This window comes from Danio rerio, chromosome 1 (genome assembly GCF_052040795.2).
Source record: "Danio rerio strain M-AB ecotype USA chromosome 1, GRCz13ab, whole genome shotgun sequence".
NCBI lineage: Eukaryota > Metazoa > Chordata > Actinopteri > Cypriniformes > Danionidae > Danio > Danio rerio.
The window spans coordinates 37,057,677-37,189,024 of NC_141021.1; the positions used below are offsets into that span (position 1 = coordinate 37,057,677).

Genomic DNA, 131,348 nt, shown 5'->3' on the forward strand with positions numbered 1-131,348 from the left:
TTCAATTCCAAGGTTATTTGTTGGTATTTAAATCAGTTGAAGAATGATATCAATTGTCCCCTGGTCTCTCAGAGGGAGTCTGTTGACCTCCGCCAGCAGATTTAGAGCTCAGATTGCAGGAATTGAGCGTCACTGGCTAACTAAGCATTAGGACACATCTGAGACTCGGTTGCACGCATGAACGGAATGCTGTGCTTTATGGGTGATGTGAACCCTCGCGGCGAGTGCACTAAGGTCACGACTTTTCTGGGAAGACGTATCTGCATGTTTGGAGAGGGACTGAAGTGCACCATATGCTCATCAGAACAACATTTGATCACTCTTGTGCAAATATGATACTTGCCGACATATGGCTCCAAATCTATATGATTTCGCCTTTTTTTAGTACAAAAGAAGAGTAATTTAGAAAAAGTGTAGCCGTTTTATGTGGACTGAATGGTACTGGCAGCTGGGGCTTTAAAGATTGCTAATGTTCCAATTGCAAATCTTCCAAAGTGACCTAATAGGCCACAAGCCACATTAGTGTTCATTGACAATAGTCCATCAGTCTATTACTGCACATCTTCAATGAGAAAAACTGGAACACAATCAGTTTTGATTCAAAAACAAAACACTCACTGGATTAGCCGATTCTCTGATAGGATCTGATTCAAATGATTGATTCATCCCAGACAGCACACATACGTTGGGCCGACGTCGGCCGAAGGTCAACACGTCGGCCCCTTTAATTCTAACATCGGTATATGGTCGGCCAAACATACGCATGATCGTTCGGTCGTGTGTTCTATTGTTCCAGCTCAACCAACGTCGGCTCTGCATCGGTTAACGACCGCAGGCCGACGAAGCACTTCATAAGCACTTTATCTCTCATGCCCATGAAAGAATCCGGCAACATATTTGGTTTACAATTAAGTTTTTGCGTGCATAATAAATTAGACAAACGCGACATGCATCATGTCTACTGCGTCGGTCGGTCCAGCTTTAAATAGCCTACATTCATGCAGTAAAACTGACCAAAATGCCTACAATACATGATTTCAATTCATTAAAATATAAAAAGTTTTATTGTTATGCTTTAATAATGAAAACATTGTTTTTTTCTGGTTTTAACTGCTGTTTGCTTTTTTTTTATTGTGGCTTTTTCTAATACATTTTTCCCAGTGTAAAAATCAAGTATGTTCTGCATTTCGGCTGTTTAATTAAAATTAACACATTTTTACAGAGTGACATCTTTGTTTTATATATACTTGCATTTATATTTATTGGTTATTTATTTTTGACAGTGAATCTGATGCACAAATAAAGTGTTTGTTTTGTAACAGTTTAGTAGGCTATAAAGCTCGTCATAGCGTATATAAAACTGCTAAATACATTTTAAATTCAAGATATAAAATACAAGTTTATTATTTAAATTGTCTGTGGAGTATGGAGTGATCATGTTTATAAATGTAATACTGCATGACTTTGATGTGCGCGCGCGCTTCTCATTCCAACACTGGAGCGGAGAGGATGTTGCTATGGGAAACGAAGCTACAACACGACACGACACCACCTGAAAGACACAACACGACTTCTCTCAAGCTGCCGTTTTGACTGTTTTCAGGTAAGTTTAGTCCCTAAAACAAAGCAAATAATACATAAAACTGTTCCTCATACTTTTATTATTGGCAATTGATAAATATTCAGTTGAATATTATGTTATATAAGAGTGGTAAGTATTCGTAAAAGTCCGTTAGCATATTAGCACTGGTAACGTTAGCGTCGGGGTAATATTACGGTAACTTACTTAATGTTAGCTCTTGTTAAACTTGTTTGTTAAAGTTTTGGCTTTTATTTATTCTTTATGTGTAGATGAGAGGTTTTGTCAATGTTTTATTTAATGCACTCCATATGTAACGTTAGTCTAAAATACGCATTGTACTGTAAAGGACCGTGAATCAAAAGTTCAATCGTGTTTTGATATTTCATGGTATCTTAAACAAATGTTACGTTAAGTAAAAAAGTGTTCTGTGGTTACAGGAGTGAGAGAATAACCCCCTGCTACAGAAAATATAACACAAGATTCCTAAATTTCTGAAGGGAGCTGATCACAGAGATGCAGAAAAGACAGGTAACTTTAAGCAGAGGATTAATTCATATGAATTTCCATTGCACATCATTATGCACATGTTACATGTCTATATATTATGCATCTGTTACTTGTCTTTATTGCAGTTATTTTAAGAAAGTTTTGACATTGAAACATGTGAGTGGTATTAAATTTCACATCACATAATTCTTCAGAACTTAATAAATATGCAGATTTGCTGCTAATGAAGTAATATTTGTTTATTTTGTTTAATTTTTTTATGATTAATTGATTTATTAAATCTTAGAAAAAAAGTTTACACTAAATAATTTGTCATCACATCTGTTTTTAGCATTGATAGCAATCAGAAATGTTTCTTGAGCAGCAAATCAGCACCATTTGATAATCACCATTATATTAGTTCAACCTCAAGCACTAAATCAACATCTTAAAAAAAAGATTTCTGAAAGATCAACTGACACTGAAGACTTGAGTAATGATGCTGAAAATTCAGCTTTACATCATAGCTATGAATTACATGTATATTTACACCGATTACCCATCCCTTACACCTTAACTCATCCTCAAACAAGTCAATTTAAGCCCTAAATGAATACATTTTGATTTGTACAGGCATGATATGCAACTTGTATTCAGTCGTTTTGTTTTTTCTTTCTTTTGCTTTTGTTTTCCACATCAACTGAAAAGGAGGTCAAAGTTTATCCTAAGTGCCGTGTAGCTGATGAACATCTTTATATGTAAGTATATTTTTGACTGACTGCCAGACACTTGTCAAAAAGTGATAAGCAAACGAGGGGCCGTTCTTTTAAAAGATCAGGGAGATGCAAGTCTGGAGATTAATATACATTTTAATTCAAAATTGATTTATCTGAAAATATTTCATAATGTTTTGAGATATGTGCCCTATATGCATTTAGATGTCCATCCATGTTTAAAATATTTTTAAATTTAACAACGGCTGCAAGTTATAAAAACATAAACAAACACAAAAATGTTAAAGTAAATTGAGAAAACATTTTCATCAGTTTGACAACATACACAATCTCACAAATAGCATAGAAAAAGTGACAAAGCTGTCTTCTTTTTCTGTGTTTTATTACTCTCGGCCACTGTATGGAACAGTGATTAGTATAATGTAACAGTAGACAGATGAGGAATGTGAATATGTAGTTTAACTTTAAGGAGCGTTACTACTGGAACCATTTTTTGTACAAATATATATATATATATATATATATATATATATATATATATATATATATATATATATATATATATATATATATATATATATATATATGTATATATATATATATATATATATGTATGTATTGATTTACCTGTTAAAAAAATTAGACAAAAAATTAATTATAAGATAGATCAGCTCCTGACACACATGTTAACAGATCAGTTTAACTCTTATTAAATTCATTCATTCATTCATTCATTTTCTTTTCTGCTTAGTCCCTTTATTAACCTGGGGTAACCACAGCGGAATGAACTGTCAACTTATCCAGCATATGTTTTACGCAGTGGATGCCCTTCCAGCTGCAAGCCATCACTGGGAAACAACCATATACGCTTATTCTCACTTATACACTACAGACAATTTAGCCTACCCAATTCACCTGTACACCATGTCTTTGGACTTGTAGGCAAAACCGGAGCACCCAGAGAAAACCCACGCAAACGGCGGGAGAATTTGCAAACTCCACACAGAAATGCCAGCTGATCCAGCCGAGGCTCGAGTCAGCATCCTTGCTGTAAGGCAACAGCACTACCTATTGTGCCACCACGTCACGCTCTTATTAAATTATATTTATATAATGTTGTGTTTCAGTACATGCTATTTTGGGAAGACAAAATATATTCATAAGCTCTCAGAAAATTCAATAAGACAATTAACTGCACAATTACTTGAAATGTGTGGATGGGATTACATTATTTGTTAACCCAAAGTGAGTTTCTCTTTCTTTGCAGTATTGGATGCCTGATTGCAGTTCAACTCCAAACTCAGTTGGACCAGCTGATCAGTGTCTTCAGTATTACCACAAGCTACTGGGCAGATGTGTGGACACGACAGCTATGAGCCAAACTTGGGACGTTTGGTTTTTTGGTAATACCAGTGACAAAGTATTCAGTAAATTGCTTATAATAAAAGATGCTCACTGCTTAACCCCTTATAGTTAAGTTGTTTGCAGTTTCATTGTTGTAAAAATACCATACTTTTTCCTTTTTTTATAAGCAGGTGGAGAGACCGTCTGGGCAGCAGAAACAAGACAACTAATCATAGTTGAGTTGAGATTAGTATTATTAACTTGACTAGTTTGGTTGCAGACTTGTTCAATACTTAACAATTTGTATAAGTTACAAGATCAATGGTCCTGCTATCAATGTTTTTGTAACTTAAATTCTTTACAGTTTAGATACAATCAAATGTCCAAACCATCTCTGAGTGAATGACATCAAGGAAACAGGATCAAAAGATCATTCATTATAGACCGTTTCATAGGTAACAGCACATCCTTTGTGAAAAAAGATATATTTTTGTGTCATCATCACAAGACAAAATACATTTCAACTGATTTCAGTTGGTTTTATTTTTCAGGTACTCCTGATCATTCTGTTTCCCTGGTGGTGAGGATGTGCAGAGGCTGTATTTGTCAGTGTTAAAAGACTTGTGCAGCTGTATCCAGACATACAAGCAGCCGACAAAGAGTTCTGGAGCAGGACAGACAGGTAGTTCACAGTGGCTAGGCTAGAAGTTTATACTTGGGTGGCCAGAAAGTGGCCTCCGCTATTTTAAGGGGTCCATACAATTACACCAGTGTAAGCTATACTATTGCACTGAAAAAATTAAATGAAAGAATGAATTAATCGGTTGAACACAAAATATTTTAAAGAAAGCTTAAGTATCAAGGTGGCAATATACAGTATCTGCTACATTGTAGTACATGAGCTGGCTAATACAGACTCGTAAATGTTTAGTTGTTAAGATTAGTTAAATACTAAATCTTATACTTGAGACCGGCTGCATATACAGCTTTAACTGAACTGAATTTAACTAGAACTACACCAGCATCCTGAGTGCTCTAGACTAGCTTTTTGCACTGGTGCGTCTAAAATGTTTGATGGCATTGCATTTAACACTGCAATTTTACATGTTAATTTTTTTTTTAAATCACAATCCATATAGGCAATATAGGGTCAACACACATTATGGGGATTGTGTGTAGAATTTTGAGGAAAGTAATGAAATTAATCCATTTTGAAACAAGACTGAAACATTAAAAATGTGGAAAAAGTAAAGCGCTATCAATACTTTCCGGATGCATTGTATATGGTTTTTAGCGCGTTATCAAAGACTTAAAAAAATAGTCCAACATTATCTACAGCAGCAAAAGACCCTCCACATCAAAAGCTACTGGTCAGCTCACGATTCAGCAAACATCTGAAAAACAAATAGCTTATTATGCCTTCACAAGAAATCAGTGTTTTTGAGTCTAATGAAGATAGTACTATTTTATTAAATTATTATTTAGCCTGGCATGTTTACTGTTACAAAATATTTTAAATGTTTCTTAAAATAAAACATATTGTGTTCAATGGGGAAAAAGTAGCTGTTTTTTACACAGAGATAAAAAAAAACACATTTCAGGGCAGTAATCACAATACTGTGAAACTGTGATATTTTTATCCAAGATTATACCCTCAGAATCTTATACCTGCCCATTCCTAGCCAGTTACTTGAAGCATTTAGTCAGAGTTTTTTTATTTTATTTTTTTTCAGTTGTCCTATATTCTGTTTTTACTATGTTCTTGGAAATGCTGCTGTGCATGAAAATGTGACGATATATCCAGGTTCTATAGTTATTCTGAAATAAATCTTAAAATGAAACAATATTTAAAAATGCAATATTTAATGTGTCAGACACTAAATAAACATGTCAATTCATTTATATTAATCTGATTCCTTAACAGGGCAGCACGGTGGTGCAGAGGGTAGCACGTTTGCCTTACAGCAAGAAGGTTGCTGCTTCGAGCTTCGGCTGGGGCAGTTGGCGTTTCTGTGTGAAGTTTGCATGCTCTCCCCGTGTTGGCGTGGGTTTCCTCCGGGTGCTCCGGTTTTCCCAAGTCCAAAGACATAGGTGAATTGGGTATGCTAAAATTGACCATAGTGTATAAGTGTGTGTGAATGAGTGTGTATTGGTTGCAGCTGGAAGGGCATCCGCTGCGTAAAACATATGCTGGATAAGTTGGCCTTTCATTCTGCTGTGGCGACCCCAGATTAATAAAGGGACTAAGCCCAAAAGAAAATGAATGAATGAATCCTTAACAGTTAATATTGGTATAATGAGCAGCAGTTGTCATTTATGTAAATTAACCATTTGAGCGTGCTTAGTTTGGGGTATGTTGTGCCATTAAATTGTCATTAGGTTTTATTTTTTTTCTACATTTTAAATCTGCTTTAGCTTTCTTCTTTCCTATAAACCTGGAAATATAAAATATATATATTTTTGGTTTTTAACTAATTGCTTATTTTATTCTTAGATTGGTGTACGCTGATGCTCTGCTGAGAATTCTGCTGAGTTGAAGGGATCCTCCTGTCAGACAACCTCTCCAAAGTACAATAGGACTAGTAAGTAACATCCTAAACATACACGACTGTTTCATAGCTTTTAGGTTGGTATGGTAAATTCTCTTCTGATAGTGTCAGCTTTATTTAATTAATACAGTCAAGCAGTTATACTGTGAATTTAATACAATGTATATAATTAATAGTGTCACATGATCCTTCTGAAAAAATAGTATTCCAATGTACTGATTCTCTCCTCAAGCTGTTTTTTTTTAATATAAAACATTTTAAATAAACATTTTTAGTATTCTTGATGTATGAAAAGTTTATTTTTAAGAGCATAGTATTTATTTGAAAAAAAAAATTTTGCTCTTTGATGATTGCTAACAATCAGACATGTTTCTTTAGAACAAAAAGAATTTGTGCAAAAAGTATTCTCACTGAGCGTTGTCCAACTGTGGTCCAACACGTCATTTAAGTTTTCAAATGAGCCTAAAAGACTTGATTAGCTGCATCAGGTGCATTTAATTAGAGAGTTGAATATATAATTTCTTCATATATCCTCCTCTATAGCCTACATATAATTGTTTTTGTAGCAGAAATAAAGCTATGATTAGACCCACCCGGATTTTTCGCAGAACTCCGCAGATGTTTAGCCTATCATTAATTCTGTTTATTTACTTGAGTAAATGTGTGTAAATCTATATTTATTCAGTTTTTTAATTAATTTCAGTAATATTATTGACTAATGTGAAAATGTTCGTCTGATTTATGTACAATGAGGTTTGTACAGTAATATTTTCTGTCTTACTAGATATGTTATATGAAAAACTTGCTTTATTTACCAAATAAAGTGAATCTAATTGGATTTGCATTTTAAACATTAAAGAAAACTTTTATTTCATATATTAAGGTTTTAGTTATGATACTCCCAAAATAATTCCGCAGACTTCCACCAAAATTTTCAGCAGAAATAGCAAAAAACATCTGCAGATTCCTCCTGGCCCTAGCTATGATATATTAAATGTAGTGTACAGTGTGACATTTTAGTTGACGAAACTTAGTTTAATTTGCATGTAATGTGGTATCTGAAGATTAGACATATATTTAGATACACATTTATACTAACACAATGATACTAAAAACCAAAAAAAAAATTCATTATGATTTCACAAGGAATTTAACTTTCAAATGGCTTTTCTGTAAATTTGTGCTCAGACACACTCTTTAAGTTTAAATTAAATTACACATTTAAGCTAGGCACTTGCATAACACATACTCCAGTTATATGTCATGAAACAAATAATATATATTTGTGGTAATATAAACTGCTGCAATGCTAATCTTTCTCCTTTTGGTTTCTTGATTTATTTAAGGGTTCCCACTACAAGGATTAGATTTGGCTACTGCAGTCGCGGTTTGGGCCAGCCTCACTAGTGAAGACTAAAGATGAAGACAACATACAAAAACAATTTAGAGGATGGCGACACACTGACACTTTTTATTCCACCTATATATCCCCTTTTATGTGTAAGCAACATTCCGCAAGATAAAACAAAACTAAACGACAGGTTATTTCTTTTAATTTTGTCTGTTTTCTTGGAACATTGTACACAATTTACAACCAGTTATATATATATATATATATATATATATATATATATATATATATATATATATATATATATATATAGGTCAGAGCAAGAAAATTTTATTTTTTCTTCTGGAGAAAGTCTTATTTCTTTTATTTCGGCTAGAATAAAAGCAGTTTTGAATTTTTTAAAAAACATTTTAAGGTCAATATTATTAGCCCCTTTAAGCAATTTTTTTTCGACTGTCTACAGAACCATCGATATACAATAACTTGCCTAATTACCCTAACCTGCCTAGTTAAGCTAATTAACCTAGTTAAGCCTTTAAATGTCACTTTAAACTGTATAGAAGTGTCTTGAAGAATATCTAGTCAAATATTATTTACTCAGTTATTAGAAATGAGTTATTAAAACTATTGTGATTTAGAAATGTGTTAAAATATTTCCGTTAAACAGAAATTAAGGGATTTTATATATATATATATATATATATATATATATATATATATATATATATATATATATATATATATATGTGTGTGTGTGTGTGTGTGTGTGTGTGTGTGTGTGTGTGTGTGTGTGTGTGTGTATATATATATATTGACAAAATCTGTTTTGTGTCGTGCATTAGAGTTTGCTTAAAAAAAACTGGTTATCTCTGAGAAAGTATTGTTATATTATATTATTGATGTGTTTTTAGTTCAGAGGATATTGCAAATTGTTGAATGCCATTTATAAAAAAAATGTAAAAAAAAAATTTGACCACAGACTTTAATAAGATTTTATCAAATTATTTTAATTTGTATGATTTTATTTACTACTGTAAATATTGTTTGCTTGGTATTTATTTTGTGTTTGTGTCCTCTTTTATTATTGTAACTCCCTGAAGAAAGTCTTTTGGATACTGAACACATGACTGGTATTATCTTGTATTTTAAAATTATAGTCTTGGAAACATGCATTTTCTTTAACACTATTTAAGAAATTATAAGCATTATAACATTTGCTTACACAAGTTATTTGTGTTTTTTACTATAGTAAACTATAGTCACCCTTAGTGTACATGTTTTGAAGTACTTGTAAATATTCCTATGGTCTTAATATAAATGCTGCAATGGACTTTGTATTTAAAATCTTTATTGCACAGTAGTTCAGCCATGGTTATAGTACAACTTGTTGGTTTTGTTTTAAACGCTGTAAAACATGGTTATGTGTGATAAAAGTTGATTAATCTATTTGTATGATTGTGAAAATATTAATAAATCTTCAACTGTTATTGAGAGTGGTGTGTCGTGTTTATTATAAATAAGCAGCTGCTGCAGCTAGTGGTCCATAAGTATGAGCAAAACGCCTGAGAACAGCGCCTCCGCGGAGCGGCCGGTATTTCCGGTTGCGTCGTCCTAACATCGGCCGGACAGCGTTTCCGATCATTTGCCGACGTCGCGGCGACATTTTGCCAATTAGCAAACGCTCCCTGAGCGACATCGCGCCGATGGAATTTTGAAAATCGGCACGACGTCGGCCCAACGTATGTGTGCTGTCTGGGATTCATCCAGTACATTAGTTAATTCTCTCAAAACATAACACACGCTAGATTGACAGGTTTAGCCAACAAGAACAGATGCAGTAATTGGCTGTTTCTCAATTCCAAGAACACTGAGAACGAACTTGTGTTCTTGTGGAGACTGTTCTTGCCAAGTTACCTCGGAAAAACGAACTCACAATATATACCATGCATAAATAAAACTCATATTAGTAGGAATTTCAGCAAATACACCTCCTTAATGTGCTTATGCCTTTATAAAGACTTTCACGTTAATGTTTACTCTAACCTTCACATTTAGAGAAACTCCTGAGACAAATAAGTAATGTCTCTAAACTTTAATAATAAATCCATATAAAATGCTGCACTTCTGACCTCAATTGCTATGACTTCTGGGACTTCGAGCGAATTTTGCGCTCAAGTCTGCATCTACGCATCCTCGATATCAACACATTCAGAAACTTTGGTTGTTTCTCAATTTTAAGAACGCAGAGAAAGAACTTGCGTTTGTGTGAAGACCGGTCTTGCCAGGTGTCTTCGGAAGAATGAACTCGAAAGACTGCAAGAACAAAGAACGCGTCCTGTGAGAAATGAGATGCTGTGTTCTTCCTGATGGTCACATGACCTTTATGCATTTTTAAAGGAACATTTTTTTTTTAAATGACAGCATTCATACAACAATTTATTGTCATCTCCTTTTTCAAAATATATTCTATGTATAAAGAAATAATAGATAGTCATTGCAAAATTTAAATAACAGATTTTAATACGAATTTCAGCAAACAACCACCCTTAATGTGTTTATTCCTTTATAGTCATAGTGAGGTTTACTTTTACAGTTTCATTTAGGGAAACTCCTGAGGTAAATAAATTATATCTCTGAACTTTTTCTTGATATCGAGGACGCATCGATGCAGACTTGAGCACTGAACTGAACTTGCTGCACTTCCCACCACCAGTCGCAATGACTTCTGGGACTTCTAGAGTGAGTTCAGTGTTAAGTCTGCATCGGTGCGTCCTCGGTATCAAGAACACATCCTAAAAGTTTCACGCGTCCTCCGTTCTTGCGGTCTTCTGTATTAGAACTGAACTTTGGCAGCTGATGATGATGTTACAAGAGGACGCAAGATCGCTGAAGAATGCATGTTGAGAAACAGCCTTTCATGTGTCCTCCTTTCTTGCGGTCTTGAGTTTTAACTGAACTTTGGAAGTTGATGATGACAATACACGGGGATGCAAGAATGCTGAGGAACGCATATTAAGAAACAGCCTTCATCACTGTATTAGAAAGTAAAAATAATGTGTTGTTTCAGCAGTGTTTGTGCTGCCTTAAAATGTGAAATTGTATTAGGAGACAACTTTGAAATTTGATTTGACCAAACTGTGCATTTGGGTAGTATGAACCATCTATTTATTCATTTATTGTCTGTCCATCCATCCCCACAGTCTTTATTTCAGTTACTTTATAAGTGATATAATAATCAAGGAAAAAAATATTATACACATATACACTCACCGGCCACTTTATTAGGTAGACCTTACTAGTACACTAGTACTAGTGACTGTGGAGACCATTTGAGTACGGTGAACTCATTGTCATTTTCAAGAAACCAGTCTGAGATGCGCTTTATGACATGGTGCGCTATCCTGCTGGATGTAGTCATCAGAAGATGGGTACTGTGGTCATATGCTTTTATGTTGTTGACACCACATTCTGACTACCATATGAATGTTACAAGAGAAACCAAGAATAATGAGACCAGGCAACCTTTTTCCAATCTTCTATTGTGCAGTTTTGATTAGCCTGTGCAAATAGTAGCCTCAGTTTCCTGTTCTTAGCGGACAGGAGTGGCACCCGCTGTGGTCTTCTGCTGCTGTAGCCCATCCATCTCAAGGTTGGACGTGTTGTGCGTTCGAAGATGCTCTTCTGCATGTAACTTCTTCTGAGTTATTGTTGCCTTTCTATCACCTCAAACCAGTTTGGTCATGTTCTTAGAAAATTCATTCAATGATAAACATGCATTCTAATAAGATATTTAAAAATGATCCATATGTAATGTGCACATTTTTCATCTTTATTTTATTTTTAAAACGGTAGGCTATGTCTTAATAGCATTGAAAACAAACAGGTCAGTGTTTAAAACACTAATCAAGGAAAAGCTGCAGATAATGTGCATTTTTATATAAGCATTATCCATTAAATGATTTCAAGCCAAAACCGATTAGAGCACTTGGTCAAGTTTTCCAAGAAAGAAAAAGGTAGTACAATTCAGAATAAAATGACACTGGGAGTTGTATTATGCCAACACTCCACAAGGCAATTAAGTACTGAGACAAGTCTGCACTTTAAAGCCATTGAGAGGGTACATTAGAAGAAATAGAGAAGACTGTGGGAGAAACTCAATGACAGGGAGCTGAAGAGTCTGATGATGCTCTACAGCCACTCTTAAATTATCCAAATTAGGGCTGAAGCATGTATCTGTTTCAGGATATGAGGAGATAATGATACACTAGTTGTAGTAAAAAGATTTTCTTTTTTTTTCTCTCATTGAAAACAGTTGCAGTACATACTCAGTTTCTATTTAAAATTAAGCTTTATTTCCATGGCAACACTTAACTTAAGCCAAGCCAGTTTTAACCAAAGAGATTAAAATCCTTCAAAACTTTAAACAGAATCATCTAGCATAAAGGCTTGGAAAGAACAATCCCGGGTCATTTGATTTTACAATATGACCTCAATATGCAGAATCACACATCTATTAACCAGGGGAAGAAAAAAAAGGAAAGAAACTGATGTTCTTCAGATAAAAACCAGAGCGCCACCTACTGGACAACATATTTCAAAATCTTCATAAGGGGCAAAATAAATGTTACATTATTCCCTTATAATAATAATAATATAATGATTCCCTTATAATAATAATAACAATATGCAGTGATTTTAAAACCTTAGCATAAGTTTCCTCTTTATCAACTGACACGGAACAAATGGCTTAAACTGAACATCCCATCACCACTATGTGATTTTTTCTAATAAAAGAGAACAAAAGTGCTTGATTACCAAACAAAGTGTGCTACAACATTTATTAAATAATTCTGAGGAAAGCTTATATTAAAGGAAGAAGTTTAAGTCATACTGTATATGTTAGACAAATTAGTTTTCAGCATGAAAAACAGCATATAAAACAGTTCTTAGAGAGACAGTAGACATGTTATTACTTGCCACATGGAATGCATAAACGCTCAGTATTGCATCTTACTATGTGGATGTCAGTCAGTACAGAAACAACCTCAGGGGTTTCAGCAATGATCAAACATGTCGGAACTCTTCACTACGTAGAGGTCATACTATGGGAACAATCACAGAAATAGCAGTCTCCGTGTATTGATTGTGGAAGCTGTGGATAGAAAGCCAGTCTCAGTGGTTAGGTTGTGTTAATAGTTGCGATTCCTGTGGCTGTTTCTGTGGTGCGCTCCTCCTCTTCGATCTGTTGCAATGCATTCTGGTCACTTGGAGATTGAGGAACAGACTGGGAGGGAAATGTGCAGAGTTTTGCAGTTAGCATGTTGGCCTTAAAAACTGAAGCTTTAAACTAAGCTTCACTGTATTTTTTATTATTTATTTAGGCTTATTTTACAAGTCCCTTAAAGTTAGAGTTTAAAATATAGCTTAAAAGGGCTAACAATTTTTACCCTAAAATGTTTTTTTTTTTAAAAATTGAAAACTGCTTTTATTCTAGCCAAAATAAAACAAATAATTATGCAGAAGAAAAAATATTATCAAACATGCTGTGATAATTTCCTTGCTTTGTTAAACATCATTTGGGAAATATTTAAAATAAAAATAATAATATTAATAATAATAATTCAAAGGGGGGCTAATAATTCTGACTTCAACTGTCTGTCTCTATCTATCTATCTATCTATCTATCTATCTATCTATCTATCTATCTATCTATCTATCTATCTATCTATCTATCTATCTATCTATCTATCTATCTATATATATATATATATATATATATATATATATATAGTTACTTTAAATAACAAGAGTCTTCTGTTCAATTGTCAAGAAAATCAATGTGTAACAGATTTACTCATGAACTAGTACTCATGAAGTATGCATTTTTCTCCTAAAATGATCAGAACATTACTCTAAATCAGTGGTTCTCAAACTTTTTTCATCAAGTACTACCTCAGAAAAAAATTCTCTCCAAGTACCACCAAAATGAGCAGTATTGAAATACAGAGGCGTAGTAGGCCCAGTAAAGCAGCTACAACTCTGCACAGTTTAAAAAAACATGGCAGATAAACTCAGAAATATAGGCTAAATGTCATGTATGGCATATTATATAAATAATTTTTGATAAATTTTGAAATATATTTGGCATGTACATGACATATTTCATTCCTCCGAGTACCACTAGAAGGAACCCTGCGTACCACTAGTGGTACACGTACCACAGTTTGAGAACCACTGCTCTAAATAATTGTGCAATATTAGACTATATATTAATTATATTTGACTTAACCTGTACCAAATAATGTAATTATTTTACATTTTTAAGTTTACATAAATATGTCATGAAAACAACTTATAAAGCCATTGGGTAAATAAGTCAAATAAATAAATGTACTGTTTTATATTTTCATTATTAAAGTTAGAAAACTAAAACTACCTTGTGTAATTATTTTTTTAATACATTTAAAGTGTCAATTATATTTTATAAATAAAAAGTAATTGAATTGTTTGACTATTGATTATAACATAATTTCTTGTAAAACAGAGTTGCAAATTGTTTCATACACCTTAAAAATGCCCGCAGTATTCACAAAAGTACTAACCCTAAGAAAATAAAATGTCAATTTTAAAACATCAAATTAACAGTTAAATATTGTTAATGTAAATACAGATCAATATTGTTTGTTGTTATTTATATTATTGTTTTTCTATGATTATATTATTGTATCATAAGAACCATTGAAACAACAATAAAGTACAAAGAAAGACTAAAAAGTCACTATATTTTCTACAGATATTTTTTTTATTTTATTTTTTTTACAGTAAATCACAATGATATGGTTTGCAGGACTATGTGTGTATTTTTTGTGCCCTTATAGGCCTGCACTAGTCTATCCAAGGTTTTTATTGCATGATTATTTTAGATTTCAAGGACTCCTTCAGATTTAGACATTAAGACCTAACTGGGAGTGTTTTGAAATACTCATAATTTCATGACACTCGTTCATTCAGTAACTTCTATTTAAAATTTAAATTCAATTTATTTTTGTGATGTTTCGAAGGTATTGACTTTACTTTAGACCAGGGGTCACCAATCTCGGTTCTGGAGGGCCGGTGTCCCTGCAGAGTTTTGCTCCAACTTGTCTCAACATACCTGCCTGGGTGTTTCATGTATACCTTGCAAAACCTTGATTAGCTTGTTCAGGTGTGTTTGATTAGGGTTGGAGCTAAAATCTGCAGGACACCGGCCCTCCAGGAACAAGTTTGGTGACCACTGCTTTAGACTGTTGGTCTAAATAATAGTATGTTGCATTCTATTGATGTTAAGTGTAAAATAAATATTTCTCAGTATTTATTTTAATGGCTTTTAAATTTTCTTATTGTTAATGTAATGTTGTCATTTTTGTATAAAGCACTTTGTTTCCGGTTGCTGTTTGAATTGCTTATTAAAAAACTTTTTTTAAAGTATTTTTAAACTCAAGGTATGTACTGAAACATTTTTTTTTCTGTACCATAACACCTCTAATAGATATCTTCAAGAACAGTTAGTTTTATTTTTTAATGTTTTAATGAATGCAGCATTTGTGAACAAAATTCAACAGTGCAGTATGCACTGTGCACCTGCATTATTTGATTTTGGTTTGTTAATAACTCAAAGGGTCATGATTCGCACTCATTGAATCATTGCATTAAATATTTTATATTACACATTCTTCGAAAAAAATAATTACTAAAAAATGTTTATTTTTTAAAAAGAATGTGAAATATATGTAATTAAAGGCAAGTGATCATGAATTATTTGAAAATGTTTAAATCAGCACCATCAGCAGTGTGACTTTATACAGGAATAAAGGCTAGTCTACAGTAGGCATGGGACGATAACCGTTATCAAGGTATACCGCGGTTTGAAAATATCGAGGTTTTAAAATAGTCAAAGTTTTCTGCTATAACATTCCTAAGGTATATGTAAGATTTTTTTTAAATGTTTTTAAGACAACAACATCTCCAGCAGAAACAATATCCAAAGATGCCACTTTAAATAGTAAGCAAACAAATGTTTTTGAAACTAATGAAGACAGGAGAAGTCAATGATTCATTTGTATTATTTACCCTGACATGTTTAGCTACTGTTCCAAAATATTTTAAATGCTTCTTAACATAAAATATATTGTGTTCAAAGAGAAGAAAAAAAGTTTTTGTCTTTTACCCAGACATTTAAAAATAATATAATTTAGAGCAGTGATCACAATACCGTGAAAGCGTGATATTATTATCCAAGATTATCTAACAGCCAGAATCTTATACCGGCCCATGCCTAGTCTACAGATTAGTTTTTTCAACATATTTACTGTAAGAGTAAGGCCAGTCAGAGAAACCAGTTCACTGACTGTGCATATATAAGGAGGTTGTCTTTTGCGTACCTCTGATTCTGCAGTAGCAGGTGTTACAGAAGAGCTGTCTGTGTCGGACTCTGACCTGAGCTCCGGATTCAGGCCCTCGACCAAGCTCAGTCCTGCAGCTGACACACTGCAACATCAACAGAAGACCTTCAGACTGGACACAAATCAACCCTTTTCTTCCCATGACTCCACGAACAAAAGGTTAAGAAGCCCCCAAAGCAGCCCACATTCTTGTCAAATTAATTATTCATTAGAAATGCTGATTATTGAGTCAGTGCGTGCAGCTTCTCCACCACAGCTACTGTACATATGAAAAGGTGATTATTTTTAGTGAAGGCTGGTGAAGCGGTGATAAAACGGTCTTGTGCTGCAGTGAACAAACAAGCAGGTACTGTAAACAAACCACAAACCCCTGCAACCAAATATAGCAATCTAAAAGAAATAATCATCATTAGAATGAAAGCCAGGGATGAAAGATTAAAGCAAATACTCCATTTTCTGGAAAATAAGTTGAATCTGATTATAAATCTGCACTTAGTGCATTGTTGAAAGAAAAAATAAATCTAATAAATGCAGTTAATCCAAAAAAACCAAGTGGTCAAGTTGTCTATTTTTTCCATATATATTTCATAATATAAGTTATACATGAAACATTAAAAACAATATGACATGAACACACTTATTTCCCAGAAACTGTGGTATAGTTTGATGATAGGGAAGGCATGTGTGCTCAGTGACTGGCAGGGTTCTGGTGATGCACAGGTTGGGTTAGCCTAACTAGGCTGTGCTGAGGTACCGAAAAAGACAATCAGAAAACAGGCTGGAATTAAGTTTTCATTTGCAGTTTGACAAAACATTATCTTTTTAACCATTTTGCATGTCATTTTTTAAATTATTAAATAATCTCAGATATTCAGAAATCTCAAATTTGTGCATGAACATATATTGCATCATTCAAACAACTTAAAAATATACTATTATTTGATATGAGACAGTATGTGCTGCCATGTTGGTCTGCACAACAGTGGAGAGATTTGAGCTGCTGGATTTACAACATGTTAATTCATCAACTTCTCCAGAAATGCATGTGGCTGTTTTACAGTGAGAAAATTAAAGTAAACATTCTAGTAACCTAAACGGTGTGTATCTGATGAAAGTATGGTGGCCGAGAGAGCTTAATGTGCTGTAATTTAAATTTATTATTTTAATCTTAATAAAAAATAAATAAAGGAAACACATGCAATTATGCAGTTACAGGTGAATTTTCTTTTTGTTTGTTTGTTTACCCAATCCCCATGTCTTTAGTATTTCTTAGCCTAAATAACCATAACCCAGAAAACCAGGATCTGTCATGTTTTAGGGTCTCCTTGAAACACGTCTGTTGTGAGAAATGCAGTGCATTTTATTAATGTTTCTGTTGTGTGCGAAATGCAGCACGTTTAATTACTGTTTGTGTTGTAACCAATTGGTGTGCGTTTCTGCAGTTGTTTGTGTTGTGAGAAGTTGGAATGTGCGAGCTGTCAAATTGATGAAGATAGTTTCTGAATTTGCTGGTGTTCCATTTAATTGCATGTGCTTTCTTAAAATTGCAGCAGGTTAAGCTTTCTCGGCCACCGTATGAAAGAGAAGCACATGATTTGATTATGTATAAGAGTAATTACTGTTTCCATCTACATAGACATCAGCGTGAATTTTACAAACCATCAACATTACTTTTTGATAATACCTATATGTAGCACTTATATTTAAATGTCTGAAACCTAAATAAATGTTATTCGTTTTAAAACAGTGATTTTACTAGGCATGCATGTCTTGCTCTGGTTTAGCATGAGCCAACATGGGAAAGCAGATTATAATTCTGTTCTAAATCACACCGGTGTGATCATGTGGATGTTTAAATTAAGGGTGTGTTTTTTTAGCATACTTTAGAATTTACTGTCGCTTCAAAAACCAAATCCAAATATACCAAAAAAGGCATATATTTTGCAAACATAGTTGCAAACTTCTAAATGCTATATGCTTGAATTCAAGCCATGATGTTTTTTTTTTTTTTCCAGTTTGAATAAAACCAAACCTGCCAAACTTGAACACACCCTAAAACAAAGCATTACTGAAATTGTTATATTTTATCAGTTTTAGATTTCCTTACATAATTTAAGACAGCATTTCTAATTTGTCCTGCATGCTTGCAATCTGATTGCCTTCACCAAAAGAGTAGTGGCTAATTCTCTCCCATTTCCCCAGATGATTAAGATTAAAACCCCAGGCATGTCCATGGATGGCCAGTTCTCTCAGTTTCAGGTGACCTCCGGCCTCACCTTGAAGCAGCCAATGTGAAAGCAGAGCTCCAGGGAATCGATGACCATGGCAGCTCCCTTCCCCAGCGGCTGCTCGCACCTCGAGCACATCCGCCTGCCACTGACCAGCCTACAGGCACCACATGCTCAATGTCACACAAAAGACCTCTGCCTCAGTCCACTTCATTTACCAGAGAGGGTTGGCGGCGGACAAATAATTTAATACCTTACTATACTGCATGTATACTGAACAGAGTATCTTTTATATTATCAATGGAATAGCCATATTGGCCTATACAGTATATGTAAACGCACACAATAACAATTTTCACTAGTGATGCACTGAAATTTCATCAGCTGAAATGGTCAGATTTTATTACCATTTCTTATGTGAGGTATCAGTTTCTTTTATGCAGACAATTTGGATAAACTGCAGGAAAACATGTCAGCTGTTGACACACTTATGCAGGACTATTAATACAAGGTCTTCTTTTTTTAGTCTATAGTGCTTATTTGGATTAGTTTAATCTCAAAACACATTTTTAGTCTTGTTTTCTGTTGATAAACAAACATTGCAGAACATTATTTATAATTCGCTGTTTAAACTCAAAGCTATACATTTTTCTTTCTAGAAAAACAAATAACAAATGCTGTTTTTTCTCACTGTACTAATCACATTTGAAGTATAAACCATTATGTTTACTACTGGTTATAGCACAAATTATATCTGAATGAACAGAAGGCATGTTTAAATAAACTATTGGTCACAGTAAAGCAGTAAAGGTGTGAAACCATTATATTTACAACTGGTTATAGGACAAATTATATCTGAATGAACAGAATACATGTTCAAATAAACTATTGGTCACAGTTAAGGTATAAAACCATTATATTTACTCTTGGCTAGAGCATAAATTATATCCGAATGAACAAAAGGCATGTTTAAATAAACTATTGAACAGAGTTAAAGTATAAAACCATTATATTTACTACTGGTTATGGCACAAATTATATCTGAATGAACAGAAGGCATGTTCCAATAATCAGTCACTAAACGTTTCAATAGTGAAACGTAGAAACAGCTTTTAATTTAACATTTATCAAAAGAAAGTGATTTGAAAGCTCAAATAGTTACCTAGAAAAGTTATATATATATATATATATATATATATATATATACATACATACATACATACATATATATATACATATATATATATATATATATATATACACATATATATATATATATATATATATATATATATATAAACATATATACAACATATTAAGCTGCAATGTAGTTTAGTCTTTACATTACTTTGATTTTTAAATAAATTGGTCATAACTAGTTAATCAAGAAACTAAACGGTCGAAAATTATTTAATTCTTGAATTACTGCTTTATGTGCCATTTAAACAGATCGCAGTTATGTTTTACAAATTTGAGTATTAAATGAATGTTATGCTTTATACCCTATTTGCCTATTAACTGCATCCTAAATGTTTGTTCATTTCAGTGCATCACTAATTACACATATTTTATTAATTTAGGTTTTGTAGAGTACGATTTTTGTAAAGAATAGGAAAAGCAGCATACCGTCTCATGCATATATACTTTTAAATTGTACTCAGTATACACTACAGTATATACTCAAAATGGAGTACCAGTGTTCTGCATATAAAACACAGCCACTGACTGCTAAAATACCTGGGGTTAAATGTATGGTAGAGTGAGATCCTTCTTTAGGAAAAACAAATAAAAAAGAGCTGCACTTAACATTCACTTCAAAGTGTTTAAACTGAAAATACATTTACTGAATAAAAGGAAAGGGAAAATTAAAAGTATTATTTAAATGTAAAAACATGACTTCCACACATGAATAGTCCATACCTGCCCTGCTGCTGAGAGTTTGGACGGGACTCGAGGCCCGTCGGTTCAGGTGTAGTTGTGTTTGAGTTCAGTTTTACTCCAGTAGAGAAGATGGCTGATCCGGGGCCCAGGCTGCTGCGTCCACTTCTGTAAGAGCCACTGCTTCCTAATGCAGAATGAGGTCTGCTGGACCAACCGGAAGTGTACGACTGCCTGGACCATGAGTTAGTTGTGTGGAGATTGTCCATAGATTCATATCTGTAACAAAGAGACACAGTTTGAGATAATAAATATTACTGGAACTTCACAGTAGGAGTGTTCTTTTAGCCAAAAAATTGTATATTATAAAAAATGTATACTAGCCCTTTAACTGCCTGCTATACCAAATGGTTGACTATATTTTGACTGTTTTAAATAAGGGCTGTTAAAGGTATTTAAAGAATGACTGCTTTAAATAATGGTTTACACTAAACAGCAATGTTGGTTTACAAAAAAAAAAAAAGAAGCATCAAACATAATTCCTGTTGCACTGCTATACTTGATTTTTATTTATTTATTCATTTATTTATTTTTACAATAAAACCAAAATCAAGAAAATGTGTTAAACGAGTATCTGAAATAAAGGTAATATAGTAGTCAAATATGTTTAATTTAGATTATGTTTTTAAATAAATTAGTCTTACACTTTACATTTTCCAATTTTCATAGTATATGTATTAATTACGGTACTTTTACCATAAAACATATCTGCTAATTGGTAGAGGTTGATAATTTTTATTAAAAGAATACTCCTAATACTGTAGCTTTCTTTAGATTTTAAGAGTCTTTTATTAGTTTATACGGCACTACACAACCTGACACCTTACATTTCTGACTGCTTATCGAGATACAATCCAAACCATTTGCTACTCTCTTCTAGCACTGGACGTTAAGAATTTCCCTCTGTAAATCTGCAATTTGGCAGCATCTATTTTAGTCACTTTGCTTCAAAAATTTGGAATTGTCTCCCAAGTAAAGTGGAAGAATCCCAGAGCTTTTAGGTTTTTTTAAAAACATGTTAAAACTTTTAAGAATTGCATATGAACATAACAATATGTAAAATGTTAGAACTTTATGTGTGTGTGTGTGTGTGTGTGTGTTTATATATATATATATATATATATATATATATATATATATATATATATATATATATATATATATATATATATATATATATATATATATATATATATATATATATATATATATATATATATGTGTAGGTGTATGTATGTATGTACAGTGTGTGCATATATGCATATGTAAGAACTATTTTGTGTGTGATTGTGTAGATATTTGCATATATGCATGTACACGTATGCTTTAATCTGAGTATTTGTAGTTTATTTTGCTTTATTTGTCCATACATTTGTTTTAGTTTAGTTTATAATGCTTGTTTTTTTGTTTTTTTGTGAAGTGCTTTGAGTTGCATGCATGTAGGAAAACTGATATCCAAATAAAATGTATTATTATTATATTATTTTAATGTACATCTAAGAATCCTAAAAATGCATCAATCAATTTTAATGTCCAAATACAAAAATATTTTAAAAAGTTGCATGAACACTAAATTACCATGTTTTCATAACATTTCTAAAGAATTGTGTGACACAGAAAATAAAATATTCATCACAATAGTTTTTCATACTAAACCGGAAATAGATTTTTTAATTTACCATTTTAAATTATTACCGTTTCTACTGTATATTTTTAAAACTGAGCTTTGGTGAGCAGATTATTATACTTATTGAAAAATATCAATTAAGAATGATTCAATTCTTGTGGTTTAGAAAGTTACACTCACTGAGGCTTCACTTATTTGAGCAAACAGTAAAATATTACAATTTAAATGAATATAATTTTAATATATTTTATGATGACCACATATCGAATCACATTTACAACGATGACACTAAATGAAACTAATTTTTTTCAGTAATGACAAGCTGAAATGTCAGCAGCCATTATCTCAAGTATCAAATGGTAAAGATACAATCTATCCTAGATAATATAAGAAAATTGTTTATATTTATTTCATTTATCAGGACCTCCTGATTGATGTGCCCACAGTGATGGTCTCTTTGTTGATGCTGGCGTTGCGCTGTCGAATCCAGCTGCTGTCGGTGTGGAGCGGCGTCTTCTTCCTCATCTCATCCAGGATCTGCAGACGCTCCTTCTCTGCCTGCGACAGCTGTCCCTTCTTCTTACTGCAGCCTTCTGCCAGCGAAGGGAAAATAAAGAGAAAACAAGCATTCTACCTGACAGTCAGCTCACAAGCATTCACATAAAAATAGCCAAATGCAAGGTATTCAAACCTTTAGCGTCTTGTTTGTGAAGGGCTTCAAGTGCAGGAGTAGATTTTGACTTTGTCCTATTAAAAATAAACACACAAATTTAGTAATACAGCAATAATAAAGCAACACTCTGCCAATCAGACCTGCCAAAAAAAAGGTAATCTGTGTAATTTAAGCATCACCAACTATAAATTATTCATTTTAATTTGATAATTGAGAGGATAAAGAATGTGATTAAAAATAAACAGAAATGATGCTGAATGTAAATGAAATAAGAACCATGAATCCTAATCCTTTCTTTATATTTCTGATGAGAACATAAGTAATTATAAATTTGTCTTTAAATGACACTAAAATGGAGCATATTGGACATGAAAATGCAGACTTCCCCTTTGAGATGCTGGGAAACCTTTCAGTACACAAAGCCACAAAAGCTATTAAGATCAGCAAATACAGTCCAGCCACAAAAGCAAACTGACCTGTCGGAAACGGTAAGCTTGGCAAACCCATAGGACTCCTCTGAGCTGAAGCAGGACAGGACAGAGCAGAAGCAAAACACAGACACATATGCAGTGAAGCAGCAGTAAGACATGCACATGCTCAAAACAAAATATCATTACGGTTTTTAGAGGTGATTTTAAAATTATTATATGCACTGACCAGCCTCTTTATTAGGTTCACCTATCCAAATGCTCTTTGACACAAATTTTTAATTAGCCAATCACATGGCAGCAACTTACATTTATAAATACATTTAAGCATGTAGACATGGTCAAGATGATCTGCTGCAGTTCAAACCGAGCATCAGAATGTGGAAGAAAGGTGATATAAGTGACTTTGAACGTGGCATGATTGTTAGTGCCAGATGGGCTGGTCTGAGTATTGCAGAAACTGACGATCTACTGGGATATTCATGCACAACCATCTCTATGGTTTACAGAGAATGGGCTGAAAAAGAGAAAATATCCAGTGATTGGTGGTTCTGTGGGCCAAATGCCTTGTTGAAGAAAGAGGTCAGAGGAGAATGGCCAGACTGGTCAAGCTGATAGAAAGGCAACAGTAACTCAAATAACATTTCGTTACAATCGAGGTATGCAGAAGAGCATCTCTGAACGCACAACATGTCCAACCTTGAGGAGGATAGGCAACAGCAGCAGAAGACCACAATGGAAACTGAGACTACAATTTGCACCGGCTCACCAAAATTGGACAATGGAAGATTGGAAAAACGTTGCCTGGTCTGATGAGTCTCTATTTCTGCTGTGACATTTAGATGGTAGGGCCAGAATTTGTCAACAACAACAGGAAAGCATGGATCCATCCTGCCTTGTATCAACAGTTTTGGCGTAATCGTGGGGGATAATTTCTTGGAACACTTCGTGCCCATTAGTACCAATTGAGCATCGTGTAAACACAACAGCCGACCTGATTATTGTTGCTGACCATGTCCATCCCTTTATGACAACAGTCTACTGATGTCTACGATCAGCAGGATAACATGCCATGTCATAAAGCGTGAATCATCTCGGACTGGTTTCTTGAACATGACAATGAGTTCACTGTACTCAAATCACTACTCAAAATCACTGTACTCAAATCACCAGCTCTCAATCCAATAGAGCACCTTTGGGATGTGGCAGATTCGAAGATTCGCATCATGGATGTGCAGCTGACAAATCTGTGTGATGCTATCATGTCAACATGGACCAAAATCTCTGAGGAATCTTTCCAGTACCTTGTTGAATCTATGCTACAAAGGATTAAGGCAGTTCTGAAGGCAAAAGGGGGTCCCAAGCCGGTACTAGTAAGGTGTACCTAATAAAGTGGCCAGTGAGTGTATTATAGCAATTTAGGGATTCAGGGATAGTTAATTGAACATAATATTTATAGAAAAAAACAACATTAATATCAATAGTCTAAACTACACATAATCATAAACTTTACATCTTATATAAAATTTATTTGTATTTCTTTAGCATTGTTAAAATGGGCATTGTCTGTTGGTTTGTTTCTATATGTTTGTGATTAATAGTTAAAATCTTAATAAAAAACAGGAAACAACAGAACAACTATACATTTTGCCCAATTAGAAACAGCACTCTTCAAATGTGGCTCTAAAAACAAATGTCATTCGTCAATAGGTTTACATGAGTGGACAGCCCTTAAATCTTCATTTGAAACTGACAAACTCACCAAAAACATTATAGCTGGAAATGAAACAGACAATGAGTTCTGTCTAATACCGAATATTCTGCTTGCTACAATTATGTGATGTCTTAATTTAATTTATTTACTGAATCAGGACGCCAGATTGACTCAAAGGGGTTGCAAAATGCAACCATTAAACACTAATGTGACTAAATTTCATTGGAGGTTGCACTGATGCCAGTTTGATTTGCTGAACTGATTAGCACTCACAACCTGTTGTGTATTATACACATCACTGATTATTACATTAATGATGGCCTCAGTTTACTGTAAATGATACATTTGTTGAATATCTTTCCAGCTCCAGAAAAAGTAATGGAAAATGCTTGCAATTCTGCAATGAGTCATGAGTATACTGCATTTGTGTAAAGACATAGCATTTGCATTTGTACCTGCACTAAAGTTCTTTGTTGATTCTTTCTTAAATGTCAAATTCAAATGTCATAAGCTACTGTTAACTACTGTATGTGAAGTCATACAGTATATGGTTTTCATGATCTACAAAAGCACAATATAAGGCAGTTACAATATTTACAGGTGGTATTATTTTTATCATACATATAATTAATGTGGATCCAAATGTTTCAAACATGCATCTCTAAGTGGCACAACTATTAATGTTATTAAGATTACATGTGCAGACGGTGCCACTGTTCTCAAATGTTAATCCTTTGAATGCCTCTACTAAAATTATTATAGTCATTTGAGGTATTGTATTTGAAAACAGTTAAAAGATACAGTTTTTAACCAAAAAGGCATTTACAATATTTTCAGCAATGCATCAAATATATTTTGCAACTGTGCTTGGCTTATTTCTTACCACAGAGTCTTTGTGGGTGAATCACACTTGTCTTCTGCTTTTATTGACTGGTGTCCTGCTGCTGTTTGCACACAGGCCTGTCTGTTCTGTGCTGCTGCCACATTCTCATTAAACGTCACTGAAAAGGTGGCACTCGACTGGTTGTAGAAGGGAGGTGAATTATGAGGGGCAGGGTTTCCATTGGACAGCACGTCAAGGGTTTTCTGCTCCTAATAGCAACAGGAGATGAACAACAAAGTTAACCATTCACCATTCATACTGTAGTTAGCAGTTGCAGAATATAACGATAAATGAAAGCACTGTTGAAAAAATGAGAAAGATTAGCATGCTGCCCTTACAATGTGGTTACAGTTTCAGGCAATTTTACAGATAAACCATAGCTCATGAAATCATAATATGCATAAGCTCAGAACCATAGAAACCACTGACTTTTGACTATTTAAAGAGCAGGCATGTTATTTGCATTTATTTGACTAAAGTGTGCATCATTAAAGGGCACCTATGATAAAAATCTACGTTTGTAAGCTGTTTGGACAGAACTGTGTGTAGGTATAGTGTGTCCACAATCATATTGGAGTGATATAAACCCAGCAAGTCTCTTTTTTAAAATTTCCTGACGTTGAAATAGGACCCAAATCCCAGTGATTTTGAGGCCCACTGCAATGTGAAGTAAAAGTGTGGTTTTCAAATAAACTGGGATTAAGATATTTGTTCCAATTCTGTGATTTTTTTTTACATGTTGTATAAGTTTAAATTGTGTTTATTACATGTTTGTAATAAAGAGAGTAAAATCGCTATGTAGCCTAATTCTTAACCGCTATAATCACCACGGCCACATGGTGCGAGTTGAACGCTCACGTGTGTGTACTGCAAACGTCATTTGTGTGAGACTCATCATGTCAGAAAGGCTTGAATAAACTCCGCCACAAATACATAAAATAAACTTGTGAGCTAACAGAACCAGACTACAAAAACAGCTACAAAGTATTCAGACACCAAAATTAGCAGATTCTGGAGGCTATAACATATTACCTGATTATTTATCAAGTATTTTGACCAGAAATTTTACAGACACATTCTAGAGACACCAAAGGCTTTTCTTACATCTTAAAGAAATCGGGTAAAATAGGTGCCCTTTAAATTATATAGCGTCACTGCGAATTATATTTCTATGTTCAACATGGAACCAAATAAACATGCACAGAAATCATGAATCATCAGAAAAAGGTATATTTAAAACTTAAAATTTGTGTAAATTAGATGAAAAGGTTAGTTAACATAACATTTTACTTCAGATCATTTTGATTAGCATAAATTAGATTGACATAAAGGATCCACGGCATTCTCAAGAGGAAACAACCATTTTACATATTGTCTGAAAAGTGGAAGATTCATACAATTTCATTGATATGAATAAACATTATTTTTATGATTAATTAAAGGTTAGGTAATATACATTAAGGGGTTAATTTAAATATATTTTAACCCTACATTAAATTGAAAGATGAGCAATTTGTACAAATGTAGGAATGAAAAATTAAAACAAATTAGCCACTAAAGTAAATAGCTATGAATTGCTGTGAGATTCCATTCAAATAATCACATTATTAATACACAACGTGGTCAGTAAGTAGAGATTAAAGTCTACTGACCTCAAGACCACAGTACTCTTCTCCATAGACTTCCTGCTGAGCTCTCCTCCACTCCTCCTCTAGCTTTTCCTGATCACGTCGATACTTTTCCTGGAAGAAATGCAACCAAAGGTCACTGGTAAACATTTTTAGTTTATTCTCTTTCATCTTTGCAGACATTTAAAGGCCAAAATATTGGCCTTTACGTAATTTATTACTACATGCCACGATACCTGAAATGTAATGAAAATAAAAATAGTGGAGCTTATGGAATTAAGTTGTTGCTACAGTAAAAGGTCTAAAGTGTGCATATATACACACATATCTCATCACACTGCATATATATGCTTGTTTACTGAATTACTCCCATAAGCAACTGGAATATAAATGTCACCATCAAAATAAAAATCGTGGAGTTAGGATACGTTTATGGTAAAGTCATGAAGGAATCATTTCATTGAATTTGTTCTTTTTAACTGAACCATGTAGCAAATAAGCACAAAAGAGGATGGGCTACTCAGTTTGGTAACCAGTTCTTAAATGTGTACATACAGTAGGTTTATTAGGAATCAGTTCACCAACTCACTGATAATTTACTCACCCTTAACTTGTTCCAAATCTGATTCACTTTCATTCTTTTGATGAACACACTACTTTGTTTTTAACAAATTTTGTTTTTTGATTAAAAACACTGAAGTGCGAGTACTGTAAATGATGAGGAATCTTAGAGGATTTCTGTGAATAATCAATTTAAATACACAGAGCCTTTGAATCTAACCAATGATCTAGCTGATCTAGGTCAAAAATGTTATATACATTCACTACAGAGTTATATGTGATTTACAGTTAGGACTATTATGGCTGCAATTAAACAAGATTACTAAACTTACAAATAAATAAAACATTTATAAAAAAAAAAATTATATATATATATATATATATATATATATATATATATATATATATATATATATATATATATATATATATATATATATATATATATTATGGATTGCATGGAAACAAAAAGAACCTTTACTACATTTTATGACTGATTCATTTTTATTCTGTTACTTTGATGTAATAAGCACGCAGTATACACTCTATGGTATATTGCACAATTTAGTGCATTCCAGAATAAGAAATGTAACCACTTTTGTACAAACAGTATTACATACTATTAACTGGTAGCTTATTACCCGCCCATTATTAAGATATTGGCTGTTAATTAGTATTTATGAAAGTACATATTCTGTATGATCTTATAATTCATTCCTAATCCTACCCAATACCCAAATCCAACTACTACCTTAACAATTAATAAGCAAAAAAAAATGTTTTGCTTTATTAAGGCAAATGTCAAAGTTAATGTCTTATTAACAGTGTGATTTGCACCTTAAAATATAGTATGAACAATAGTAATATTGCTTTTTGGCATAAAAAAAAAGTCATTTGTTTTTATCATGCAAAACATAATTAAATACCAATAAAAATAAATAAAAAAATAAAAACTTATCTAAAAATGAAAGATTCAAAAGAATCAGTTCTTTCAGAAGATTCAAACTTCTCATAACTCATGAGAAAAAAAGACTGTGTGATTGAAGGAACCTGAAGGAGGCGCTCTTGTTCCATCTGCCATTTCTCCTGTCGCCGCCTCTCCTCCTCATGATCCCATGACCAGCTGGAGGAAGTGGTGCTGATGGAGGGAACCTGAAGCTAATACCACAGACAAAAATAACGAATAATGGTTGAAAGAAAATATGTATAAAGTTTAATAAATAAAAAAACTGTCAGAATTTAACATTCATAAAAAACTAAAAGTCAATGACAGTGGTAACTCACATCAGAGATGTCAGACTCTGAGCCACCTAATAAAACAGATAAAGACAAAAATCATTTATTTAAAACAAAGGAGTGCATAAAGTTTAGAGCTATAAGTTTCCCAAGCATATATTTTGTTGATTCATGCTGATCAGTTGATTCAGACACACACCACCTGCTCATATGACAAAACTGTAACCAAAGCCACCACGGTCAATTGAGCACACAGCAAAATTCACACGTACATGCCTGTATGAAGGTTTTAAACAAAATAAAAGACAGAAGTAAACATGAAAGAATCTCAGAGCAAACCTAATGGAATTAGGATCCTCTGAGATTAATTAATGTAGAGGAATCTCTTCTGATTGAAAAACTAATGGTTCAAAGTTACTTCTACAAAAATGTATCCTAGTTTTAATCCAGCCCTCACAGAACCTATCACAGCATAGAAAACAAAAGTAAATAAAAATAAAAAGGTATTTGTAACTTTTTTACTGTATTATTTCTTGCATTTGACTTGCATTGATCCAATTTCTAAATCTTGTCTCAGAATTAATTAATGTCTAATTCTGAGGAACAAAAAAAAATTGACAACTTTCTTACAATAACTATTGTTTTAAATATTAGAGTTGTTATAAAGCTTTTCTTTCCCCTCAAAATTGATATTACAGCTCAAATATCAGAACAGAGTAGAGTGATAATAGTGGGTTCATGTCTGCCAATTCAGGTTTGTGTTATCATATAATTTTGACTATATTTGGTTTGAGTTCATACTGTAAGCAATTCTGAAAAAATTGCAGGATTAAAAAAAAGTCACAATCGCTTTATTATATTTTTATTTCAGTTGTGGAAACTGAAATAAAAATAAAATTTTATACACCACAGTCCACACAATTATTTCAGAACATAGCAGCATAAAAAAGCATCTTTATTTACCACAGAGATAGACCCAGGAGCTTACAGTGCCACCTGAAGGACAGAGCATTAGCTTTAGCTTCAAGAATGACAAAACGGGAAGCGACAGAAACCACTGAAACATTTTCAGATGTTCATGCTCCGACCTAGAGGTTGATTTACAAAAGCTTTTGGTACACAGTATTTAAGAAAGAGAAAAAAAGCCTATAAAATCATATTTAAGGGGCTATACACAAAATTGTAACTTGTTATTAGCAACACTAGCTAAACTGGTATTGTACGCACTATGTACAAAGGACTGAATTTGATTCTAATCCTTGATATACTGATGGAAAAGTTCAAAGCTTGGAAATAATAAAAGAAAAAAAAAACCTGACTGTTAACTGAAAATTTCTTCATATAGCCCCTTTAACATAACATAACATAGGGTGCATGTGTACTGCATGTACTAAAAGCTTTGGGTCATCAGGGCATTAGAATGCAGAAACCCATTTGTTTTTAAGTGAACAGAGTTATTAAAATTCAGAAGAACAGACTCCACCAATACACTCAATTAAGAGTGTTTCACACAAATCAGCACAGTTAAATGAATTAGCAGCAGTTTTCAATTAGACATGTACAAATAAATTGCTAGAGCCCGAGTAAATGCAGTTACCTTTTTGCATGAAAAATTCTAACTTTCTTCTACGATTTTTTAAAGCTATGAGCTCATAGTCTACAAAAGGTGGAGAAAGAACAGTGGGAAGGAATGTGAGTAATTTCCTATGTCTTCAAACATTTTAAGTTTAACTTAGCTCTTAAAAAACCCACCTTTGTTTCTTACAGCAGCTGCATTATCTTGGATGCTTCCATTCATCATTTTAGACACTACTCCCTAAAATAAAAATAAAAAAATCAAATCAAATCAACAAGCAACAACTTAAACTGGACAAATTAATAATGTACACTACTGTTCAAATGTGTTTATATATACACTGATAGCCGTGAGATACTACAGTAATATCAGCGCTCAGACAGCCTCTTGACCCCATTTACTGCCCCAATTCATTCATTCATTCATTCATTCATTCATTCATTCATTATTTATTTATTTATTGCCATGTCAGCTACTAAGGCTATTTTCATGGCAAAAGCATTTCAGTAATTAACAAAAAAAATCAACAGTAAAAAAAAATAATAATTGAATATACAGTTTAAATAGGATTTTTCTGCTTAATACATGTTAAAAATTCAAAAACTTTTCCTGGTGTCTATTTGTTAAAAATGTCCTTAAGAGAGTTCTCATCATAAAAAGTCTTTCTGGAGTCATTAAAAGCAGGGCAGTCCAGTAAAATGTGTTTTAGAGTCCATGAGGTTTTACAGTGTAAACATTGGGTAGGGTCTTCATCTTTGAGTAAAAAGTTGAGTAAAAAAAAAGTGTGTTAATCTTGTATGTCCAATACAACATCTGGTAAAAAATTTTACTGCCCCAATAAAAACATCCAGTGCGATTTACTTTATATGCAAGGGTATTTATTAAAAGTGGTAATCCCGGAATAAAGACATTATTCTTTATGCGCAACCGAACCAAGAGGCACAAAGGAGAGATGATGAGTGAGGAAGGTAAGACTTAATAAGCCTTATTTTCTGCCATGTGTCACGTCTCAGGACAGCAAATCATTTTAAAACATCTTTTAGTATTCTTTAGTATTGTCTATAGAATTTCATTTAATATTAATGCAAAAGATTTCTTCAATGATCAGGGCCCCAGTACAGCTTTATAGTAGGCCCCAGTACGCCCCCTGCTCTTCACCCTTGTGAACACCATAGCGACATCAAGAAGGCTAAACAACTCTCTACACAGTTTGACAAATATTGCTGCTGTTGGACAACATAATGGACTTGAGGCTTATTTTAGTTGAGAATGTAGTTGTTTAGATTGCAACTGTGCAGTTTATTGATAATGCCCATTTGAAAATATGTTTTCATAGCACACTCGAGCAAAAAAATGACGTTACATTGTTCTTCCACATGATGACAAAAGAGACCAAATAATAGGCCGGGGAATAAAAAATGTTTTTCTGAGCGTAAAATTAAAACGAAACTTGAACAAACCATTATAGAACTGGTGAGTGACTTTCTAAGCCGACTTCTCTCTGCTGTGTGTTGTAATGCCATTCTTACACTGGTAGTGTTTCTTGTAGTGCTTGCTTTGTTTTGCCTTTTTCAGGGTTAGATATTGTGATCTCCTGATTGCAACGGAGAAATACTGGGAAATATCTTTAGACGGATGACATTTCATGCCATTCAGTCAAATAATCTTAAAATGTCAGCAAATTCACCTGTTTTGTGAATTTCACATATTGCCCTAGAGAATCATCCAAATACTAGCTCTAAAATGGTGTTGACAAATTAGTAATGGCTTCTGCTGTTCTGATGTCAGCTGCACATATGATAAAATGCAGATGTGCAACAACTTTAACTATGAGGTAAACACAAAATAAAACTTTCCATCCAGAGCTCCTTCACGGGACTCCACACTTGTAAACAATCGCTCCATCAGGCTCATGCCGCTCGCGTGGCTCTCGGTCCCACCCAGACTAATCAGCGCTAACAAGCCGACCAATCACAGAGCTTGCGCTACGCGGTTGCAATGTGTAGTTACATTTTTTGAGAGGTCCACGTCAGCGACGCCTACGGCCACAGCGTGGGGCTATGCGTCGTCACGTAGGCTGCGCCGTAGCATACGCGTGCGTTTGACGCAGAAGTATAAATCAGCCTTAAGGCCCCGTTTACACTGTCAGGTCTTGATGCCCATATATGATTTGTTACCTATATCTGATTATCTTTGCCTGTTTTACACGTTTTTTTAATTGTGACCCATATCCAATTCATGTGTTTATACTTGCCATAGAATTTACGATGCTGTGCATGCATAAAGGCGGGTTCTAGCACGGGTGCCACACTAGCCACGATGGAAGAAATTGTCTTGTTTTTAGCTCTGTGAAATATGCGAAGTGTAGTATAAGCAGTGAATGGTTTAGTCCAGATTTACCCCCACGCAGTTTATGTAATGGTATGGCCCTGAAGTGTGTGTGTAGTTGAAGATGTAGCCTTTGCCTGAATGCGCACTGGTGTTGGAGAGAATAAATTTGTTTTATGTGTTGCCCGCAGTGCATGTATTAATAGCGACAAAAAGCAAGTTACAACACGAGGTTCGCCCAACTTAAATGATTTTGAGGCGGTGGAGGTGGGAAAGGGCCCTCATCGCAGCTTGTGCCTATGGTTTATATACTATATGATGTCCTCCATCATTCAGAGGAATTTGTGGGTATGAGAGAGATCTCAGGTCTGGTGGGAACAAATTGTGGCGACTGACTTCTTTTAAATTAAAACCGCGGAGAAGCACCACATTGTCGGTCGCAAGTTTAATGACATACAAAACAGAAAGCCTCAAATCTGATCTGCCTGTTTACATGACAGTCGTATTGTCACATATCTGATTTATAACTGATTTATTTACACATATGAAGGAGGCCTGAAACCGATCTCTGAAAATCCAAATGCATGCGTTTTTTTTTCCTGTTTACACAGTCATAGAACAAATGCGATCTGTTTCACATATGAGCAAAAAAAAAAAAAATCTGAATTAGGTCACATGTAACTGGCAGTGTAAACAGGGCCTAAGTTACTTGGCCTCCACTTCTGATATACAGCCACATCACACTGCCACAAGTGTGATATATATATATATATATATATATATATATATATATATATATATATATATATATATATATATATATATATTAGTGCTATAAATCGATAAAAAAATTAACTAATTAATCACACTTTTTTTGCAATTATTCGCATTTAAAATACTGAAACTTGTAATTTTTGCTATTCAAATGTAAAATTAATATAAACGCAAGACAAAAACTATTTAAAGTTATAGTAATAATATAAAATAAAAATAAAAAATAATAATAATAAAGTATTAAATACAAACAGTTGCCGCAAATGCACTCTCCACCGCATCCCTCCTAGCTCTTCAGGTATGTTGTGCGCAACTCACCCCCACCGCTCTTAAGGTACGTATTGCGCGCACACGCCCCTACTCCGATAGGTCACTCACTCAACCCCTGACACCCCTCAATGGGCCTGACAAACACACAAACGTGCTGGAGCGACTCCCTTCAGATTGAACACGCATGATCGCGTTTATCAAATTTGCTTAAACTAAGCGTTCTTAAGTATGTCTATATTTCACAAGGATTCTGACAAAACAACTTGAAGCATACACTTTCGTTGCATTTAATAAGAAAACACGTTAAATGTAATGAAACATTGGAGGGCTCATGCTGAAAGGCAGAGTCTTTGACAGCTCACGACTTCACCAGACACTTTCTGAGTACATTTACATAAGACAGCAATTCTCAGATTTTAATATGATTAAGATAATATTCTTATTAAGAGTCTACCGTGTAAGCAGCGAATTGATTATCTCAAAAGAACACCGAGTCACGAAATACTGAGGTTTTTCTTTCCGTTCGCCATGAGGTATCAAATTACATTAAAACAGAAGTCGAAAGTTTAAAATGAAACACCCGAAATTGCATGAAACTCCTGGTGATGCGATATTAATTGTTTTAAACTGAAACTTGCCTTCAAAAAGTGCTTCCTTGATCTTATTCATATTTAATTAACACACGTCCACCACAACAGGAAGTAAAAAAAAAAAAAAAACCCTGCAACTGCGTTAATTTTTTTCAACGCGTTCATTATTTCAAATTAATCGCATGCGTTAACGCACTAATTTTAAATTTAACAGCACTAATAAATTTAGAACAAAACACAATTTAACCAAGTGTTGTAGGTTGTTGAATTTTATTGTAGCTTTACATAACTTCACTATTGTAGTATATTTCAGAATTAAATTTATTAACATGGCAAAGATACATTTTTATAATGTTTATTGCAACATTATTTCTCAAAATCCTTTAGTTCATGCATGCAAGTTTGCATCCCCATTTTTCCACTTTCCATGCTAACATGTAAACAGTTTTAAGGATTTTTTTATAGCTGTAAATAAAAACCTCTAGTAACATTATGATGTCTTTACTGCTAATTTCAATTGATAAGTTGCAGTCTTCTGATTAATTAATTTATATACAAAAGGCATCATTAATCCGGTTTAATTACTGCCTACCATTTAATATTCACTGCACAAGCTAGAATATAAATTACCACAGAAAGACATACACATACAGTTAAACTCACTAATTTCCCACATTCATTAGATTAGACAGATTACATTGTGCTGACTCACATTGGCAGGCTGTCCGTTGACCTGTGTCTTCCCCACAGTCTCCACTGAAGAGTTTGAGCTTGTGTTGATGGGGACAAAGTGCTCAGGTCGCCCTATAAGTGTTGAAGTGGCACTTGTCAAATTGATTATCTTATGGCTCTGGTATGGTAGGGAAGGTTGGCCACTGCCCCAGTCTGTCCAGTACCCAAAACATACATCAGCAATTCAGAAACGTCAAGGACACAAATGAGTGAACTTGTCAGTGACGTACATCAGGATTTTAACCAGAATTGACCATTGTTTGTGAAAAATCATGTGTGATTAAGCAAATTAACTGTGCCTATATTTAAATGATGGTGAAGAAAGATTACTGGTGCAATTGTGAAAACCCGTGAAGCTGCAGGTCTTTATACAACTATATTAATACATACTGTAAATATCGGTTAATTAAGGTATTCTTATCTTGTGATTCGTTGACTGTTTTCCATTTTGTATGGTTATGAATTGTATTTAATGACCTTGATCTCCACTTTGTCTACTTTTGATGCTCAAAATTGAATGCAGCAGTATAACTGAACGACTTTTATTGACATTTTAGTAGTTTGAAACAATACAATGTATAATTAATAATAGATAAAAAGGATTAAGTTAATAAAATAACAAAAAAAAATAAAAAATAAAAAAATAATAAAAACATACTGGCAGTTTAATATCAAGTTTTTGTACCACACTGTAATTTACAATATCAAGGTCCCATAATGCAATTCAAGAGTAAACAAATCTCTTAAAAAAAAAAAAAAAAAATGAATCACAAAATATGAAAAAACTCTTAATTTACAGGTATTTTTTTACAGCTAGGACAGTGACTGACAGACAGATAGACCACCTTCCCACAGTGACAAAGACAGACAAGAAAAAATAATACCCAACATCAAATTGCTGCCGTTTCTACAAATCCTTTGTCTTTTAATTCCAGAGTACATGCATGCAATATTGTACTCCACATATGAAAAGTGCCACAATAGACCATAGATGTGATTTAATGAGCCATTTGATTTGTGTTTGTACAAATTCCTTTGTTAGAAGCACTAAATTATACTGAAATGATGCTGTGGCTCATACACTCTTACAGATCCTCACCATTCTGGCCGTGCCGTCGGATGTCCATCAATAAAGTGCCATTTTGCTGTGCTGTTTCCATGCTGCTTTTGAACTGCTCATAATTCATTTCATCCACCCTGCGTCCTCCCAGCGCCACAATCTCATCACCCATCAGCAGACCATATAACTCTGCTGGGCTGCCTATGATGCAGAATAAAGGGAAATGATTATTTAGGATGATCACTTTCAATCATCTTCACTGTCATAATGAGGGAGGGTCACCCCCTCCCCCCAAAATTAATGGTATGGGAAACACTGATATATGTTAGTAATAGGATCACAAGCTAAAACTTTTTAAACAAGCTTATTACCTAAAGAAATGTGGCATGTGGGAAAGCCCACATCAAACCCTCTCTGCTCAAAGTTCCAACAAAGTCATAAGCGCATGGCGGAAAACCATTAAGGGCATGTCCGAATCCATTTTTGCTGTTTTAAGCATAGAAAAAATATGTTCTGCGCCCCCAGCGCATGGTCTAAATGGGTTGTGCTTATTCTCCTAATGAGGTATGGGTGTGTTTTGAGCATAACCTGCATTAAACCAATCAGAGTCTTATCTCCCATTCCCTTCAAGAGTCAGCTGCATTGCGCCATGGTGCATTTGATATTTACATGGTGCACTTTGTAAGCGGAAAAACTGAATGCTTCACTACCACAAGAATAAAGAATGAGCCTCCTCCATTTGGCCTCTTTACTTTCTCTTTACTTTATTCCTTTACTTTTGTGGATAAGGAAACTGTGTTTTACGCCATTCACTGAAGACATTTAATAGTCTACATATTTAATTTAGTTTGTGAGCACAAAAGATTTGTTTCAAAACTATTTCCAAATTCAGTTCTAAATTCTAGCAAATGAATAAATGAACAATGAAAACAAAGTGTGAACAAAAAAACTAGTGTTTTTTTTTACATTTACGTAGAAAATAATATTTTTTATTATTATTATTAATAATAATAATAATAACAAACTATGCCTTTAATTTAGAGATAAAACCTGGTGTTGAGTTATCTATTTTTGGTGTACCAAAACAAAAGATATTGTTGACAAACAAGGAAAAAAATTATATCGCCTTCGCTACTTTTTTAGCGAAGAATTTGTAAGGAGAAGAATACTACTTGAGTGGAAATCAGCAGCTTCACCTAAAGCTTCAATGTGGATGTGTGATCTTATTATATATTTGAAATTATAGAAAATTAAATATTTATTGAAGGGATCTGTCAAAAAAGAAAATGATGAGACATGACAACCTAGGGTCACATATTTAGAAAAAAGAAAGACTTTTGTTTATCTGATTTATATAAAGAATTCTGTGCAAACAGGTTTAACTGTGATCACCAATATGGTTTGGTTTTATATGCATGTAAAAGACCACTATAAATGTATCAGATTATTCATTTGTATTATATACTGTAATCAATTATTTATTTAAATTATTTTTTAAAGTTTATTTTAAGTTATTATTTTGAGTTCTTCTTATTTTATTCTTTTTATTTATTTATTTATTTATTTTATTATTATAATTATTTCTATTTTGTAATGTTTTTTTTTGTAATCCTGTTGTAATTGTATTTTAATCAAATTTGTTTGCGAATTCTTTTTGGCAGCAGTTTTCAAAAATGGGGGGAAAAATTACAACCTTGATTGTACAAAATGTTTTGTTAAAGCCTTGAGAAAATAATCACAAATAAATATAAAAAAAATAATAACAACAACAATAATAAATATATCTGCAAGCAGCAATTAAGGGGCCAAGCACTTTTGGCCAAAAGGTGGCGCTGCTCCAGAAGTTTTTGAGTACTTTCAGGGCATGGGGTTGAAGATGCATACCATGTTTTGTAATGAAATGTGAATGTGTTGGTAAAATGTAGCATTTTTGGCCAAAAATCAAAATGGTCGACGCCCAAAATGGCTGACCTGTGAAAATCAGACATCATTCGACTCGACATGCCCTGCCGGATTTAAAGAGACCAGTTTTATGAGTTTTTGACGAAAGGTTGAGACGTTATAAACCAAAAAGGCAAGTTTTTTTTGTATCTCCGGACAACTAGGGGGAAGTGTGCCGAAACTCCGCATATAACCTCAGAACCTAGTTGTCATAACACACACCAAGTTTGGTGTGAACCGGTGAATCCGTTACAGAGATAATCGCCTCAAGTCTATTTTTGCAATTTCTACTTTAAATTTGATCGCAAGTTAAACAAAAACAGTTGGTTTAATTAACTTGAATTCCATAAATTTTGGTTGGCATGGTCTGTAGATCATGTAATTCAATTTTGGTGAAAATCGGAGAAACGGCCTAGGACGATTTTGATCAAATAGGTTTTTCAAAAAAATTTAAATAGCGCAAAAAAATTCATGGCGGAAAATGACGTCATAGGGTGCGTTTGAATCGGACGGAGCCAAAGAATTAGAGGAAAGAAGAATTTTGATTGTAGCCCATTCAGTTAAAAAGTTATCATGATAAACATACGTGAAAGTTTGGACAAGTGGTGGTGCTAGAGAGTTGGATTTTGAAACTTCATATTTGGTCTGATTAATGTTAAGACTGTCCCCTATCATTGTGCCAAATTATACAACTTTCCTGCATATGCCTATATGGGCTGCATTCAAATCCGGCGTAAGAAGCAGAAGAAGAATAATAATAATAGCAACGCTAACGAAAGCAATCATGCAAATAATGCACCTTAAAACACCCTCTTTTTAGACCGGAGTCTACAAAGTCTACAAAGTGGCGCAAATGGATTTGCCATTTAAAAATTAGTTTTTAAATTTTAGAGTTGCGCTGGTCTGAAAATAGCAACAAATCACTCCATATACATCTTGCACCTTATTGCGCCGGGTGTATGATAGGGCCGATAAATCTTTTTAGGGAGATTCAGTCTGATTGGAGTAAGAAAAAAATACCATGTGGTTGTTTTATCAGCAGTTTTGAGAGGTTTTGAGAGGTTTACTAAATTATGGTATGCAGGCAATCTTTCAGTTCAATAAAAACAGAACTTGCACGTATCATGCTAACATACAAAGTTGCCATGAAAGTGATGATTGTAAGAGAGTTTACATCACTTAAGTCAACCTATGAGTTGCTGGTTTTTAGGACTGCCAAATAATAGCAAATGAGCCAAATTGTGTTTTATTTCAAATGTATGAAGTACTGCCATCGGGGAAGTGATAAAACGATCCTTAAATTATAAAATAACCCTTACAAGTCATTTATACCAATATCCTTCAGCATTTTAAATGGTAAACTACCTAAATGCCACTGCTTTTGGTTAATGTTGTGTTGTCTTTTTTTTTTGTTATATGTGGATTGACTCCAAGACAAATGTGCTGCTTGAGTCCAAGAAAAATTCCCTGCAAAGAATAAAGTATAACTGGACTCAAATGTATACAGCGGACAAAATTACATTGCTGAAATTGCAGAAAAAATACAACAAATTAACAGAATACTTATATATATATATATATATATATATATATATATATATATATATATATATATATATATATATATATATATATATATATATATATATATATATATATATATATATATATATATATATATATATATATATATATATATATATATATAATATATATATATAATAGCATATTTATTTACTTAAATGGATTACTATTAATATTATTTAATATTACAGATGTCAGTGGTAAAAAGCTATCTCAAAGTGCAAAAAGAGGTATTTTAAATTTCGATAATATTTCAGACATTTATTTTACCCTTAATTTAATTACAGAAAAATATGAATTATTAATTAATAATGATTGACAGGCCTAAATAGGCCTTAGCAAAACAACAGAACAAAATCATACATCATTGAAGAGTCTGTCAGCTAACGTGCTTAATAGAATTCAAGGGAAGGAAGTCAATCTGACTCTTCTGCCACAGTTTTTCTCAAAACTTCATCAAACATGTTATTAAAAATATGCCATGAGTCAAAATCACATGCTTTAATTTTCTTATACACAACGATGCAAATAAAAGCTGATATAAAAGATCTGGGTCTTACTTTTTACAAAGTCAAATTTAGGCATTTTATAAGCAATTTACAGAAGCATATTCAAACTTTTATTCTGCCCATGAAACTTTCATTTTGCAAACAAAAATTCTGCCCATGATAAAAATAATTGACGTACTGTAATATTAATAAATCACTGATCCGTGGAATGATTCTTCTAAAGTAGTATGTGTGCAATACAGGACTGCGTTCATGAGCCTGTTTGCAAACAGATTTACTGAAATACTTTCACTTCTCAAAGACAAAATTGATGTTAAGTGATTTTAATCTCTCTTTTTTTGTGAACATACATGGACTTTCTAGTATTCCATGCAGTGGTAAAAACTAGGTAAATTAAAATTACATTATAAATGTACTTCATGCTTATAAAATACCCAGAAGAACAGAAATAAACCAGATATTAGCTATGTTTTAATCCAAAAATGCAAATTAAATGATTGCACATAACTGGAATATTGCATATACGACATGCGAATAAAGCAGCCTTTCCATCCAAGTAGTCAAAGAGAAAAAAATTGTCACTTACTAATTAACTGGTGGCAAATATTAAAATATCAGACACTGAGAACAGCATCAGACGGTGAAAACAGACGCTCTTGACAATTCTAGAGGTAATTTATAATATAATAACACTGATACTGGCATTTTAGAATCACCAAAACAACATTTTAGATGCTTTACAGTGTGCTTATCCTGCTGGTCTGTCCATTAGCACACACACTATCATCACATGATTTCTTGTAACAAAGTCACATTACCCTTTTTAATTTAACCTTTTTAAAGTGAAATTTGTTAAAGAAAAGTGTTACCATTATAGTTTATGCTCATCTTTTCTTATCGTATAAAAAGTTTATTCTACTCACTTATGTGCATATGTTTTTTTAAACGCACTTTCAAAATGCTCATCTTGGGGTTTCCCTCAAAATGTGCATAAAAATAGGCGGATGGAAGTGTAGCTATTGTCACAAGCGTTTATTCTGCAGCAGCAATAGCTGATGTATTCAGTAATCTAGGTGTTGTTCATATGTGAAGGCGCCCTCTATCATCGAGTGTGAATCAACCAAAATAACACTAAAATGTGTGATCACAACAATATTTCAGGTCTTATATATTATATTATAGGTCTTTAAATCTGCTCCTGAAAAGTTCCAATCTGCTTATGTATTTTACATGATCTTGATCTTGAGGCATAGAGAGAACGAAGGGCTTTTCAGTAATGCTAGATGAAATGCCAGTGTGGACGTGGATCGTTTTCATTCAAAAATGCCATTTTAATACTAAGACAGGTTAGTGTAAACAGAGCCTAACTGTGTATTTTTAACGAGTGGGTTGCTGTTGCGATGAGGGCGGGACAGAGGATTGCGATGCTGGCTCAGCATCGTGATATCTATCAGCCATCCGCATTGGTAGATGGCATCGTCTAGCGACCAAACCCTTTGAGGCATCCCTACAGATCACTTTAAAGGCACAAGTGCAGACTTAATGCAAAATCATAAATATTTATTTAAATAGTTAATTGCTATTACCTATTTGGTGAGACACATTATGATGAAAGGAACAAAATGACATTTTCAAGCAGCACTTTTCAAAACTAAATTCAAATCAAAGCATTTTCAAGGATTTCCAGCACCCAAATACATGCTCTATGCTATCCAGATGGTCACTCTGACCTGCTTTTGCATTTGCAAAATTCACAGATTAAATTGGCCACCTCATGAATGCTCTTCTCATTCATGAGGATACATCCTAGGCTCAAGACCAGACTGTCTAGAGGACAGGTTCCAAGACTTCTTCAGTTTAACCAATCAGACTAATGCAGAGTAAAACACCTTCACTGTTCTCTATAAATCATTCAGCATCTCAGTCTCTCTCCAGAATCCCGAGAATAAAAAAACTTCAGCTGAACAGAAACATTCTTAGCAATACACAAACACCACTCAAAATTCAAAGAAGCTACAAATAGATCTTTCAAGGACACAGTGGAATACATAAACATCCACAAACTCTAAAAGCTACAAAAGTATGCAAACAGAAATCCCAATTGCTACATACATGTATTGTAATTGGAAGCAAAAAAAGCCTTTCAGCCTTAAATAAATCCTAAACGCAGTTCTCTTCTATTCATATAGTCATTCGCGAGTAAACATACACCTCTCCAAAGCTGCACCGTATTTCTCAAAACACGGAGAAACATCCATATACATCTAAAGTGACCACTTCACAGCAACCATTAAGTCTTACCTGCTTGAACAGATTTCACATAAGCACCAACTGAGTCCCAGTGAGCCTTGAATCCAAAGTCTCTCCCGCTGTTAGGCTTCTGATTCAAGCAGACTCGCATTTCACTTTGACCCACCTGAAAGAGAGAGAGATACAGAGAGAGAATGTGACACCTGAGGATCCCATGACACCTTCTTCCTCGGGAAATCTGCTTCGGTCTGTATAACACAAACCGGTCACTACATAGAGTTGAAGGCAAAACGATTAGGCCCTCCAGTGAATTCTTTTTCAAATAATTCAAGTGATGTTTAACAGAGCAAGGACATTTTCACAGCGTTTATCTAGTCTATATTTTTCTACTGGGAAAGTCTTATTTATTTTAGCTTGGCTGGAGTAAAAGCTGTTTTTATTTATTTAAAAAAAATTAAGGTAATAATATTATGCCCCTTCATATCTGTTTTCAATTGGCTACAGAAAAAACTATTAAGCTTAACAGTGTCTTGACATTTCTCTCCATAAAACAGCAATACTTAATATTTTATTGTACATGTAACCAACTAACAATACATTAAAAAATGAACACAACCATTTCTCCGTTTAGACTGAGACTATGAAATGCGTGATCATATACACCAGTGGTGTGGCATCTACTTGCAAATGGACCTAGCCTGACTCAGGGTCTGCCCATCAAAACAAGGAAATTGTTTTTAATTCATGGCCACAATAAATATAATTTGTGTATGCATGTCTTCTTGTTTCTCTATAACATCTAATTACTCTGGCACTTTTTTGTACATATATGTTATTTTACAAGCTGTAAATTTTATAGAGCTGCATTACGCGCAAATGCTGTTTTTGTGGAACACAATGAAAACACTGGAGATCAGATGTTAGTGGTTAGCTAACAGCATTAAACGAATGATGAATAAATATAAATATAAACATAAAAAGTGTGGTCTTAAAAACAAGAGGAAAAGCAAGTAGCGACACAAAAACTACCCAAAATATAAATTTTTGGGGTATCCTAGAGCGAATACACGAAGCTGTAAATTAAACACCAGGAATATTGTGAACAAATTTGTTGAAGAAAGGCCTGGAGATGCAACTTAATGCAACTAAAATGGTTAAGTGGTTTTGTGTTTTTAAATTTTGGGCCAACATTTAGACTTTTTTGTACGAAGTTTCATTCTGGTTGTGAAAATCTTAAGTTGTGTAAATTAAGGCTGGGCAATATTACAAAAAAAAAAAAAAAAAAGATCACAATATCATGTTTTAAATCATTCTACATTGATAATTATTGAATATTTTTTAACAATACTTTTAGAAATGTTCGATTTTTTTTACAACTTTATTTTGATTTACTAACATTACTAAGGCAAATAGTTTTTATAGTCAAAAATAAAAATACTTAAAGTAGCTGATCTCTTTATAATAAACATAAGTGTTAAAGAGACTCGCTAACTTGATAAATAAAATATTGCAAAGTGTGTGCAATGATAAATCAACATCTGTAGGGTGTCAATAAAAATGATACAATAAACGTCAAACTCTGTTAACAAAACAAATTATGATAATCAAATCTGAGCTTTCATGTAAAGGAACTATCTATCATTTTTCAAATACATGCTAAACATTACAAATTGTGAAGTTCAATGACTATATTACCCCATGTGCTAAAAAAAATCTTTCAGAAAGAGTGCTGGTATCTGAGATGCACAAGAAAAGAAACCAAAAAACCACTCTAATGACACACATATATATATATATATATATATATATATATATATATATATATATATATATATATATATATATATATATATTTATTTTTTATTTTTATTTTTTTTAATTTATTATTATTTACAATCTCCTCCCTGCTGCTATACGGCACTCATTTTTGCGCATGTTGTTATTCTGACCTCAAGTGACAAGTGCAAGCACGTGGTTTCCTTCATCATTTTCTATGGCGTCTCTTGTAACTAGGCGACCATCAACTGGTTTCTCAAGATGACAAACCATTGCTGTAGCTCCAATGCAAGTTTATGGAGAAAAGTAAAAAGCACTGCAGTCAGTCTGTAATTAGTCTATCCTTTTTACTGAAATGTATTATGTATATATATTCCATATAAAGTGTCAAGGAAATTGGTTAGTTCTACTTGCATGAATCACACCATGTGCGCATCATGCAAGTCGGGATACTCCATTGAAAATGAAAAACTTACACGCTAAGCTCATTGGCATTCCTTTCGCGCACTCTCAGCAGCAACATTTTAATAAAACTATAGCCTATAGAAAATGGTGTTTGGTCAATAAATATTTATACCGATTTTATCACCCAGCCCTAGTGTAAAGTGTTTTTTTTTTATGGTATTACTTGTCTTTTTTTTTTTTATATCCGCTGCCTTCAATAGCTGTTTCTAGCCACCTATTTTTATGCGCATTTTGAAACATTGCATAAAAATGCGTAATGGAAAGACCAATATGCACATACAGTATATTTTGAAAATCTACATACACTTACACATAACTGATAAACTGTATCTGATAAGAAAAAATACACAATATGAAGCGAACACATTTACAGAATAAATTCCAGTATACATAAAAAAAAAAACTATATGATTTTGTCTTGATCGAGTCATAGCAAATATAGGAAGAGCAGGATAGTATTAATATACAATCCAGAAAAACGACCACGTTGCAAAACATTTGAAATGTTGTTTTAATCACTGTTAAAGCCCTAATGTCTATAAACAAAACTCTGATGAACAATGTTTTTTTTGGGGGGGACATCTCTGCTTTACAACCTGCTTTCAAAAGCCTTCGGAATACATTTGTAGAACAGCAAAGGTTAGGAGAAAACTACAAAAACATTTTAAAGACTGAAAAAGGTCTTTAGAATGTGATTTGATTGCAGGCTGTATGACAAATAAAGTAATTATTTTAAAAGTGTATGATGATTTTATATAGGCACTGTATCTGTAGTGCATTATTTCATGTTGCATATATCATGTTGTGCTATATTCCGCTTTTGTTGTGTGGTTATAATGTATGTTGCATAAAATAATCATCATGATTTGATTTGACTGGTTTATATCATCAAACAGCCTACCTTTACATCCCTGATTTCTGAGATGGCAGGAGGAGATGTTTGGATGATAGACGTGGTCATGGTCACTTTAGTGGCATAAGAGTTCATTGGAGGTGCTGATGACCTTCCATCTCTGGTCTCTTCCTCTTTAGGGTTGATTGGATGAGTGCTTGAACGAGAGTGGCCCTTGCCAGCAGAGGCTGTGACCTTTCCTTGACCGCCCAGAAAAGAGGGGACGGCTGAATGGTCTCTGTGACCACTGATCAGGCTTTTATGCGAGTCGTCCACCTGTAGAAACACAGGATGAATCTGAATAAATAAAGTGGCCACTTTTTCTACAAACATTTCAGATGTACACAGCCATTTCACCCTGCAGCACAAGACTGGTTGCTCACTGAAGCTAGGAAGGGCTGAGCCTGGCTAGTACCTGGATAGGAGAAAACATGGGAAATCTAGTCATGTGTAAAACTTAGGACACCCTATGAAAGCCTTGATATTTGTTTTTTTTTAATACGGATGTTGAATCTCAATTTTAACAATGCAGAAAGATAAAAGTAATATAACTAAACAATTAAACTGAAAAAAAATTATTTTGTTAATCTAATTCTAGAAAAATGCTAATTCTAACCTAGGAAAAAGTTAGGACACCCTACCGCTAAAAGGTTACCCCCTTTGGCTGGCCATCTATTAGTCTCTGACATCGATCTGAGGAAAGTGTAGCCCACTCTTCAATGCAGAATTCTTTTAGCTGTGAGATGTTTGAGGGGTTTCTTGCATGTACAGCTTGTTACAAGTCACCCCACAGCATCTAAATGGGATTAAGATCCGAGCTTTGACTTGGCAATTTCTCCATGGTGCTTTGTTTTGGGTCACTGTTATGTTGCATGGTCCAGTTTCGCTTCAGCTTTAATTTTCAGACAGATGGTCTCACATCTTCCTCAAACATCCTCTGACACACCCTAGAATTCATAGAGAATTCTATGACTGTGAGCTGACCAGGTTACCCCAAACCATAACACTTCCCCCTATGTACTTCACAGTTGGTATGAGGTTCTTTTCCTGGAAAGCTGTCTTTGCTTTACGCCAATCATGTTGTCTGTTCTGGTGTCCAAATAATTAAATTTTAGTCCAAAGAACATTATTCCAGAAGTCCTGGTCTTTGTCAATATTCTTTCTGACAAACTTCAGTTTAGGCTTGATGTTTTTTCTTAGAAAGCAAAGGTTTCCTCCTTGCATAAATCCCATGCAAGCTAAACTTGTGCAGTCTCTTTCTGATTGTAGAGGCATGTACTTTCACATTAACATTAGCCAGAGCCTTCAGTAGGTCTGGTGCAGACCTTTGGAGATCTCTTTTAGCAACTTGAGGTCTGCTGTGAGGGTAAACGTGCTGGGCATGGGCATGCCTGGGCATGTTGGCAGTTGAAAGCCTTCCACTTGTAGATTATTTAATGGACAGTAGAATGGCTCATTTCAAAATCTTTTGAGATCTCTTTAAATCCCTTACAAGACTCGTAGGATGCTAGTTTTTATTTTTCTAAAGGCCTCGGACAGCTCTTTTGCTCTCACCATTGTACTCTCTCTCACTTCAACATTCAGGAGTACACCAAAATAAATTTCAAAGGTTTAGAAAGGGCAAGCCTCATTCAAAATGCTGCTTAACGATTTACTTATAACAAACACCTGTTGTGGTTAACCTGTCACATTAATGCTTCGGTCAAACCAGAGTTTGTGCGTGCAAAATTCTGCTGTACAGCACTGTGAAAAGGCTGGGATTAAACATGATAGACATACACAAGACACACACAAAAAGCAAGCGATTGCTCCATGTTTTAAATTCTAGTCCAGAGAGGTCAGGTTTTGATCTTCAATTGGTCGGAAGCAATAATGTGATGCGATTTTGCAGGTCAGAGTTCACCAAGCTTGAACTTTGGTGCAGCGAACTGCAAAACTTGCCGCATGACCTTTCGTTTCCGGTCTGACACATTCATGTGTATGACTGGAAGTCTACGGGGAGAAAAGTGTAGTGTGACTGCAGCTTTATTCCCATGTCCTAACTTTTTCCTCACTTAGAATATGCATTTTTGTAGATTTAAATATTTAATAAAAAAAAGTTTAATTGTTTAATTATATTACAACAATCTTTCAAATTCAGATTAAATAACCATTTAGTAAATAAAAACCTTACTAAATACACATAGTCTCCTATTTTTTCACATGACTGCAGGTTGATGTTGGAAGTGGTGTAAGAGAGGCCAGCAGGGGGTGCACAACCTGTGGTCTGTGGGGGTCCTAATGCCCCAGTATAATGAAAGGGACACTATACTGTAAATGAGTATTTTGGATGAAACTTGTGAAAAATAAGGTCCTGACTCTCTATAGACATTACCCAGTCCAAATTTCCATTCCTTAGCCCTTACTCAGCATATCCTCACAATCATCCCCATCCATTGAACTGGCTCTATCACTCTCTCTTTTTTTCACCTGTTGTCCTGTGGCTGCAGTCACATCATCCAGGTGGAAGCTCCACATGATTGCAAAGTGCTTTGGGTGTATGGCAATACACAATATATTCTGATATATAAAAATGTTCCTTTTTTTCCTGCAGTGAGTTCCGTTTGATATTGAAACTGTTGAGACTTTAACACTTGTGGTGCTATTGAACAGGGATATGGGTAAGGCTAGAGACATGTGGTATAGATAGGTGTAATGGTGGGTTAAATTGTAAGGGATAGATGGGTCAACAGTGTAATTATAAATAGGTTAGGGTTAAAACTTAATTACAGATGCATCATTTCAATACAAATTATAAAATGTAAAAGCATGTACAAGGTACATGCATACATTAAGTGCATTGGAGCAAATAATTAATTTAAAATGTAGCACAGTATTTAAGAAAACATAATATAAAGTGGGACCCAAACTGAAAAAAAAATAACTATCTGCATTTAGCGTCATTTCTTTTTTTGTTCATTTTATAAAGAGTATGCATACATTTCCATGTATAAAGCCAACTTCTGATGAAATAACACAACACCACAGTTAAAAATGAAAGAAAGCACTGAAACAAATGCTACATAATTGCTTTTTTACATAACAGCAGCCCAACAGAGCATGTGACCATGCATGGTTGAGAAGCCTATCATGGAAAAGCATGCACGCACGCACACACACACACACACAAAACAAAGTCATAGCTTGGGTTTCACGAAGCACCCGAAGTGCAGCGTGGTAGTAGTGGCTTAATTCATTATTCATAAACCAGCCGCTAGATGATCAGGCAATGAGGAGTAACACTAAACTTCACACACGGAACACTGCACAAACTACCATCCGCCCTTATGCCTCCACTGCTTTATCAGAAAGAGAGAGAGAGACGCACACATTTGGGTACCAATTAGAAACTAACAATTACTGTAGGTCAGGGCTGAAAAAGTGCCAGCACACGAAAACAAATTTATATTCACATTAAATCTGTTGTGATTGTTGTGATTATTGTATTATTGTGATTGTTGTACAAAACGCTATACAAATAAAATTAAACTGAATTAGGATGTTCTAAAAAACAAGCCATATGATATTTACCATAATTACAATGTTTTCTAAATTGGTCATTTACCTTAAGGCTGATTAATAGTTTCGTCCAGCACATGATTCAGGGTTGTTTATACTTTTAGAATTTTATGTGAAGTGTAATTTAAGATACATATTCTGCATAATAATAATAATTATTATTATTATTATTATTATTATTATTATCATTATTATTTTTAACACTTTACAAAAACTACACACTATTAATCATCTGTTAAGCAGTAGCAAATGGTGAATTCATTATCTGTTAAGCATTAACTCTACATTAATAGATGTTAGTAAGCAGTTCAAATGCTGCATTCTTGACTTTTATACCTCTTGACCTTTCTTGACATGTATAATGTGCTTAATGATTGGATTTTCATACTTTATTAATGATTATTTTGTCATTAAGTATCATTATTTACAAACTAGTTATTTAAGAATAGCTGGTGCTATTTTAAGATCTTTCAGAATGCATAAGCAAACGATTAATAAACTATTCAAATTAACACTCATCTATATTATTATTCAGGCATATAATAATAAGTCATTTGTATGTTAATAAATGCTTTAAGTCAACTTTATCAAGTTCTGATTGTTAAATGAACAATAAATACTTAGCAAATAATTATCTATTTGCTAATGCTTAGTATATGACTCAGTTTGTAGTTATTATAAAGTGTTAACTTACTATTACTATTATTATTATTATTATTATCATCATCATCATCTCAAAGATGTAAAATCTTTAACCAACATATCCATCATTCATTACACCTACACATCCACAATTTGAAAAGCCCTTTCAATCAGTACATCACCTATCAGTACTCACTTATTTACTACCTCTAAAAAGATGGTTAACCATCTTACCAATAGCACCTTAAAATAACATTTTAAAAAATAAATAAATAAAAAATAAAAACAGATAACCCTAAGATTGTTGAATGTTTAAAAATCACAGAGCCGAAACGCATTTACTACACTAGAACTGCAATCCTGACCACTCTCAGCAGTCATAAATGTTTTTAATCTACAAAAAAATATGAAACAAAATTCACTAAAATAGATTAGTCTAATTAATTTTCTTCATTTCCTTTGAATGGATTCATTGAAACTGAACCAGAGTCAAAAAATGTAGTTTGTGTCAAATAGCTTTAACGGATGACACTAGGCATGAGACAATAAACATTTTCAAGGTATACCGCAAGTTTGGAAAGTTAAGGTTTTAAAACGACCAAAATATTTTGCTATACTGTTCCAACTGTAAATTTAAGATTTTTTATTGACTTTTTTTGTTTGTTTGTTTAGGAAAACAATATCTCCAGCAAATAAAGATGCTGTTTTAAACTGTAAACAAATCTGTGTTTGAAACGAATGAAGACAGCTAAAGTCAACTATTTATTTGAATTATTTAGCCTGACATGTTTACTTTTCCAAAATAAGTTTCCTAAAATCTAATATATTGTTTTCAATGGGGATTTTATTTTTTTACCCAACCATTTAAAAAAAAGAAAAGAATATATTTTAGAGCAGTAATCACAATACTGTGAAACCATATTTTTATCCAAGATTATTATACATTAGAATCCTATAGTGGCCCATGCCTAGATGACACTGCAATAAAACCACAGATTTAAGCCACTTAAAATGTATTATTTATAGAATATGAATTACTACCTACTACTAAAAATCCTGAATACTACCCAGGCATCACAGGTGCATTTGTTGAGTTTTTTCTATTCTGAAAGCTTGATGTCAAAGCTAACAAATACAAACAAACCATCAAATAATAACCATTATACAATCATACAAAATGCCACCAAAACTACCAAAATTAAAACTTACAGTTGCTTTTTATGATAAGTGTTGTGACTTGCGCCCATCTCTATTTAATGTGAATTTAGGTTCAGTTTTAGCATGAAATATGCAGCTTTGTTGAAAAAAACTAAACAACATGTTGAAAACAGAAACAAATATGCACAGTTTGGAGAAAGTGAAGTAGCTCATTAATTATAAATCAAATGGTAAAACACCACATGTAAAAAAAACTAAATAAAAATTTAGATCACATTAAACATTCAAAACACCTCCACAATGAGAATCCAAATTCATATCAAGATTTGAAATTTGGCCTGACTTTTTTTTTTTTTTTTTTTAAATGTTGAGGAAGGCAGCAAGGAAGGCTGATTAAGAGCACTTACAGAATAAACTTTGGGCAGGGTAGGCATCTTGGAGGGTTTGGCTCCAAACGGACGTGGTGTGACGCCTGTGGAGAGACGTGAGCAACCCTCTGATCTCCTGAAACCTCTGGGCAGAGTGGCAGACATGCGTGCTCCACCTGCATAAAAGCTCTCCAGGAGACTGGAGCGAAGGCTGAAGTCTGGCCCCTGCTGCTCGTCGCTTTCTGCATCCACGGCGGTCAGGCTGCTCTGAGAAGTCTGCTCAGAGACAACAGCTGACGGATGGCTCGAGAGCACACCAGTGCACTTTTGAGCCGAGTCAGAGGTCTCCACAACAGTGCCTCGAGTCAAAGCAGAAGTCGCCCCATTCACGAGGCCTGAAGCTGAGGTGGACCACCCGGAACTGCTGACACTGGACCCTGCATCACTCATGGGTCCAGGCATGCTGGAACTGAAAGAAAGAAAAATGGAACAAATGTGTGATCTGATCTGATCCAGGGACAGGAGTTTGAAGACGGGGCAGGAAAGCACATGGCTATTAGTGGACACAAAGGGGAGCAGGGGGAGGAGAGGGAGCTTGGAGGACAGGTGTAACTATCAAATAACTCTATTATCCACAAGCGAACGCGAACTATGGCTTAATCTAAAGCTGTATCACTTGGTTTAACCAACTTTAACATTTTTTTATTGCACTCTGAGAATAGTATTTCTGACACCACTTTAAGCTAATTTTGGAGCTCTTGTTTTGATAATAACCTATGACCAAAAGGTCAACAGTTGCATTGCTTGTTAAAGGGATAAAGCATTAGGTATGATGAGAGATTTTATTGCATGTATTAATTTAGGTTAAATAAATATTATTAAAGATGCATTTGGTAGGTTCAGCGAATATATGAAGAGTTCAGGTGCAAAAAAATATTGATTCTTATTTCAATACATCAAGTAGTGTACATTTATGAACTTTATAAACAAACATAAACATGGAATGGAAACAGTGTTTGATTAAATGAATGTGCAACACGCTAGCGCAATTGTCTGATTTATTTTGCCAGCCCTAGTTTAACGGTCACAGCTGCAAAAATTTGTCTGCATCTATAATATTTAAATCATTGATTTCCCTTTATGCACAAGCATGTCTCTTATGTAAATTAGGTTCATAAATTGTGTCTCAGTCAAGAAAATTGCACTGTGCAATTTACATCAAGCTACTATTGCATTCGACGGAATGGGCATCAGTTGACTTGGGGAACTTATCACTTCATACCACAACCAGACTGATTATAATAGGCTCTGCTGGCTTTTGTCACATTGCCTTGCGGTGCTTTTCTCTGTTGTACAGACAGCATTAGGGAATCTGCTATTGTGTGTTTAAGAAACATTTAAGACAAAACAAAAAATATCTCATTTATCATAGCATCTCTAAAAAGGAAACTACACAGAGGCAGTTTTTCAGTAAAATGATATTCTTTCCTTAAAATGAAAGTAAATGTTAACCAACTTTAAGGGAATTTCTACACACAAAAAAAAAACATTCCTTTTTGTATTTTTGGAAAGTTGTGTATACAGATGAAAACACTTCAGGCTTATTAATGTGAATACAAACAAAACAAAAAAAAAGTACTAAGGCATTCCTTTTGACTTAACAAGTGAAACATGTACATGGCATCCCAATGTTCACAAAATTGTGTTTCTAGTTTGCATGAAGGTGATTATAGTGCAGTTTTAAAAGATTGAAAACCATTTTTCAAGAGTTCGTTCTTCATGCAATGACACAATATATCATGATTATTTGTAAAAACTAATTTTAATATTTTTTATTTTCCCTCTAAGCACCCTCATATGGCAAATTCCGTTCACTGAAAAAAAAAAAAAAAAAACTAAATTTCCATGATCTTAGATGAGCAAGAGGCAGAAAATGTACAGGAAAATATGTCTTATCACATTTGGTCAAGTCATATCTGTTTGCATTTAACTTAAGTGACTGACAAACGAGAACTTTTTTTTTTTTCTAATAAAAAAAACAAACAAACTGAAATATAGCATATATATATATATATATATATATATATATATATATATATATATATATATATATATATATATATATATATATATATATATATATATGTATATATATATATGTATATATATATATATATATATATGTATATATATATATAGATATGTATATACACACACACATACAGACACACACACACACACACACACACACACACACACACCACACATTTTGATAAATGAAATGGCCTCCAATCCTTTTTTTTTTGTTTGTTTCAATTTATATAGACAGTGTCACAACAGTTCTGGTTGGTTCTCGAATCTGAATGGCTGATTGCAGTGCAATATTCTGCAATATTAGCACCTGCAATATCCTGCCTGCAGCCTCTTCACCCTTCTGTTTTAATCTGCTCACAGTGACCACAGATCAATAAACTCACTACAGTTTAACAAATATTGCAGCTGTTAGACAGCAATGTACTTTTTGAGTTTTTTTTTTTTTTTTTTTTTTTAAGAGAGTATGTAGTTGTTTAGATTGCAACTATACAGTTTATTTATAAGGATAGTGCCCATTTTAAATATTTATAATTTTGGAGATACAGCGCCATAGTAATTGTAGTGTCTTACTTTTTGGTTGGCTATCTGTTTGTTTTTAATGAGTCTCTTGTTTTTGTTACGGCAGACTAGTTTAGTAAACAGAAAGAAAGAAGAAATTACTGCATGTATTTAGCATTTTTCCTTATGCCAAACACATCATTAATCGGGTAGTGTTTACCCTACTTTAGCTTTTTTCATTGATAATTATTGTGATCTCCTGATTGCAACAGAGAAATACTGGGAAATCTCTGTAGACTGATGACATTTCATGCCGTTCAGCCTTATAAGCTTAAAATATGAGAAAATTCACACGTTTTGTCATCACTTCAGAAGATATGCTAGACAATAATTCAAACACAAGCTGTAAAGTGACACTGGTGAATTAATAACGGTTTCTGCTGTTCTGACCACAGCTGCAGATGTGAATGAATGGTGGAAGAAAGTAGTTCCTCATACAAAAGTGTTTTTTGACTCGGTGTTTGATTTTCTTTTTTTTTTTAATGATTATGCTGTCAAACTGTTGTATAAAATAAATATTGCTCACATATACAGTTGAAGTCAGAATGATTAGCCCCCCTGAATTATTACACCCCTTGTATATTTTTAGTTTAACAGAGAGAAGATTCTCAACACATTTCTAAACATAATAGTTTTAATAACTCAAATTTATTATTCGATTTATTGTATCTTTGCCATGATGACAGCAAATTATACTTGACTAGATATTTTTCAAGACACTTCTATACAGCTTAAAGTGTCATTTAAAGACTTAACTAGGTTAATTGTGTTAACTACGCAGGTTAGGGTAATTAACAAAGTTATTGAATAACAATGGTTGCGAACTTGCGAGTTAAACACAGAGGTATTTACAATATGTACCTCTCCTCTGGCACTCCAGTTAGGTGTGCAGTCCTGATGCCGCTGGCTCCTCCTGCAGTGGTGAGGAGTTCAATCTGCTCTCTCTCCTCAAGCTTTTTGTGCAGGTCTGAGTTTGCGCTCCGCCGACGGCTCTTCCACCTGCTCAGATCCTGCAGTGACAGAGGTGAAAATTGAGTGACAAATAAGAAGGTAAAAAAAACACAGGGGAAAAAAAAAAAAATTGTCAGAAAATAACATCAGTGTGATGTGTGAATGATCTAAAAGAGAAAAAAAAAGACTCCAAAGAGAGTTTTCCCATTATGTGGTGCACTAAGGACCCCTACAAACCACTATACCAGCAGCAGAGTTATAAAATAAAGATGTTTAAGCAAATCAATAATTACTATTTTTATAATTATTATTGGATTTTTGATTTTACTTTAACACCTGTTAATCTTTACATTTGAAATGGTCTATTATCTGACCATCTGTTTAAAATATATATATATATATATATATATATATATATATATATAAAAACAATTAGGAGTCAATGACATTTATATAACACATTTATTTTGTACCACTGTAGATGAGGTCATGAAAAATACTTATGAGGCTGTTTTAAAATTATTTGATAAACTAGTAAGAGGTTAGTTGGGAAAAGGCGGCATACTAGAGAACAGCTCTGTACACCTACCATTAATTAGATTATTTTGTAAATCCATTTTGCACGTTAACCAAAATCAAATAGACAATCCGTTACTGACTTAAATGGCAAGATGTCATCAAAGCAACCAATTTGAGGGGTTCAAAGCAGCCTTAAAATGACAATCGCCGAAGCCAATGATACTGTCATCAGAGTCAAGTAATAGAGAGTATAACATTGAAAAAATGACATTTATAATGGCCTCATGACAGCTAAAGCCAAACACATGACAGTTAAATGTAACATTAGGCCATAAAGCCAAGTAGTTTCTTCTAAATATGATCTTCTACATCATATTTAGGATAGATTTGACAAGTTATATTGTCATGATAATACCAAGATGTCATGTCAAAAACACACAATTTTTGATATCAAACACTTGTGTATATGTTTGTCAAGTAGTCAAACAATGCCATCTTTGCACTTTAAAATATAAAAAAAAAAAATTACATTTACTTGCAATTTGTATTATGAATTGTTTATTTGCTTCAATCTCACAGAGCCAGTATTTGTTGATTTGTACTGTATGAATCAAGAACCATAGTTTCAGGTAAAATAAAGCTTAGCAACACATACTGGATGTAAAAAATAATTTTTTTTCCAAATATAATTTTTAACCAAATAATTAACCAAATTTCTCTTGTCTTTTAAAGGTTAAAAAATATATTTCCACTCTTGTAAACCAGAAAAACTATAACACACACTCACCGCTTTATATTTTTTATAGTTATACATTGCGGCTTAATTCCTAAAATTCTTCAAAACATTTTTTACTTTTTTATTTTTTCAGAAGACAAACAAACATAAACATACAGTATAAGTTTGTGACCACATAAGGCAAAAGTATTTGTTGACTAAGTATATTTATAGTGATTACCATCTGTGTTCAGTATTGTGATGTACAACATTTTTCCAAAAACCATCACTCACTTCATGCCACTTGGCTTCATTTTCCTTCATTCTCTGTCGGATGTGCTGCAACTGCTCGTATTGAACCCTCTGTAAGGCTGAGGGATCGAGGCTCAGCTCTTCGTCAGACCTCTGGTGAACATGAAGAGGCCCCAAAGAGTCAAAGCTGGAGCTGTTATCAGATTCCTGTGGTATGGGCTCCAATGTGATGTCACCCATGGACTTGCTTCTGTTAGATGGAGAAAAGCAAGGTCTTGTAAATGCTCATCCTTATTCAAGTAAAAAAAGGTAGGAACCTTTCTAAGGTTGGCTTCTATTTACAAAACAATCCTTGTGTTGCAGTGACATCTACAGGTTAAATAAGACATGATACTGTACCTAGAGTCTGCAAGTGCTGCATTATAAACTGCCATTAGCAGCATGAAGGAAATAAGAGAGATAAATAGCACGCAAACATATGACAATGGAAATAATTAAGAGGACACTTGAAAATGTTCAGTTTCTCTGGATTCATGGTGAAAAGTTAGGATATTTCTTTTAATTTTAATATAAATTGTGTCATTTAGAGAATTTTTTTATCATTACATGTGTTTTCAGACATGTTATTTATTAATTTAATTTTAGATAACATAATATCAGAAAGATCCGACCCTTCTTATCTGAACATGCAGCTCAACTCCTTGTTCAAGCTCTTGTTTTCTCCAAACTGGATTACTGCAACTCTCTACTAGCCGGGCTTCCAGCTAACTCTATCAAGCCTCTTCAGCTGCTCCAGAACGCAGCAGCACGAGTGGTCTTTAATGAACCTAAAAAAGCACATGTCACTCCGCTGCCCATCCGTTTGCAATGGCTGCCAGTTGCTGCTCGCATCAAATTCAAAGCTCTTATGTTTGCCTACAAAGCGACTTCTGGCTTTGCTCCTTCTTATCTGCTCTCACTTCTGCAGATCTATGTGCCCTCCAGAAACTTGTGTTCTGTGAATGAACGTCGCCTCGTGGTTCCATCCCAAAGAGGGAAGAAATCACTTTCCCAAATGCTTGCTTTCAATCTGCCCAGTTGGTGGAATGAACTCCCTAACTGCAACAGAACGGCAGAGTCACTCGCTGTTTTCAAGAAACGACTAAAAACTCATCTGTTTAGTCTCCACTTCACTTCCTATCGGCTATTGCCTCTCTAAATATACCACTAACTGTACTCAAAAAAAAAAAAAAAAAAAAAAAAAAAAAGACTAATACTTTCCTTCTTAGACTTTACAGACCTGAAACTTGCCTTTAGCACTTATTCATTGTTGCTCTTATAGTTGTGTAAATTGCTTCCTTGTCCACATTTGTAAGTCGCTTTGGATAAAAGCATCTGCTAAATGACTAAATGTAAATGTAAAATCAATGCTTTAACTGATGTATAAATCATAAATAACCCTGAATTTTAATCACAACAAATGAAAACATGTCTGAAATTTGGAAGAAGATATCCGGCTTTTGTAGAATAAAACTATAACATTTTACTCTAGCTCATACCCAATTTAAAGATACAATATACAAGAAGATTTTTATAAAGGAAAAATATGAATTTTCAAGTGGTCTTAATTTTTCCCCATAGTTCATCTCAAATATACAGCAGCACTCCCATTCGCTTAAATTCAGCTAACAAATATGAATAGTAAATGCATTAATGCGTACATGGATAATTCAAAGCTTATTTGCAGGAGACATCACTAGCAAGTATTATATACCTTGAAGCATGTTGTGTATTGATCAATTGTGTAGCTTAAGCAAACTAAATAAAAGCTCAAACTCATAAATATCACAGACTGCAAAATAAAGTCATGCAAAAGGAGTCAAGCGACTTTCAGCGCAAGATGACCATGGACACCACCGAAAAATAAATAAATAATAAATACAACAAGCACAAATGCAGCAGAAGCAGAAACAACAACAACAACAACAACAACTCACCCTGTGTACCGAGAGCGTCTCATGCCATATCTGGGAAATAATTAAATATTTTATTGTAAAATTCTCTATGGAATTTCCCCCATACCACAAAAAGGAACGGCCAACAAATTAGTTAATTTACCCACCATCATGTTGATCAAACTTACCACCTCTCGTGAAAAATCTACAACTTACTCTTTTCCACAGGTCAATGACTAGAGAAAAGCTTTAATTTCATATTAGGGTGAGCCATAACATGAAATCAAAGTATATCTCATACAGAAGAAGAGCTACAAAAACTAAAATATTGTTAAATTAAAATAACTGTAAAATAAAATCTATTAAAATATAATAAAATTAAAAAGCAACCAATATAAAAGTAATGCAAACAAATAAATTAAAACAAAAGACAAGCATACAAAAGTATAAAATCCACACAAATCGTGTGTTACTGCCCCGGTATTTTTATTAAGACACTTCAAGTTGACTTAATTTGACATTACATTACACACTTCAATAAAACAGAAAGCAATCACAAACATTAAAATGTACGAAAAACACCAAAGGATCAGTTAAAAATATATGCAGTATATACTGCCATTTTACATATAATAATGACAACAGTAAACACACTGTTAAAATCATTTTCTGTTAAAGGTAATCTAAAAGGAAGCACCTTGTGTGTGATGTTTGGCATCTTTTATTTAAAAACATAAGATATTTTGCAGATGTTTAAAAAAAATGCAAACTGAACACTTGTTTATCTGAAAAACAATGCTAAAGTCAAATATTCTGCTTTGAAAATGTTTTACGTGCCAGAATGCTGCCCAATGGCAGTTTAGCCAATTATATTTCAGCATCCCTGGTTGCCTTGGTGAAAAACAAAGCTCTCAAAGCACGCATCCGTGACTGAAACGTGACCACCGTTGGACAGCAGCAGACTTTGAAATGAGAGATTAGCAAATTATATAAATATTACGAACATAAACATTAGGTGAGCAGGTTACATTGTAACCGTGTGTCCTAACAACACACTACATGACGAGATTTGCAGTGATGAGCAATTTGGCTGTTTTCACCACACAGATTTACAATCTATTTAATACATATTAACCCTCTTTAACATTATTAATTGTACATGCTTAATCACTCGTGTGTTAAATTCTAAAGTTCAACTTGTAAACTATCTGCTGCTGCTTTCAGTAGTATGGCAATACATGTCATGTAAAATGGCATTCAAACTCACATTATTAGTTATAACACTGAATAAAGCACATGAGGTTTACCTGAGGTGATAATTCTGTTTTCTGTTGTTCATCTGTGAGAAATAGAAGCGATTTCTAATATATCGATTTGAGGTGTTGGTTAGAACAAAAACTCCTTTTAATAAAGAAAATATTCCTATTATCGGGTGCCGTTGCTTTTATTTAGAGCATGGTTTAAATCACTTGCTCCTGTCCTCAATCTGGCAACCTGTGCTTGAGTTTGTTTTGAACCAGGAGTGCAATACCTAATTCAATCACTGGGTGTCAAACTTACATACTGCACCTTTAATTTAAAACTTAAGCAACAGAAAAACAATAATTATAGGGTTTTGAAATACTGGACAAATGCAGTCTCAGAGGCCATTTTTACAGACTAACAGTGCAAAAAATAAAATCATCTCAAGATTGCCACAACTGCTACATTAGGCTTAAAGGGACAGTTCATCCAAAATGACAAAAAATAAAATAAAAAATAAAAAAAAATAAATAAATAAATAAAATTAAAAAATGGATCAAAAGCATTTTGGGTTCATTTATTCTAATCAAACATTTTTTGTTCATTATTTTTTGTTGTTGTTGTTTTTATAATGTCAGAAACGGTTAATCACTGAGATCCAAAGTAAAAAAAAATAATAATAATAAAAAAATAAAAGAAACACTACGAAAGATAATTGCAGACAATTTTTTGTCATTTTTTGTGTTCAGCAGAAGACAGAAACTCAAAAAGGATTGGAAAAGGTGGAGGAATAACAAATGACGAATGTGTAATGTTTTTTTTAGATGAACTACTCCTTTAAATAAAGCTCAATTAAAACATAAGCAAAAGGATTGGAGCAAACACACAGTATCTGTTACAGTATATACTCTATTTGCTCTATAACTAAATATGAAAAGCTTTAATGTATTTTCATAATGTTATCGGTTTTGTTTTGTTTTTATTTAATATAGCAATACTCCTCTCCAAATATATACCGCTTCAGTTGATTATTCAACACAACTACACATAAAAATTGGAAAAGGAAGAATGTTTCAAAAGGTTTGAGAGGATTTGTGATCAGGAGAAAGCTTTGGAGCGGTTGCACCAAGCCAAGGTGTCACGTCAAAATCACAGTCATCTTCAGAGGAACCAGACTGCTTTCGGCTATGGAGGATGGAGAGAGAGAGAAAAAATAGCAGAAAACAAAAACAGAGCAAGAAGATGAAAAGACAGAAAGAATTTAAATAGACAAGAAAAAAAAGGATCTATGTAAAATAATTAAATTCTCAACAAAACCAAAATCAATAATATTTTTCAATACTTCAATAAATAATATTGATTTTTTTTTCTGACTACAATTATTACATAGTTCTTAATTTTTATTTTTTTTAAACGGAAAACTAATAAAAAAAACTTTAATACTGATGTCATCAAAATTTAAAGAACATTTTTTTTCTCAAAAAAAAAAATATATACTTCTTAGCTACTAAATATTTGTGTGTGTTCTTACAATTGTGGAACAGTGGTTTTATGGGGGTTAATGGCACAGGTTCCAATCATCGTCAATGTAGTGCAAACGTGTAATGTGTAGTTAAAATTTTTGAGAATTGCGCAAGTATGGGACCACACGAAGGCTGCACCTGACAATTCCTCAACTATTTGAAGCAGAAGTATAAATCAGAATGGGGTCACATGCCTCCATATGCGGTAGGGAAAGTAATTAAAAAATTTACTTGGAAATATTTAATCGAGTAAAGGTTCTAAATGTCGATTTCGATTCTTTTTCGATTAATCGCCCAGCGAACTTCAACATATGAGCTTGTGAACTTCTATGAAAGAGGGGCTTTATTTTTTATTCCTATCACATGGTTCAAATATGGGGGAAAAAAAACAATAAAATAGACAGACAAACCTTAAACCTTGCATTTTCTTATACCATGGTCTGCGCTGTGACCCTAGTCTGATCTTTCTCACGTGTAGGTCTTCCTCAGGGGTCCAGAATTTGGGCAGGAACTTATCTGAATTTGCATTGATGGAGGTCTGATGCTCAGAGACAAGCACTCGACGTGCATACAGATCATCAAGCACAGGATCAGCGTATCCTCTGTCCTCATCAGAGTCACTCGTGCCATTACTCAGGACTCGCTGAAGAAACTCTTCCTCCAAATTAGCTGAATCAGAGTCTGTCCTTCCATTTTCAGAGGGAATAGATGACAAACTGCTTCCCAAGAAAGAGCCATCCGTATAAGACCAGTGCAAAAAATGACTTAAAGAAACACATGCATTGACATGCATGCAAAAACAGTTAAGTTTCTTTTTTTTAGATTTAGTGTTAGTGAAATCCACAGCAACTTCACACCACAATTAGTTCTGGTAATGAGATGAATGAACAGCAAACTGTTGTTGTCATTATGCTGAATTTTGTAACTTTGATATGAAAATGTATATATTGCATTTGATAGCATTTTCACTACTACTGGTATATTGCCAGAGAATTATTAAAATTACAACAGGTATGCATGTTTACTTGTTCATTTGAACATTTTAAAACCTAAATTTCACTTTAACTTGATCTGTTAAAACTTAAATTAAAAATTAATAAAGGAGTACACATATATTTGAACTACTGCATTAAAGAAAAACTACAGGCTTCACTTATTTTCATTATTAAACAATTTATTTAACACTGGGATGTTTTATTATATTGTTACATTATAACATTGTTTAATCAAATTTGTTGTATATACAAAATATAGATATTGACTGAAATGTTTAAACTGCACAGCAATTTTATTTTAGATAAGTTTTAAAAAAAATTTCATTCAGTTGTATGGTTTCATCTTTGTATAATTGAAATGAATACTTTTGTTCTGAATCGCGTTCACTTCCTTTTTCTTTTTAGAATTTAACTGAGCCTTGAATTGTCAATATTAAAGGTGCAGTATGCAAGTATGACACCCAGTGGATAAACTATGTATTGCACTCCTGGTTCAAAACACTCACAAGCACAGGTTGTCAGATTGCCGATACCAACAGGAGTGTGCCTGACTGTAGAGCCTGAAAGGTTACTTAAACTGTGTTGAGAGTAAAAGCAATGTTACGCAATAAAGTGAGTATTTTCTATATTAAAACGAGCCTGAATTTTAATATTTTACAAATCCTCTCTTTCTTGCAGTTGAACAACAGAAAACAGATAATGATTGTCTCAGATACACCTCATGTGGTTTATTCAGTGTTAAATGCTAATAATGTGAGTTTGAATGCCATTTTACATGACATTTATTGCCATACTACTGAAAGCAGCAGCAGATAGTTCACCATTAATGCAAATCTCATCATGTAGCATGTTGTTAGGACACAGAATAGGACAACGTAACCTGCTCACCAAATGTTTATGTTCGTAACAGTTATATTATTTGCTTTTAACCACTTCAAGTGGAACTGCATTTTATTGCGAAGTCTGCTACTTTCACCACAGGTCGCATTTTAGTCACAGACGCACGCTTTGAGAGCCTTCCTGACTGAATGAATGAATGAAATGTATGGTTTTCCACCAAGGCAACCCAGAGTGCCAAAGTATAATTGGCTAAACTGGTATTGGGTGGGTTAAAAGAACCAAAACAAAGACAGACGTTCTGGCATGTAACGCACATTTGCAAAGCAGAATATCTGACTTCAGCGTTGTTTTTTCAGATAAACAAGAAAGTTTACTTCACTAAATATCTGCAAACATATAATGGTATTTTTAAATTTTAGAAAAGTCCAAACCTTACAGCACTTTTAAAAGGAATTTCAAAGTTTAATATTCCCCAGTTCAGATTTGGTCACTTAAATATAGGACTGTTTGCTAATAAAGAACTTATTAAAATACAGAGGAATTCATTTGAGTTTTGAATTAATTTGAATTTAAAAAACGTAAAATTGACAGCTAAATAACTGGTTTGTAAATTAAGCAATACTTAATTTAGCTAAAATGAATCATTAGCAAAGTATGAAAATCATTAAACCCATTATACTGTATAGTGCATGTGCTTATAGAGTAAGTCAAGAAAACATCTGTATTCATTTATAGCTGTATTCATGCCAACTAATCTCTTTTAACGTTGAGTTAAAGTTTTCATTATTAACATTGAGTTGTAAACTTTCTGCTAAACTGAAAGATCATATAGAGAATGCAGCCTTAGTGGTGGGACAGACCAGACTGTGGTGGGCCACAACATTGTAAGTAATTCAACCAGCCTGATGAAAGTATGGCATGCAGTACCACAGAAAAACGATACTGCATCATTTAAAATATTTCAGTATTGGTTTGTATGAAAAATTCCTATGACAACAAAGCAAATTAGTGAAGACTCAATCAAACCACACCAAGCAATAACTCTTCCAAATGCATTCCACAAAAGCAGAATAACAGTTTGGAAAAACTAAGTAGTTCTTGCAAATGAATGCAGTTAATTAGCCACAATAAATACTTATGATGTTAGGAGCAGTTGGATGTACTCGAGCACAAATATTAGGGCACCACAGTAGCCTCCGTCTATATACAAAACACTCACTAAGTTCTGACCTCTGGTTCGATCGTGTGGCATCTGACAAGGTGAGCCATGACTTCCCAGCATTTGGGGTCACATAAGCGGTCACCCTGGGGCCCTGAGGCTTTGAAGGGATTGCAAAGTTCACTGGAGCCGCAGAGGTTACGGAGCGAAATCTGCGACTTGCTAGATCGTCCTGCTCAGGGTCTGCTTCAGGCCGGTCTGAGTCAGAGTCACTGTCACTCTGGTAACTGCTTGCCCATTGGAGGAAGGCAGAGGCAGGAGGGAGGTCATGGCATAAGCCATGCCCACTTTCACTATGGCCAAAAGATGAGGCAGATAAGCTGGGAAAACCACCTCAATTAAAACTCAACAGATTTGTTACATCTTAGCAATCATTTCAGGAAAAGACAATTACATATAGACAATAAAGACAATAAACATATATCATAGTAAAATATATGTTTAATACAGTGCATAAGGATAGTATTCATAGCACTTCACTTTTTCCGCACTTTATATTACAGCCTTATTCCAAAATGGATTAAATTCATTTATTTGCTCAATTCTACACACAATGAGAAGATATTTTATTGAAATTGTTGCAAATGTTTTACAAATTTAAAAAACTGAAAATCACATGTACATAAATATTCACAGCCTTTGCTCAATACTTTGCTGATGCACCTTTAGCATAAATAACAGCCTCAAGTCTTTTTGAACATGATGCCACAAGCTTGGCACACCTGTCTTTTGGAATTTTTGCCCATTTCTCTTTGCAGTACCTCTCAAGCTCTATCGGGTTGGATGGGAAGTGATGGTGCACAGCCATTTTCAGATCTCAATAGAGATGTTCAATAGGATTTAGGTCTGGGCTCTGGCTGGGCAGCTCAAGGACATTGACAGAGTTGTTGTGAAGCAACTCCATTGATATTTTGGCGGTGTGCTTTGTGTAATTGTCCAGCTGGAAGATTAACCGTCGCCCCAGTCTGAGGTCAAGAGCCCTCAAGCAGGTTTTCATTCAGGTTGTCTCTGTACATTGCTGCATTCATCTCTCCCTCTATCCTGACTAGTTTTCCAATTCTTGCTGCTGAAAAACATCCTCGCAGCATGATGCTGCCACCACCATGCTTCACTGTAGGAATGATATTAGCCTGGTGATGAGCGGTGCCTGGTTTTCTCCAAACGTAACACCTAGCAGTCATTCCAAAGAGTTAAATTTTAGTCTCATCAGACCAGAGAATTGACAGATTGCACAGATGGTTGATCTTCTGTAAGGTTCTCGTCTCTCCACAGAAGAACGCTGGAGCTCAGACAGAGTGATCATCTGGCTATTGATCACCTCCCTGATTAAGGCCCTTCTCCCCTGATTACTCAGCTTAGATAGCCGGCCAGCTTAAGGAAGAGTCCTAGTGGTTCCAAACATCTTCCACTTAACATCTTCCAATTTGTTCTGTAACTTTCCCCAGCCTTATGCCTCAAGACAATTCTGTCTTGGAGGTCAACAGACAATTCCTTTGTCTTCATGCTGGTTTGTGTTGACATGCAGTGTCAACCCTGGGACCTTATCTAGACAGGTGTAAGCCTTTTAAAATCGTGTCTAATCAACTGAATTTACCACAGGTGCACTCCATTTAAGCTGCAGAAACATCTCAAGAATGATCAGTGAAAACAATGTACCTGAGCTCAATTTAAAGCTTTACAGCAAAGGCAAAAATGTCAAAATCAAAATTGTGATATTTCAGGTTGTTTTTTTGTTTTTGTTTTTTTAATTTGCAACAATTTCAAAATATTTTTTTCCACATTGTCATTATTGTGTATTGTGTGTAGAATTCATTTTTGAATAAAGATGTAACATAAAAAAATGTGGAAAAAGTGAAGCGCTAGGAATACTTTCCGGATGCACTGTTTGTGTGAATAAGGTGGTGGTTGTGTTATATGTGGCTGTATAATTATGAAATATGAGTAATTCTAAATGTTACATTGTAAAACTATAAATGTTAAATTATAAAATGTTCAAGAGTCAAAACAGCACTGTACATTCCCCTCTTCTTAATTCTTTGTTCTACTTTTACTCTGTCACTTAAACGTCTGATGCCTTCACTAGACCAAACCACACCCCTGCACCAAAAAACATGCGTATATGCATTAGATATTATTTTACTATTTTTTTATTTTGTGACATGTCCCGTTTTAGGTTTGATTCGATATATTTGGTTCATTGTGTGTTTACATTTCAGTTGAACAACACAATAAGTTTGTCTTGATATGCTTTCACAAACTATTCAATGTTTGCTCACACTTTAACTCAAATTAACCACACTAACAAACCAATTACATCTGCATTCATATTAATCTAACCAAACTTCCCAAATGTGAACCCTAGCTATTGCAAACACACCCTTGATTTCCAGCTAGACAGTTAAAAGCTTTGAAAGGTTGTCATCCAACATTTTTAAGCAGAGTCAGTTTCTGTAGCGAAAAGAGCAAAAAATAAAATAAAAGAAATAAAAAAATGAGAAATACCTGGTTAGGTGGCCTGCATAACTCCTGCTTCCCTGCTGGTAATCCTGCCTTTTCTTCCTCAGGACAGCCGGCACATGTGCCTTCTCTCTGATGGGGGCACCACTTTTACTGCTTTCTGCCATCCTGAAGAAATGCTCTGCTTCTGCGTCACTACAGCAACCTGGAACCGGAGTTCAATAAAATGCATAAACCATCAACAGTCAAGTTGGCTAATTTGTATTACTAATGCAAGTAAAAAAAAATAAATACATAAATGAAAATAAACTTATTTAATAAATAAAAATAAATAAAATAAATATAAATAAGTTAATAATAGATAAACAAATATATAAATAAATAAAATTATATATATATATATATATATATATATATATATATATATATATATATATATATATGTGTGTGTGTGTGTGTGTGTGTGTGTGTGTGTGTGTGTGTGTGTGTGTGTGTGTGTGTGTGTGTGTGTGTGTGTGTGTGTGTGTACATAAAATAATAACTATGTTTTTTATAACTAAAAAATAAACACTATGTTAGGGCTCAATTATCTCTTAACAAACTATTAACTATAACATTTGACTCGAACTAGTAATTCGCTGCATATCAATAGTACATAATGTGGTGGTTTAGACTTCAGGAAGTAGAATATTATCATACATATTAACATTTTATACATGGAAATAAAAAAGGACAATGTTAACAATTGGCTTGCTAATTAGCAACAAGTTAATACTGAGAATTGTTCCTTATATTCAAGTGTTTTCAAACTTTCTCAAAAAATTATAGAATTATAAAGATATTTTAGATATAGAATAGATAAAGTGTTTTGACAGGTAGCCATTTTTAAATGCTCTCACAGTTTGTCTAAAGCAATGTTTTCAGGGTCACCAAAGATTTACAAGGATTTTTGATGGCTAGAAGTAGAGATAAAGCAGATACCAATATGCTGGTAAGCCAAAGTCAAGATGATTATATTATTTCTAAGAACCAATGATAGCTTATTTATAGCAACTCAAAAAACCAACAACAACAACAACAACAACAATAAAAAGTCTACCATCACTAAGCAAAGTTAACAACAGTCTTGTACAGGCACAGTTTGCAATGAAGATTAGTTTTGTGTAACATCCAAACCTACATTTTTACTCATACCGTCTGCCATTTTGGATCAAATTGAGTTTTAGGCAACAAACACATTTTTTTATTCTTTAATGCTATGTTTTGATTGTTTGTGGAGGGCATGAGGAGTCATTTAGGAGTCATTTGAATATTAAAATACAAGTATCCTGGCAAAAAAGGAAACTGCTGGTTTAAAGTAATTATATGTGAATGGCAAAATGCAATGCTTGATCAAAACATGAATGAATTTGTCAGAAACAGAGAAAATATCTCTTTGACAGGCCCACATGCTAGTGCAAACACTACAAAAGAAAGACTTAAACAATAAATAAAAACAGACTAAGTTTGCCTGCTAATTTTTCTGAATGTTTAGTAAGTGCTAGTTAGAGAATGTCTTAGTCCTTCACATGAACTCTAACTTTGGATAACTGGATATTTGGCCTGACCAAGCATCTGTTCATGTCAATAAGGAACAATTATTTATCAAAGCAGCTTTGCGAACTCTTTAATACAGTAACAAAGTTTTGATACTCAGGAATTCATTTACAGTAAATCATAGACTCAGTTCAAGTTAGTAGCTTAAAAAACAACTGCTATTCAAATGATTATATCCTAAAAACAATCAAAATGCACGTCTGGCAATACTAGAGCTGTCAATCACTTGATTTAAATGCGAGTTCTGTTCTCTTCCTAAAGTTCTCATTATATTCACTAAAAACCTGTACACTAATAAATCTGAAATGAACATTCAGTCTAGATTTTGCTGGTTGCGATGAGGTGATCTGCAAGACTGAACTTGAACAAAACTCAACAAAAAAAACAAATAAGAGGCCACTGCATCCAGGCATTCAACAATTACTACACAGCTCACTGCAACAAAACATGAAAATAAATCTCTGACAGAGTGAGACCAAATAGTGATTCATACTTTGATTCATGACTTTATACATGGGGTTAAACAGTTAAGGCACATTTATGACTGGTATAAAAAGTATTACATGCACAAAGTGGCTAGAAATACATTGCTGTTTGTTTAAACCCAAAAAACAAGGAGTAAAATAGAGCTCTCTCTGTTTTTTTTTCTTTCTCTCTTACCAACATATTTACTAATTTAAGGTTTTAGATAATATAAGCAATGAGTAAAAAAAGAAAATAAATACAGTGATCCCTTTTATTTATTTTGTTTGTCTTTTGTGTCAATATATGTATTTTTCAATTTATGCATGTTCACTTCATTTAACTCCAAGTTCTACTGCTTTAACCTCAGTCTATTGATATATATCCTTTATCTTTATTTTTACTGACAACTTATTTAAATAACATTGTGGAAATCTTGACTTATGTTGTGCACAACACTTGTAATGTGCCAGTATATACATACCTACTTTCACACACACAAAAAAAAAAGTTAAATATCCCATTATTTTTGCTGGTGTTCTGAAATTACCATTAAGAGTTATTAAAATGCATGAACTATAATTTTTAGTAACATTACAACCCAGAGACAGTAGACAGCCTTTTACAATATCCCAGCAGACCCTCTGTTGGCACACACTTGTATTCCGTTGGCAGAGGGTTGAACATTACCGAATGGGTGTGGAATAATCTGGAATGTCACACGTATGTGAATGGATGAGGTGAATAAACAAGGGTCTGTACTTTCATTACCGAGTGTTTGAGAGATGCAATATTGAAGTTGCCAAATAAACAAGACACTAATTTTGGTGATGGCAACCAAATGGACCAACATGTGCTGAAATGCGGAAAATAAAACCATCACAACACCCCAGTTTTTATGGTTCAGTCTTTACATGCAAGATATGCATACATATGCAACAGTTTGTCAAGATAACATTTCTATTTACACCTGGAATTTTTAGATATGTACATAGAAAAAAAAAAATATATATATATAATGATCACAGTTAAATTTAAAATGTAAGCTACTGAGTTGAGACAGTGTTTAAACAGTGTTTAAAATTTAATTGATGGCCCAGTCATATTGAAAGACTCCACATAAATTTCATTTGATCTTATTAAAATCTTATTAAAAATATTTTAATAATCAGATCCAAAATCATCTAGCATGAATGCATAGTGTAATGCTGTGTGTTTAATATGCTCATGTTTGTTAATTTATTTGGCCACACTTTACAATAAGGTTCCTACAATCGGTGTTGGGGAAAGTTACTTGAGAAAGTAATGCATTGCAATATTGAGTTACTCCCTAAAGAAATATCTAGTTGCATTACTTTTTATGGTAAGCAATGCCTTACATTACTTTTGGGTTAATTTTACGTTACATCCCCTGGCTGAGAATTGATCTCTTTCAGAACTTGTTTTCTTCTTTTTGTTTTTAATACAGGAGTTCTGCAATTAACAACACACTGTATAACCTACACCAACATTTACCTTTATAAAAACGCATAAAAAAGATATCTTGGGATACTGTTATCTGAAAACTCCTTTGAAAACATGCCGTATATTCAGATTATAGTTTAAAGCAATGTTTTTGCAACTTTTGCACTATTTGTCTTAAATAAAATCACTCTCCATTGAGATAATCTCCTTTTCTTCGATGCATTCAAAATAATGAACACATTCTCTCATTGACTGAATGATTCATTGTGACTAATTTTAATTCATACATTTATTTTTAAAAGGTAATTAAACTAAAAAGTAACTACGCATTATTTTTTAAGTAACTCAAATATTACTTAATTTATAAGAGTAATGTGTTACTTGTTGCTTAGAAAAATAATATTATTAAATAACTTTGCTTTACTTGTAATGCATTACCCAAAACACTGCCTACAATAAGGCATTTACATGAACAACAATGAACAATATATTACAGTATTTATTTAGCATTGCTAGCATTAGTTAATGACTATTCATCTGTCAACAGTTAGTTCTTGTTAACTAACAGTTCTGGTTTTAATAATGCATTAGAAAATTGAACTATAATTAGCTAATCCTGTACAAGTATTGTTCATTCTTTATCCATGTTACTAAATGAATTACCTAACGAAACCTTATTGGAAAAAGTAACCATATATTCACTAAATAGAAATGACTAAATATTTGCTTAAATAAATGCTTTGTTTTGAAAAATACATATGTAAAACATCATTTATGACTTTGAAAATGCACTATATTGACCTGAATCTTCAATGCAGAAGTGTGGCCATTTTTTGTGATCGTTTTAGATCTTCCAAGTCATTTCTCCCATAGGCAACTGAATAATAAATGGCAGAAAGAGGTCAAACTATTTGTTTGTAATACACTTGTGGTCAAACAAGTGTTTGCATGACAACACAAAGCAGAATAATATAACAAGAAAACATCAGTCTTTAAACAGCATAACGAGCTGATTTTAACATCTAAAAATGAATAGAAGACAATAAGACCGGAAGTCTGGAGCCAACAAGATTTAAATGGCTGTGCCATCTCGTATGTGAAGAGTAAGGTGAATATGCACATTTTATTTATTTTGAACTATGATCATTATTCCTTTTTTAGAATACATCAAAATGCAAACGTTTAAGTTAAGGTATGTACACTATAATTTAACAGTTTGCTCTTTTTATACATTTATCAATCATTTGAATTAGAATTAACTGCATTACAATAATAAGAAATATTATGATATCAATGCTTCAATGTCAGCAGCTTTACCAGAAGACAGCAGTGTCACATGATTACCCCCAAACCCCTCCCCAACAAAAAAACTCAAACCTTATTACTCCGAGCAGTGTATAGTGTACATTATACAGTACTGTATTTTAATCAGTTTCAATTTACTACAGCTTCTTCTATGTTAAGCTGCTTTGACACATTCTACATTACAAAAGCGCCATAGAAATAAAGATGAACAGAATTGAATACGTTCAGAATCTAAAATGTGACCAAATTAATTCAGGAAATCACTGCACATAAATACACAAACAAATATATGCACCCATTATCTAATGCAAATCAAACAGTACACAAATACAATAACAGAGCATTCCAGAATCCCGGAATATCAAATTATAAAAATTGCTTGATGAAAATGCAAAGACGCTCAACTTATAAAATGTGTATTTCCAAAACCACTGTGCAGTGTAATATCTTGTATAAATAAAAAAGCAGACATAAGAGATAGAGAGTGCAGTCTTACCTTCACTGCTGGCTCTGAGAGTGAGGTCTGAAGCCACGCTGAGTGCGCGAGACTCCACTGAGTCCAGGCTCTCCACTGAATCCTCCCTCCTGTAGCTCGGCTGCTTCACACTGTACAGCTCCTCTCGGTCAGAGAACCAGCCTTCCGAATACCCACTGTCCCTCACGCTCAACCTGGATTGTGCCGACTCCTCCAGAGCCTGGTAGAAGAACACACCACAAAAAACTACAGAGAGGGCCAGGATAGCAAATAACTGAGCTTAAATGAACACACTTTTTACTGACTGAAAAAAAATGACTTCCACACAGAGCAATATGCTGTTCAATGCATTGATAATTACTATGCAAGGACTGACAACACTGACTTACGCCTGAGTGGATCATTTTAACAGTGGCCTGAAATAATGGGGGATTCTGGACCTGCATGACGTCCTTAATGAGAACAAAGCGTCCAAATAGCATGAGATTTGAACATGTTAGAGGAGCTTGTTTGTTAGACAGTATGGGTATAATGTTATGCATTGCGTTTGCAATCCATGGAACTCGTACGGAAGAAAATGTATTGACACTATGTGAAACATTTTTCAATTAAGCAAGGAGGAAAGTGCTTAATCCTTATTTATTCCTATACAATGCAATATATGTTTGTACATCCATCTTTCTATATTTCTATACACACACACATATATACACTCACCAGCTACTTTATTAGGTACACCTTACTAGTACCAGGTTGGACATCCTTTTGCCTTCAGAACGGTCTTAATCCTTTGTGGTACAGATTCAACAAGATACTGGAAATATACCTTAGAGATTTTGGTCCATATTGACATGATAGCATTACGCAGTTGCTGCAGATTTGTCAGCTGCACAATTGTGACACGAATCTCCTGTGCCACCACGTCCCAAAGATGCTCTATTGGATTAAAGACCTTTTGACTGTGGAAGCAATTTGAGTACAAGGCAGGATGAATCCATGCTTTCATGTTGTTGACACCAAATTCTGACCCTACTATCCAAATGTCACAGCAGAAACCGAAACTCATCAGACCAGGCAACGTTTTTTCAATCTGTTATTGTCCAATTTTGGTGAGCCTGTATGAATTAAAGCCTTAGTTTCCTGTTCTCTGAGTGGTATTCTGCTGCTGTAGCTCATCCGCCTCAAGGTTTGGTCTGTTGTGCCTTCAGAGATGCTCTTTTGCATACCTCTGTTGTAATGAGTTACTGTTGCCTTCTATCAGCTCAAACCAGTCTGGCCATTCCTGTCTGACCCCTGGCATCAACAAGCCATTTGCCTCAACAGAACTGCCACTCACTAGATATTTTTTCTTTTTCAGACCATTCTCTGTAAACCCTAGAGATGGCTGTGCGTGATAATTCCAGTATCACCTTTCTTCCCCATTCTGATGCTCGGTTTGAACTGCAGCAGATCGTCTTGACCATCTCTACATGCCTAAATGCATTGATTTGTTTATATTGTTAAATAGACATTTGCATTAACAAACAGTTGTACCAAATAAAGTGGCTGGTGAGTGTATACAGTAGGGTTGGATTTAAAAAAAAAAATAAAACGTTGGGATCATTTTGTACTATTAAAATAACTACAAAATAAAATAAAACATTTCCAAGCACTTAAACTTCCAAAATTCTTCATCTGAAAACAAAATTTAGAAGCTGAAAAAAAAAAACTAATTTTAATATTAATCTGTAAACACTTAAATAAAAACTATAAATCTAAATTGTGAATTCCTAAAAAAAGGAAAACCTTGAAAAATAATAACAATGAAAATGGTAAAAAAAAATAAAAATAAAAATAAAAAATAAAAACATAAAAATGACAAAACAACAAAAGAGAATTTCAAAATGCAAGGAAATAAAAATAAGAGGAACAAATGGGAATACCTTAGATAATGCTATGCCAAGTAAACCTTCAAAAGCTTTCAGGTTCAACTGTGGTCCGGTGTAAAACGGATCAGACTGGGCCTTCCTCCCCAACCAGTATATAGTTATCAAAACCTGTGATTCAAAAACATTTTAAAAAATCATAAAAAACTAGAACAAAATTTAAACCCAAATGCAGACTTTACTCATCGTTGACATTACACAACACAAAAAAAAGAAAAGCCTCTGAGAATTGAGTGTAGTGCGTGTTTGCGTGTGGCATGAATGGCTTCTGTGTCCCAGTTTCATCCCTGTTCTCATCTAGAAAGCGATGACCCTTTGCACACACACACAAATCACAGGGTGGCAACATGGCAGGAATGTTGCACATGTACAAGACAATGAACACAACAGTGGGCTATCTGGTGCCTGCTGGATCTCCAGAATTATTCCAACTATTCTAATGAGGAATCAAATAACAGATAGTTGGACAAGATCAGTTTTATCTTTTGAAATGCATTTCTCAGCACATACTCTAACAATATATTATCAATGAAATGCAGAAAAGGGGCAGATTCAAAGCAATCCCTAAATTATTTTTTTTTCTATATATATTTCCTATATATATATATATATATATATATATATATATATATATATATATATATATATATATATATATATATATATATATATATATATATATATATATATATATATATATATATATATATATATATATTTATTAGGCAATTAATTTTTTCATAAAAAAAAATTGCAGAAACCATACATTTGGCCTTTTTTTTACCAAAAAGTTTCCTACAAATATTATGGTCATTGTTAATAAACAACCTGTTCAATTACACTGAATTTACATTAATTCTCATGACTCTAGCTGAAATGAAACTGCTATGGCCAAATTAAACCATTTAAAATATGTATTATTACAAAACAAAGTTAAAGAAAAAAAGAACACTGTTCATTTGTATCTGCATCGGAGTCCTTAATCTATAAAGCATGCAAAGTGGCTTTAAATGTCCAATTCTAAACAACACTTCACTAGACGACTGTAATGAGATACAATTACAAATCAGCTTGTTGGGTATGCAAAATAAAGAGTCAAAGGCCAAATTCACTCTGCAAAGACATACTATACCATGCACAGACACTTAAGTCATTCAACAGAAGTCATTTGTCGGTGATAAAACAAGATAGCAATAGCATAAAAAATAAAACTTACATTTTTTAGTCTTCTGTTTGTCTCTTCACGTCTAAGCAGAAGAAAAGAAGCAGGTTAAATGAAATGAACATACACAGATCAGTTCCTGCACCCTATCCAGCACAAGCAACTAAATCCATTCCTACCATCCAATAAAATTAAGTCATTGCTATAAATGGACCGACTACTGTACATGTCACATAAGTCACAAATCATGTACACTGGTAAATATATTAACAAATCAACAAATAAGAATTCCATACAAAACTGCTTATTATAACAAGAACAATCATCCTTTTCATCACATATGCAAACACACACACACACACACACATAAAACAGTAATCAGTCTGACAGGGGTGCATGCTTGTGTGTGCTGACATTGGACATGCGAGCCATCTGTTTAGCACTATGAACTAGCAAACATGTTTTTGAAGACAAATGCAACCATTTAAGTCCCTAATGCTCATTAAACAGTCATGTTATGTTAAACAAACTAGACAGGTTAAGGAGGAACACTTGATGTAATAGTTCTGTGGTTATTAAGTGAAAGTGTGAATGTTGTTCCATTGAGCCCTAAACCAACATGACCGCGAGAAGGTATGCAAGTTATAAATAGCACCCGGGTTCACTATAGCTTCCCCATAGCATTTGGTTTGAGGGGACAGTCTTACGGGGCTAATTTTAGAGGTCACTGTGCCCCATCTCCACCCTCTCGCGCCCCTCGTCCCTCTACAAGGCCAATTGTGGGAACATTAAGCTCTCAGCATGGTGGACAAAGTTGATTTATTGTTCAGAGTAGAGTCGGAGTCTGAAAATGAGGATGTGAGAAGAAGCAAGAATTGGGACTGAAAGACTTATTGAAAAATACTTCAATGGAAGATTCATATGGTTTTAAAAAACATATTGTATAGGGATCATAGAGCACTTGATTAGCATTTAAATTATTGAACTTCCATTAGTATAATATTCAAACCAATAACACAATCAAGATGTAAACTTTAACTTCAAAGAGTGCACAATGCAGGATGGTAGTTGAGAGTATGAATGAGTGATAATGATTCAAACTGTACACAAATTGGCCACATGGGAACTATGAGGACTGAATTTCAAACAACATTAATATTTTGTAAAGGAAATTAAATTATTTCTTAACTAGACCAATTTTAATCTTAAGTTTAACACCTAATCTTTCGATTTAAAAACATGCAATGCTAAGAAAAAAAAAATAAATGAATTTAAAAAAAACACTAAATCAAAAAAAGTTAATAAAAATGTATTTAAAAGTACTTATTTAAATAAAATGAAAAAAAAACTTAAACATTGAATAAAATAAACTTTAAATAAAATACAAAAATAAAAATTAAATACCAAAAATATCAAATTATTTTTAATAGAACAAAGGGGAAAAATATAACATTTAATAAAAATAAAATAAAATAATTAAAATAAAAATAAAATAAAATAAAATAAAATAAAATAAAATAAAATAAAATAAAATAAAATAAAATAAAATAAAATAAAATAAAATAAAAAAATATAATAAAATAGCAGCAGGAGTCTTTTGTGTTTAAAATGCAGAGAAAAAGAAAACTCTGGCATTTTTTTAAGTGAACCATGCTTTTTAACAGTGATGCCATGTCTGGCCGTCCTGCCATTTAAATGCTATCAGATTTGATTCAAAATACATTTTCATAATGCAGCTTGCCCAGAACATTAGTCTGCATTGGCCAGTTTTCATTGTTTGAATAAGATGTTGGACAGATTATGTGTGACAGCCTTTCATTTAGTATGGAAATGCAATCAAACCGCAAACACTATTCAAATGAAGCTTGTCCTGCAGTCACCCCTAAAGACTTTACTTCTTTTATACTCCACACAAACAGCTACGGCAATAAAAGTGTAAATACAGATAGATAGTTTTGCATCAGTTTGCATTTAAGCCTTATTGAATTAAACAAGGAAAAAGTCAGAAAAGACATTCAACTCTGAAAGTTTATAGGAGAACTTACAAAAAATTTAAAAATCACACTACAATTAAAAAACTATAAGAAAAGAAATAAAGAAATAAAAATGGAATGTTCACTTTCACTTTTCTCTGCTCACCTGACAGTCACACGTGTGGAGACATCCTGCAGGTCTCCAGGATGGAATAGTTGTGCTTCATTGAGCCCTAGCTTCTTGCAAGCCTTGAGAAACACGTTCACATTATCCTGAAGAGAGACCAGGATTGACCATCAACAATGATATCATAAATGAAAAGTTTGACATCATCCTCAAAACAACCAGTGCATTAATAAAGTTGAGATCCAAGACAGAGAAGCTTGAATGAAGAAGCTCAGTTGAAAATAGAGCAGCACAAGCAATGGACTAGGTGAACAGGGGTGGGGGGGGGGAAGACAGCTGTCAGGTGTCCCACACATTCTCTACATTTAAAGCCGGATCCACTGGAGTCAGGGAAAACATCTTGACATTTGCAGATTTAAACCAAATATAGTTAACTTGAATTTTTTACTAAATTAAATCCATTAACAAAATTAAACATATTAATTATTTAGCTTTAAAAATTATTTATTTAACGTAAAAATTAACTCAATTAAATGTATTAATTATTTATTATTTAATGTTAAAATTATGTTAAAATAATTTACCAAAAATTATTTAATGTAAAATTTAACTAAATTAAATGAATTAATTATTTATTATTTAACATCAAAAATTATGTTAAAAGCATTTACAATTCAATTAATTAAATCTATGAACTAAATTAAACATATTAACCAGTGCTTAAATTACTAATTACTTGTAAATTACTATTTCCTGGAAAAAAAAAAACAGGAATTAAAAGTTACCATGACTATCTTCCACCGCACAATTTCAGTTTTCCCGGAACATACTCGTTAAAAAGTGCAAAAAAGAGCATCATATTTCTGAATGGTCTTTAATTAATTTGTGCCATATAATGTTATAGGTCAGTCATGAAAAATAAAAACAAACACAAACATAAATCGTATGAACAATCACTATTCAGTTCACTTCACTAAAAATAATAATAATTAAATGACAGTCTAATCTTCAAGAAGAGCCCACAGTTAGCTCTTCCCTCATGTTTTCTGGCTGTCTTGAGATCGCTTTGTTTCTGTCTCCCGCTATACTGAGCCATTCATTTTTGCTTTGCTTTTACTTGTGCATGGTGAATACGGTCATGTGTGTGCGCACACACACACACACACACACAATTCACACACACATACAGGTATTTACCACCCACAAGTTAATGCAAATATAAATCATTATGTATTTAACCTAAATGAAAAAAATTTGCTCACCAAGCCTGCAATAGGAGTGGAGAGTCTGTTAAGTCGTTTGATGATGCCAGGCTTTAGTGTGTTGATCAGACTTAAAACCAAAACACAAATATACACAGACAAACATTAATTGATTACAAAAATAACAAATTATAAAATAAAATGAAAATAAATGGATTCTAATTATATCTTGATATTTTAAAAACAATGCATTGTTCAAAATATATATGTTCAAATTGCTCTTACTCGCACAGAAAAACTCCATCCTCCAAAGCCACTCGAAAAGATTTGCTTCCAAAACTCTTTTTAGTCACTTCCTGTAAAGGGAGAGAAAACACATCACAGATTTGAACTATGTTTGAAACTCTAACTGTATTTGCCTAGTCTACATACTCTAAAATAAATGATTTTTGTTGATACATGGTTTAAAATAAGCTGAAAAAAAACAATTCTAGAGTTTTTTTTGGGGGGAAGTTAATAGGTTTACGTTCAATCCGCTTAAATTTGATTAGATAATTAAATTTATTTGTGGTTGGACAACATGAATGAATTGTGTGGAACCCTTCATTTTTACACTGTAGATAATATGTGACCCTAGATCACAAAACCAATCACAAGTGTCAATATATATATATATATATATATATATATATATATATATATATATATATATATATATATATATATATATATATATATATATATATATATATATATTTTTTTTTTTTTTTTTTAGATTTATATATCAACTGAAAGCTATTTAATTAAAATACAATTATTTGAAATAAATTATATTTAAAATTTGATATGGCATCTTAAAACCACAGGGGGAGAATCAAGAACACCATTCTCTATGTAAAAAATAAAAATTAAAGAATAATTGTTGAATAATGCAAAACTATCATGCATGTTGTCATAAACTGTATATATTCATGCATCTGTGGTTGAGATTAATAATGTTTAAATGCTCAGAAACCACACGGTGATGAAACAAGACATGAAGACCAGTCAGGGGTGAAGAAAATCTTTGATATATTAATACCTAGGTAGACTAGATGACAAGCAAACAATCCACTCGTTATCAACTACTGCAGAAATAGCATCTGACTAGGTGACTTTGAAAAGGGTGAATTGTTATGACAAGGGGACTTGGTCAGAGCATCCCTGAAGCCATGATTTCGGCCATTCAGGGTGACATAAATTTGACACTTGCTACCAACAGAAAACTTGAAATAGACAGAGTGCACCCTTTTATGATGGTGGTGGTGTCCCCTTGTTAAAGTGAACAATGCTCCCTGCATTAAAAGTGTAATATGCTAGACAACTATATATATATTATTTATTTTTTTATTTTTATTTTTTTCAAAGCGACTCAACCTAACAACCTACTAAGTGTAGAAAACACCAGAATCCAAATAAGTCATCATCTTAGAATTATGAAGTTCTATCTGACATTTTTGTCAAAATTTAGTTATTGACATTCTTATTAATTTACAACTTATTTAATATGGGCTTTTTTTTTTTATAAATTGTTTAAATTTAAAGACTTTTTATTTTAAAAAAATGTTTCACACATACTGTTTGCTATGGAATGCAAAAACTTTGAAGCTAAATATCTGAAAATCATTCAGAAGGCAGATAGAACCTTATAATTCCAAGTTGACGAAGTGTTTGAAGCTTCTTCGATTTTCACTTAAAAATATGCTGGCAGACATTTCCTTTATGGGACATCATTTCACTTTTGCCCGCCTAGCTCAGTTTGTTTGATCATATGTGAACACCACAATCGCACTCAGATTCGTACCAAAACAATAGCTCTGAGATCGCCTGAATGAGGTGGTCTCGGCTCAGTTGAAACTAACTCTGGAGCAGTTCGATTGAGGTAAGAAAGCAATGCCAAATACCATAATAAAATATTGGCATTATTTCAATATGGGAATCCATATAATATTGCTGTAAAACATTGCGATACTTTGGTGTATCAATATTTTCCCCCACACGTACAACTTACAGAACTTGAATAATTGGCATTTTAAAAAATACTGTGTTGTTTTTACCTAAATTTAGGTAAATTGGTAAACACCAATGACTGAAACAGAAATCAAACATGCTTTGTAACACTTTTGCAAGGACTACAGCTAGAGGGAGAGTGAAATTGATTCACTGAACATTGTTCTAAAACAAACTTTTTTTTGTTTCAAGTTGTCAGGCATTTAACAACAGTGTTCCAAAAGGCACCATGTGATGGCTGATGAAATCTCATAAGAACACAAATACAAACAAGATTGCATATTGAAAAATGGATATTAAATATGGTGAATACAATGAGACTTATGAAAGGTATAGTGCATGTTGGCCTCCTGGACATGCATACAATCACACCAGTGTGATTAGCATTGGCTGGTCCCTAAAGCATACAAATCACACTCTTGTGATGAGAACGTTATAACGCACATCATCATCTGCTCAAATTCAAACCTGACGATTTGTGCTCAAGAAAGAGGTGCACAGCAATTGTCATAAAAATTACAATTTCTCTGCGTTTGTAAAAAAAAAAAAAAATGCATTTAAGGTTTCAGACATTCCAATACACATAACTACTAGCAAAACAAACCACCTAAGCTTGTAAAATGCACACGGATGTCTATGGAGAGGCAATACTAATTATTTTTCAATATAACTGGATGATGTGCTTTATTCATGCAAGATGCACACAGTTTATGTCACTAGAATATTTTCTCTATTTCCCTCCCAGACAAACAGTAACTTACTTCCTGGTATTTCGGAAGAACGTGATGAATAAACATGTAAATCCAGTAGCACTGCTGCACCCATTACCTGTCATTTAAAGGTTCACAAAACCCTCGAGTACTTTTTTGAGATTTTAACAGATTTGTGTGTGTTGAGCATCAGTTAAGACAATGTTTACACCTGTCAGCTTTAAATGTGGGGAAAAGTGGATAAGTTTGAGCTTTTTTGAATAAAAAATGAAAATAAATAAATTAACTGTATTGGTCTAATGTAAATCTAAGCATCATATTAGCTAATTGTTTCCCTTTTAAAGATAACAAATGTAGTCAAAGGTGATTGGACCTCTGTCTTTTAATCAACTATATTATAAAATCCAAAATCCATGGTATTTTCATTTTCTTTTTAGACCAGAGCAGCAATGTGTATATTCCATACGAAGTATGACACTGAATGGTCAGTTCTTGTCACGTGACTCGCGGTGCGCTCGCAGCATTCTGAAAAGTTTAAATGTTTTCAACTAGGTATGCCAGGAAAGCATGTCACTCCCAATATGCACGCTCAAGCCACACGTTTCCATTAGAAATAATGTCAGTTAATAGCCTCAGCAACAGTTAATCCAGTTTGTGTGGGTTTCAGTCTCTGTGAACAAGCGCAGAACTTTAAACTAGCGCACAGTTGCACATAACCTTTAGTTTCAGCAGTTTTGTTTTGTGCAGAAATGCCGCGTTGAGAAGCCTTTATGATTAATTAACTGTAATGAATTAAAGCACAGTTAATTTTGAAGTTGGTTAATCATAACGTCCCTAATCTTGACACAACCTAATACTGGGAGTCACATTCATAGCGATATAGGGCCTACCCCTACTGAGCTCTGCACAACGGTTTCTCAGAACACACAACACAACAAATATTGAAGCAAGTGGGCTACAGCAAACTTGGTGACACTTTGCACTGACTAAACTAAAATAAATAAATAAATAAATAAATAAATAAATAAATAAATAAATAAATAAATAAATAAACCTATTGTACAATCCGTACTAAACTTTTACCGATTGGAAAAGGGATGACTTGTTTGGATTACTTTACTCTCCAGTCAAAGTTAATTAAATACATTTCTACAATCCCAAGTTAAAAAAAAACAACTTCTGAAAGCTTGAGTAGTTTTATTAAATTAATTTCCACAGACAGGCAACCACAGACTCGCAAAAAACACAGCATACTCTTTTTTCACTCCAGCCAGACATGCCGTATTCCAACCCAATTTCATTCTGATCTTCATCCATCATTTGAAACTGTACACCACATAACTGCTTTTACTGCCATTAAGCAAGCAAAACAAGCCATGAACAAAATCAAGATTCCCTACAATTCACAAGTAAAAAACACATCTTTCTTTCCTATTAGAGGGATAGTTCACCTAAAAATGAAAATGTACTCACCCTCAAGTGGTTACAGATTTGTATAAATTTATCCATTCTGTTAAAGCTGAAAACCTGTAACCATTGACTTCCACAGTATTTGTTTGTCATACTATGGAAGTCAAAGGTTATAAGTTTTCAATTTTTTTTTTAAATATGTGTGTGTTTGACAAAAGAAACTCCTAATGGTTTGAAACATGTAAATGGTGAGTAAATGATGACAATTTATATTTTTGAAAAAAACTGATAGCTTTAACCACACAGAGTTCTTAGTCTCAGATCAATCCTTGTCAACCCACTAATATCATCCCCATCAACACATGCATGCAAAAACTGGGCCTCACACCCATCCTCCCACATTGCCACACAGTACGTTATGGAGACTGAGGTGTCAGTTCAAGCAGTCACCCGACTGTACCAGTCATGTGGTAGAGGCTGCATTTGGCAAACAGAATGTGGCAAACTACTCAGGGGTTCTTTGTTTTCAGATAAAGATGCACTGAAGCATCAATTCCTGGTCCTTCCCCAATTCGGCATCCTGATCATCAGCTTGTTTGGGCAGATGGAATGTAGTCTATTAATGGCCGCCTGTGTATGGTCAACTTCAAAAAGGACCAAAGAGAGGGTCCAAGCTCGTCCCTGTTCATACATTTGCACATATCTGATCTTGGAACACAAGCTAAATACATTTTCATGTCTTTTTTAGTTACCTGAAAGCAGAATACCTTTAAATTAATCACCTTTAAATTAATGCTTACACTTTAAATATTGATTAGTTGACTATACTTAAAGTATAGTCTTTAAAGGGCACCCATGATGATCTTTTGTAAGCTGCTTGGACAATCCTGTGTGCAGGTATACTGACCTACAAAGGCTAAAGACCTTAGAGTGTTGAATTGAGAAGAGTGACTTCAGCAATTTTTTTGTTGTTGTTGCCGACAAATTTACGGTGCCCAGAAAACACTTTTACAAAGCTCAAACATTTTTACCCATCATAAGACACAATTAAATAAGAAAAACCTAAGATGAAACAAATTTACATTTTAGAAAACAATAACAAGACGCAAAACACAGTCCTGAAACAAACTGCAATGACAGATTCCTTACGGAAAGGGAAGGTAACACACATCAGAAAATATCAGCTTGTGTGTGACTTTGTAGACACGGATTAACACGAGTCTACAAATATAAAAACTGAGATAAAAAAAACAACTGCGATAAAACGTTTTGTCATTTAGAGCTATTCTGAGAAAATATTAGCATAAGAGTATGTAGAAACATGTAAACGTGAGTTCATGGAAACAACTTTACATGAGTCCACAACCAAAGCACAACATATGTTGACTAATAAGGATATTAAAACCGACTTCAACGTGTAGTCTTGAAAAGCTCAGTTAGATAGGTCGATTGATAATCGTGCCGAACTTTCACTTGGGTTGGAATCCCATTGATGACATATGAATTGATTTTTTTTTTACATAAATATTGGTTATATACTGTTCTACCACACAAATATTAAAATCAATAATGTTTACAATGACAGTGACAGCAAGTAAAAAGAATATTTATTTAGTATAGGCATGTTTTGTGCTGTGAAAAAGTGACGAATCTGCCAATCTCCAAACGTGAATAGTTTAAACTGGAAAGGGGCACCAGTTAACACGGACACCAGTTAAACCGTAACACCAGCTTCGTTCAATTTACTTTTAAGAGTCCTCAAGCAGATGTTTATACCATGTAGACTTACGATTACATTGTGCGAGTGGCCTTCGTTAAAAAAAATCAACATATTGATACAGCATGTCTGGTGTTTTCTTCTGGTCCTCGTCCTTTAGAAACTACAAAACACAGACCACACGTAAAGCAAAACAATGTTCAGCTGCTCATGTGTTTTGCCACAAATGGGCAAAATATCCTACGACCGAACTCAATGTTTGATCACCATAAACTTAATTTACGCCATGTAATCCACAGCACGAATTTGCCACGCTCACCATTAACAACAACAACGCCTTTAACCGCATCACTTCCGATGTGTGGTACATTCTCTTTTTTCGTAACAAATCTGTCAATAAAAATTAGTTTCAGAACTGGTTAGTGTTTTGCGTCTTTTTTTTTTTTTTTCTAAAATATAGATTTGTTTCGTCTTTAGTAAAATTGTTTTTCCTATGTAATTGTGTCTTATGATCGGTAAAAATGTTTTTTTCAAAATGTAAATTCGGCTTCATAAAAGTGTTTCACACTTCCTGACTATTGTACTAATTAGTTATAGATAGGACATTGGAAAATTGTCAGACATGTTTTAATAATGACATTTATCACCATAAAAAAATCTTGGCCTTAAACTTGACCTTTTACCCCTGTTTTAAAGTTACTATCCTCTGCCTTGTTGTACTGCATGTAAAAAGTTAGAAGTCAGGCCAAGGTAAAAAGCAGTAACTTCCACATGATTATTATTGCTGCTCAACATTTACAAAAAAACAGCAACACATGTAGTATCTAATAATCACGCTATTTATTTTTGATGATTGGCAGCTACTTACAGCCATCTACTTATTGATATGCTGTACATAGGTTGCATTTGCAAATTACTTTCTAAAATATAGTACATTATATATATTTAGGTTCCATATTTTGAAAGTAATTGTTTACAGTATTACAATATTTTTGTCTCTGTATTGTAAAATATTACACTATTTATTTTAAGTTAATTTTCGATTTCATAGGTGCGTGTATGGTCTAGTTATCTAGACTGTAAATAAGCGGTTCCTAACCTTTAAAAGTAGCATACTACTTAGCATCATTTTGCATTCTCTCTCCATTTAGACTGCAGTCCTTTTTCCCATTAAGACACAATATTTGCAATTGATTGACACCCGCGTGTTAACATGTCTCCGTAGTAACGCATATAATCATATTAACAAGTCATGACATAAGCAAAGCAACCTGGATTAAAAGACTTGTTCGGCTTGTTGTGATCAATCATCATCAAATGTGATCAAGAATGAGTTTTACAAGTTTAAAATGTTTTGAAAACAGTGCATGTTCATAATCAACAGGCGATTTTATCGTCTTTATCACCACAGCCGCATGTCAGTACAATTATAAAAGAAGATGCTTTAATCCCGGTTTGTGGACGTTAAATCTGGTTTATTTTGTACATTAACATAACGGATATCCATGTTTTGCGCTGATACCTTACATACAGACACATTCTGGAGATACAAAAGACTCATCTTAAATCTTGAAAAAGGGGTAAAATAGGTGCTCTTAAAGTAATAGTAGCAAGTAACGTTGTAATAGTTCCAATTTACAAAGTTTACTCACTTTTTTGTTTCAAGTAAAGTCAACTTGTCACTTATAAAGGCAATGAGTTTATTTTTTTCACCTTTACTAAAACCTCAAAGTTGGAACGCCATAAAAGCAAATAAATCACCAAAACTATGACATTCATTTGTGATTTGTGAGATATTAAACAGTAATGCTTGATAGTGTGATGTGACGTCACTCTCCACCCCATCTTGCTCAAAATGCTCAAAACAGCACAATTTGTTAGTGCTGTTAAAACAAATGCTTTATCTACTTAGTGTACCTTGTTTAAATATAACAAAACTAATTCGGAAGCCAAGACATCACTCGCAGTATGTCTATCAAATGCAGGCCCGGATTGGCTAATCAGCAGGACCAGGTGAATTCGGGGCCAGTGTCTGCCTACACTCACAGCAGGTGTACGTTTTATTCACTTATCTATTTTTTTTCTTCTATTACCTAACTTATTTTATTCATTATAAAAGCTCTAGAAACTGATGAGGGCAAATGTACTAAGCGGAGTACATTATTTTGTTAAAGCCAGTAGCAGCGAGAGTACAACAACACATGAAGACGATGAAACAGCCGGTAAATTAACATTAAGCTAGCTAGGAGCAGTGCAAAACAATGTCTGCACACTATGATTTATGTATCAATTTTTCTTTTTTTTTGTACAGTTGCTCTTTAGCAGCAGTCCAGTCTAATCCAGTTTGCTGCAGTGAAGAGCCAGGCCCCAAAACGTTACCTAGCACCAGTCATTAGGGTCACGAAACACCAAAACTCATTTTTTGAGCTGTTGACAGTCGTATAGGTGTCCCACACTGCTAAAAACACTATTAGGACACGTATATCTCACTAAAAAGTGAAAATTGATTGTTTTTGCGTTATTTCGCAAATTCGTACTTCCGGTTTGAAACTAATTTTTGAAGCTGCACCACAGCCATGAGATAATAGCGTGTATTCCAGCGTGTGCACTGTACATCTGTACCAAGGCGTCCCGTATTATGTCTCTGAGTGCGTTGCATTCATTCATGAGTATGGCTTGGTTCAAACCATCAGCACTCTATTATGAATGCGCTGCAACTTCATTAATATGCATGCTAGCTTTCCTAGACTGTACCTGAAACAGTGCGAGGTGTGGCAGAAATGCGTTTGTTTGGAAAATTTTTTACTCGAGAGCATTTCTCATCTATGGTAAGATCCGGATTTGCTGCTCGTCTCCTTTAAAAAAGATGCAGCTCCAGTATGTGGTGATTATCCTGTCTACAGATTCGGTAAGTGTATGCGATCAGCGCCCTTTCTTTGTTCATTCAGATGGCAAAGTTATAGTTCGTATAGTCAGCTGTACTTTTTCAGTGTTTACAGACAGACCTTAGTCAAAATGATTTCTAAGTTACTTAGTTTACAGTACGTTAATATCACTACAATATTAAAAGATCTGTAAATGGTGCTCTCTGCGTGTAAACACGTGAACACTAAGCAAACTTTTGCCAACCGTCGTGTTGAATTTTCGCCGCATTTTGTGACAGGATAGTCTACACACACGGCTTTCTGACCTCCTGAGTGCATCTGAGTTACAGAGAAATGCAGAGGCTTTTTTTTCTCTTATACGACGTGCGGTATCAAACATTCCACCGTCATTAAACACACTGTCTCCCCTGCGTGTGTGTTTGTTTGTACTCGGTCAGAAGCACGTGCCCAAATGGCAACTCCCATTTTTATTCAAACCCTGCCCATTTTATTCAAACCCTGCCCATTTTTCCTCCCCCGACACTCCCACCCAAACAAAACTAGACACCCCCACTTTCCTAACTTTTTTTAAACTAGAGGTGTGAAAACATCCTGCTGAAACGAGGGGTTTCATGGCCCTTTAAACCAACACACTAGAATGGGCAGGTAGGATCGTCATTGAGTGAATATAAGAATTTAAATAATTAACATTAATGAATATTACACCTACTGAATGAAAAATCCCCTGAGACAATTAATGAAATCAGATTATTCACTACACTAATAAATCTGACTTAAGTTGATCAGAAAGCTAAAAAGGGGAAAAAGATGAAGCCAGCATTAGAAAGTAATAATGTGGTTAAAAATATCTGGTAGACAACAGTGCAATAGTAGTTTTATTCTTTTTTTGTGTTTAAGGACTAGATATCTGTGAACAATTATGCACAGAACAAATATTCAGATATTGCAGAAAAGGACATTGTGATGTTTTAATGAGTCAAGTTGGAGATTTAGCTACCCTTTAATGTTCTCATATTTATGTAATATAGTTTATACATAAATATTTGAAGATATAAAGCAGTGGTTTCCTTAAAAAATAATTATAATAGTGTAATTAGAAAATTCAATACATTCAAATTGAATCTTTATTTTATACATATTGCTTTTTAAAAATGTTTTTATTATCTTAAACAACAAATGTGCAATAAAAATGATACTGTAGATTTTGTTAATCATTTCTTTACATGGAGCTGCAAATTTTGAGAGGTCTTTTACCTGTGTAGCAATGTATTACTATTCCAAATACATTTTTACTATAATTAAAGTCGGAAACTTAATAATCTTTACCTATTGTTCTAATATGCAAGTGTATACAATTTTACTATTATTTTAACTCATACAATGCATTACGTGGCTATTAACAATGATAATAGATAAGAGTTATTAAATATGGCTACACAAACATGGCTACACATGCAACAGCATGCAAGCAAAAAAAGTAGCACCTTTCTAGGTGGCTGAGGAAAAGAGTGACATCTCTTCAGGAAACTGTGGTTAGATCTTCAGTGCAGTATGTTGAAAAGTAGAAAATGTTTGCCATGCAAGGCTAAACATATACGACTAGACTACCACTAGATCTTTTATAACATACAGTACAGTATGTTATCATTCAAAAATTATTTATTTATTTTTGCAACGTTCTATTACAATTTCTAGTGTTGAAAAAAAAAAAAAAAACTAAATGTGTCATGGCTTCCACAAAAACATTAAGCAGCTCAAATGTTTCCAAAATACATTATCACATTACTTTCTAATAAAAAACTGCACACAAAGTAGCATCTTGCTGCAAGATGAACTACAAGCTGAATGTAACAAAGCCACCTTGACAAAAACAAACTAAATATTACATCATTATTCAAACAAGAAGCATGATATCTAGTATTTTATGGAGCTAATCATATTTAACTACTTATGCAAATGCTTTAGAAATGATAACTGAGGGCAACCTCAAACAGTCCAGGTTATCTTAAGCTGCTAAAACATTCAGCACTGAATATTATCAAGAATGTTTCCATATATTTGGTCCCCCAAATGGCATTAGGGAAAAAAAAAAAGATAATTTCCTAAGAGCACCGACACATCGCTATTCTGTACTGTGTGCTCTGTGCATTCTGAAACGTGCATGAATATTACAACCACAATATCAGTTGGGTAATTTTAAAAATTTGTTATTACCTCAATCCACCTTTGAGCCTCCTGGAATGCAAGCTCACAGCTGACTGAAGACTGCTGACGCCACTCCATCGCCACTCCAATCACACCTGAGAACAGTTCAAAAGAAAAAAAATATGAGCATGAATCCATTTAGATATACATTTTAATACCTAAACACAAATATATGACTAAATTGCTAATACAATTAACATTAAATTATATTTAATTATTATATATATATATATATATATATATATATATATATATATATATATATATATATATATATATATATATAAATTAGGGGCAGCACGATGGCACGCCTCACAGCAAGAGGGTCACTGGTTCGAGCCAGTTAGTGTTTCTGTGTGGAGTTTGCATGTTCTTCCCATGCTTCCTGTGCTTCCGGGTGCTCCGGTTTCCCCCAGAGTCCGAAGACATGCAGGTATAGGTGAATTGAATAAACTAAATTGGTCGAGTGAATATAAGAGTGTATAGGTGTTTTCGAGTGTTGGGTTGTGGCTGGAAGGGCATCCCCTGTGTAAAACATTTGCTGGTTGTGGTTCATACCACTGTGGCAACTCCTGATTAATAAAAGCTGAAAAGAAAATGAATGAATAAATGTTAATTAGGGCTGTACGATATAGGTAAAAAAAAAAGAAACTTACATTGCGATATTTTTATTGCGATATTTCACCAAATATCTTGAACAGCTCTATTTAGAAATAAATAACACTTTTTTATTGATTGGAATGATTTTGTGATTTTGCCAAAAATATAATAACTAATTACCAGAACAGATAACTAAAGTAAAGCAACAATATAAATTTTAAAGTCTAACAATATTCTGCAACAGAAATAAAGTAATCAAATGTACAACAAAGTTCTATAGTCTTAATTTTACAAATAATTAAATTAATATTTGTTAAAATTACAAAATGTAATAATTCTTTGTTGCCAAGTGCTTTAAACTCGCATACACATAAAATGCGTACACAGTCACAAGCCTTAAAACCCACTAGGGCTGGACGGTATATCGAGTTCTGGGGATATATCGATATGACTCCCCAACTCGATGCGGGGTTATCCAATATCTTTCATATCAATATGGTTTGAGGCCACACGTGCGCATTCTGCGAGAAACAGACTCTAAGGTACCATGCAAGCTTCACTTGCACAAATGAGCGCATGTACAAATTCACTCCGAGTCATACAAAATATTTGTTCAATTTGAACGAATAGTTCAAGAACGACCCATCACGTCATGGAGGAACATGCAGTGCCGATGTTGTATCGAAATTTGACTCCCCGGACAAATCCAACTCCCCTCTCTTCCACAATTGACAGCAAAAACAAACATAGAAGCCTTGTCAAATTGACAAGCCCCTGAATGTGTTAATTAAAAACCTCAAATGGGATGAATTTATACCACATTTTGAAAGTGAAACCACCACATATTCACTGGTTATAAGTTTAGAATTCATTACAGGACGGTCTTTACATTTACGTTATATCACATTTAGCTCTGCGTTCTGGTCTGTTATTGCATATTGACTTCAATTCAGATTAGATCATTGTATTTATTTATTTATTCTGTATAATTGATTTATTTACTTTAGCCCCTTAATTGGAAGACGTGATTTGATTTGTGTGTGTGCCTAGTGTACAAACGGTTAGTGGTTTAAACGATTATTAAAACTTTAAAATAGTAAAATAAAAAGTATGCATTTGTCTACCAAACATTTCCTTTTTCTATTTTAATATCTCGCTGTTAGCTACTCTTTCAACAAAACACAATATAAGAATGATTATTCTAATGATGATAATAACAGAGAGGAAAACTCCTGTGTTTGAATTATATTTTGCTCAAAAAATGTTAAAGTTTTTAAAAAAGGCTTTGACTCTCAAGTAACCATCTATGGCAAAATGCCGTATTGTATATCGACATTCCTCCAAAAAAATACCAATATATGCAACTAAATCCTGACTCCACATTGCATATCCTGTGATGTGACTATTGCAGATTCACACTTTGCAATATGGATGCTAAAACGATATATTGCTCAACCCAAATGTTAAAATTAGTATTATACTTCATATATGAAAATAAATAATGGGCATGGATTGTTATTCAAGTTTAAAGTTTATTACAAAGGACACTGCTTGTGAAGCATAGAAACAACCAGTTGTTGTTGTTTTTTACTTTAAACAAATAAATATAAAAGCACTGTAGCTCTAGACCACCTTTATCAAAAAAGCTTTTTTATACATTTAAAAATAATAATACTAAATAAAATTCATCAGATTGACAGGTGACAGTATGTATTGCTTTTGCATTCCACTGCTGGCCGACAAAAAAAAAAAAAAAAGATTTGTCACAACATTATGAACATGTTTAAAAAAAAAAAGCGTAGAAAAAATAACCAAAATGATTTACTAATGTTTGTACAGCACACCTAGCTGTATTGCTGTAGTAAAGTACACCTTTTTTTACATTAAGGAAAAAATCCAGACATTATGATTTAGTAATGGGACCCCTTTATATTCATTTCAAATAACAACGGTTGCACATATAATTTTATCTTGTTTAGCATAAAGTGACGTCCACTGTAATAAACAGGATTAAAGAAAAGGTGGTTTTATATTCGCATAAACGTTCAGTGATAATTTGACATTTTTACCATGGCATTCGGTGGGAAATTGTGTGAACATAGAACCAACTTTACCTCAATATGAAAAGGTTAACAGGAACTTCCATCACCTTCATGTTTGCCACCTTAAAAGATGGTGATTCAGAACCCCGCACACCTGTGCCACCACACAAGAAAACACAAATGCTACAAGTCTAAACTTACCTGCAAGCCCTTCTTTCAATTACGTGTATTTGCTTCCCGCGGCTACTTCACTTCCCAGATGTCTCGAGTCGAAAGCGCAAGGTGTTTCCCGCTACCAGTGCGCGTCTCCAACTTTCTTCAACTTTTGCAAACACTCCTTTTCAAATGCACAGCATGAACACCTTGCAGGATTCCTCAAATCAGCCGCCACCTTTCACCAAACTACTCGTAAGCAGGAACTGAAACATCCATGTTCAGTGATGAGACAAACGGAAAACGCGGAGAACAGCTGCTGCGTTTGCAGAGACAAGTGCATAGGTAGAGAAGATGATGATGAGTTGTTTAAATATATGCCACGCCCCCTGCTGCTATATAAAAAGTGTCGGAGAGGATTCGCGGGCTTTAGCCACATTGACCAGCAGATGGAGACAAATAATCACTTCAAAAACGTTGCTGTTTGTTAACTGTCCAAGTCAGGTAAGACATTTTTCACTAGTCATATCTGTCGTTAGTTCATCCAAAAATGAAAATTATGTTATCATTTTCTACACTTGGACCAAGCCTACATGAGTTTCTTTCTGAAGAACAAAAACTAACATATTTTGAAGAATATTGGTAAGCTATTGTTTTTCTTCCTTTAACCTGCAATGGAAGTCAGTGTGGACCATCCTCTTTTTGCTTTTTTGTTGGGTACCAGTATTCATCAAAACATGTTTTATGGTTAACAAAAAGAAACTCATACAAGTTTTGTACTAGAGAGTGGGTAATACATGTTTATTTTTATTTAAAAAAAAAAAAAAAAAAACTTAACCATACCCTAACTAAAATATTAAGCCTATATGCCTATTTTTATTGTAATATTGTGTGATAATTTTGCTAACCCAGTTAAGGGTATTTGGCTAATAATTTTTCTTAAACTCTCAGAAAGAATTTTCTTTTGTGCTGTGATGTTAATGGGACCAAAAATGACTAAGACAAACATGCAATACATTGCTATTATAATAAAATCATAATGAGTTTTAGATATGATTTTAATTAAAATGCTGTTTCATGATTAGCATAGCCTAGCTGAGGAAAAAAGAGCATTAGCATAGGCTACCTGTTAAGTTTGAATATTGACTGTGGTTTGGTCAGGCTAGTGCTTTTCACAGATGGGTCTGGTGCATAAAGCTATCAGACAACAACCGCAATATCATCAAACAAAACAATCAGACAACAGAAGTTAGCTTTGCTGCGCAGTAGCTATTAACCCTCTGCTCTGACTCGCTTCATTTTGCATGCACACTTGGCTTCTTGACAGTAAAGGAAATGAATGAAGTATGCAATGTACATTTTTGCTATTATTAATTTTTAGGTGATTTCATTGTATTATGCAATACTAAAATTTGTATGATTTGCATTTTTTTCCCCATTAGAATATATATACATATATACAGTTGAAGTCAGAAATATCAGCCCCCCTGAATTACTGAATTATTAACCCCCGTTTGATTTTTTTTTCCCAATTTCTGTTTAACAGAAAGAGAAATTTTTATTTTTTTAAATTTTGTAGACTATCGAGAAAAAAATACATAGCTTAAAGGGGCTAATCATTTTGACCTTAAAATGGCTTTTAAGAAAATTAAAACTGCTTTTGTTCTAGCTGAAATAAAACAAATAAGACTTTGACCAGAAGCAAAAATATTATCTGACATACTGTGAAAGTTTCCTTGCTCTGTTAAACATCATTTGGGAAATAAAAAAAATTTAAAGGGGGCTAATAATTCTGACTTCAACTGTACAAGTTGGCGGTTCATTCAACTGTGGCGACCCCATATTAATAAAGGGACTAAGCCGGAAAGAAAATGAATGAATGAATCAGGGCAGGATTATATGCTAAGTGCAACTATTATTATTTTTTAATTATTCATGCAACGATGACCATGTTATTTTACAGTTGATTGTTCAACTTCTGTACTTGAATAGTGTTCGACTCTCCAGAAAACCATAAAGCAGTGTTTATTTATTTATTTTTGCATGTAATTTATTATTTCTTATAATTTATGCTGATGCACTGCATTGACAATTACTTGATCATCCCAGTCAATCTATATTAATGAAATCTTTCTAAATAGAGATATTCAAATCGTGAGGTGAATATATATATATATATATATATATATATATATATATATATATATATATATATATATATATATATATATATATATATATATATATATATATATATATATATATATATATATATATATATATTGATATTAATTCTGACATTTGAAGTCAGAATTAATAGCCCCCCCAGAAAATTTTCACAGTATGTCTAATTGTATTTTTTCTTCTAGAGAAAGTCCTATTTGTTTTATTTTGGCTAGAATAAAAACAGTTTTTAATTTTTTAAACAGTTTTCAGCCCCTTTAAGATTTTTTTTTTTTTTCGATAGTTTACAGAACAAACCATCATTACACAATAACTTGCCTAATTACCCTATCCTGCCTAGTCAACCTAATTAACCTAGTTAGGCATTTAAATGTCACTTTAAGCTGTATAGAAGAGTCTTGAAAATATCTACTAAAATATTATTTACTGTCACCATGACAAAGATAAAATAAATCAGTTATTAGAAATGAGTTAGTAAAACTGTTATGCTTAGAAATCTGTTAAAACAATCTTCCCTCTTTTAAACATAAATTAGGGAAAAAATAAACTAGGGTGCTAATAATTCAGGGGGGCTAATATATATATATATATATATATATATATATATATATATATATATATATATATATATATATATATATATATATATATATATATATATATATATGGCATACACTGTCTGTCTGTCTGTCTGTCTGTCTGTCTGTCTGTCTGTCTGTCTGTCTGTCTGTCTGTCTGTCTGTCTGTGAGTTCGAATAATCAGTTCATAATGATTCCTGTCAAACTACAGAATGTACTAAAGTCTGGCACTATATTCCACTATATTGGCACTATATATAAGATACTGGTGAAGGATGAAAAAAGCTTTCTAAACCAAGTACCACTTTACACTGTGTAAAACAGGTATCTCATTTTATTTATTTATTTTTGTTTGTTTGTTTTATATTGCTATTATATTATTGAAACTATTTAACACACTTGTCAGCAACAAGTTTCTAAGCATTTTATAGCATATTTATATAATTTAAATGTATTTTGATCACAATTTTATTTACAAGTGGGTCTGAATGACTGTAACATTCTTTCATCCATATTGTAACATTTTATTTAATATAAAATATATTTGATGTTTTGGTTATTTGAAACATTCAAGTAGACAATTTACTTGTATTTATTTAGCTTTCCATGTAGATAAAATTAATTTTGTACATTTTCATTTAATAAAACTTAAAGGAACATCAAAGACCCACATATTTATATATTTTCTGTTATTTGAACACAATCTTTAAGGAATATTGAAGAAAATATAACCCAAATGTAGTGAAAGTGCAATTGCTCTATTTTTCAGCAGTCAACAAGACAGTAACTAACACAGAGATGCTTTCAACAGCTGGAACTAAAACAGGAAGTGCTTCATCCAGCGACAGGAAGTCCTAACCAAAGCTGGAGCAATGTACAAGTCTGTCTGCCCACTGGTTTCCTGTGTGACTAGTCTGCTGTGAGACAAACTAACACTTTATCACACTATTGTTGTCATCTGATGAGCCTAAAGACAGCAGTTTAGGTTTCAAAGCATGTTTGCACAGGATGTTGGTGAGTGGTGTCCTTTGCTGTTAATTTGTAAGCTTTGAGGGTTTTGCTTCAGTGATGAGAAAATGCAAAATGCTCAGATCTATTTAAATGGACTTTGCTGACTAATAAATGGGTTGTACACTAAATAAATCAAAATTACCTGAAGTGTGCTCTCGTGAAAATAAATTTACTTAATCTTGTTTTCAGGATTTTTTTTTTCAGTGTAATATATTATTATATAACACACTCTATCTAAATGCAGGGCCGTAGCCAGCCTGGTGATAGAGGTGGGTTTTTTTTCTCAAAAAGTGGACCTTTTTGCAGTTATATGCTTCATTTCCTATTTAATTATGAGGGTTAAATATTGCATTTTAGTGACATTTTAAGCACTATTTTTTAGCTGAGTTAGCTTGTCAGATGGTCATCATAGTCAAATTTCATTGAATTTCAAATTGTCATTAGGCAAATCTTTTGGCTGTTTAAATAAAAAAAAATATAGCATAATAATAATAATAATAATATAATGTAGAGCTTCACAATTTTCTAGCCTCTCTTGTTAAAAAAAAAAAAGTATATTTGAGAATTCATGGATAACAATACTCAAATTAGTATTCAAATTCATTAAAATATAGTCTCTTTTGGTGCTTTACACCTTTTTATTTTTCATATTTTGTTTCAAAAACAACAAGGTCCAAGATTTAGAATAAAAGTTACTTGTAAAATGTTTTCTTTATTTAAAAAAATTCAATACAGCGAATAATGACATATCTTACATCAGATTGTGTTTTCTTGCAGAGCTGGATGCTGGACTCATGAAAAATATGTGTTAGCATTGGCCAAAACTAATTAGCTGAAGTTACACCAAAGCAACATCCAACAGAGGATTCTGCTTTGTCTTAAATCCTTTTTGATGGGTTACTTTCACTATTTATGATGGTTTAGCAGTCAAAATAGGACAAATGAGCTCATTCATTCATTTTCTTTTCAGCCCTTCCGGCTGCAACCCATCACTGGGAAACATTCAAACACACCCATTCACACACAGTTTCGTACAAAAAAATTGTAAAATTGTACACTACGGAAAATTTTAGCTTACCCAATTCACCTATACCGCATGTCTTTGGACTTGTAAGGGAAAACTGAGCACCTGGAGAAAACACACACGAACACGGGAAAAACATGCAAACTCCACACAGAAATGCCAACTGACCCAGCTGGTGCTTGAACCAGCGACCTTCTTGTTGTGAGGCGAACGTGCTACCCACCCCAAAAAAAAAAAAAACCTACGCACACTGACTCATCCACCCCCCACACCCCACACCCCCCACACGCCTGATTAAATACTGCAATACCATAAATGATTTTCAATGAGAAAATATATAATTTAAAAGTATTTATTTAAAGGGAGGAAAGTAATACTCAACTGAGGCCCTGTCCCATTTCTGTATATTCAGCATTGTTGACATTTTAAACACAATCAAAAATAATCAATAAGTTTGTAGAACATATGAATATACAGAAGTGCATGGGGATTTTCATGATCAATATTTAAAGGGGAACTATTATGTCCATTTTACAAGATGTAAAATAATTCTCTGATGTCTATAGAGTGTTTATGTGAAGTTACAGCTCAAAATACCAATAGTATCTGAATGCAGCCTTGATTGTGCGAGAAGAAATTGCAAGTCTTAAACTTGCAAAGTCAGACTTAATGCACTCAATGACATAACTGTGAGGGGTAGGGTTAGATGTGAGGTTAGGTGTGCACATTAAAAATCATTAGATGCAGCTCACATTGCAACTGCATCCAGACCCCTCTCCAAAATACCCCACAAATAATGTTTAACTCTTTGAAACTGCCTATTTTAGGCTTTGATCCTAATTGTGTCATTTTGGTGACTGTCGCTTTAAATTAAACGAGCTACAATTGCCTGTGTCCGCATAGTGTCTGATTTAAAAAATAATAATACTAACATCCTATGCTAATAAAGGAGAGATTAATAAAGATTAGAGATTAGTCACTAATGGGCAGGGCTCATCAAAAAGATTTAAAAGGAAAATTAATATATATTTTTTTACAATTAATTAATTATTATTGCCAAAAAATTATATAATAATAATAAAATAAAAGTAAGTAAATTAAATAACAAATCTACTGTAAACAGAGAGAGAGAGAGATACGCTAATAAGCCATTTCATATTACAAATTAGGAGAAAATGAGTTAATTTATCAAGAATCCAGCTATCATTACTTTTTACATTTTTAAAGGAACCATGGAAGTCTCACAGGTTGCGATGAGTGTTATTGTCCTCCTCATCAATTCCAAATTGTAGTTTTTAAGTGATTTGAGCAGAACCGGCAGATCAGAGTTTACGTAAACACACTAGCATTCTTAGCAAGCTAAAGTAGATCTTCTGCGCATCCACTGGCAAAGAAATATATCCCATCCTGATCCTGAAATGTGTGTTTTGGATTGTAATTTTGGGGTTTCTAAAGCCACTGGATGGAATGAGCTAAACTAGAAACATGCAAAGAAAATTTGTTTACAGTTTGGAGTAGCAATGAGGTCGACCGCATCATATTAGAGGTGATGTTTCTCCAGCTCAAATCCTTACACTTACTTATGCTGAGTAAACAAATATATTTTTACAAAACGTCTACCAGAACCGAATTGTAGGGAATCTTGGTTTGGCAGTGCATGTTAGCGTGAGAGACCTTTTTTCTGTTAAACAAACATCTAATCAGAGCCAGCACTGCAATTTACAAGGTTGACATCTTCTTTTTTTTCTCTTTTGTTTTCTTTAAAGGATCATTTATATTGTTTTCAGCTACATAATAGATTCAAACCTTGGTTGAAGTCCTGATTTTGTTGAAGTCCACCCCCTGAAATGCCTCATATATCTGCAGTCAAACCTTAGGGTGGTGTGTGCATGTGTGTGTTTTCACTTCTTTTGTCCCTGCCCACTGACTGGTGGTCTATTTTACCTGGAGCTGCCCAGCTGTTCTGGCTAGGAACAGCAGTGCAGTTCCCTGAACACTGCAGCTTTGTCCTGATCTACTGGCCAGCAGACATGTGAGAAGAGGGAGTGATGAGGAAAGGATGGTGAGCAGCCAGATGTGTTAGTCCAGCCAAGGGCACATTTCATTCTTGTTAACACACATCTTAAAACCACTACTACCGTCCAGGTCCACACCCATTACAAGGTTCAGCAAATATTTGATGACAAGGTCAAAACTGTTTGAGTCAAACTAACAAAAAAGGTACGTTTATTGCCCTTTAAAAATGGATAATGGTTGCTTGAATGAAGATTTACTGCAGGTCCTGTTTCCACCTTGCATTAACATAATACAACATAGTGAATACCTTGTTTTGGTATGTTTTCTTTACAGAATGTCAAAAATGCTAATTGATACACTAAAAAACTATTTTAAAATGATTCTTTAGATTTAACTTTCAGTTGTAAACTGAATTTGCCATTAAGTAAGGTAAGGTAAGAATAAAACTGTCCCTTATTCACTTTAGTCAACACTTTTCCCTATAAGGCATGGGCTTGTTTAAGATTCTGACGGTATGATAACCTTAGATAAAAATTTCATGGTTTGACAGTATTGTGATTACTGCTCAAAAATATTTTCTTTTTAAATGTCTGGGTAAAAAACTAAAACTTTTTTCTTTGAACACAATTAATTTATTTTGAGAAACATTTCAAGATTTTTTGAGGCTAAATGTCAGGCTAAAAGTTTCAAAACCACTGATTTCTTCATTCATTCATTCATTTTTATGTCGGCTTAGTCCCTTTATTAATTCGGGGTCGCCACCGCGGAATCAACCGCCAACTTATCCAGCACATTTTTACGCAGCGGATGCCCTTCAAGCTGCAACCCATCTCTGGGAAAACCACTGATTTCTTTACAATTTAAAACGGCATCTTTGGAGATATTTTAAGCTAGAGATACTGTTGTCCTAAAAAAATGAAAAAATAAACGTAAATAAAAAAATCTTACACACACCCTAGGAACAGTATTAAAGAAAAGGTTATCGTCCCATGCCTATTCCCTGTAAGACATTTTTCCTGTATAATAACAAAAAAAAATATATAAGACATTTAGACTAATAAAAATGTCAACAAAAGTCACTTTGTTAATCTGTAGAGTTCAATTTCCGACCATAGAACAAGTTCTCGTTATGCATTTCAAAAATGTAAATAAACTGCTTAAAAATGTTTTAAGTACTAGAGCTGGGCTATTAAAGAAAATAAACTTGCAAACTCAATTAATAAAAGCTGCAATTTTCTTGCACATCTTGTCAGGGACACACAGTAGTGATCAATAGTAAATATTCATTGGCTGCCCATCAAGCAATTTTGTGTTTGAGAGACATAGATGGCAAATATGCATAAGGAGGTCGCACACCAGATGCACAGCTTGGCGATGGCCCGCATCGTGTCACGCAGGGCCACGCAGCGCCAAGCATTTTAGAGTTCTAAACTATTACTGTATGCACATCGGCGCCCAGCCGCGACTCAGGACACTGTTCATATTCTGCCACACCACGGAGCGCCATCTGAATGGTTTCATTTTAAATAACATGTGAATGTGCGTGACTGGTGTGCAATACTTTCAACGGTCATGTGCGCGCTGGGTAAAGGCAGAGAAGAAAAAAAATCTCAACTAGTTAACTACTTGTTTTTTTAGACTTAGCAGTGGTGCAGTGGGTAGCGCTGTCACCTAACAGCAAGAAGGGCGCTAGTTTGAGTTTGTCAGTTCGCATTTATGTGTGAAGTTTCCAGGTGCTCTGGTTTTCCCCACAAGTCCAAAGACATGCGCTATAGGGGAATTGGTTAAGCTAAATTGTTCATAGTCTATGTCCTGGTCCTCCAGGTTGGGGGTTGAGCGTTGGGCTAATGACCTTGTAAAAATTTGATGTTATGAAACACCAATATGGTGCGGCTTTGATCTAAACAGCCCTGGGATTAGGTAAGAATTAAATTTAAGTTAGAAACATGCTAAACTGTTTATGCAACCATGTCTGATAACATGCATGAAGCCAGGTGCTTATTGGCACATGCGCACTTGAAAGATTCACCCTGTTCCAGTGCACATGCTAGTCCTCTTCGAAGCTTTCTCTTATGATTGATAAAAATGTCTTTTATACTCTTTTAAAACAATAGTTGCTCAAATCTTTTGATTCCCTTACACATGCACTTTTTAAAGCATACTATAAAAACCCTAATATACTTTAACCTTAAATCCAACATTGTGTATAACTAAGTTGGCTTTATATATGGTGCTAACAGACAGTTACACCCTGTTTAATCTGTATACTCCACAAAAAAATATTAACTTTATTGTATTTAAATCAAAAGTTGCTGTAGTTTATAGATTGGTATTCAACTTATTTTTTAAACGCAAATCATATTATACACTTTTACAATGGGTTAATTGTTGTTGGCAATAAGTCAGACCACATACAGTAGGTTTTGAAACAGAAATATGGTGATACTTGTGCAGTATTAGCAAGCACAGCTAATTAGCTTGTCCTGGCCATCAGCTTTCAGTGCAATAACTTTAAATCTCTATTGAACATTGTACTGTAGATGTGGTAAGGTCATTGTGTGTGTGTGTGTGTGTGTGTGTGTGTGTGTGTGTGTGTGTGTGTGTGTGTGTGTGTGTGTGTGTGTGTGTGTGTGTGTGTGTGTTACCAGCAAGACCAAAGGAGGGTGACAGAGTGAGAGGTTGCTATGGTGATGCCTCGTGGTGTCAGGGGGTGCGAACAAACTGATGTGTCAGATGGAAAAGAGTTCACATACATGCCAACCGATCAACTTCCAATACCTCTTAGAAGAAAAACACTTTGATAACGTTTGAAATCTTGCCCTTGTGATTCTCTACACAGTCAGTGAGGGACTTTGATGGGACTAGGTTGAGTCCAGTGAGGCAGAAGCATTCAGGTTGTGGTGAAGCAGCAGAAGGCAGTCGGCGGTCTGCTCATCATAGCGTCGCATAAGCAGTTCTGCAGAGATGTCAGTGGTTGAGTTGAGGAATTGTATAGCATAGGCTGCATGTCAGAGTGCATATGAGTCATTGACGCTTCGCTGTTGTCAGTTGGTGAATGGTCAATGCATATAATGAGGGCCCAATGGAACAATGAGTCAGTATGCTAATGAAGCAGAACTGCAGCTCAAGTCAAGAGTTCAGTGTAAGGTTTAAAAAAAAAAACATAAATTACTCTTTCTCTGATCATTACAAACCTAAATGACTTATTTTTTACTGAAAGTGGTGCTTTTAGTTTAAGCTTTATTATAAAAGTAGAACATGTGAATTGTCCACTGAAAATGGTAAACCAAAATAAGGTGTTCAATAATGTTTCCCTATACAAGACTTAATTAGTGAAGTTACACTAAATAAGTCTATGTTTTCCTCCAAAGATGTGATTTACTGTAGACTTATACGCAAAACTGAAATATCACATATAATATTCAGGAATAAAGCACCATTTCTATCCAATGAGTAAAAGAGAACAAATATTTTGCATTTCCTTATAAACTGACACCAAATATCAAAATGAACAACTGAATTTGATGTGGCCTTTTTTCCTTAAATAACAAATGACTTGTGCCTCAGTAGACAAAGCTACAATGAACTTGGCATTTCTGGGAGGTAACAATACCAAACCATTTTGATCACCCATCATTGGGCCAATTTTGGTTATCGCATGATCTGTTAAAACAAAGTCACATGGTTTCTCGATGCACATGCTGGAATTTATTATTAAATTGTCGTTTGTGCACATTTTTTCTTATTGGATAACACATTTATCCTACACAGTTGTGCACATATACATTTTGTTTGTGCATTTTCAAAATGTACGCACACCTTGACACTTTCATTAAAGCTTTTTTAACCCTTGTGCACTGTTCAATTGTACTACCATTTTGTTATGTTGGGAATAAAATAAAAAAACACTGAATTAAACTGCTGTGAAAATGCATCGGATTTTATTTTTTTTATTTTTATTTTTTGCAGAAAACTACTAAATTCATTTATTCATTTTCTTTTCAGCTTAGTCCCTTTATTAATCCGGGGTCGCCTCAGCAGAATGAACTGCCAACCTAACCAGCGCGTTTTTATGCAGCGGATGCCCTTCCAGCCGCAACCCATCCCTGGGAAACATCAACACACACTCATACGCTACGGACAATTTAGCCTACCCAATTCACCTGTACCGCATGTCTTTGGACTGTGGGGGAAACCGGAGCACCCGGAGGAAACCCACGCAAACGCAGGGAGAACATGCAAACTCCACACAGAAACGCCAACTGACCAAGCCGAGGTTCGAACCAGCGGCCCAGCGATCTCCTTGCTGTGAGGCGACAGCACTACCTACCGTGCCACTGCGTCTCAAAAATACTAAATGTTTTGGGAAAATTTGAATTTCAACTCTTTAGTTGCTAAGTTCATAAATTATGCCACTGCTTTGGTGAAAAAACACACAAAATGACGTATTTTCAATTTAAAAAGTAATAGTGGATTGGATTTTCTTTTACATTTTATCACAGTCTTGGATATATAAACGATTAGTAACATCATTGCCTTTGATGCATTGTTAGATTTTTTTTCTAATTTAGGCTACTTTTGGTGGCTGTTTTTGCCCGATTGACTCCCATTATAACCACATTTGATGGTGCATAAATACACACCATGGAATTCGAAAATCAGTATGCGATAAGTATCCGGATGACTTATTACTCCCGGCGAGATTCTGGAGTGCGCATCCCATGCACTCTGCAATATCCCATGATACCCCATGAGAGATTTCTTGAATGGGAGTGAAGTGACGCAACTGACGCAGGTACTGTAGGTCACGTGACCATGACAAAATTGTGGATGTAGTAATTCTGAATTCTATTCATACTTTTCACATTCATACTGTATAGAACATACTTTTCTAATGGCTGAGCAGTAAGTTTAAATTCAAATGCAGTACTTACTCAGTAGTAGGCGGTTCCGGATGCAGCCACAGTCTTTGTTTTTGTTTACTCCATTCTGAGAGCTGAGATGCATATTTTGATTTTCTCAGGCACATCAAGGTAAGTGCGTAAGGGTCACTCTCACACACTAACGCATTTACACACTTTAATTAGCTGTTATACTCTATATAAAATCCAGAAACTAAGCTTTTTTGCACAGGCCTAACACGATTAATGGTGCCAACTGATGATCAACAGTAAAAATGACATATTTTACCTCTTTCCAACAGGGAAAACCACCAATAATCAAAAGTGCATGATTATATGGTGTCATAGGTTTGTAATAAAAAATGTGGTCATAATGGCAGTCAATGCAGCAAAAACAGCCACCAACAATAAATTAGAAAAAGAAGATCAAAAACAATGCATCAAAGCCATTGTTGTTTCAAGTCCAAGACTGCGATAAAAGGTTAAAAAAAGCAGCCCAAAAGGACATTTATGTTGAAAATATGAAAAAAAAAATTACTAAATCAGTGACATAATTTATGAATTTAGAATTAAAAGAGTTAAAATCATGTAATTTTTTTAAGACATTTAGTAGTTTTGATCAGTACTGAGGTTAATTAACAGATTCATGCAAAAAAAAAATTAGAAGAAAAATATTTATCTCTTACATTTTTACAGCAGTGGATGTTTCATCCCTAACATAACAAAAAGGTAGTATATTTGCACAGAGTGTATTGTAAATTTTTAAAATAATTTCAAGCATTTTCTCAAAATATGTGTCAAAATAAGATTTGTCACTAAAAGCATTCTGCTAGCTAAAACACAGAAAAGGTTATGGTGAAATTAAGACACATAATCACCTCAGAGTGGATGAAAACATCCCTAACATCACATAAAGGATAAGCAATATTCTTCAGTGTGCATAAAAATAGGTGGTTGGAAACAGCTGTTATAGTGTGATTCATAAATTATTTAATTATACTAAATTTGGGGAATGGACCTAATAGTTTACTAATAAAAGAAATTACTGGTTTGTGCTGTCAATTCGTCATCTTGGAATTATGAGGTTCTATCTGCGTTCTTATTTTGAGATATTGAGCTTCAAAGTTTTCATTCCGTAGCAAACAGTATGTGTGTAACAATTGTTTTTCTAAATAAAAAGTCTTAAAATGTAAACAACTTATAAAAAAAAAATCCCATAATGTATAAAACCTATTATACCCCTTTTACAAGATGTAAGATGAGCATTTGGTGTCTCCAGATTGTTTGAGTTTCAGCTCAAAATACCCATCAGATTATTTATTATATAACATTGAATCTGCCCATTTTAGTGTCTGAGAACAATAGCTGTTTTTGTAACATGTAGCTTTAAATCCAAATAAGCTGCTTCTCCCCGCCCTCCGTTCCCACATGTTTGTCTGCTTCTCATGCATTATATCAGATAAACAGCCATTAGTGATAGACAGACATGGATGAAACTGAAATAAGATCATTAGTTAAAAATACCAAGTAAGCTTATTTCATGTATTTGTGGTGGCGTTTTTCAAGCCTTTCTGAAATGATGAGTCTCACACAAATGCCATTTGCAGTACACACACACACACTCATAAGCGCGTTTACTGACATCATGTGGCCATGGTGATTAAAAATTACATAGCGATTTTAATCTCTTTATTACAAACATGCTCTGTTTTAACCATTTTAAACTTATAAAATTAATTATTGAGGTGCAGCTGAATTCAGAGAGTTGTAACATGTTTTAATCCCAGTTTCTTTGCACAAACAATTATGTGGACATGTGTATACATGTTATTACGGAGACATGGCACCTTTAAATTAATTTGGTGGGTGGGGAAAACCGCACTCCTATGTCACGTTGCGGTGTGCCTCAAAATCACTGGGATTTGGGTCCTGTTTTAATGTTAGTAAATTTTACTGGGTTTATATCTGGGTTTATATCACTCCAATATGACAGTGAACACACTATACCAACACACAGCTCTGTCCAAACAGTTTACAAAAGTTGATTTTTATCATAGGTGCCCTTTCAAAAATCTTAATATAGCACTGAATCGTATTAATCACAGAAACAGTCTATGGAAGCTTAAAAGCTATGTTTGTATTAAGTGCTGCAGAATTGAGTCTTAAAACCTGAAAATTGCTTAGCATTTTTATTTATTTTTACTTATATTTACTACTCACTAATTGCCAATGAATTTTTGAATAGTTTTTATAATGTTTCTCTAAAGTGGACTGTTCATCGCTGCTGTCAAGGCTGTGAGTTGAATTTGGGACCCATTAATGTGATTCTTGAATTAATCAAGCCAAATATTTTGTGGGACCGGATCAAATTAGTCACTGGAAGGATATGACGTTCAAGATTTTAACATTGCTAACAATTACAAAATTAGGTTTGGTTTTAAATATAAGTCATTATATGGCTTCAGATAAATCACTCAAGTAAGCTTCATGTGAACTTCACATGTGCAAGCATGTTAAAATCACATGTGAAATAGTGACTTGGTTTCTAACACAAAGCCTTCATATGGCTTGAGAAGATGTGTGTACAAATTCATGAAGGTCACATTTGTAAAACATACTTTTGAATCTTAAATCTCAGTTCCTAGTTTTTATTTTATTTTTTGGTCACATAAATAAGTTGAACACAAGAACCAGTTGTATTTGTGAATAAATAAGTTAAAATAGTTTTGTAATCATGGATCAGAAGGGTCACTGAAAATAATTGTTATTATTGTTACATTAACATCTAAACTTTCTTTTACTTAAACCTATTATTTTATGTGATTTTAAATGGTGAGGCTCTTGTGAATGTCTTGTGGTTGGTTTGACTTAATTTGGTACATATTTATGCATCATATTTATAAAAATACTATGTTATAACTGGATCAAATGAATCAATTTCAAAACCTGAAAGTTGGTAAAATGTTAATGAAGAACAATACATTGCCAATTAAATTGGCATCTTACAGATGCTTATATATTTAATGTTATAGTTATCAGTCTGAGAATACAATAAATGATAAGCCAATAAATTATGGTTAATTTCTCTCGATTGAGCCACTTCAGATGCTTGCTGGTCAGACGGTAGATGCACTTGTACACACTAACATGCTTTTATAATCTTGTTTGATTGACATTGGTTGATAACATTATATCTCCATTATAACCCAAAAGTTAAAGGGACAGTTCAGCCAAAAATTTTAATTCTGTCATCATTTTCTCATCCTCCACTTGTTTTAAGTTTATTCCTTCTGTTGAACACAAAGGAAAACATACTGAAGAAAACCAACTGTTTTCGTTTTTGTTTGTTTGGTTTGAATCTCTTTAAAGTCACCTGACCATGATGGAGTTTGTTTATAGTTTAATTTTAATCTTTTATTTTATTGATTGTAGGCTACAAATTTAATAAAAGTTATGTTCATTTGGGTTATTTTTCTGTTATAACCCAAAAGTCAGCAATTTTGCAGGGTGGCCTACAAAAAAACAAAAAATTCTGCCATCCTTCCATCACTGCATTAATTAAAAGTGCATGGAAAGCTCAACTAATACACACTTCAAAATTCTTCTTTTTGCGTTCCATGGAAGAAACTCAGTCATGCAGGTTTAAAGCATATGAGGAGTGAGCAAATGTTGACAGAATTTCCATTTTTGGCTGAACTATTCATCTAAGGGTTAAGTGGCTTTGAGAGGGAAAGTGTGTTGAGGAAGGCTGAGGTTGAATTGAGAGGGAGCGCGAGGATGAGAGTGTTTGTTGTAAGTTGGGAAAAGAGGAAAGAGAGCGAGAGAGATGTAGGTTGGTCTGAGCGATTGTGTGTGTGCGCTGGAATGCTGAGGTTGGAGTCTGCGCTCATGTTTCCCTCTGGCTTTGAAAATCAGGGAGCCCTGAGCCCATTAGGAGACAGACTCAGAGTTAAGCCAGGGCCTCCAGACCTTGCCAACCACCCTTCTCTCTCTCTCTCTCTCTCTATCGCTCTCGCCCCCTCTCTTTTGTCTTCCTACTGAGGCACTCACTTCAAAATAACCTCTTATTTATGCTCTCTCTCACTCATCCTTTACTTCTTCGCAGACACTCTATCATTTTCACTTCTTTGTCACATTGTTGGCTTCTCTCGCCCTTTTAGTCTCTTCCCCCCTCCTGTCCTCCCCTTTTAGTCTTCTTCTTTCTCTCTAGTCCTCATTTGTATCCTCCAGAACTTGTCCCTAAGTCCAACTTTTGAAAACATTCCGTTATGAATTGTATCGGCGCAGGTTCTGTTGATCAAAAGACGTTTCCCGTAAGGTTATTTCCTGTGATGCAATGCAACAGGCATCACGGCCCGGTGACATATGGGTCTAGTTTGTGTGCGCCCCTAGTAAATGAGTCAGACAAATGTTTATAGTCGTATTCACAGTCTGTACTGACGTTTAAAGAGGTAGTTCACCAAAAATGCTATCATTGTTTACTCCCCTTCACGTCAATTCGAACGTAAATGGCTTATTCGTCTAAGAGAAAAAAAAATCATTTTTCCCCCTTTCAAATCTCAAGAATAAACAGTTTAACATCCTTCAGAATTGTCCTTTTTTGCATTCCATAGTAGATAGAAAGAAAGAAATGCAGGTTTGGAACGACCTAAGGGTGAGTAATTGATGACAGAACTGCCATTTTTGGAGAAATTACAGCATCCCTATTTAAGGATTAGGTCACCAAAAATGAAAACTCCATCATCGCTGACTCACTAACACATCATTCCAAGATTAAGAGTTTTTCTTCAAGACAAAAAAATAAATAAAAATGTCTGTCCTCTTATTGAAAGTAAACCAATACGATCAAAAAATTTGATCCATTTGTATAAAACTCATTAAGTTTTTTAAAGATCACTTTGTTTGACGCCAAGGTAGAATATAAACATATAAAATATATGAAAACATTGGCTTTAGTTCACATAAACATATGTATGTATGATGACCAGTGATTAAATGTGAAATGAGGCCCACTCTTAGTGCCTGAGAAGCCTAACATCTGCTCATCATACACTTTAAAGTGATCGTGTCTCTTTGACCTTGGATAGACTAGATCATGTGTTTTCAAACTGGGGTTTGAGACCCTTACTGAGCCTCAAGGGATACATAATTTAATTATTCAAGTAAAAAAAATAAAAAATTAAAAATAAATGATTCATTCTAAGATTAATATATAAGCACACATAAAATAAACCGATTAATAAAACATGATAAACAATAATGTAATAATATGAAATAAAAAAGAAATAGGATTCAATAAATACATTATGCTACATTTGAGTGATATATTTAAACATTAAAATGAATACATGAATAAATAAAGTATAAAATATAAAATATGACTGAAAATTTCAGTTGAATGTGTCATTTAATATGACTTCACAGCATAAATTTGGTATTTTATTCAAGTATCTAAAACTTATGCCCATGAGTCTTACTGCATCAGAATGAGATAACAAACTGATATAAGCTCACATGCACAATTTTCCAGACACAAGATCTTGTATGTCTTGATCAAACATGACTTTAGAAGAAGAAGCAAATAGTTGAAGTCAGAATTATCATCCCCCCTAAAATATTAGCCCCCCTGTTAAACCCCATCCCCCATTTCTGTTTAAAGGAGAGAAGATTTTATCAACATATTTTTAAACATAATAGTTTTAATAACTCATTTCTAATAACTGATTTATTTTATCTTTGCCATGATGACGGTAAATATTTTTCAGACACTTCTATACAGCTTGAAGTAACATTTAGTGGCTTAACTACGTGTAGGTTAATTAGGTTAGCAGGTTAGGGTAATTAGGCAAAGTATTGTATAACGATGTTTGTTCTGTAGGCTATCGAAAAAAATATAGTTTAAAAATTATAGCTTAAAGGGGCTAATAATTTTGACCTTAAAAAGGTTTTCAAAAATAAAAAAAAACGCTTTTATTCTAGACAAAAATGTCCTGTGAAAATGTCCTTGCTCTGTTAAACATGATTTTGGAAATATATATATAAAAAAAAAAATTAAAAGGGGGGCTAATATTTCTGAATTCAACAGAACAGGACAATCGAAGCTGTGTGATTGTCACACTTTTTTATATACTTGTCAGTATGTCATTCCCTTACCTTTGTGACATGTTTTGCTGTCATAGTACTGTACAAAGCAAGCAAGATCGGGTTGGTGGAGTTTGCTCACTGACTTTTATGGGTTTCCAATCCAAGGCAGCCAAAGCAAGATTTGTAAAAATCAGAAATATAAAATCAGATCAAAACACCACACACAGTAGAGTATTTTACTCCCAATGTCCATGTTTCCTTATCATTGAATTTTACAAAAACTGTTATTTACAAACCATTGGTATTAAATTATTTAGATTAAACTGGGTTTTAAAAAAGGCCATTTATACCCATAAGCAGCAGTAAAAATGTATTAAACCTGTCACCATTTAAAAAAAAAAAAAAAAAATATATATATATATATATATATATATATATATATATATATATATATATATATATATATCCTAAAGGTGCTTGTTCATTTATTCATTAATTTTCCTTCAGCTTAGTCTTAAATTGCACACAGAAATGCCAACAGGCCCAGCTGGGAAACAAAACAGTAATCTTCTTGCTGTGAGGCGACAGTGCTAACCACTAAGCCACCGTGCCACCGTTCTGAACAGTAACAACTAAAATAGCCCATACATAGAACGAAAGCAAAACTACTTTGTATAGAAATGAAGTTATGTGTAATCAAATGAAATGACACAGGAAAAACTTATAAAACACATGAAGGAAGGGAGGTTTTTAGACATGGAAAGCTTAGACAACATCTTTTAGTAGTTAGACAGCAAATCTGTCACTTGTCAAACTGCAACCTGGTGACCTTCTTACTGTTCAATTCAATTCATCTTTATTTGTTTAGCGCATTTACAGTGTAGATTGTGTCAAAGCAGCTTCACATAGAAGTTTATAGTGAACTGAAACAGTGTAGTTCAATTTTCAGAGTTTAAGTTCAGTTCAGTTTAGATTAGCTCAGTTCAGTTCAATGGGTTTTAATATTCACTGCTGGGAGTCCAAACACTGAAGAATAATCCATCGATTAATCCAAATCCCAAACTACGCAAGCCAGTAGCAACAGTGGAAAGGAAAAAAAACTTAACCAATGGGCGAAAGTGAAGGGAAAAAAAAAAACTGTGAGGCGACAGTGCTAACCACTGAGCCACTGTACTGCCCTCCTGAATGGTAACAACTAAAATAATCCATACCTAGAAAGAAAGCAGCTTGAAGCCAGTAGCCTAGTGGTACTGCATGCTGACATATAGCACCAATGTGCTCATGGCGACCCTAGTTCGATTCCTGGCTTGAGGTCCTCTGCCAGTCATTTTCCTTTCTCTGCTCCCAATGATTTCCTGCCTGAATTCTCTACTGTCCTGTCATAATAAAGCTGAAAAACCCCTTAAAATATAAAAAAGAAAATAAAAGAAAGAAAGAAAAACTATGTGTAGAAATTATGTCATGTGTAATCAAATGAAATGACATAAGGAATATGTATGGAACACATGAAGGAAGGGAGGTTAAAAAAGGCATGGAAAGCCCAGACAGCAGCTGAAGTCTCTCAGCAGACAGCAAATCTGTCCTTCGTCAGTCCAAATGAATATTCAAGTGTTAACATAATTCTACTTTGGCATGCTGTCTCGGGAGAGAGCCCTGAGCTCATAAGATCCTTGAGCCCAGGGCTCCCTCCCGTTGCAATGCGAGAGGGGAGTTTTAGCTCAGATCGATCTCCAGAACTCCCCTGTCATGGTGGCTGAAGAGCAGATAGTAGTTGCTCTTAAAAAGATAAGTACTAGCTAGGGGCAAGACTATGGTGTTGATTTGGATTAGTCAATAAACTTAGATTGCATGTTTTTGATTGGTAAGAGGAAACCGGGAAATTCGAGGGAAACCCACGTGAGCATGGGGGAGAACATGCAAACTCCGCACAGAAACGTCTGCTGGTTTGGTAAAACGTGGAACCAGAGACGTTCTTGCTGCGAGGCAACAGTGCTAAGCTCTGGGCCACCATGTCACCCATCTAGGAAGGAGGAGTAATAAGGGTGGAAAGGGGGATTCTTCAAAAAGAAGATAGCAGTGATACAAGCCCAGGGTATTTGTAGTAGCTTAGGAGTCGTCTGATTAGTGCATTAAGTATTGGATAATGCGGGTCCAACCGCTAACAATCATAAGCACGTGATCCTCTTGAAATTAGTTTATGAATAAACTTCACTTAACAACTTCAGTCTTAACACCAATATTACCAGATGATGAAGACTCCAAGCAAGGAAATTGGTTTTAAATAAGAAAATAAAGCTGGTAGAATAGACTTGAATCCAATAGAAAATACAATCTAACAAAAAGATTTCAGGGAAGGGATTTACTGAACAGTCAAGTGTTTTTAAGAAAGCAATTTATGGATGACAAACGAGTATTAGAGACACTAAATGCCATGGGAGATGATGAATCTGGTGATGAGTTGATATATCAGCGGTGAGCGATACATCCTGGGTAGATTTAGTATCATAGTACGCAAAATTGACAACAAAATTCTAGATTTTGGATGAACTTTCTTCAGGCTTTCTGACAATCTAAGTCGGCCATTCCAGCATATGAAACACACAGTGTGACCATGAAATCGATTCCTCGTCTAGTTTAACACGGACTGATCTATACGAAAGACCCTTGAAATGTGAACACGGTTGTAAAACAAACTATTTTTCCTCTGAATCATGACATGTTGCTCTCTCTCTCCTTCTTCTTTCCTTTCACTCTCTTTTTCCACAGGCCAGTCAGCAGCTCCCCCTCCTTATTGACTTCTCTCCACTACATGTTCTCATCGTCCGAGCATTCCCTCCACCACGCCGAAAAGCTGTCTCTCATTTTCCCACTGCGCTCTGGTCTGCACTGGGGGCTGTAAGAGGGGGGCCGGTGGGGAGCAGACCCCAAACGACGTGGCAGAGTGTGTGCGTCTTTGTACCGACCAGCATAACCACACACACCCTATGAGGACGGTCAAATGAATAGGACGGGATTGGTTCAAGCACATTTCCCATAAATGATTTCTGTCCACTACGGTCTCTGGAATGAATTACCAGGGCTGGCAGTAATTCATCAACAGCTACATCAGTTTAGAGAGGAATTTCACTGATACCAACCATGCAATTTCAATAACCATCGGCAGGGTTACAGGGGGATAAACTAACAGACAGACATGGAAGGAATTGGAAGAAAGACTGTTCCATATACACACAGGATAAAGTCAAACGATTATGATGGTGATTGTGTTTCTGCTTGTATATTTGTGTGGGTCAGACACATCGAGCACAACAGGAAAATAGAGGCTGTGGGAAGGAAGTACTTCCTTGTAACACACACATTTACATGCACACACACACACATTCCGACATTCACACACATATAAACTCTCGGCCCCCTGCAGACTGTGTGGGGGGTGGTCAGTAGGGTTGATTTTGGCAGTGAGATACTGAAGGAGTCATACAGGACTGAGAAATACATTATCTAGGGTTTTAAAAAAATGCACCAGACTTAAGTGTGGGGGGAGTACATGTATATTGATGGCAAAACCACAATGAAACCGTAAAGTGAACATGAGGGGAACAAGATGTCCAAGGTCATGCTTTTCAGTTTTAAAGTTTTTTTTTATTATTTGTATTTTTTTAATCTATGTCTGAATCAGGGCATTGAGGTGTATTAAAGGAAGCTGTAACCATTGACTTCTATGGTATTTGTTTTTTTCTGATATATTATCAGTGGTGTATAACAAATTACAAATTCTCAAAGTACTGTAATTGAGTAGTTTTTCTCAGGAATTGTATTTTACTAAGTCATTTTTTAAATGTGTACTTTTACTTTCCCTTGAGTAGATATTTAGTGCTTTATTGGTACTTTTACTCCACTTCTTTCCTTCAACCTGCAGTCACTACTTTATTTTTTCTTGTCTATGGGGATTAGCAAAATCAGTTTTGTGATTTCTGTCCAATCAAAAGGTAAATCTTATAATGAACTACCTCAAAACGGGCGATTTATAATTGCAGCAAACAGTTTGGAAGCATAAAAAGCGTCCTAGAAGATGTCCAAAATATTTACAGGCATTGACCAGAGACTGTATAGATGCGTGTTACTGATGAGAATATGACGGATGTTTCCCTTATGATGACCAAAATGGCCTCAAACAGCCAGTACGAACGAGACGTCAACATGACATTAGATTGACATTGTACCTCAACATATTGGGGACGTTATGTTTTGTTTGGAAATGAAAATCCGTTTGACGTCAGAACTTGTCAGGCCGACGTCAATGTCAAAAGTCCAACCTAAAATCAATCAAATATCAACGTCTAATGATGTTATGCTTGACGTTGTGTGAATGTTACTAATATGACTTCTATCAGATGTTTGTTTTTGTTTGCCATACTGAAGAATAAATGTCAGTATTTGACATCAATATAAGGTCGGTTTAAGATGTTGGCTCAATGTTTGAATTTGGTCACTTTCCAACACAACTTAACCCTCTACCGCACACATTATGATAAATGATATGATAAAAAATATGTCACTGTTTTTCTTTTCTTATAATGGCTTAACTTGAAGTGCAGTAAAAAAAATGTTGGAAAAATATATATATTTTTAAGGTACTTTATGATATGCTGCCATATGGCAACAACATCCAACAGTGGATCTAACTTAGAAATTTCAGAAGTAAAATTAATATATAATTAATTTTGTTTTTTGTTTGAAATAGTGAGCTTTAACACGGAACTTATAAACGACCCCTTATACATACTTTACCACAACTCGTATTCCAACAGCTTTCATTTATTCCATTCTTTTTTGCGGAATATTATTGAAAACAATCATAATATTGTATTATCGTGTATACAACATACAGTAAATATAAATTCTTTCTCCAGTAAATATTATCACAAATAAATATCAATATATATATATATATATATATATATATATATATATATATATATATATATATATATATATATATTTTTTTTTTTTTTTTTTTTTTTTTTTTTTTTTTTTTTAATGCTTACCTTAATCTGCAGGAAAAGCCAGTTCTGTCTTTTTCTTTTTTTCATTTACCATAGAACATGGTGGTGTTTGTTACTACACTGTTCCCTGTATTGATATCTATTCAAAACTAAATTTTATAACTAAATGCACTACATAATGTTATGTTTACACACATCCACAAATTACATGTAAATGTATCAGCTTTTTATAGCGTAATACTCACTATTCTTGAGTACTACATACTACACCTGTCTTATCTGCGTCCGAGCTAACTTACCTGAACTGTCTCTATCAAATGTCCAGTCTGCATCATTCTCATGGTCACTAAAACCCATCTCATCCTCACTTTCATCTGCAGGAAGAGCCAGTTCTGTCTTTTTCTTGTTTCATTTACCATAGAACATGGTGGTGCTCACTAATAGACTGTTCCCTGTATTGATATCTATTCAAAAGTTGTTTTGCCATTAAAACTAGATTTTATCCATAATGCAAATGTCATTACCACATGACTAATCAACATTATATTAATAGCTTTCATGTTGTTATTGTTACAACTTAAATGTTTACAGCTGACCTTGCTAGTTTGCTAATCCATTGCAATATTGCATGTTCCACTATTGCACAGTGTTGCCATTTGGTAACACATTTTACAAAAATCTAATTTGATGAAAAAGAATTTGAGTATTGAATTTCATCATAACTTACTGGAGGTAATGTTTTAGATTTTTTTTTGTGGATCTGACATAATTTGATCCTTTTTTTTTTTTTATTGATGTTTACATTTGCATTTAACAACTACTCACAATAAACACCAGTCTGTCAGAAATTATGCTACAGAAAAACACTGGATGTCATGTGACTTAACCAAAGCACATCGTTGGCTACTGTAAGGTCTTCTCTTTCCAACAACAAAAAAATGATGTTGGTCCTAAAGAAACAGTGGCAGGGAAATGATCATAAGTATCATGTTGCTATATGGTTAGGCCGTGCAGCAGAGGGTTAAAAATCAACCAAATATCAATGTCAATTGTCGTTGTTATTGGTCATCAAAATAACATTGTTTGAATTTTGGTCACCTGACTCCACGACCTAAATCTAACCCAATGCTTGCTGGGCAATAACTTTAACGCGCTACAGAATGTTACGTTTACACATATTCACAAATTACATGTAAAAGCATCAGCTTTTTATAGCGTAATACTCACTACTCTTGAGTACTTTTGAAAGAGCAATTTTTTATTCATACTTTGAGTAATATTTACAACAGATAATTTTACTGTACTTGCACTACATTTTTAAGTAAGTAATGGTACTTTTACTTAAGTATGATTTTTCAGTGCTCTTTCCACCACTGTATACTATAAGGGACGCTCTACCAGAAACGTACATTATCTGTCCTTGAAATAAAACATAAATACAGTAAATAAAAGTATTTTATTCAAAAAATTTTCTAAATGAACTGATGGTTGATTTCTGTGAGTTGTTCTATAATGGAATATGTCATTTATTTGGTTTTCAGATCTTTCTTTTTTTTTTTATTAAAAGCACTTTACAAATTGCACAAACCCGTCACTGTCGTCAGCATAATTGAACATACAGCTTTAATATTTTGTTATACTAAAAACTGCTGTTTAGAAAAAAAAAACTTTGCAGAAGTAGCAAAGTTTAAGTTGTTATCATTCACATCAGTTGAATAACCCTTTGATGCACAAGCTATAAAATATATATAGAACTAGTCACTTTAGACCCATGTAGTGCATCAAAAGGTTAAAAAAACATGACATTTTAAGTAAATTCTGCAAATAAATACTACAAATATATAATACACATAAATTTACAAATGTCCCCATGTTTCCAATAGTATCTGGATGCAGCCTTTATGATGCAAGCTGAGATTGCATCACTCAGCGATGCAATGTCAGACAATGCACTCGATGGAGTAAATGACGTCGCTGTGATGGATAGGGTTAGGGGTGGGGTTAGGTGAGGGCATTAAAAAAGAATGGATGCAGCTCAGATTGCACTGCACCAGGTCTACATCCAGACCCCTCTCCATGTTTCTGTCAGTCCTTTCACATTTGCATTAAATTTAACATAAAATGTGTTTAATACACCTTTATGGCTATGACTCGAAAAATGACATCATTTGATGGAGAAGCTGACAGTGATGAAGGATGTGTTCTATCATTGAATTGTATGATTTTATGCTTGTTTTTGTATGATTTTTCTGAGGATGACAAGTTTAAAGGTCAGGCCGCCACATTTTTTTTTTTTTTAATTGGGAAATGAACGGCAGAATGTCTCATAAACATTCAGTTTTTCAATGGTTACCGGATTTCAGCTTTCGTTCAAATATCATCTTTTGTGTTTGTTCAATGGAATAAAGGTTTGGAATCCCTTGCGGTTGAGTAAATAGGGTTTTGGATTCAGTTTTGGGTAAAAGGTGCATTTTAGTGAGGGTTAAACAGCTTGATTGAGTTGACTAATCAAGTTATTACAAGCTTTTTGAGGCATCAAGGTTTTGGTAGAATGGATTTTTAAATGGGGAACAGAAGTCTCGAAGGTTTCCTAAAAGCATTAGTGTTTTGAAGATGAATGAAACCCAAAGGTCTACATGTACTGTATCTGGATGGAAATACCCAATGAAACCTTAAAGTGTACATATACTGGACAACTGTGGGGAACAAGATGTTTAAGGTTCTGCTTCTGCTTCTTTTATAGATTTATTTTGTCTGAATCGAAGCATTGAGGGATACTGAAGGAAGCAACTAATGACTAATGATTTTCCTCTAAAATGAGTATGTTTATCAGGCTCATGTGTGTATGTTCAGTAATATTTCTTTTATGGCAATGAATAAGCCCTTTGTTCTGGTCTTTCCAGTAAAATATCTCAACATAAACAAAGGAGACTGAGAAAAATGGTAATTTTCGTTGGAAATTTCGGACAGCACTTAGAGGTTTTTGCATCTGAACTCTTCATATTTAGTTTTTCAAAGGTTACATAGCTTTCTTCAAAATATCTTCTTTTGTATTTGTTCAACAAAATAAAGGTTTGAAATCATTTGAGGTTAAGTAAATAGGGAGCACATGTTCAGTTTGAGGTAAATTGAGTATTATAGTGAGGGTTAAATTCAGTTGAATTAATCAAGTTTTTGCATTTTGAGGCATCAAAGTTTTGTTTGAATGGATTTTCAAATGGGGAACAGAAATCTCGAAGATTTCATTAAAAGCATTTTGAAGTCTACATGTACTGTATATTAATGAAAATCCCCCCAAAATGAAACCTTAAAGTGAACATATACTAGAAGACTGTAGGGAACAAGATGTTCAAGGTTCTGCTTCTCAGTTTTATAGATTTATTTATCTGAAACGAGGTGTTGAGTTGTATTCAGAAAGCTGTAACCAATGACTTCTATGGTATTTGTTGTTGTTGTTTTTCTGATAAATTATAAATATTCAGTTTTCAAAGGATACAAGATTTCAGCTTTCTTCAAAATATCTTCTTTTGTGTTTGTTCAACAGATTAAAGGTTTGGTATTACTTGAGTAAATAGGGAGCACATCTTTATTTTGGGGTAAATTTGAATTTTATTGAGGGTTAAACCGCTTGATTTGGTTGAATTAATCAAGTTTTTACCATCTTTTTAAGGCATCATTGTTTTGGTAGAATGGATTTTTAAATGGGGAACAGAAGTCTCGAAGGTTTCATTAAAGCATTTTGATTTGTGTTTTAAAGATAAATGAAACCCAAAGATCTACTCGTAATGTATATGGATGGAAAAACCCACAATGAACCCTTAAAGTGAACATATACTACAAGACTGTGGGGAAGAAGATGCTCAAGGTTATGCTTCTCAGTGTTAAGGTAAACCAAAATTCTGTCTGAATCGAGGCATTAAGAGCTATTGATTTTGCTCTGGGAGGCTTGATTCATGAATCACATTAATGTCGCATTTTGTTAAATTTGAAAATGTAAATACAGTGTCCAGTGCAATTAATGCCCATAATGCAGGACAACATGAACACTTTTAGTTTTTTTATTGTGAGCATTGGAGGTAAAATAGATAAGTGTCATCCTGGGGGTTTGAGCTTCAGAAACAAACAGCATGTTGCGGACACTGAGGGAAAATTTAACAAATCAGTCTATTCAGAGACCCATTTCTTCATCTGTGACTGATTTAGCTTAAAAAAAATTTCACAATTATTGTCATTGTTTAATCTGTGTTGATGTTGTTGTTGATACAAATGCAATTTTTTCTTAGGACCACTATTCAAAAAGGTTTTTATACAAATCTGAAATATTAAATTAAAATCTAAAATACTTTCTACTGTATGATAGATAGATAGATAGATAGATAGATAGATAGATAGATAGATAGATAGATAGATAGATAGATAGATAGATAGATAGATAGATAGATAGATAGATAGGTAGATAGATTCGTTTATAATTATTTATTATATATTTATTAAAATCATATTCATTTTAAAATATATATTATTTTTCTCTTGCAGTCTGGTCCAGCATACTTGATTTAATATTCCTGGGCCCTTCAGCTGAAACAATATAAAAGTTTGTTTAGGTGCATATGTTTGTTGCCGCATGTGTGAGCACGTGTGTGTGTGTGTGTGTGTGTGTGTATGTGTGTGTGTGTGTGCGCGCATGTCTTTGAGTGTATTAGTTGTCAGATTCATTTCATGCCAACTACTCAGTCATGCTTTACAGCAAGGTCTAACCCAGTCAATGTCAAGCTATGTCGTAATTACCATCATTTCAAGATGACAAGACATCATGTTTTATTCAGAGCTGTTTGTGTACCCAGACTAGAAAATGTACTTTTATATGGGAACACTATCTGCAATGATCTGCAATCATCCTCATTGAACTCTTAATTACAATTAGGAAATTTCAATTAAGACGTCAATGAAGACATACGTTTTTTTTTTTTGTTTGTTTTTTTTAGAATATTAGGATAGAATGTTAGAATATCATAATTATGTTAATTAATTCATTACATAAAAATCCCTAAATACACACTGCACATTACTTTTAGTGCAGTTCAGTAAATCTGATTCTTAAGAGTTATTGTGTTTGTCTCATGGTCTGTCTACTAAGACCACACAGGCCTTTTTTACACCACGTGTAAAATGAATTTTAGATTAATTTAAGATGCATTTCAGTTTTTAGCATGTATATGAGGAAGACACGTTTCCACTCACACCTATTTCAGTCAATCCGTTGTTTATTTTCGCCCACTTTTGTGATTTCTTTGAAGGGTGGGTATTTTGACAAATTTAATATTGAGAAATAAGTTCACTTAATTCAGAGATAAATGTAAAATTACACAACAGGAAGCACTGTGCAGAGCAGCAGTTTTCGTTTATTCTTCAAATACTGCAAAATGAAGCAGTCACTCTGGATTTGTGTAGGAAACTGCACTGATAAGAAAATGTGCTTTTAATGTTTTTTCTCAGAATTCAGACAGCTTAACCCACATCTGGCTGGTGCACTTTAATAACACATCCTGTGAGACAGTCTAGTGAACTCTCAGAAATAAACTATTACAAGGGCGGAACCTTTTCAAAGGGTACACGTTTGAACCTATAGGCCCCAAAGTGGTTCCTTAAAGGTACATATTACAGTACCTAGAGTTTACATACCTAAACTACAAAGGTGATACCATCCCAGTGACAGCCTTTGCACATTCTTTCTCTAAGAGTGTGGCTACTTGTACATATTCATTCATTTTCTTTTCAGTCACTTTATGAATCAGGGGTCGCCACAGCAGAATGAACCGCCAACTTATCCAGCATATGTTTTACCAAGCAGATGCTTATCTAGTCGCAACCTATTACTGGGAAACATCTATACACCCTTACATTCACACATACACTATGGACAATTTAGTTTACTCAATTCACCTACTGTATAGTGCATGTCTTTGGACTGTGGGAGAAACCGGAGTAAACGGGGAGAACATGTAAACTCCACAGAGAAATGCCAACTGGCCCAGCTGGGGCTCGAACCAGTGACCTTCATGCTGTGAGGCAATCATGCTTCCCACTTCGCCACCGTAACGTGTATCTTACATTACATTATATTTTATATGTCAAACACTCTGCTTGTTCCTGCAATCCCAATCACCGCTCTCACTCACCATTCACCACACTCGTGAACCCTCACCTGATTACTAATCACCCACACCTGCACCTGCAATCCCCAACAAACTATATATACTCACCTCGCTCTCTCACTCACAGGCTGAAATCAAAATGGATGGTTGTCCTCGTTGGCTCTCTCGAGAATTCTCTTGTGCTCTTCCCTGGATGTTCTCCTCCTCTTGTGGATGCAAATAGACCTGTTTAAGGGAAGTGACTATTCTTATGGTGGTGTTTATCAAAGTACTTAACTTACCAGCTGAACTGTTTGTGTGTGTACTTGTTCACCCTCTACTATGCCATTCACCTGCTTCACCTACTACTGTTATATACCCTTGAAGTTTTATCCTTCTTTGTCTTGTGTGACTGACAATATTGTGTTTCAGATTAAATTTATTAGAATGTTGTAAATTTTCCTGGGGTAAACACTGTTTAAAACTGTCTACAGTGAATTGCAATGATGTGGTAATGTGTTTTAGTAATAAATAAATTAAACAAATGACTGCATTAATTACCATAGTAAATTATTTCACATTTAAGCCAATCGGAAACTATATTGTACAATAATACACACCGGAACACACTCTATAAATTAGCAGCTCTATTTTCCATCAGAGATTGTTAATAGTTTCACTACATTCACTTGAGAAAATACTATAGTAGTTTATAGTAAATACTACACTGATTTTAAACATACTTCAACCGTAACAAGAACCATGCTTTAGTTTTTACTACAGTGAACATGGTGTATTGTAGTATTGCTTACTCTAGTTGTAGAAAACTACAGTATTGTGCTATTTTACTGTAGTTGTTGTATTACAAAAGCAACTATAGAAATACCACAACAGATTAATTGAAGTACTTCACTATAGTATGGGTTAAAAACACTACAGTATTTATTACAAGTTACAATCCCAGATACTGTGTGGTCCGGATGTAAGTGTCTGTTGTAGGCCAGATTAAAAGAAAAATGTGGCCCAGAACTGGATCTGCTCTGGTTCATTTGGTTGAATTCTGGCTGACATGTGGTATTGCTTTGGCATATTTGTGGTCCAGATCTGGCAAACAGGAGCTGACCGCCCAAGTGCCATCATTCCATGAGTACTTTACTATAGTATGGTTTAAAAACACTACAGTATTTATTACAAGTTACTATCCCAGATAACATGCGAATGTGGGCCACTTTAGGCAGTTATGCGGCACTGGTGTTCTTCCTTTAGTCCAGGTCAATATCAATGTAAGCCTGAAGTGACCCACCTATACAATGGCAAAAGGGGCTAAAGATTCCATTTAATACATGGGTCATTTAAGGCAAAGATTTGGTAGTTATGGCAAAATGTAATCTGAATGTGAGCCTGATGTGGCCCATTTAGAAAATAGTAAATTTGGCCCAAATGACAGAGGACAAATGTGGGTCACAGTTGTTAAATGTGGCAGTCATTTAAGGGTAATCTAGGTCTAAACCTAAAGTAGCTCACACGTGTAGGTGCAAATCTGCCCCAGTTATCTTAAGACATATGTGGGCCACTTTTGGCAAATATTCAGTGCAGTAAGCTCTGGCTAAAGAAGGTGTGATGTGAAAAGTATGGTATGGTTATCCTAAAACATAAAATAGGTTACTTCTGGTACAGAAAGTATAGTGGTCATTTGATAATTATAGGAGTCAAACCATAGCTATTTGATATGGCAGATATGGGTAGTAATATATAGCTAATTTGTGGCACAGATCTAGCAAACAGGAGTGGACCACCATCATTCCATACAGATATGGGCCAGATCCAGATCTGGGCCAGAATAAAAGCAAACTGTGGCCCAGAATTTGGTCAGTTCTGGTTCATTCGGTTGAATTCTGGCTGATATGTGATATTGCTATGGTTTAAATGTGGCCCAGATCTGGCAAACAGGAGCAGGCCGCCCAAGTGCCATCATTTCATGCAGTATGTGGGATGTAAGTGTCTGGTTTGGGCTGAATTTGCGCCACATGAATTTTGCAAGCTGGGATTTTTTTTTTTTCATGTAGGTAATCATCTACACTACCAAAGCAATCAGGTCTAATGTATTTTTGACTTACTCTGGAAGTGGTAGAAAGTGAAAAAGCTCAAAGCTATTTTGTGTTCAGATAAACAAAAACAAGTGTAAACAGAGCCATATTTACTGATTAAGATAATCATCTATAATCTGTTTTAATGATCTCAGGTATGCACACCCAAGTTATAGGCTGTTAAGGCATTTTCTTCTTTACTATATTTGTATATCCAGGGTGAAGGCAGGTGTTAGAGCAGTCAGGCATACGCTTGCCTTGGGCTTCACATTAGCGTCATGCTCCACTGGCTTTTCCAGCAACCTGGCTAGCGCTTCACCCACACAGCAACTGCCAACTTCTCTTTTAATTTATATCTTGATTTTAATAATTTGCCAAAAAGTAATTTCAAACAATTCCCTCAGAGTGACTCGACTGTCAAAGCTTCAATGAATTAACACTAAGACAAGAAGACAAATTTATTTTTATAAGCCATCGTGCTAGCCTCTGCAGAAGCTCAGTAATCCAAGACAATAATTAAAGATGTCTGATATTCTCTACACTGCTCTTTTCATATCACTTAGCAAACACAAACCCTTGCAAATCCATTTTGAGCGCCGGAAAGGACCATGCCAAAGTCAACACTCCAATCATCCCTCTTGATGCAGTTTGACTGATGTAAAATGAACAATTCAACGCCTGCACCAACAGCAGATAATGTCCTGTCAGTCTAGCCACATGCCAATCACCTTTCAGTAAAACAGCAATGCTGTCAGATTGTATGATAGATGACTATTCCACGTCTGCTGAAACCACAAAATTTCCATTAAACATTTGTGTTTTCTTTATAAATTGCAATGGCAGAAAAGCAGCTAAACAGATGCCAAATGCAGTTTGCCCGTTTCTACTAGTGGTTAAACGGATCACAATACTTGTGGATCTGATCCCATTTCTGTTTTGGAGTATCTTTTCTTGAACATTGCGCTTGATTTAAAGTCAGGCATGTCCGCACTTCAATATCTCATTCATCTTAGTAAAAACTGACACTTCTGAAGGACATAATGTACGCAAAAAAATGCATGTATTATATACATCCTTCAGAAGTAAAGTGTCTACTTCTGATCTGTTGACTCATTCATTTATTCATTCATTTTCTTTACTGCTTAGTCCTTTTATTACTCTGGGGTCGCCACAGCAGAATGAACCACCAACTTATCCAGCATATATTTTTTACGCAGCAGATACCCTTCCAGCTGCAACCCATCTCTGGGAATCCATACACACTCATTCACACTACGGACAATTTAGACTACCCAATTCGCCTGTGTCCTCTGTCATTTGGACTGTGGGATAAACCAGAGCACCCCGCGAATGCGGGGAGAACATGCAAACTCCACAGAAATGCCAACTGACCCAGCCAAGGCTCAAACCAGCGACCTTCTTGTTGTAAGTCGACAGAACTACTTACTGCGCCACTGCGTCAAATCTGTTGACATTTGTTTTAATATAACATATTTATATAAGTTAATTTCAAAACATGAATATACATATACACATATGTTATGTTATATGTTAAATTGCAAATAGTCATATAGTTAAAAAAAAAGAATTATATGTATGTCGAAACGTGTTTCACAAAGGATCACAAACCGGTTCCAATTATTAAGGTCCCCGAAGTGCTTTGGAATGCACAGCTATGTTTGATGTGTGACATAATTTAAACTGAAACATGAGGAGATTTGGTAGTTCATACTCAATGACATTTTCATTTATATTACAGCTTTGTCAATCAGAACAACAATGCATGTGTGTGCACAAATCCATTTGGGGCTTGCCATAGATTGGTAAAGGTTGGCATACTCATTGAAATTTTGCTGTTGTATGAGCTTAAACACAATTGTTTTTATTTTTATTATTATTTTTTTGTGGGGTAATTATAATACTTGTATGGTCATGGCTTATACCTTGTGAAAGGAACATTCAAAAAAGCTTGAAAATTGTCAGTTTGAATCTGAGCGATGTGTACGGTTGAACAAACTGAATTGTTGATCTATCTGGAGATCAGGAGAAACTCACTTGAACAGTTAGTGATGTATTATGTTTCAGTCATCATTGATAAAATAACGAAAGCAATTTTTCCTCTGTCTATGGCAGGGGTGCAGATGATTTTCTTTGATTTCGTAGGGTCATAATATCGAATATCAATGCTTATGAACGATTTTCACAAACTCACTCATGACGCGTGTGTGGAAACATCATCTTCTGGCAATCAGAATTTGCACCATGTGCACCCGGCATACAAGTACATACATACAACATGTCTCAGCATCCTGGTTGGTTGTCCTCAGTCCTGGAGGGCTACTACCATGAATAGTTTAGGCCCAACTACAATTATATTAAGGTCTAATTAAGGTCTTAGTCATATTAGCAGCTTTCAGGTAGAAGGAACTGTAATTCATGCTGTAATTTCATTGCATTCATTAAATTTTGCAAATGATATAGATTATTTTATTGTCAGAAATATTTGCACAAGCGAAACTCTCAGTGATGAGTGACAAATACAATGATAATGGTACTAAATCCTGCTTTGTTTATGTCAAAAAGCAAAGAAGCAAATTTACTTTTTCTGTGCACATCGGTAGTTTTGGTCACCCTTGGTAGAAAGAAAAAACAGACTACTGCCCCCCACAGGTGTGGAAATACACATACTCTCATGCGGGCACAAAACGCATGCTCTGTTTTTAGTGGGCTACAGCATCCATTTAGTGTGTTCATGTGCAACACCATGATGAGAGTTCTGAGAGTTATTTGGTGTCCCAGCCTTTAGATTCAAAAGAGTCTTTGATTGGTCAGAAGATCTGAAGAACTGAATGGTGCATGGTGATGTGATAAAAAAATAAATCCATGTTGTTGATTGTAAAAACCTGTCAGTACATGTTCTAAATTTAAATGTCAAATGTTTGAAGTAAAAAAGCCCGGGCTCTTTCTGATTCCGTACCCCTATATATATTTCTGAAGAGGGCCAAATACATTCCATGAGCTATGTTTTTTGCAGTGTTTTTGCGAATCTACCAGAGGCTGCTGTGTACTCTTTTTGAGATCTCAAATTTTTCTGACGAGTGCCATCTGTGACTGCTCTTCTTGCGTAAAGGTCACTGTCGCCCACCCACTATCCCAAACCCAACCGACAGTGTTTTGAAAAGCAATCTAAAAAATGTTTTTAAATTTTACTACATTTTCACCCTGTTATAACTTTTTTTAGTCTTACCTGCTTTCTGGAATTGTTTTTTGACTCAAACCCCATCGTCTCAGTCAACTTTGCTCTACATCGCAAATCCTCAGCAAGCCACTGGACAAACTGGAAACAGCAAAAAAACTGTCCACTCAGAGTTATGCAGTCAGCGGGTAAGTGCAAAAAGGAACCGCGTCATATTGCCCCGTACCATTCGTATTAAAGACGGAATGCATAATACATAATTTGCAATCTCATGAATGTATATAGGGCTAAGTTTTCAGATTGAGCCTATGTTGCAACTAAATTAACTTATAGATAACCTTAAAGTTGACATAAAATATTAATTTACTTTCTTATATGTGTATATTATGCAATGCAGTGGCGCAGTAGGTAGTGCGATCGCCTCACAGCAAGAAGGGCGTTTCTGTGTGGAGTTTGCATGTTCACGTGGGTTTCCTCCAGGTGGGCCGGTTTCCCCCACAGTCCAAAGACATGTGGTACAGTTGAATTGGGTAGGCTAAATTGTGCATAGTGTATGAGTGTAAATGAGTGTGTGTGGATGTTTTCCAGAGATATAATGTTATATCATAATGTTGAATCAAATGGCATAATCTTCCCTTCTCTTTTGAAAAAACTTTTTTTTCACTTCTGGTCATTTAGAATGCCTTTAGCGCTGGGCTATACGTGCTTGTCTCCTTTCTGTCTGCCTTTGCAGAAGGCACTGGTTCCAACAAATGTGATTTGATACCTTTTGTAAAATTTAGCTGCTCATTGTCATCATCGTCAGGCATCTGAAAACAATCTGCAATAAAGAGTTCCCATTGTGATTTCAAAACTTCAGAAACCATTTCAAGCGGATGTGCATCACCGATCATGCTTTTTGCATTGAGAGGCGCCTTTTTTTAAATGATTTACCAACAGCCGCAAGCTTTTTGCTCACTGCTTATGCGCCCTGCACACCTTCTGTTTTAACTGCCAGCTGGGCCTCACGTTTTTGCCGTTGAGCACTTTGCGCTCGCAGTTGAAAAAAAGTAAACTCTGCGCAGAAAATCACGTTACATCAGTCATGTCTTTTTCATTTTCCAATAAAATGAATGCAAAGGCAGGGTTTCCATTGAGGTGACAGCAGTGTTTGTGTTGTCAAGACGAAATACTAAATATTAAAATTATATCAGTATCAACAGCAGCACTCGCGCACAATACCCAGCTGATTCAGTCATTGCCTAGCGACATAAAAAGTGCACCTCACTTTTTTTCTTGTCAACAAAAAAGGCATTGCATTTTTGGAGCGTAAGGGGAAAATAGACAGAACTGCTGGAAGAGTATAGTTTTAATGGAATCCAATGCCGCACGCTGGATGGGAGAAATAAAAGCCCTCTGCATTTCTCTATAGATGCACAGACTTGGTAAGTGCAGAGAATAGTGTCACACAGTCGTGTGTGTATAGACTATCCTGTCACAAAATGCGTCAAAAAACCTACACGACAGTAATAGTTTGATTAAGGTGTTAACATGTTTTTTATTCGAAAAATGTCTTTTTAGGTGTTTCATTCTTAATTTGTGGACTTTAACTGCTGTTTGGCGCTTTCACTTTCATTCAGGAACATTTCATGAATGCCCCCATGACAAAAAGATATTGGATCTGAGGAACTGCTGGAAGAGTATAGTTTTAATGGACGTAAGGGGAAAATGCAGGGGAAATAGACAGTGATTGCGTTTACATGGACATCAGTAATTAAATAATTTGCCTTAATCTGAATAAGCCTTGATTAAGGTGTTTACATTAGTTGATTTTTGAATGTTCCTTTCATGATCCCGTTTTACATGTTATAACACATAACTGATTAACATCATTGCGTCATCACACTATCCACATTTCCTCTGGTGTTTCATGTCTTTTTAGGTGTTTCATTCTAAATTTGTGGACTTTAACTGCTGTTTGGCGCTTTCACTTTCATTCAGGAACATTTCATGAATGCCCCCATGACAAAAAGATATTGGATATGAGGAACTGCTGGAAGAGTATAGTTTTAATGGAATCCGATGCCGCACGCTGGATGGGAGAAATAAAAGCCCTCTGCATTTCTCGATAGATGCACAGACTTGGTAAGTGCAGAGAATAGTGTCACACAGTCGTGTGTGTATAGACTATCCTGTCACAAAATGCGTCAAAAAACCTACACGACAGTAATAGTTTGATTAAGGTGTTAACATGTTTTTATTCGAAGAGCAGCATTTACAGCATATCTTTCAGTCTATAATTTTGTAGTGATATTATTGTACTTTAAATTTAGTACCTTAATCCTTTTGACTAAGGAATGTCTTTAAAAACTAAAAGAGTATTGCTGATGATACTAATTCATATACATTGATCACACACTTACCAAAGCTGGAACCGTACCTTTTTTAAAAGAAGATGATTGGCAAATCCAAACTTTTACCATTTCCAGAATTGAAAAGCTCTTGCGTAAAAATTGTTCCTTATAAACGTATTTTTGTCATGTGTTAGCAGACCATTGTAATCCACACATGTGGGTCAACACGCAAGCTGTGCTCTCATCTTGTGGAAATGGAAACAAAACCTTCATTGCGGCTCATTTATTAATGCAACACTGAAAAACCATGTCTCCGAACAATTCTTCTTCTTTCACTTGTTTTGGCAACACAATGTGGTGTCTCTATGCCATCTGAAAACTGTAACAGGTAAAAACAGTCTTCAAAGCTATTTCATGCATATTAATGAAGTTGCATCTCATTCACAATAAAATGTGCTGATTGGTTCGAACTAAGTCTTTCTCATGAGTTAATGCTGAAAACACAAAGACATCACACTTTTCCAGTCGGTACAGACATCCAATCTCCACGCTGGAATTTACTCAATGATCTCATGGCCATGACGCAGCTTCAAGATTTGTTTTAAAATCATAAGAACGAATTTGCTTGAAACAATGCAAAAACAACCTTCACTTTTTAGTGAAATATGTGTCCAAATAGTGTTTTAACAACATGGAACATATTTGTGATGGTTAACACTTCAAAAAAAGTGTTTTGGTGTTTTGTGACCCTTTAACATCCATTTCGATCAACTTATGACATATTTAACATATTTATACAGACACCAAAACAAAGTTTTGTGTTTTTCAAGGGTTCTTTAACTACTTCTTTCTACACTCTTTTATATACACATGATTTGTAACAGTTCACCTTAAGTCTTCACCTGTAAATGACCAATTCAATAGTAAGAATGGAAAGGATGCTTTTCCCAGCTTTGAGAGACAGTATGGCAGTGAGAGGGGGTGGAAGGAGAGAGAAAACTAGAGAGAGTCCTCCACCTCCTCTCACACCTCCACAAAAGCACAGGACCGACACAAGGTGGGAGAGCAGGTCGCTATGGCAACTGACGAGTGGCCTCCAAGGAGAGTCACACACATCCCCCAGACTTCCTCAATTAGCTGCACACACACACATATGTTAGGGAGGGCTACAGTTCTTGCTCTGGATGGACATTTTAGTTGCTCATTAACACAGAGTGAAAGCTCTATATTTCTGGATTGTTTCTAGCATTCTTCCTCACATTTCTTACAGCTTTTAATCTTCTTCATTCAGTGTATTTAACTGTATATGTTTGTCTCCTCATACAGTACATTAGAGGTCACTTACTTCTGTGTCCCCAATGGGAATAGTGACCACATAGCATTTCCACAGGCAGGTCATTGGCATGCTGGTGCATTGTTACCTCTGGCTGTGTGGTGGTTTAGTGAGCTGGATGATTTTTGCCATGTAAGCAGCAGAGCTTGAGGAGCACAGAATAATGGTCCTACCTGGGTTCAGCGCTATTCAGGGCATTCCCTCATCATTAAGATGCTTTTAGATGTCCAGAGTTATGAACGAGCAACCTCTGAGCAATAAAAATCAATGTGAGGTGGTGTATTTACTTTTGGTCATTCCCAGAGGAACGTTTTATTGCTCAGAGGTAGGTATTACATTACTTAGAAGGCTTAATGGAGATTGTTTTTATGTTTTAAGGTGGTTTCAACTTCGGTACAGATGTCTCTCCTAATGAATTACTCCTAAAAATATGGAGTACACATTATGGACATGATTCTACAGTATAATTAAAGCCCAGGATTAGTATTACCTGTGACTGCTAAAAATGTCTATAAACTAAATCCCATGCAAATCGGCCATGTCTGTTACAGAAATTGTAATGTAAAAATTGCCCTGCAAATGACCTACCACATTTTATCAAACACAATATTCTGTGATAAAATTAGTCCAGTGCGAATTGGGATCGTCAGTGATTTGGCCAGGGTTTGTTCAGTTTGTTTCTTGTGCCCCTTTTATTCATCTTTCTCAAAAAATTGAGGTTTTGGAGTGTTTTGGTTGAATTGTGGGTGCAGGGTCATATCAGAATACACCATACAGCTAGACAATTTGCAGAAAGTCAAAGCGGAAAATCATCAGAAGTGCA

General features: G+C 34.2%; 1 protein-coding gene and 3 long non-coding RNA genes across 65 annotated transcripts; 3 read left to right on the plus strand and 1 right to left on the minus strand.

Annotated features, from left to right (window-relative positions):
- Positions 1 to 1,532: 1,532 nt before the first annotated feature.
- LOC147846907 (uncharacterized) lies at positions 1,533 to 8,247 on the plus strand. 5 transcript variants are annotated; one of them, XR_015476699.2, is made up of 11 exons: positions 1,533 to 1,603; positions 2,020 to 2,110; positions 2,777 to 2,826; positions 3,554 to 3,852; positions 4,070 to 4,205; positions 4,335 to 4,381; positions 4,511 to 4,601; positions 4,698 to 4,828; positions 6,071 to 6,246; positions 6,641 to 6,728; positions 8,042 to 8,216. It is a non-coding gene; the product is annotated as an uncharacterized LOC147846907 (long non-coding RNA). The 5 variants fall into 5 exon arrangements; XR_015941917.1 differs by having other exon boundaries at positions 3,745 to 3,852; XR_015476703.2 differs by lacking the exon at positions 6,071 to 6,246 and having other exon boundaries at positions 4,681 to 4,828; positions 8,042 to 8,247.
- A 3,609-nt stretch (positions 8,248 to 11,856) lies between these two features.
- On the minus strand, positions 11,857 to 104,446 carry lmo7b (LIM domain 7b). Of its 58 annotated transcripts, none has more exon segments than NM_001443023.1 (30): positions 11,857 to 13,330; positions 16,467 to 16,572; positions 18,764 to 18,872; positions 20,453 to 20,485; positions 20,636 to 20,872; positions 22,705 to 22,873; positions 22,972 to 23,027; positions 23,430 to 23,474; positions 25,979 to 26,187; positions 27,631 to 27,720; positions 29,218 to 29,325; positions 29,452 to 29,477; positions 31,001 to 31,060; positions 31,156 to 31,219; positions 35,654 to 35,826; positions 36,773 to 36,934; positions 43,069 to 43,183; positions 46,160 to 46,426; positions 51,916 to 52,345; positions 55,390 to 55,538; positions 57,008 to 57,215; positions 67,221 to 67,380; positions 72,499 to 72,697; positions 74,400 to 74,513; positions 75,619 to 75,649; positions 77,704 to 77,810; positions 78,927 to 78,996; positions 79,152 to 79,222; positions 89,852 to 89,937; positions 92,686 to 93,008. In NM_001443023.1, coding segments are annotated over 29 exon segments (3,660 nt in total). In that variant the 5' UTR covers positions 89,921 to 89,937; positions 92,686 to 93,008; the 3' UTR covers positions 11,857 to 13,307.
- On the plus strand, positions 93,005 to 96,593 carry LOC141386117 (uncharacterized). The gene is made up of 2 exons (XR_015476708.1): positions 93,005 to 93,141; positions 96,170 to 96,593. It is a non-coding gene; the product is annotated as an uncharacterized LOC141386117 (long non-coding RNA).
- Positions 104,134 to 114,152, plus strand: LOC147846908 (uncharacterized). Its single transcript, XR_015476715.1, has 2 exons — positions 104,134 to 104,246; positions 113,203 to 114,152. It is a non-coding gene; the product is annotated as an uncharacterized LOC147846908 (long non-coding RNA).
- The last annotated feature ends 17,196 nt before the right edge of the window (positions 114,153 to 131,348 follow it).

Excerpts from the sequence above, each read along its gene's own strand:
- lmo7b (XM_087235791.1), bottom strand. The coding sequence starts at position 89,920 with ATGGAGTGGCGTCAGCAGTCTTCAGTCAGCTGTGAGCTTGCATTCCAG. Across the intron at positions 52,346-55,389 it reads ACTGGAGTGCCAGAGGAGAG|TTCCAGCATGCCTGGACCCA; the intron begins GTACATATTGTA and ends TCTTTCTTTCAG. Across the intron at positions 16,573-20,452 it reads TACCATACATTTAACCCCAG|TGTGTCAGCTGCAGGACTGA; the intron begins GTATTTTAGCAG and ends TTGATGTTGCAG.